General features: G+C 40.0%; 3 protein-coding genes across 31 annotated transcripts in view; all 3 read right to left on the bottom strand.

The window, feature by feature from the left end:
• The window catches only part of SLC9B1 (solute carrier family 9 member B1), a 76452-nt gene extending 30631 nt beyond the window's left edge, over positions 1–45821 (bottom strand). Inside the window, exons 1-5 of one of the 7 annotated variants that reach the window (XM_023637614.2) lie at positions 45358–45813; positions 36799–36882; positions 20184–20273; positions 19514–19583; positions 17732–17870 (exon numbers count right to left, since the gene is read on the bottom strand). In XM_023637614.2, coding sequence (XP_023493382.1) covers positions 17732–17870; positions 19514–19582 — 208 coding nt within the window. In that variant the 5' untranslated portion in view covers position 19583; positions 20184–20273; positions 36799–36882; positions 45358–45813. Of the gene's footprint in view, positions 1–17731; positions 17871–19513; positions 19584–20183; positions 20274–22791; positions 22852–36798; positions 36883–45347 lie in introns of those variants that run through there. The other 6 variants (XM_023637616.2, XM_070263337.1, XM_023637615.2 and 3 more) reach the window with 6 other exon arrangements.
• A 2586-nt stretch (positions 45822–48407) lies between these two features.
• On the bottom strand, positions 48408–108545 carry SLC9B2 (solute carrier family 9 member B2). 20 transcript variants are annotated; one of them, XR_011437477.1, is made up of 14 exons: positions 107534–107670; positions 94967–95106; positions 94114–94294; positions 82176–82346; positions 77186–77328; positions 76206–76333; positions 74341–74516; positions 70757–70863; positions 68323–68472; positions 59514–59622; positions 58811–58934; positions 55789–55925; positions 52660–52883; positions 48408–51682 (listed from the first exon to the last, which is right to left on the bottom strand). XR_011437477.1 is itself a non-coding variant. In XM_070263328.1 (13 exons), exons 2-12 carry the CDS (start codon positions 95054–95056, stop codon positions 52662–52664), a joined length of 1614 nt encoding a protein of 537 aa, XP_070119429.1. In that variant the 5' UTR covers positions 95057–95106; positions 108169–108545; the 3' UTR covers positions 48408–51682; positions 52660–52661. The 20 variants fall into 20 exon arrangements, 14 of the variants coding, with proteins under 14 accessions (XP_070119429.1, XP_070119428.1, XP_070119430.1 ...); XM_070263328.1 differs by lacking the exons at positions 58811–58934; positions 107534–107670 and adding an exon at positions 108169–108545; XM_070263327.1 differs by lacking the exon at positions 58811–58934.
• A 1135-nt stretch (positions 108546–109680) lies between these two features.
• BDH2 (3-hydroxybutyrate dehydrogenase 2) lies at positions 109681–139614 on the bottom strand. 4 transcript variants are annotated; one of them, XM_023637606.2, is made up of 10 exons: positions 138967–139104; positions 136855–136946; positions 135914–135992; positions 134008–134104; positions 131940–132048; positions 125482–125542; positions 117196–117309; positions 113485–113543; positions 112815–112907; positions 109681–110245 (listed from the first exon to the last, which is right to left on the bottom strand). In XM_023637606.2, the coding sequence occupies exons 2-10, from the start codon at positions 136924–136926 to the stop codon at positions 110192–110194; spliced, it is 738 nt and encodes a 245-aa protein (XP_023493374.1). In that variant the 5' UTR covers positions 136927–136946; positions 138967–139104; the 3' UTR covers positions 109681–110191. The 4 variants fall into 4 exon arrangements, with proteins under 4 accessions (XP_023493374.1, XP_070117859.1, XP_001499279.1 ...); XM_070261758.1 differs by lacking the exon at positions 138967–139104 and adding an exon at positions 137573–138308; XM_001499229.5 differs by lacking the exon at positions 138967–139104 and adding an exon at positions 137187–138304.
• Between the last annotated feature and the right edge of the window lie 4565 nt (positions 139615–144179).

The raw sequence follows: 144179 nt of genomic DNA, 5'->3' as shown, positions 1-144179 counted from the left end.
GGAAGGACATCACCAAAGCAAAGACAATCTTATCACTCTAATCACAAACTCACTACACAAGTTGGAAAAAGAGATGAAAACAATAATTTAGGAGGGTAGGAGGAAAGGGACTGAATCAGTCTAGGCTAAGGAAGTAAGAGACCACCAGAAAATGGACCATGTTATACACGAGATTCTGAATACAAACTTCAGGGTAGCCACTAAACTAAAAAACAGAACAGAGACACAAAACATAAATAAGGAAAAATCTAAGAAGCACAGCATAAGAAATTGCAGAAGTCAATGGGTAGGCTAAAACACACAGGATGAGAGACAAAGGAAACACAGGAAAACCGGAAAACAAGCAACAGCATGACAACATTAAGCCCTCATGCATCAATACTCACCCTCAATGTAAATGCATTGAACTCTCCAATAAAAAGACAGAGTGGCAAAATGGATTAAAGAACAAGATCCAACAATTTGTTGCCTCCAGGAAACACACCTCTGTTCCAAGGACAAACACAGGCTCAGAGTGAAGGGGTGGAAGACAATACTCCAAGCTAATAGCAAACCAAAGACAGTGGGTGTCGCAATACTTACATCAGACAAAACAGACTTCAAGATAAGGCAGGTAAAGAGAGACATAGAGGGTCAATATATAATGATCAAAGGGACACTTAATCAAGAAGAAATAATGCTTATAAATATCTATGCACCCAACACAGGAGCACCAAAGTTCATAAAGCAACTATTAACAAACCTAAAAGAAGATATCAAAACTAACACAATAATAGTAGGGGACCTCAACACCCCTCTCACATCAATGGACAGATCATCCAGACAGAAAATCAACAAAGAAACAGTGGAATTAAATGAAAAGCTAAAACAGTTGGACTTAAGAGACACATATAGAACACTCCATCCAGAAACAGCAGAATACACATTCTTCTCAAGTGCACATGGAATATTCTCAAGGATAGACCACATGCTGGGAAACAAGGCAAGCCTCTACAAATTTTAAAAAATTGAAATAATAACAAGCATCTTCTCTGATCATAATGCTATAAAGCTAGAAATTAATTACAAGAAAAAAGTTGAGAAAGGCACAAGTATGTGGAGACTAAACATTGCTACTGAACAAGCAATGGATCATTGAAGAAGTTAAAGAAGAAATCAAAAAATACCTGGAGACAAATGAAAATGATAATATGCCATACCAACTCATATGAGATACAGCAAAAGCTGTATTAAGAGGAAAATTCACCACAATACAGGCACATCTTAACAAACAAGAAAAATCCCAAATAAGCAATCTTAAACTACACCTAACTGAATTAGAGACAGAAGAACAAACAAAGCCCAAAGTCAGCAGAAGGAGAGAAATAATAAAAATCAGAACAGAAATAAATGCTATGGAAACAAAAAAGGCAGTAGAAAGGATCAATGAAACAAAGAGCTGGTTCTTTGAGAAGATAAATAAAATTGACAAACCCCTAGCCAGACTTATAAAGAAAAAAAGAGAGAAAGCTCAAATAAACAAAATCAGAAATAAAGAGGAGAAATAACAACAGACTCTGCAGAAATATGATGGATTATAGGAGAATACTATGAAAAACTATATGCCAGCAAAATGGATAACCTAGAGGAAATGGATAAATTCTTGGACTCCTACAATCTCCCAAAGCTTAGTCAAGAAGAAGCAGACAATTTGAACAGACCAATCACAAGGAAAGAGATCGAAACAGCAATCAAAAGTATCCTAAAGAATAAAGCCCCAGGACCAGATGGCTTTCCTGGGGAATTCTACCAAACTTTCAGAGAGGATTTAATACCTACCTTTTTCAAGCTATTCCAAAAAATTAGGGAGGATGGAACACTTCCTAACACATTCTATGAGGCCAACAGCACACTGATACCAAAGCCTGACAAGGACAGCATGAAAAAGGAGAACTACAGGTCAATATCACTGATGAACATAGATGCAAAAATTCTCAACAAAATTTTGGCAACCCGAATTCAGCAATTCATCCAAAGGATCATACATCATGATCAGGTGGGATTCATACCAGGGACACAGGGATGGTTCAACATCTGCAAATCAATCAATGTGATACACCACATCAACAAACTGAGGAATAAAAACCACATGATTATCTCAATAGATGCAGAGAAAGCATTTGATAAGATCCAACAGTCATTTATGATAAAAACTCTGAACAAAATGGGGATAGAAGGGAACTACCCCAACATAATAAAGGCCATATATGACAAACCCATAGCCAACATCATACTCAATGGGCAAAAACTGAGCATCATCCCCCTGAAAACAGGAAAGAGACAAGGATGCCCTCTATCACCACTCTTATTTAACATAGTACTGGTGGTTTTGGCCAGAACAATTAGGCAAGAAAAAGGAATACAAGGAATCCAAATAGGGAAGGAAGAAGTGAAACTCTTGCTCTTTGCAGATGACATGATCTTACATATAGAAAACCCCAAAGAATCCATTGGAAAACTTTTAGAAGTAATCAACAACTACAGCAAAGTTGCAGGGTATAAAATCAATTTACATAAATCAGTAGCATTTCTATACTCTAATAACGAACTAACATAAAAACAACTTAAGAACACAATACCATTCACAATTGCAACAAAAAGAATAAAATACCTCAGAGTGAATTTAACTAAGGAAGTGAAAGACTTATACAACGAAAATTACAAGGCTTTTCTGAAAGAAATGGATGATGACATAAAGAGATGGAAAGACATTCAATGTACATGGATTGGAAGAATAAACATAGTTAAAATATCCATTCTACCTAAAGCAATCTACAGATTCAATGCCATCCCCATCAGAATCCCAGTGACATTCTTTACAGAAATAGAACAAAGAATCCTAAAGTTCATATGGGGCAACAAAAGACCCTGAATTGCTAAAGCAATCCTGAGAAAAAAGAACACAGCTGGAGGCATCACATTCCCTGACTTCAAAACATATTACAAAGCTACAGTAATCAAAACAGCATGGTACTGGTACAAAAACAGGTGCACAGATCAATGGAACAGAATTGAAAGCCCAGAAATAAAACCACACATCTATGGACAGCTAATATTCGACAAAGGAGCTGAGGGCATACAACGGAGAAAAGAAAGTTTTTTCAACAAATGGTGCTGGGAAAACTAGAAAGCCACATGTAAAAGAATGAAAATTGACCATTCTTTTTCACCATTCACCAAAATAAACTCAAAATGGATTAAAGACCTAAAGGTGCGACCGGAAACCATAAGGCTTCTAGAAGAAAATGTAGGCAGTACACTCTTTGACATCAGTATTAAAAGGATATTTTTGGACACCATGTCTTCTCAGAGAAGGGAAACAATAGAAAGAATAAACAAATGGGACTTCATCAGACTAAAGAGCTTCTTCACGGCAAATGAAAACAGGATTGAAACAAAAGAACAACCTACTAACTGGGAAAAAATATTTGCAAGTCATACATCTGACAACGGCTTAATATATAAAGAACTCACACAACTCAACAACAAAAATTCAAACAACCCAATCAAAAAATGGGCAGGAGACATGAACAGACATTTCTCCAAAGAAGATATACGGATCGCCAATAGGCACATGAAAAGATATTCGTCATCGCTGACCATCAGGGGAATGCAAATCAAAACTACACGAAGATATCACCTTATACCCATTAGAATGACAAAAATAACGAAAACAAATAGTAACAAATGTTGGAGAGGTTGTGGAGAAAAAGGAACCCTCATACACTGCTGGTGGGAATGCAAACTGGTGCAGCCCCTATGGAAAACAGTATGGAGATTCCTCAAAAAATTAAAAATAGAACTACCATACAATCCAGCTATCCCACTACTGGGTATCTATCCAAAGAGCTTGAAGTCAGCAGTTCCAAAAGTCCTATGCACCCAAATGTTCATTGCAGCATTATTTACAATAGCCAAGATGTGGAAGCAACCTAAGTGCCCATCAACAGATGATTGGATAAAGAAGATGTGGTATATATATGCGATGGAATACTACTCAGCCATAAAAAGAACAAAATCATTCCATTTGCAACAACATGGATGGACCTTGAGGGAATTATGTTAAGTGAAATAAGCCAGATAGAGAAGGATGATCTCTGTATGACTCCACTCATATGAGGAATTAAAAAATGTAGACAAAGAGAACAGATTAGTGGCTACCAGGGGAAAGGGGGGGGTGGGCACAAAGGGTGAAGGGGTGCACCTACAACAAGACTGACAGACAATAATGTACAACTGAAATTTCACAAGATTGTAACCTATCATTAACTCAATAAAGAATTAAAAAAATAATTTAAAGTATATGTGAATCCTTTAAAGTGCCAAATGTTTCTCATAATATGTGACATTTTTAAAATGTCATGGCAATATGATGATATTGACTTCATTTTATATTTTAAACAGGTTTTCTATCACGAATAAAAGGATGGCTGGTTGTGATAAGAAGTCGCAAATTTATTGAAGATCACAGTGACAGGGTGCCAAATTTTTTAACACAAGTAGACTAAATCTTTGTATTGAAAAATAATTCAGTTGATATTTGGTATAAATTATTAAAGGGAATAAGGGCTGGAAAAAAAAGTAACCCTGGTCTTTGGGAAAATATAAAGTATCTTAGATTATGTGTAGGAAGTGGGGGTGGACAAGGTGAGTAAGCACAAGGTAGTAGACATCCTGTTTCTGGCAACTGGATGCTAAGGAAAGGCCAATTTACAGGGGAATCCATAGGTTTCTGTAAAGGGTAGATGGTTGCCCTGTAAATTGCCATCTGCAAGTTAAATGGCTACCTTCATTTACTATGAATCACAACTTCTAATGCTTTCTCAGGTTCTTAAAACAGCTTAAGTGCATTCTTAAGCTGCGACCCCTTTTTGGCTGCACAGAACTGTCAAGGGTAAAAGAGGATTTCGACAAACTCAAGCCTAGAGGTTAGAACTAAGATTCTTGTCTCCTCCCCTCTGACTACTGCCACTGCACAAAACTAGAACACTTGAAGGACTGAACTCTTACTAAAAGAATGGACCAGAAAATGTGATTCTATTGACAAAGAGAGAAGACAAGGCAGTTTGTTTGTCTTAGCTGGTCTCTGGGTGGCAATTCACACATAAAATAATTTGTGAATTCATGCATAAAATAAGCCTCAATTGAATTATGGCTAGGGGCTCAGATTTATATGATTTGCATGGTTTGGGAACCCCAAAACCATAAACCTAGCATGAAAAGTGTCATCTCATGGAACTATCTTTAGGATACTTAGCAGATGCTAGTTCAAAATATCCCTAATAGACACTCCTGATGCCCTACTGCATAAAGTCCCAAAGATAAATCTCCACTGAATCTGAACTTAAAATAAAAACTTACAAAATAAGAAGTAATGTTCTGTGAGCAAAAGATGATGGATACAATAAAGAACGAGATTAGATATCCAAAAACCTCAGCTAATAGAACTACTAGATAGCCACTATAAAATATGTATTTTCAAAGAAACTCAAGGCAATTTAAAAGGAATAAAGATATAAGAAAAGAAATACTTCCAAGTATTGTAAAATAATCAAATAGAACATCTAGAAAGAAACTTTAAAAATTACCAAAATTTAAATAATCACTAGAAATCTTAAACAGCAGTCTACATACAGCTAAAGAGAGAAATACGGCACCCTGCTAGATATGAAAAAATTACCTAGAGTATAGGATAAAATGAAAAGTGAGATAGAAAACACGAGATATTTAGATTTTGGAAAAGGTGTGAAATACATCTAATAGTAGTTCCAAAACCAGAATTGAAAGAATGAAAAAAAGATAATTTTTGAGATGATAGCTGGCTTAAAAATTTACAAACTGATTAAAACCATAACTAATTGTGTATTGATTTGGACACAGGAAGCAAAATGAGTTCTCAGCAGGATTAAATAAACATGAATACATACTTAGACACAATGTTGAGAAACTACAGTTATCAAATTGAGAAGTATTTATTCTTGAAAAAAAATGCTAGATGTCTGGTAGGATCAGTGAGAATCTGAAGCCTTCCTGCCTGGGATTGCTACCATTACTCCCCTCCTTCTCTCCATCTCCAGCTCAGTTGGGAAAAACTCTAGATTTATCAGCATGAATCTGAATGTAAAAATCAGCAGCTTTGCTACCAGAGGAGGCTGGGTGGGTTTGATGTGGAGTGGAGGGAGATAACTCATGACTTTGCTGGCTAAAAGTGGTAGACTAGTTTGGGAATGGACAGAGAAAACATAAAGTTTTGCTAGTTTGAGGTTCCTGTCCAAGTTCAGGCAAGTGGCAGATTAACCAAAATTTAACTGGGAGATCTTGGATATAAGAGAGTCATAGAAAGGTTGAGATAAATTCTCCACATATCCATGGCTGATTGGGAAAGTATGCAAATGCAGGGAAGACTCAAGAGAGTATGACAAAAAGTAAAAAATGATAGGAGACTTGAGTTCTAGTAGCAACTTTGAATGCATTCTTCAACCCACTGACAGAATACTTGGCAGAGGGTGGAAACTTTATTGCTTGAACACGATGTCTCCCCCAAATCATTAGGTGACTACTAAGCTATGCAGACAAATGGAAAACTCCTAGGAAGATAGGCTACAAACAAACAAAAACTACTCAGAGACATCAGCTGCTGCAAGCCATGGGGCAGAAAGATTCCACAGTTGAAGTACAAGCAAGTTATAAAAACCTTAAAAAATAAAACTGAATCCAAAGTTGCAATAATGTGTAATTAAAATGTTTAATTTTCATCAAAACTTACTAGATGTGCAAAGAAATAGGATAGTATGACCCATACTCAGGAAGAAAAGCTGTCAATAAACACTGAGTGAATGAGTCCAGACATTAGATTTACAGACAAAGTTTTCAAAACAGCTATCATAAATATGTTCAAGTAATGAAAATATGACAACAATGTACAATTTATTGGAGAATATCACTACGGAGATAAAATTTACTTAAGAATGGAAATCTGGAATTGAAACGTATAGTGATTGAAATGAAAAATTTGCTAGAGATGCTCAAAAGTGAATTTGGGCTTGTGAAATAGAATATCAGCAAACGTGAAACTAGATCAGTAGAGATTAATCAATCTGAAGAACAAAAAGAAAAAAGGAATGAAGAAAAGTGAACAGAGCCTCAGACACCTATGGGATACCATCAAGAGTGCTAACGTACGCATAAGGGGAGTCCCAGGAGGAGAAGAGAGATTGAAGGGGGAGAAAAATATTTGAAAATATAATGTCTGAAAACTTCCCAAATTTAATTAAAAAACATTAATGTACAGATATAAGAAGCTCAACAAATACCAAGTGAGATAAGAATAAAGAGATCCACACCTAGAGACATGATCCTCAAATTGCTGACAACCAAAGACAAAGCGAAAATCTTGGAAGTCCTAATGTACAGGGGAACAATAATATGATTAATAGCAGCATTTTCATTAAAAAAGAAGGCCAGAAGGCAGTGGAGTGACACTTCAAAAGTGCAGAAAAAAAATAACTGTTAATCAAGAATTCCATATCTAGTAAAACTATACTTTAAGATGAAGCTCAAATAAAGATACTCCCAAACGAAAATAGAGAGAATTTATCCTTGCTAAAGAAATACTAAAGAAATTGCTTTAAGATGAAAAGAAATGACACAAGATGGTAATTTGGACCAACAAGAAGGAATAAAGGGCACTGAAAATGGTAAGTAAATCTCTAAGTATAAAAGATTGTGTATATATATATATTCTTATTTTGTCCTTAATTTTTTTAAAAAACATGATTATTAAGAGCAATAAGTATACGAAAATATTGTTGAGTTTATAGCATATAGAGGTATATTGGCTCAAAGTTGCTATATAATACTGGAATTAAGTTAACATTAAATTGAAGTAGATTGTGAAAGTTGAAGACAATTATTATAATCCCCAGAGAAACCACTAAACCTAAGACCTCTAAAATATAGCTAAAAAATCAACAGAGAAATTGAAATAGTGCACTAAAAATATTTGGTTAACACAAAAGAATCAGTAAAGTAAGAATACAAAAACAAGACATGATATGTATAGAAAACAAATAACAAAATGGTAGACATAACTCCAACCACATCAGTAGCTATATTAAATGTGAATTGACTAAAATCAAAAGGCAAAGATTGTCATATTGGATTTAAAAAAAAAGGCAAAATCCAATTATACGGTGTCTCCAAGAAACGGACTTCAAGTGAAACAAACAGGCTAAATGCCAAAGTATGGAAAAGATTTAGCATGCAAACAATAATCATGAGTCAAAGAAGTAAACACAAGGGTAATTTCAACATACCTTAAAGTGAATAAAAATTAAAACACAACATATTAATATTAATGGAATGCAACATATGTAGAGGGAAATGTATAGCTTTAAAAACATATTAGAAAGAATAATCTAAAATTGACAATCAAAACTTCCACCTGAAGAAGTTAGAAAAGGATAAGTAAACCAAACCAAAAGTAAATAGGATATATGAAACAAAAAAGATCAGAGTGGAAAATAATTAAATAGGAAACAGAAAAACATTAGAAAAATCAATGAAATAAATTGATTATTTGAGAAGTCAACAAAATGGATAAATCTTTAGCTAGACTGACCAAGAAAAAAGAGAGAAGATACAAATTACCAAAATCAGGAATTAAAGAGAAAGCATCACTACAGATCCTACAGAAACTAAGGGAATGCCAAGGAAATATTATAAATAACTTCAAGCCAAAAAATTAGAAAACTTACATGAAATAATTTATAGAAAGTACAAATTACCAAAACTAATTCAAGAAGAAAGGAAAAATCCAAATTGACGAATATCAAGTGTTTGCTATTTTAAAAATGAGAGTATATGAAACAAGCTTAGTTACTATGTTCTTGGGTGAGGGAGTGGAGTAAGATGGAATTCAGCTGATTTAAGGTCCAAAGAGTCTCTGATCTGATGATGTCCACCCAAGTTATTTCTGAGGTGATGAAAAATTGGGACCCTAAGGTTACTTATGAAATTACAGCTCAATTCTTGAATGAAGAAATAAAGAGAAGGCATGGTACAGGAATGATCTCCTAGGAGAAGGGTCAGAAAATTTTATCAGTAAAAGGCCAGATAGTAAATATTTTTGACATTGTGAATCATATGGTCTCTGATACAACTCCTCAACTTTGCCATTTTTATGCAATATAACTTTATAAAACAAGTAGGGGACTGGATTTGGTCCATGGGCTGTAGTTTCTCAGATCCCATTCTAACAGCTGAAATAGAAGATTACACCTGGTTATAAGTGAAGAGGAGGCTGTTTCGGGCAGAAAATTACCGTGAGGGCCCTATGAAGATTCCTTGGGTTCCATTCTTCCTAATGTCATTCTTTCAGCAAGGCTATAAAATTTTTCTCTGCCCCATATACTTTTTCTTATAGTTAGTCATATTTCCCGGAATTTTACTAACTAGATATTTATTTGAATAAACAAGAACCTCCTTTAAAATTAATCTATTTGCTATCTTGCCCAATAGCAAGCTGAGAGCAGATAAACCAAATGAATGGAAGTTTTGATTAAGTGAAAAAGATGGGGTGAAGGGAGAGAAGGAAATAAGAACAAAACTAAGCTAGTTCAAGATGGCAGAGAGGGCACACAAGACTTAACCAAAATAAAAGAATAGAAACACAACAAGGTATAAACATATCACCATGAAGAGAATTGGAGGAGAGAGAGAGTGGTTGTCACACAGTTCTGGAAGGTGAAAACAGATAAAGCCAGGTTGAAGGATGGAAATAGGTGGAGAAAGGTGCAGTCTTGAATATGTGAGGTAGCTACAGAAATCCATCTGACAATGGAAAGTGAAAGAATCCCTGGGCTTAGAGATAGTATACAGCTAAAGGCAGGAGTGAGTAAAGGAGCTCACAAGAGGGAAATTAATCAAGGGTTTGTAAATGACACAACACACCAGTCAGCAACTCTGCTCCTCTTTCCATTCCTGTGCTAAAGAGACTGGTAGCATTTATCATACTGTAAATAATTGAGTGGATTATTCAAGGGAGATCTAAAGCTTCAAGAATGATTGTTGCAGTTCCAGAGTGAGAAGATCTCGTCTTGGCATGTGGAAAGCTCACATCTCATAGTCAGCTCCATGTCCATTCATCACAAACCAAAGCCCATCAGTCAATAAAGCTTCGTCCTGTCCTGTTCTAGGCAGAAGACTGTCTCAGAGGAGGGACTCCACAAGAAAACAGTCCTACCTTCAGAACAGCACTGTATATCCATGTAAGCCCTTGAGACTTTCTTCTTAAATTAGACAGCTAAGGATCACCAGCATAAAAAGACAATGAGCAGCATGAAGGTGAAAATTCAAGTAAAACAAACTGAAAACTGACCTCAGAAGAAACAGATAATTCAAGGACAAGAATACAATAAAACAAAATTTTAAAATTACACTCTCAGAGATTTGAGAATATACAAAAAATAAGAATAGAATACCATATGAAAGGAACAATTAGAGAATAAGAAAAATTCTTGGACAAAAAGGAAGTATGATTGCTGAAATGAAAAACTGGAAAAATGAAAGACTGAAAACGAAGTAAAGGGAATCTCCTAGAACAGAGAGGAATATAAAAGTAAGGTGGTGGTAAATATGAGAGAAAACTAATCCAGGATGTCCCATATCTGACTAGAAGACTGAACAAAGAAAAAAAGGGGAGAGGAGAAAACTGTCAAGGAAATAATATGCACATTTCTCAGTGTTCAGATTGAAAGAGTCAATTAAGTGCCCAACACAAAGCATGAAAAGATCTATAACTACACTTATCACTGTGAAATGCTGTAACATAAGGATATAGAGGAGATCCTAAAATCTTCTAGATAGTTTAAAAAAAAGCCATTTCCAAAGGAATCATAAACAGATTTGCAAACTATTTCTTAGTAGCCACTCTAGATACTAGAAGATAATAGATGAACCCTTTCAAAGTTCTAAGAAAAATTATTTCTAATCTAGAATTATATTTCCAACCAATCAGGTGTGAGGGCAGAATAAAAACATTTTCATCTATGTGAGGTCTCTGAAACTTTAACTCTCCTGTATTCTTTTTTAAGGCAGTTACTTGAGCATGTTTGCTAGCAAAGCCAGGAGGAAACCAGGAAAGATGAAGGATTTTTATCTTGGAAACTGACTCCAAACCAGGAGAGCACTGAAAGGAAGCCCTAGAATGACAGTCCTCCACAGACCTGAAAAACAACCACATTAGGTAGAAGCAGGAAGATGGAGGTCTTTGATGAGAGACTCTCTAGGAATAAAGAGAGATTTTTAAAAGTTTATGAACCTATGAAAACAATAAAAAGATGAGTGGTTGCCAGGGGATTCCAGAGGGAGGGGGGGTGAATACGAAGAGCACAGGAGATTTTTAGGGCAGTGAAACTATTCTGTATGATACTGTAGTGGTAGACGCATGTCATTATACATATGTCAAAACCCACAGAATGTATAACACAAAGAGTGAATCCTAATGTAATTTATAGACTTTAATAATAATGTATAATATGGGCTCATCAATGGGTTCAATAATAATGTATACTTTGGGTAACAAATGTACCACACTACTGCAAGATGTTAATAATAGGGGAAATTGTGTGTGGGTGGAGTGGGGTGGGGTGGTGGTGAGGGGTTAAATGGGAACTCTGTACTTCCCACTCAATTTTTCTGTAGACCTAAAAAAACTACTTAAAAAAACAAAGTCTATTAATTTAAAAAGAAAAAAACCCGATGAAACAATATGAAATGTGTGACATATGCATAATTGAAGTTCCAGAAGGAGAGAAGAGAGAGAGTGGGGCAGAATAAACATTTAAAGAGAGAATGACTAAACATTTTCCAAAATTAATGAAAGACAATACACAGATCTAAAAAGCCTAGTGAACCCCAAGCAGGATAAATACAAGGAAGACTATACCTACTTACATTATAATTAAGCTGTAGAAATCAAAAATAAAAGAGAAAACTTCAAATCATCCAGAAAATATAGTCATATTATGTTCAGGGGAACAACAATAAGAATTATGCTGACTTGTCATTAGAAATAAAGGAAGCCAGAAGACAATGAAAGAACATCTTTCAAAAGCTTAAAGGGAAAAAAGCCTGTGAACATGAAGTCTATAGCCAACAAGATACACTTCTTGCTAGCCAAAGATATCCTTCAAAAATAAAGGCTAGAAAGAAGAAAAAATCTGGAGGCATCATACTCCCTGTTTTCAAACTATATTTCAAAGCTATAGTAATCAAAACAGTATGGTGTTGATACAAAAACTGACACACAGATCCATGGAATGGAATAGAGAGCCCCAAAATAAACCCATGTAAATATGATCAATTCATATATGCAAAGGAGCCAAAAATATACAGTGGGAAAAGGACAATCTCTTCAATAAATGGTGTTGGGAAAACTGGACAGCCACATGCAAAAGAATGAAACTGGACCTTTATCTACATTATACATAAAAGTTAACTCAAAATGGATTAAAGACTTGAACATAAGACCTGAAACCACAAAATTTCTAGAAGAAAATATAGGCAGTTAGCTCCTTGACTTTGCTCTTGGTGACCATTTTTTGTATTTGACAGCAAAAGCAAAAGCAACAAAAGCAAAAATAAACAAGTGGGACTGCATCAAACTTCTATTTCTATGAAGAATGTCATTGGGATTGCATTGAATCTGTAGATTGACTTAGGTAGTATGGACATTTTAACTATATTTATCCTTCCAATCCATGTGCATGGAATATTTTTCCATTTCTTTATGTCATCATTGATTTCTTTCAGTAATGTCTTATAGTTTCCATTGTATAGGTCTTTCACTTCCTTGGTTAAATTTATTCCTGGATATTTTATTCTTTTTGTTGTAATTGTAAATGGGATGTATTCTTGAGTTCTCTTTGTTGGCTCATTATTGGAGTATAAAAATGCAACTGATTTTTGTAAATTGACTTTATACCTTGCAACTTTGATGTAGCTTTTGATTATTTGTAATAGTTTTCCAATGGATTCTTTAGGGTTTTATATACATAAACTCATGTCATCTGCAAACAGCAAGAGTTTCACTTCTTCATTGCCTATTTAGATTCCGTTTATTTCTTTTTCTTGCCTAACTGCTCTGGCCAAAACCTCCAGTAATATGTGGAATAAGAGTGGTGAGAGTGGGCACCCTTGTCTTCTTCCTGTTCTCAGAGGGATGGCTTTCAGTTTTTCCCTATTGAGTATGATGTTGGCTGTGGGTTTGTCATATATGGCCTTTATTATGTTGAGACGCTTTCCTTCTATAACCATTTTATTGAGAGCTTTTTTTTTAATCATAAATGGATGTTGGATCTTGTCAAATGCTTTCTCTGCATCTATTGAGTTGATCATGTGATTTTTATTCCTCATTTTGTTAATGTGGTGCATCATACTGATTGAGTTGCAGATGTTGAACCATCCCTGCATCCCTGGAGTAAATCCCACTTGATTGTGGTGTATGATCCTTTTAATGTATTGCTGTATTTGATTTGCCAATGTTTTGTTGAGGATTTTTGCATCTATCCTCATCAGCAAGATTGGCCTGTCATTTTCCTTCTTTGTTTTATCCTTGTCTGGCTTTGGGATCAGGGTGATGTTGACCTCATAGAATGAGTCAGGAAGCATTCTGTCTTCTTCAATTTTTTTGATTAGTTTGAGAAGGAGAGGTATTAAATCTTCTTTGAATGTTTGGTAGAATTCTCCAGAGAAGCCATCTGGTTCTGGACTCCTGTTTTTTGGGAGGTTTTTGATTACTGTTTCAATCTCTTTACATGTGATTGGTCTATTCAGATTCTCTATTTCTTCTTGGTTTAGTTTGGGAGGTTGTATGAGTCTAAGAATTTATGTATTCAGGGGGCCGCTCCCATGGTCAAGTGGTTAACTTCATGCACTCTGCTTTGGTGGCCCAGGGTTTTGCTGATTTTGATCCTGGGTGTGGACATGGCACCGCTTGTCAAGCCATGCTGATGTGGCGTCCCACATGCCACAACTAGAAGGACCCACAGCTAAAATATACAACTATGTACAGGGAGGATTTGGGAAGAAAAAGCAGGAAAAAAAAAAAAAGAAGATTGGCAACAGTTGTTAGCTCAGGTGCCAAGCTTTAAAAAAAAAAAAGAATTTATTTACTCCTTCCAGATTGTCCAATTTGTTGGCATATAGTTTTTCATAGGATTCTCTTATAATCTTTTGCATTTCTGTGGTATCTGTTGTAATTTCTCCTCTTTCATTTCTAATTTTATTGATTTGAGCCTTCTCTCTTTTTTCTTAGTGCATCTGGCTAAGGGTTTGTCAATTTTGTTTATCTTCTGAAAGAACCAGCTCTTACTTTCATTGATCCTTTCTACTGGTTTTTTGGTTTCAATTTCATTTATTTCTGCTCTAATTTTTTAAAATTTCTCTCCTTTTGATGACTTTGGGTTTTGTTGGTTCTTGTTTTTCTAATTCTTTAGGTGTAATTTAAGATTTCTTATTTGAGGTTTTTCTTGTTTGTTAAGGTGAGCCTATATTGCTATGAATTTCCCTCTTAGGACCACTTTTGCTGATCCCATATGAGTTGGTATGTTGTATTTTCATTTTCATTTGTTTCCAGTTATTTTTTGGTTTCTCCTTTAATTTCTTCAGTGACCCACTGGTTGTTCAGTAGCATGTTGTTTAGTCTCCACATATTTGTCACTTTCTCAGCTATTTTATTATAGTTTCTTATAGTTGATTTCTAGTTTCATAGCATCATGGTCAGAAAAGACGCTTAATATGATCTCAATCTTCTTAAATTTATTGAGGCTTGCTTTGTTTTCCAACATGTGTTCTATCCTTGAGAATGTTCCATGCACTTGAGAAGAATGTGTATTCTGCTGTTTTGGGATAGAGTGTTCTCTATATATCTATTAAGTCCATATGGTCTAGTTTTTCATTTAACTCCACTATTTCCTTGGTGATTTTTTGTCTGGATGACTTATCCATTGATGTAAGTGGGGTATTAAGGTCTCATACTATTATTGTATTGTTGTTAATATCTCCTTTTAGGTCTGTTAATAGTTGCTTTATGTACTCTGGTGCTCTTGTGTTGGGTGCAAATATATTTATAAGTGTTATGTATTCTTGTGTCCCTTTTATCATTATATACTGACCCTCTTTGTCTCTCATTGCCTGTTTTATCTTGAAGTCTACTTCGATATAAGTATGGCAACATCTGCTTTCTTTTATTTGCCATTAGCTTGGAGTATCATTTTCCATCCCTTCACTCTGAGCCTGTGTTTGTCTTTAGAGCTGAGATGTGTTTCCTGGAGGCAGCGTATTGCTGGGTCTTGTTTTTTAATCCATCCTGCAACCCTGTGTCTTTTGACTGGAGAATTCAATCCGTTTACATTTAGAGTGATTATTGATATATGAGGGCTTAATGCTGCCACTTTATCACCCATTTTCCAGTTGTTCCATATTTGCCTTGTTTCTCATCCCATGTATTTTGGACTACAAACTCAGTTTGGTAGTTCTATATGATGGTTTTCTCATATTTATCATTTGTGTCTCTGTTCTGATTGCTTGTTTAGTTGTTCCCATGAGGTCTGCTTAAAAAACCTCATAGATGAGATAGTCCATTTTCTGATAGCCTCTTATTTCCTTAGTCTAAGTCAATTCCATCCCTTCCCCCTGCCCCTTCTTAGTTATCATTGTCACAACTTATTCTGTCTTGTGTTCTGAATTTGTGGCTAAAATGATGAGACTATATTTATTTTTTATGTTTTCCTCCCCTTTATCTTTAATGTTATAATTATTTGCTAACCTGTTCTGATAACTGCAATTTTCTGATTTTGTCTGCCTATTAATCTCCTTTCTCAAGGCTTTGTAAATTCTTTCTTTTTTTTTTTTTTCAAGTATGAGGGCCTTCTTGAGTATTTCTTTTTTTGAAGAAGAAGATTGGCTCTGAGCTAACATCTGCCACCAATCCTCCTCTTTTTGCTGAGGAAGCTTGGCCCTGGGCTAACATCTGTGCCCATCTTCCTCTACTTTATATGTAGGATACCAGCCACAGAATGGCTTGATAAGCAGTGTGTAGGTCCATGCCCAGGATCTGAACTGGTGAACCTCAGGCTGCCAAAGTGGAACATGCAAACTTAACCACTATGCCACCGGGCTGGCCCCTTGAGCATTTCTTAAAAGGAAGAAGGGGTCTTGTGGCGATGAACTCCCTTAGCTTTTGTTTATCTGGGAAAGTTTTTTTTGTTTTTGTTTTTGTTTTTTTTAGGACGATTAGCCCTGAGCTAACTACTGCCAATCCTCCTCTTTTTGCTGAGGAAGACTGGCCGTGAACTAATATCCATGTCCATCTTCCTCTACTTTATATGTAGGATGCCTACCACAGCATGGCTTTTGCCAAGTGGTGCCATGTCTGCACCCGGGATCTGAACCGGCGAACCCCAGGCTGCCAAGAAGTGGAACGTGTGAACTTAACCACTGTGTCACCAGGCCAGCCCCTAAGGGTTTCTTCAGCCTGAACATTGGGTGCATGTGTGAAAGAGAGAGGGACAGATTGAAAAAGAGTATAAGAATATATACTCTCAGGAGAGAAACATGGAAGCTCCTTTTCCCGTAAATTTCTCTAAAATTGCAGCATCAAAAGTGAAAGAAAACAAAAGGGGAAATGGGTTATAGATCTAAGTATCTAAGTTTGCATCTTTAATACTGGTGCTATAAACTCCTTAGTTAGTGCCTGAGCAAACTGCAGCCCTCAACCTCAATGGGTAATCTTTGGTGACCAATGCACTTTCCTCTCTTCCACAAGCCCTACTCGTAACAACTGCTCTACAGAAACCGCCATGAAAGAAGGTCATGGGAACGTGCCTGTAAGACCTATATGCAGAAGTTGTATTTACAAAGGGGTCCAATCACAAGGAAGATTGGCAGAGGCTCAAGTTAAGTTCAGATTCAGGGCCTTAAAAATACTGATGTCAATTAAAAAGCAACCTTTACTTACTTTTTATTAATTGAAAAAACAATTAATAAAATTTGCTTTCAAAAGTTTAAAGTTAGCAAGAAGCACATAAGAAAATAAAATTTTAAAACTTCAATTATATATCTTGCATCATATTTTAATCTAATTTTTGTTTTCTATAGGTTCTGCACGTCTGGAGGTCAAAATCTCTCAAGTTTAATCACATAGAATATCTAGAAAAAATCAAGAAAATCTCTTATAAATATTTGGTGACAATGAGATGCTTTCAAATTGTAGTGAGAAAGTAAGTTTTGTACACGTCTTTACAAGGCAGCAGCTATTTTAAAATTTGGGGCCTAATTTTAATAAGAACCTTAATATTGCCAGAAGTATAATGTTCCTTCTAGCTAATTCAAAACTAAATGTCAAAGGTAGATTTTAAATAAAAATCTTTAATCAATGTTGTTTCTAATACCTAAAATTTAACATTTAAAGTCATGAGAACCATTAAAATATAGATACGTTAAGCAATTATTATTACTATTTTCAGCAGATTCAAGGAAATATTTTTTCTTGTCCACATATTGCTTATACTAGAGCTGATCATCTGATCTGGAGTGTATAGATTAAGCAGCATCTTTGCTAGCTTGTGTTTTAATATTTATCAACTATATTTCTCATTGACTCTCCATTTGCATTTCTTATTTCACATACCTTGTGTAATAATTTTATTCGTTGCTCCTCGTGGAGGACAAGAACTCTCCTTCTCCATCTGTGGTTTTGCTCCCTCTATTTCTGGCAAGACAGTGTCCTTAGTTTCTTGACGTTCACTAGCATTACTGTCGTTTGGGATCTGAAGTAAAACAGGAAATCTTCTAAAAAATCTGCTTTCCACACAATTTTATGAATGTACGAAACCACAAAATCTCATAATTAAATTCATGTACTACTCTCACCATGCAGAATTACACACACAAAAGAACATCCCTGCTCGGGATCAGCACGCAGGCACGGACGTCGCAGCAGCGCGCACTTCAGGGCGCCCGCACCAGCCCTCTGCAGACCTGCGGCCCTGCTGTTTTCGTTTGTGATTTATGCACACCAAAGAAGTGAGCCCATAGTGGGGAGAAGAAGTAACAGTCTTCCTCCTCTGTCTAATTCCTGAAGATTACTCAACAAAACGTTTCTGGAATGAAAATACAACTAAACTGGAAAGGAGGTAAAGTATAATTTTACTTGGACTCATTTCATTTGAAAAATTATATAACTGAAAGAAAAATGAGAAAAACAGACCTGTCCTTCAGAAATTAAAAATTCATGCTTCCACTATTACTTACAGATAACATGTTTACATAGTTCATGGGTGTGCCTCAATCTTCCAGGCTTTTAATGGTAGGTAGTGTAGTTATAAAAGTGCTGATTTAGAAAAACAAGACATCTTGAGTTTGTGAGAATATTGTGAGGCTTCTCCCAAGGTCAAAAACAAAATAGAGTTGAGTTAGCCCTGGAAATGACATTTCAAATTTTGGGGGGGGGGGGTGCGTGCGTGCATGTATGGGCACACACACGGGCCCGCACTTCGAGTGTATCGATGATACTTCGAGTGCAGTGGAGAGAGAATATCACATTGTCACAAGACATAGTAACAAAGGCTAGAGAGCATGGACAGATTAAGGAAGGGAAGAGGAAGCATGTAACCACTAGGGAGCACCACAGCTGCTGGCCTAAGCATTATGTAGGTCTTCAACATCAAAGTTCTGTAAACCTGATCATGTCTGGTGGAGTTCTAGTGTAGAGACTTTTTTTTGAAAGTCTGTCACTATACAAAAGGGCCAAGGTAAAGACACAAAGGTGGATTTTGATCAGAGTGGGTGAAAGGTCAGATACAGAAAAGCCATATTATTTTAGAATTTATAATAAATTGACAGACTAGGATGAAGTCTTTATAGATATATAAAATAATTAGAATCAATAGAATTAGAATCAATTTAAATATTTAAAAGGAGTTTTGGGCCCTTAAGAACTATAGAAACCTCTATTTTTAAAAATAAGCAATTTATAATTCTGAGTAATTATTATTTAGTAAAACTAGATCCACAAGAGGTCTAATGAATTATTTGGTATACTTGCAAAAATAAAAATTTGGGTCTCCTCAAATATACAGCACAACATTTTAATTAATTCAGATTTGTCTTTACCTCCTTTAGTCTAAATTACTGAGTTTTTCATGGACATGGCAAGAAATAATAAACCATATTTCCATTATTCCTAAAATCTGCCCTCTGACCTCTAAAACGATCTGTAGTCACCCCTCCCCATCTTTGCATTCCTTTTGCTCATTTCTTAGGATTTTTTTAAAACTAGCTATTTTAAAATGATCACTTCTCATTTTTTAACCAGACATATAAAAGAAACCTAGTAAGTATACTTACAGATAAATTTTAAGATAAGATTGATTTTTATGTTACATATTACAATGCAGTTTTAAGTTTTTACCTGAGGAGTTGTAGATGAATGGATGTTTTTATCCTCCAAATGTTCATTTTTTGATTCTGTGGTGTACATGCTAATATTTAAAAGAAAAATAATTTGAAAGAAAAAACAAAAGTATAAATCCATCTGAAAACAAACATGGTTAAGTGAGATTAATTTTTAATGACTTTTTTAATCATAAAGTTGTATCATAGGTCAGATATCTTTATAGTCAAAACAGCTCCAAATATTCATTTTAAATTAACCAAAGTCATGTGCATAGGTTTTGAAAACTATTAGCACACAGAAATTTAATACTTCTCAATAGTTCATAATGTTGGGCCACATCTTAAAAGCACATATCAGAAAACTCAGTTATTTATTTCATGCACTGAACTTGTATGTTTGAGAGAATTTCCACCACTGATTTACTCTGTCTTTACTCACACTCCTGCACAAGAAACTCCAAGAAAATTTAAAATTAAATACGATCAACTATATCAATACCTACATTTATAAGTTACTGATACATGCTGTCTTTATATGTGGTCCATTTGAAAGGTCTGTAGGCCCAACATTTAAACAAAATAAAATAGCTTTTATTTTGAATAAAATGAACTAGAAAAACAAAAAAGAATGAACTAGAACCACATCAAGAGAAGGGTTAGGTCTGGAAACTTTTATTTTAAAATACCTGTTACTTCTACGTTCTCTGTGAATTTTGCTGCCTTTGAGTGTCAGGAGAGTATCTTTGCCTTAAAAATATCTTTCAATTCTTGAGTTACTGTTGAAGACAGAATTAAAGATTTTAAGTTTTAATTTTTAGGTACTCAACAAAATCAAGTCTCCTAGGGTTACAAGTATCTATACTTTTTTAAAAAGGCAAACAATTTTAATAATGAAAAAGATCATTAACACGGGAGTACCCAGCATGTGCTAAGAGCTTTACACATATTGTCTCACTTTAATGAAGAAAATATTAGTGTGGAAAATCTTATAAGGGATCATAACTGAACTTAGGACATTAAAACAGAAAATAACATTTACTTTAAAAATTTCATGAAAAAAATTAGATCTCTAAGTTCCATTAAAGTAAAATTCCATTTTAGTTAAAGGAAATAGCAAAATTATGACCTTGTAAGAATGCCTGTCATTAACTGTTAGTGCAGGAGCTAAGTGACAGTCAGCTCGGTGAACAAGGAGGGTGGCAGAGCCACCTCAGCAGTGGCAAGTTCTGAAACGATGGGCTGAGAGTTAGTGCCATTAAAAACTGTGAGCTCCTGCACATGGGAGTCATGAGGTCAGGGCTCAAAGCACATCCACTCAGTACTTTTTGAATGCCTACTCTTCTGTGTTCTGAAGTCGCAGCAAAAAATAGGTTCTGCTCACAGAGCTTATATTCTTGTGGGGGGAAAGGGGAAGATAAAAAACAATATTTTCAGATTGTGATTAAGTACTGATGAAAGTAAACAAGATGATGTTACAGTGAGCACGGTGACATCTGAAAGAGGAGAAACTGTGAGATATAAGTAGGCAGATGGACTAGGAGCAGGCAGATATAACACCAAGAATCATATAAGCAGCAACATCAAGGCACCAGGCACCATATTTTAAGATCTGCGACGATGTCATAATTAGAGGACTTGGAATCAAAGCAAGCAGGCCATGCATCAGAGCTCCAAAACCTAGATGGTGAGCAGCTACAGAGAAGCTTGACACTGTGTCAAGCAGTCTTTGTGCATCCGTGCCCATCTTCTTCTGTTTTATGTGGGATGCCTGCCATAATGTGGCTTGATAAGCAGTGTGTAGGTGCACACCCAGGATCTGAACCAGCAAACCCCTGGCCCTTGAAGTGGAGCACACAAACTTAACTGCTACACCACCAGGCTGGCCCCAACTTGCCCATTTTTCTAAACGTATTTGCTATCTTTTTCTTACTGATTTATTGGAGTTCTTTATTTCTGTATTCTAGAAATGGATCTTTTATTGGATATATAAGTAGCCAGTATCATCTCCCACTCTGTGGCTTGTCTTTTCACTCTGATGATGTCTTTGAATGAACAGAAGTTTTTATTTTAATGTAGTCCAGTGTAACCTTTCCTTCCTCTATGGTTAGAGCTTTTATTGTTTTAGAAATCTTTGCCAACCCTGAGATCATAAAGATATTCTATATATTCTTCTAGAAGCATTAGTGTTTTGCCTTTCACATTTAGGTCTATGATCCATTTGGAATTGACTTTTACGTACAGCATGAGGAAGAGATGAAAATTCACTTTTTCCCAGATTGATATCTAATTGACTCAGCACCATTTGTTAAAAAGATCATTCTTTACTCATTGCACTGCAGTGTCACCTTTGTTGTAAATCAAGTGACCACATCTATGTGAATTTATTTTTGGATTCTATTCTGCACAACTGGCCTATTTTTCTGTCCTTACGCCAGTACTACCTTTGTGCTCATATAATAGGTACTGAGATCGGGTGCTGTAAATTCTCCAGTTTCGTTTTTCCTCAGAGTTGGATTGACTCTTTGGCTCTTTGTATTTCTACATAAATTTTAGAATCAAGCTGTCAATTCACCCCCTCACACACACACACACTCTCTCTCTGCTTGAATTTTGACTGAAATTGCACTGACTCTACAATTCAGTGAATCTACTATTGGTGAGAACTGATGTCTTAGCAGTATTGAGTTTTCCAATCCTTAAACATTGTATATCTCTCCATTCATTGAGATATTCTTTGTCTTAAAAATGTTCTGTAATTTTTAGTGTAGAGGACTTGCACATCTTTCATTAGGCTCATTTCTAGGTAGGATTCTTTCTAGGTATTGATGTTTATTTGGATGTTACCAAAATAGTATCATTTAAAAAATTCATTATTTGTTTTTTTCTGGTATACAGAAATATAAGTAATTTTGGTTTATTTTCTTTGTACCCAGGTCTTGATAAATTCACTTTATTTGAAGAATCTATTTTCTATTTCCTATCTTGGCTTTTATTGTCTATTAACTGGCATGGCCAATAATTTTTATTGAAAGCTTGATATTGTGTATAAAAGCTTTGTTACAGAGTCCAGATGATAGCTTCCTCCAGAGAGGACTATGTGGAGTGGAGGGAGGGAGTGCTAATCCCATTAAGCAAACCAGAGACTGAGCTCAGCTGAGACTGCTTCGTAAGACTCAGTTTTGCCTCAGTTTGTGCTGGTTCCTATGGAATAGTTCTCCAGAGATTTTGCCTTAGATGATGTCCCCAATAAATTATGGTAGCCTCACTTGTTTTTCCAGATCAGGGATACCTTACCATTTCCCCTTGGCTCACTCCTATTGTCCATGCTTTCCTGTCATTTCCAAGGTCACACAGCTATAAAAAAAGGAGTAGGGGCCCAAATCAGGCAGACTGGCTCCAGAGCCCACACTTAAAACTAAAGTGCCTACAATATGTCAGACACTGTGCCGGACATAGACCAAAGCTCTCACAGGTTTAGATGCTAAAATTTAGAAAATGGCTATAATAAATTAAATCTATTTTTAAAAAGAGAAAAAAATCTATCAAATATCTATCTCACTTTTTGGCTTTTCTATTTTAGAAAAGGAACTATTAAAGACAAGGGCTTTAGAAGAATAAACATAGTTAAAATGTCCATACTACCCAAAGCAATCTACAGATTCAATGCAGTCCCGACCAGAATGCCAATGGCATTCTTCATGGAAATAGAGCAAAGAATCCTAAAACTTATATGGGGCAACCAAAGACCCTGAATTGCTAAGGCAATCCTGGTAAAAAAGAACAAAGCTGGAGGTATCACAATCCCTGACTTCAAAATGTAGTACAAAGCCATAATGATCAAAATGACATGGTACTGGTACAAAAACAGACACATAGATCAATGGAACAGAACTGAAAGCCCAGAAATAAAACCACACATCTATGGACAGCTAATCTTCGAGAAAAGTGCCAAGGACATACAATGGAGAAAAGATAGTCTCTTTAATAAATGGTGTTGGGAAAACTGGACAGCCACATGCAAAAGAATGAAGGTAGACCATTATGGCACACCATACACAAAAATAAACTCAAAATGGATCAAAGACTTGAAGATAAGTCCTGAAACTATAAAACTCCTGGAAGACACAATAGGTAGTACCCTCTTTGACATCGAACCGAAAAGGATCTTTTTGAATACCGTGTCTTCTCAGACAAGGGAAACAAAAGAAAAAATAAACAAGTGGGAGTTCATCAGACTAAAGAGCTTCTGCAAGGCAAAGGAAACCAGAATCAAAACAAAGAGACAACCCACCAACTGGGAGAAAATATTTGCTAATCATCTATTTGACAAAGGGTTAATTTCCTAATATATAAGGAACTCACACAACTGAACAATAAAAAAACTGGATCAAAAAATGGGCAGAAGATATGAACAGACATTTTCCCAAAGAAGATATACAGATGGCCAGTAAACACATGAAAGGATGTTCAACATCATTAATCATCAGGGAAACGCAAATCAAAACTACACTAAGATACCACCTTATTCCTGTTAAAATGGCTATGATCACTAAGACTAAAAATAACAAATGTTGGAGAGGGTTTGGAGAGAAGGGAACCCTCATACACTGCTGGTGGGAATGCAAACTGGTGCAACCACTATGGAAAACAGTATGGAGATTGCTCAGAAAACTAAAAATAGAACTACCATATGACCCAGCTATCCCATTACTGGGTATCTACCCACACAACTTGAAATCAACGATCCAAAGTAACATATGCACCCCTGTGTTCATTGTAGCACTATTCACAATAGGCAAGACATGGAAGCAACCCAAATGCCCATCGATTGATGACTGGATAAAGAAGACGTGCTATATAGATACAATGGAATACTACTCAGACATAAAAAAAGACAGATTCATCCATTTGCAATAATATGGGTGGACCTGGAGGGAATTATGCTAAGCAAAATAGGCCAGCCTGAGAAAGACAAACACCAGATGATTTCACTCACGTGTGGAATATAAACAAACACGTGGACAAAGAAAACAGTTCAGTGGTTACCAGGGGAAGGGGGTGGAGGATGTACACAGGAGGTGAAGGGGAGCACATATGTGGTGAACAGACAAGAAATAATGTACAACTGAAATCTCACATCGATATAAACTATTATGAACTCAATAAAAAAAAATAAGGGCCTTAGGATAAACTTGAAAATAGAGTATAGGGGCCGGTCCGGTGACACAGCAGTTAAGTTCACATGTTCCGTTTCCTCAGCCCGGGGTTCACCGGTTCGGATCCCGGGTGCAGACATGGCACAGCTTGGCACGTCATGCTATGGGAGGCGTCCCGCATATAAAGTAGAAGAAGATGGGCATGGATGTTAGCTCAGGGCCAGTCTTCCTCAGCAAAAAGAGGAGGATTGGTAGCAGTTAGCTCAGGGCTAATCTTCCTCAAAAAAGAAAAAAAAAGAAAAAAGAAAATAGAGTATAAATAACGAATAAGTCATAGAAGGCAAAAATTAATTAGAAATAGCTCATTTGAAATCATTTACAAAGGTGTTAAGAACTCTGGCTATCATTTCATAGCCTCTTATCCAACCCTTTTTACTGAGCACTCTGGAACTTCTGCTAGACAATTACAAACTCTCAACCTCTTCTCAGGGCATTCTCTCAAATTCTGTGTCCTATCTGAAAGTACTTTTTCCCCCACAGTCCTCTTACATAATAGCTGTTGATTTGCTTAACTCATTCTGACAACTCACTGCTATTTCTAAACACTAGTTTTTAAAATTTTACTTCTTTGAAGCTTGTATAATTTGACAATACCCCCTTCTCCCTCTTCTAGTCACTGTTATTTACTGACCTCATCTTGGTCCCTTTCCATTACTCACCAAAGATATGAGCACCTCACCCCAAAATTTGTAATCTTGTGAGTCTTAACTATACACGGATAATTCATCAACTACCTTGGTTCCTCAGCTCTCTACTTCTCTTCCATAAAGGAAAGGCCATGCTGGATCCTTCCATCTGAAATGTTCTATTATCAATAATCATGACTTGAAGCATCCACCTCTCTGAATACTACCTTAACTTCTTTCAGTTTGCTTGTTCAATTACATTCACTTCATCTCCAATTCTTCTTCAACCTTATCAGGATGTGCAGTGCAATGAGACTTTTAGCCCTTTCTGTTCATCACTTCCTTTTGTATTCAATATCTATGATCCATCATCCCCAAAACAACACCAATATCCCAAACTCCGTTGAAATATGTTTGTTGTTGTTTTGTTGTCACACCTTTCTAGAAAAATCTCAACTCTGCACCAACTCTATTATGCCATTTCACCATTTACTTAACTGAACATCTGGATACTGCTATAGAAAGCTATACTAGAGTAACCTGGAATCACCATAAATTCATAACTAACAGCCTCAAGTGGGCCTTTAAAATGTACCAATCCTAACACACACATTCTCTGTCAACTCACTTTCCCTAGCGACTATGCCAAACCTTTTCTATTCTTCTCAAACCACGGATCTCCCACATATTCCCCATCATTCTCAGTAGATAGCCTTACCTCCAATTTCCATCTACAAACCTATCTTCCTCTCCTTCTCTCTTCTTACTGTAAAGGAAGTGTCCTTCCTCCTATCTAAGGCAATAAGACCACTTGTATTTTGGATTATATTACTTCCTGTATTCTCAAGAATTTCATACGGTAAAGGATCCTTCCCTGCCTGTATCAACTAATCCTCCTCTGCCACGTCCTTTCAACTAGATCCTTCCCAATGACTTTTAACTGAGTTCATCTTAATAAAGCCTCCCAGAAGCCATATCCTCATTTAGCTACTGCCCCATCTGTCCTCTTCCCTTTACCAATAAAGTTTTTGGAGAGCTGCTGATTCTCACCACAGTGTCCTTTTCCCCACGAATCACTCATTCTCAGTGTTCTCCAGTTGAGGTTCTACTCCTTTCACTCCACAAAATAAATCCAGCTAAGGTCACAAATAATCTACAAGTGACCATATGACATGATGGAACATTCTACTTTTGGCTCTTGTTAAATCACTCTCTCATTTCCCCTCTATCTTTCTTCTGATTCCTTCTCTGTCTCCTTTCTAGGCTCATCCTTCTCTGCTCGGCTGCTTCTCTGTCTCCTTTCTAGGCTCATCCTTCTCTGCTCGGCTGCTAAAAGTTGGGGATCCTGAAGGTTCTGTGCCTCAATCCTCTACCAGCTCTCTACCTGAGAGTCCCAATACTCCTCACTGTCTTTAGGATAAAGACAAAAATGTTCAGCATGACTGTCTGAGTTTGACTACTCTACCACAGTACCACAGACTCGGTGGCTTATAAACAACAGAAATTTTTTCCTCACAGTTCTGGAGGGTGGACTTTTGAGGTCAGGGCCCCAGTATGGTTGGGTTCTGGGGAAAGCTCTCTTCCAGATTGCAGACTGCCAACTTCTTGTTGTATCCTCATGTGGCAAAAAGAGAGCCAGAGTGCCCTCTTTTATAAGAGCACTAATCTCTTTATATAGATTCTACCCTCATGACCTAATTACCTCCCAAAGGCCTTACCTCCAAATACCATCAAATTGGGAGTTAAGATGTCAACATATGAAAATGGGGGAGACACAAGCATTCAGTCCCTTGCAATGACCTAAAGAATTCTGCACAATGTAGTCCCTGGCTCCCTCTCTAGGCTAACTTCATACCATTCTTCAACAATTTTTTTTTAATTCCTAGCCATTCTTTCTTTCACTTCCTTGAAATTGCCACGTTCCTTCTGCAGGGCCTTAACACTTGCTTTTCCTCTCTAATTGAAACTCTGTTCACCACCAATCTCCCCCTCATTTGGTCAACCCTTTTCCATCGCTCAGCTCAAGGACCACGTCCTCTGAGAAATATCTATTACATCACCTCTGCCCCCAGGTGAAGTCAGGTCCAGTCTTTATACACTCTTAGGGTACCTTGATCATTTTCTTCAGATCATTTTCTTCAGAACATTGATCTCAGTTTGTAATTATGCCTTTATTAGAGTGATTGATTAATGCATTTGCCTCATTAGGCTGTAGACTCCATAATAGTGTCCTTGAGGAGCTATTTCATTTTTCAATCTCTTTTCACTCTCTTCTTCAGATTCGACAATTTCTATTTATCTATCGTCAAGTTCATGGATTCTTTCCTCATTCATTGCCATTCTGCTTTTGAGTCTATCCAATGAATTTTTTAATTACTGTATTTTTTTAGTTCAAAATTTTTTACTCCCTTCTTTTTTTATACTTAAGTTTAAACACAAAGGCTCTTTTATTCTTACATGAGAAACTACACATTTCAGAGGTTAACATCATTCAAACATAATTTACTCATAAGTAATTTTTGTATAGCTATTATAAAAGCCCTGATAAATAATTCTAAATTTCCCCAGTAAGGATTATGGGGTTTCTTTATGTATATGGCTTGATATATCATCACTCAGAAACCACAAAGAAGAACACATGGAAGTATACAAAGTAGCAGCAGGTTTTAAGGGATAATTAGGATCATGCTGAAATAGAGCTCTGCAATAAATTTCTTATTGCCTGTTTCTTCACCTCTCTGGGAAAGGAACTAGTTATATGAAAATGAAACAAACCAAAAATCTTGAGCTTTATAGAGCTTTTATAGACCCAAACAGATGCGTTTATTTAAGAGATTATTCTTAGCACTTAACCTTATTACTAAGTTTTGGTTTATACAAAATACTCTTCTGAATATCTACAGTGTAGCAGTTATTTCTGAGCATTTACTTATGGAAACTCACTGGGATGACCAAGCATATTTTGCACGCTGTGATTACTGAAAAACATCTTGGCAAAAAAAAAAAAAAAAAGAAAGAAAGAAAAGAAAAAAAGAAAAAGAAATGAGGGCTTTGACATATAGTTGGGAAACACCATAAAGATCCTGGAACTAAAAGTCATAGAATTTACCCAGCTAAGTGTTTAGTCTGTCTTGGCATAACTACAATGAAAATATTCTAATGTTAACCTCAATGAATGATATCCCAAGAATGTGGGAGCTAATGGTAAATGGGGCTGGAAGGCGTTTCCTCACAGGCAGAGACTTTTACCAAACCAGTTACAGAGTGTCAAGGAGTTCTATTTTTCTGGAAACATCAAAACTATCATGATGTGTTGAATTTCAACAGTGATTCTTTTTTTCATGGTAAACATTCTTTTGACTCAAATTTTATAATACTATATCTCCTATGTTCTAATTACAGTTGTTTTAGTAGTTACATGAAATTCATTCAGATTGTTTTCTAATATACTTAACCATTTCCCTGTTGTATAAGTTATTTATAGATTAAAAAAATATTTTATTGTGGTCATAGTGGTTTACAACATTGTCTAATTTCAGGTGTACATTATCATTAATCAGTTTCTATATAGATTGCATCGTTCTCACCAAAAGTAGTGTCATTTTTACCCATCACCATATACATATGCTCCTTCACCCCTTTTGCCCACCCCCCTACCCCCTTCCCCTCTGGTAACCACTAATCTGTTGTCTTTATCCACGTGTTTGTTTATCTTTCACCTATGAGTGAAATCATGCAGTGTTTTTCTTTCTATGTCTGGCTTATTTTGCTTAACATAATACCCTCAAGATCCATCCATGTCGTTGCAAATGGGACAACTTTGTCTTTTTTTGTTACGGCTGAGTAGTATTCCTGTGTGCATATATATATGTGTGTGTGTGTGTGTATATATATACACCACATCTTTATCTATTCATCCATTGATGGGCACTTGGGTTCCTTCCACGTCTTGGCTATTGTGAATAATGCTGCAACGAACATAGGGGTGCATAAATCTCTTTGTTGTTTCAAGTTCTTTGGATAAATACCCAATAGTGGGATAGCTGGATCATATGGTATTTCTATTCTTAATTTTTTGAGAAATCTCCATGCTCTTTTCCATAGTTGCTGTACCAGTTTGCATTCCCACAAGCAGTGTATGAGGGTTCCCTTTTCTCCACATCTGCTCCAACATTTTTTTTTTGTCTTGATAATTATAGCCATTCTGACAGGTGTGAGGTGATATATCTCATTGTAGTTTTGATTTGCATTTCCCTAATAAGTAGTGATGTTGAATATCTTTTCATGTGCTTGTTGGCCATCTGTATATCCTCCTTGCAGAAATGTCTGTTTATATCCTCTGCCCATTTTTTTATTGGATTGTTCATTTTTTTCTTGTTGAGTTGTATGAGTTCTTTAAATATTTTGGAAATTAACCCCTTGTCAGATGTATGATTTCTAAATACTTTCTCCCAGTTGGTGGGTTGTCTTTTTGTTTTGTTCATGGTTTCCTTTGCCTTGAAGAAGGTTTTTAGTCTGATGCAGTCACATTTGTTTATTTTTTCTTTTGTTTCCCATGCCTGAGTAGACACAGTATGCAAAAAGATACTGCTAAGACTGATGTCAAAGAGTATACTGCTTATATTTTCTTCTAGGAGTTTTATGGCTTCAGGTCTTACAGTCAAGCCTTTAATCCATTTGGAGTTGATTTTCTGTATGGTGTAAGGTAATGGTCTACTTTCATTCTTTTGCATGTGGCTGTCCCTTTTTTCCCAACACTATTTATTGAAGATATTTTCCTGTCTCCATTGTATGTTCTTGGCTCCTTTGTTGAAGATTAGCTGTCTGTAGATGTGTGGTTTTATTCCTGGGCTTTCAATTCTATTCCATTGATCTATGTATCTGTTTTTGTGCCAGTACCATGCTGTTTTGATTGCTATAACTTTGTACTATATTTTAAAGTCAGGGATTGTGATAGCTACAGGTTTGTTCTTTCTTCCCAGGATTGCTTTGGCTGTTGGGGGTCTTTTGTTGTTCCATATAAATTTTTGGATTCTTTGTTGTACTTCTGTGAAGAATGTCATTGGGATTCTGGTTAGAATTGCATTGAATCTTGAGATTGCTTTAGGTAATATGGACATTTTAACTATGTTTATTCTTCCAATCCATGAGCATGGAATATCCTACCATTTTTTTATATCATCTTCAAATTCTTTAACAATGTCTTGTAGTTTTAAGTGTCTGGATCTTTCATCTCCTTAATTAAACTTATTCCTACACATTTTATTCTTTTTGATGCAATTGTGAATGGGATGTGTTCTAGAGCTCTTTTTCTGCTACTTCATTATTAGTGTATAGAAATGCAAGTGATTTTTGTAAGTTGATTTTGTACCCTGCAACTTTGCTGTAATTGTTGATTATCTCTAATAGCTTTCTGGTAGATTCCTTAGGTTTTCTATACATAGGATCATGTCATCCATGAACAGCAAGAGTTTCACTTCTTCCTTCCCAATTTGGATACTTGTTATTTCTTTCTCTTGCCTAATTTCTCTGGCCAAAACGTCTAGTACTATGTTGAATAGGAGTGGCAAGAGTGGGCACCTTTGTCTTGTTCCTGTTCTCAGAAGGATGGCTTTCAGTTTTTATCCTTTGACTATGACCTTGGCTGTGGGTGTGTCATAGGTGGCCTGTATTATGTTATTATGTACTTTCCTTCTATACCAATTTTATTGAGAGTTTTTATCATAAATGATGTTGGATCTTGTCACATACTTTCTGTGCATTTATTGAGATGATCACGTGATTTTTATTTCTCATTTTGTTAATGTGGTGCATCACACTGATTGATTTGCAGATGTTGAACCATCCCTGCGTCCCTGGAATAAATCCCACATGATCATTGTGAATGATTCTTTTTAATGTATTGCTGTATTTGGTTTGCCAATATTTTGTTGAGGATTTCTGCATCTATGTTCCTCAGTGATATTTGCCTGTCATTTTCCTTCTGTGTGTTGTCCTTGTCTGGCTTTGGGATCAGGGTGATGTTGGCCTCATAGAATGAGTTAGGAAGCATTCCATCTTCTTCAATTCTTTGGAATAGTTTGAGAAGGATAGGTACTAAATCTTCTCTGAATGTTTGGTAGAATTCTCTAGAGAAGCCATCTGGTCCTGGACTTCTGTTTTTTGGGGGAGGTTTTTGATTATTGTTTCAAACTCTTTCCTTGTGTTTGGTCTATTCAGATTCTCTATTTCTTCTTGATTCAGTTTTGGGATCTTGTTTGAGTCTAACAATTTATCCATTTCTTCCAGATTGTCCAATTTGTTGGCATATAGTTTTTCATAGTATTCTCTTATAATCCTTTGCATTTCTGTGGTATCTGTTATAATTTCTCCTCTTTCGTTTCTAATTTTATTGGTTTTAGCCTTCTCTCTTTTTTTTCTTAGTCTGGCTGAGGGTTTGTCAATTTTGTTTATCTTCTCAAAGAATCAGCTCTTAACTTCATTGATCCTTTATACTGCTTTTTGGTCTCTATTTCATTGATTGCTGCTCTAATTTTTATTATTTCTCTCCTTTTCCTGCCTTTGGGCTTTGTTTTTCTCTTTCTAGTTCTGTTAGGTATAGTTTAAGATTACTTATTTGAGATTTCTCTGATTTGTTGAGTTGAGCTTGTTTTGCTATGAATTTCCCTCTTAGAACTGCTTTCGCCACAACCTATAAGGGTTGGTACAATGTATTTTCTCTTTCATTTGTCTCCAGGTATTTTTTGATTTCTTCATTGATCAAATTGTTGTACAGTAGCATGTTATTTAGTCTCCATGTATTTGTGACTTTCCCAGCTATTTTCTTGTAGTTGATTTCTGGTTTCATAGCATTGTAGCTGGAAAAGATGCTTGATATGATTTCAATCTTCTTAAATTAATTGAGGCTTGCCTTGTTTCCCAATATGTGGTCTATCTTTGAAAATGTTCCATGTGCACTTGAGAAGAATGTGTATTCTGTTTTTGGATGGACTGTTCAATACATTTCTGCCAAGTCCGTCTGGTCTAGTGTTTCACTTAAGTTTACTATTTCTTTGTTGAATTTCTGTCTGGATGATCTATACGTTGATGTAAATTGGGTGTTGAGGTCCCCTACTTTTATTGTGTTGCTGTTAATTTCTCCCTTTAGGTCTGTTAATAGTTGCTTTATATACTTTGGTGCTCCTGTGTTAGATGCATATATATTCATAAGTGTTATGTTCTCTTGGTGGAATGTCCTGTTTATCATTATATACTGCCCCTCTTTCTCTCTCATTGTCTTTTTTATCTTCAAGTCTACTTTGTCTAAGTATGGCAACACCTGCTTTCTTTTGATAGCCATTTGCTTGGAGTATCATCTTCTATCCCTCCACTCTGAGCCTGTGTTTGTCTTTAGAGCTGAGATGTGTTTCCTGGAGGCAGCATATTGTTGAGTCTTGTTCTTTAATCCATCCATCCACTCTGTGTCTTTTGATTGGAGAATTCAATCCATTTACATTTAGAATGATTATTGATATATGAGGGCTTAATATTGCCATTTTATCTCTGTTTTCTGGTTGTTCTATATTTCCCTTGTTTCTCTTCCCTAGTGTTTCTGACTGCCATTTCAGTTTGGTGGTTTTCTGTGATGGTTTTCTTAGTTTTCTCTTTATTTATGATTTGTGTCTCTGCTCTGAGTTTTTGTTTAGTGGTTACCATGAAGTTTGTATAAAAGACCTTGTAGATAAGATAGTCCATTTTCTGATAGCCTCTTATCTCCATTAGCCTAAGTAGGTTCCAACCCGTTCCACTTCCCCTTCTAAGTTATTGTTCTCATAAATTATTCTGTTTTGTGTTGTGGGTTTGTGATTAAAGTGAAGTGTTTATAGTTATTTTTGGTGCTTTCCTTCTATTTATTTCTTATGTTATAATTAAGACTTTGCTAACCTGTTTTGATAGCTGCAATTTTCTGATTTTCTCTATTTATCTCCTTGCTCGAGGCTTTGTAAACCTTTGCCTTTTTGTTTCAGGTATGAGGGCATCCTTGACCATTTCTTGTAAGGGATGTCTAGTGGCAATGAACTCCCTCAGCTTTCATTTACCTGGGAAAGCTTTTATTTCTCCATCATATCTGAAGGATAATTTCACTGGATAGAGTATTCTTGGCTGAAAGTTTTGGTCTTTCAGTATTTTTAATATATCATTCCAATCTCTCTTAGACTGTAAGGCTTCTGCTAATAAATCCACTGAAAACCTGGTGGGGGTTCCTTTGTATGTTATTTTCTTCTCTCTTGCTGCTCTTAATATTTTTTGTCATTGACTTTTGCCAGTTTTACTATTATATGCCTTGGAGAAGGTCGTTTTGCATTGATGTAATTGGGAGTTCTATTGACTTCATATACTCATAAGTCCAGTTCTTTCCCCAGGTTTGGGGAATTCTCAGCTATTATTTCTTTGAACAAGCTTTCTGCTCCTTTCTCCCTCTCTTCTCCCACTGGAATACCTATAATCCTTATGTTGCATTTCCGAATTGAGTTGGATATTTCTCAAAGAGTTTCTTCATTTTTTTAAATCTTAGTTCTCTCTTCTCCTTCACCCAAACCATTTCTATATTTCTGTCCTTTAAATTACTAATTCTTTCCTCCATAATGTCAGATCTGTATTTTAATGTTTGTAGATTGTTTTTTCATCTCATTGAGTTCTTCCTCTCCAGAATTTGTTTGATTTTTTCCTTAGAGTTTCAATCTCTTTGGTGAAGAATTCTTTCTGCTCATTAATTTTATTTCTGAGTTCATTGATCTTTCTGAGTTTTCTTATAACTTGTTGAGCTTCTTTATGACAACTATTTTGAATTCCCTGTCATTTAGATTGTAAATTTCTGTGAGTTCAAGATTGGTTTCTGGAGACTTGTCATTTTCCTTCTGCTCTGGAGTGTTACTGTAGTTCTTCATGGTATTTGATGATGTGATCCTTTGCTGGATTCCACTCGCCACCCCGGGGGGGCAGAAGCTGTGTTTTATAAACCTGCCAAGTCTGCTGGACGTTGTGCCGATAGGATTCTTCTGTGTTTGCCTGCTGGTTGCAGCCACTTAGTGGGTCACACATGCACGTGCAGGCACTGTGGTGTGGAACCACTGCCTGGGCCGGAGTCCAGCTGAGCTGTTGCACTAGGGGGAGGGGAGGAGAAGGGCTCTTTCTTTTACACATGTGGACCCACTCTGCACTCACGGGCGTTTTGCCTGGGCTGCTGTGCTTAGTGGCTGAGCCAAACCACTTGTTGTGGAGCATTCCCAAAGGCTGGGCTGCAACTCTAAAAGCAAGAGTGTTTGCATGCAGGCCTGCCTGCTCCCCCACTCCTCTTACAGTTATGCACTGGCTGCTGTGTGAGGACCCACAACCTAGATCACTGCCACTGGGGAGGGAAAGGGGATCTGCTCACCTCCTTCCACTGCTTCCCAGGGATCCAGTACCCCCATCTACAGATGTATGGCTGTATATATCTCTCAGGGGTCCTCTTGGACTTTATATGGAATCTTCTGTTGGTTAATGAATGTTCGTTGGTTGTAACTTAGAAGGGAGAGACTAAGGGAACATTTCACTCTGCCATGATGCTGACGTCACTCTGACTTGCTTCTTTTTCACTGTTTCTATTTTTCTGTTGTGAATGAGTATCTTCCCACTCATTACAACTATGCCTATCTTTAGCACGTGAAATGTAGTTATAATGGCTGCTTTAACATCTTTGTCTGATAATTCCAACATCTGTGTCACTTTGGCTTGGCATCTGTTGATTTTCTTTCCCCGTAAGACAATAATTTCCTGATTCTTCATATGTCAAGTACTTCTGAGTAATCTTGGACATTTTGTTGTGTAGACTCTGGATCCTATTAAAATCCTCTGAGGAATATTTAAACATTTTTTGTTTGTTTTAGCAGGCAATCAACTTGGTTAGATGCAGACCATAAACTCTCTCTTATTTTCTGTAGGCAATGGTCCTAACCTCAGTTGTTTCAAAAGCCTTTGCTATGTTGCCTTTGGTCTGCCCCATGCATGAGTCACTCAGGGGTTAGTCTGTGACTGGGGCAATGGTTCTTTTCTACATTTACTTCAGTTCGTAAAGCCATTGCTATGCTGATTTTGGCCTGTCTGATGCACGCACAGCTGGAGGTGACCTAAAGATACTTGGTTGGATTCATACATAGAATTAAGGAGCTCCATTCCCTAGCTTTCTCTTGTCTTGAATCCATGCCTCCCCAACCTCTGACACATACTCTATTTCTCAAGGTCATTTTTCCTGCTTTCGCTAATCAGAAAATGAGGTTTTTCTCTGCATTTAGCTGCCCATAATGCCATAAATGTGGCTTCCCTTGGGGAAAAGCTGCTACAGAGAAAAAAAACAACAATAAGGATTCCTCACACTCTCTTTAGACTGTAGGGTCTATTTTCCCAGACCTTCAGGCCATAAAAACAGGTTTTCTATTATAGTTTTGGCCTCCTCTGCTGTCCTTGCACAGTTGCATGACTGGGGTCTGCCTTCAGGTCAAAGATGCAAGAGCAAGAAAAATTCACCCCTGTGGTTTTGACTTTTCTTCACAATCCACCTGCTGCTGTTTACTTTTCAGAGTCTTCAGGTAGTTCCCTTTGCATTTTATCCAGAGTTTTTGGTTGCAAGCAGTGGAAAAGAGGTCATAGTGGGCCTATTCCAACACTGGAAGGCTGTGTGCTCCATGAGAGGAGGGACCATATCTGGTTTTACCCTTTATCTAGATAGTACTTAGCAGATGGTAGGCACTTAATACATATATGTGGAATAAACATTGAGTGAACCGAGAATAAAAAAGTGCCAGATGCTTGAAATGACAACAAAAATAAAAAACACTCTGCATAGTTAACAAGAAAGGCATATTTGGCAGAAGAGTAAGAGATTCTAACACCAAGAATAGGCTTTTCAAATACATCAAGAAAAAGGAAGCAAATTATGGAAAGACTAAGATCTTTAATGATTATGCTGTAAAGACAGATAAGGAATCAACAGGACAACTTAGGAAAAGGTTCTACTCTTATAGAACAAAAACTTAGGAGTGGAAGTTTTGAAGAACTAGGACCCTGGCTAGGGTAGAATTTTGGTACCACTTTAATGGAGGAAGTTGAAGAAGAAAAGCCAGACACTTGAGTGATGTGGGGTCAGAAGCAGGATGGACAGGATATATCGGCCTTAGCTCTCTCCCCATTGCCCCTTTCTCTCTTCTTTAATACTGTGCCTGTCCACTTTCTTCTCTGACCAATTTTTAAAATGCCTATTTCCTTAATATAGTATAAATTTTGTAATTTAAAAGGTAGATAAACTCATGAATTTTACCTGTCTCTTAATAACTGGGTTTTTTTAGGGGTCAATTTTTGATAGAAAAAAATTGATAGAAAAACATCTTATCAATAGCTCTATGCAATTATTTGAGAGAAATTTGATATAAGCAAAAGCCTACCTGTATAACTCAGAAGTAACTGGTAATCCAGATGTCTAAGGGTTCCAGTGACAGTATCCTGTTAGGAGACGTCTCACTATATGTCTAGATAGTTGTCATAATGGAAAGAATGAGGGTTTTGAAATCAGAAATATACTAGTTGCATGATCTCGGGTACATTATCATCCATCATCATCTTTTAGTGGGCACAGTACTACCTATGTTTCTTATTTTGTACTCACAGCTAGAGAAAGCAGAATTAAATTTGAGGACAGCCAACCAAGTGTGAGTTTACTGGATATCATGGCAGTCTACTTGTATGCTAACAAAAAGGAGACTTCAGAGTGATTTATATTCCAGTACCTTACATTTATGATCACCTCAGTTTTTGAATTTTATTTTACGCTATATTTATTTCAATAAGCTTCTTTTTTTTTCTGCTCCCTGCCCCCCAAGTCCCCCAACTATGTAGTTGTATATTTTAGTTGTCGGTCCTTCTAGTTGTGGCATGTGGGATGCCGCCTCAGCGTGGCCTGATGAGCGGTGCCATGTCTGCGCCCAGAATCTGAACTGGCAAAACCCTGGGCCGCCGAAGTGGAGCGCGTGAACTTAACCATTCGGCCACAGGGCCGGCCCCTCAATAAGCTTCTTAAAATCCTTTTTGGAATGAGGTAGAGTATAAATACATACTACATATCGTGTTATTATGGGGGTAAAGTAAGATGATTGTACAGACCATAGCAAAAGCTATGGTCCTCAATTGGTCATTTTTATTAGAAATATGTACTGTTATCATATTGCTAAGTTTTGCTTGTAAAGTAGTGTAAAATTTTGATAGATTTAGAGGTCCTGTTTTCACCTGGTTTTATTAGAAAGGCTCTTTGTACATATTAATAATGGATACTGTGGTATTGTCAAAAGAGTTGGGCAATTAAGCTCTCTGCTTTTAACTTGCTACATAGTATTGATTGAGTTTCTTGCCAGTTCACCTCCTTGTACCTCAGTTTCACAGCTATAAAAAGCGATAGGGAGGGAGGATGGTAGGTGACCTAAGGGCTTTATCAGTTTTAAGTCCATGCTTCTATTCTCTTACAGTAAAGAAACAGGGTAAGAGCATTCCAATATATGCTGTTTGGGAACGTCACATCTTATGTAAACGTCATGTATGTATACATGTATATCACTTAATAAAAACAACTTCTTTCTTTCCCTGGTGTGTTGTACTATATACTGTACTTTGGGCTTATCTTTTTGGAGCAATGTTGTGCAATAGTGACATCTAGTGACTATGCCACATATCATTCAGCAAAAATTTATGGCCAATTTTTAGCTCTCTAAAAGTGGATTCTCTTTGAGGCTTAGCTAAACACTTTAAAATCATTCCTCATCTCTCCCTCCTATAGATTTAAGAAATACCAATTAAATTTGGCAGTAGCACTACTAATTGGATACATAATAACTGAAATTTCCTTCAAAAAATCATAATGCGTACAGCACTAAGTAGAAACCATTCTTGGGGCCAGCCCGGTGGTGCAGTGGTTAAGTGCGCACGTTCTGCTTCGGCGGCCCGGGGTTCACTGGTTCGGATCCCGGGTGTGGACATGGCACCGCTTGACAAGCCGTGCTGTGGTAGGTGTCCCACACATAAAATAGAGGAAGATGGGAATGGATGTTAGCTCAGGGCCAGCCTTCCTCTGCAAAAAGAGGAGGATTAGCAGCAGTTAGCTGAGGGCTAATCTTCCTTGGGAAAAAAAAAAAAAAACTATTCTAAGTGAGACTGCAACTTTTTTACTCCCATTGAGAGTGGTAGAACTGGGTTTGGAGTTCAGGTGTGTTTCAATGTGTAGTTCATGTCCTCAGCCACTATACATCGCTGACACATAATAGTCATTTAACATATATTTATTAAATGAATGTTCGGTAAACACATGCATCAATTCTGTGTTTGTGAGGCTGTATTCCTTTAAAGTCTTTGGAACTGTTGCTGTCTTTCAGACAAGTCTAAGTTTACATCAAAGGTCATCAACTAAAAACAACTACAGTATAAATCTTTTAACAAATGAATTTGAGAGTCATACCCACAAACAGAATATTCTTTATAAAGAGCATTCAAACTAGATCTATTTTTTCTTTTTTAAAATAATGACTAGCTGGCATTATTGTTCAATCAGAAAAATACAACTCTGGGCAAAACTACTATTCCAATTCAAATAGACTTTGCTACTGTTAAAATTCCTATAGTATTTGGTGTTTGTTCTCAATAATCAGATATTATCTTGAATTTTTATTCTTTTCAAGTGCCTAGATCTTGTTTCCACAATAAAATGGCATTCCATGGTTCAGAGTATGCTTTATATTATTCTCTTTCCCTTAGCACCAAACACATTGGTTTTTCTCACCTATAGAACAGTTGCCAACAACTTACCCAGAATCTGTTTTCCACAACATGGCACAAACTATCTTGTCAGCTTTCTCTTGAGTTCTCTGGACCCTACGTTTCAGTCAATTAAACTGTTACGTGTTCTCCCACGCATTATTTGTTTTCTTTTATTTGCTCGGAATACCTTCCCACCGCATCTCTTCTTTGTAAATGATATCTGTCTATCACTTGAGGGTCACTCCAAGGAAAGCTTCCTGCAGGTGTACCACAAAACTGGAAGTCGTCTTCCCCTTTGGAATTCTTACATCATTTTGTCACTTGCTCTATCTTCCTTCTCCCTCTGCTTGTCCCTTCTTGGTCTTCTTTACAGGCTTCTTTTCCTCTATCCATTCCTCAATGCATACTGAAATGTTAGACTTCCTCGGCATTCTGCCCTATGCCCTCTTCTCTTCTTGCTCTCTATACATTTCTTAAGCAATGTATTTCACTCCTGTGGCTCTAATGGTGACCAGTATGCTAATGAGCCTGGCCTAGAGAAGCTCTCTTGAGATTTTTGACTAGCATATTTAACTATTCATTGGATATCTCTACCTGATTGTCTTTACAAGTATCTTAAGCTCAACATATGCACAACTGAATTCAAGACCTTTCCCCACCAAAACTATTCCTTCTTCAGAGAATTTCCTGTCTTAGAGATCGAAGCCACCATCTACCTAGTTGCTCAAACTAGAAACTGAGGAGTCATTCCTTCTATGCACTACCCCTCCTTGCTGACATCCACTGAGTTACTCGATCATGTTAAATCAGGCTCCTAAATATTTAAAAACTTTGTCCATCTCTCTCCATATAAATTGCCATTATTTCAGTCCAGGCCATAAGCACCTTTCCCCCAAAACACCATAAGGGCCTCCAGTCTTGGTCCTCCCCAGTGTAATTTCCACAATCCAGAGTAATCTTCTAAAATGTAGGGCAATTATGGGAACTTCCTGCTTAATATTCATCAATGGCTTCCCATAGAAGAAAAATGTCCAAATTCCTTAAACATAGCTTACAGAGCCCTCTGTAATAAGGGCTAACCTTGTCCCTGCCTATCTCCTCATTCTTCACTTGACATTCTAAACTTCAGGCATATGAAATTTCAGTTCTTCAAACTTGCCATGCATCACATCTCTGAGACTTTACATTCTGTATGCTGCCTTCTAACCCCACACCCCTGCTTTTTGCTCAGCAAACTCTATGTCAGTGTAAGAAGTCCTTCTTGTGGAAGCTCTCTTCACTTTGCATTCTTTTTTTTTTTGGTGAGGAATATTGGCCCTGAGCCAATATCTGTTGCCAATCTTCCTCTTTTTGCTTGAGGAAGATTGCCACTGAGCTAACATCTGTGCCAGTCTTCCTGTATTTTGTATCTGGGATGCTGCCACACCATGGTTTGATGAGCAGTGTATAGGTCCATGCCTGGGATCCGAACTTGTGAACCCCAGGCCACCGAAGGGGAGTGTGCAAACTTAAGCATTATGCCACCTGGCCGGCCCCCAGGATGCATCCTTATCATAGCATCTACCCCTCCTCACAGCATCCACTTTACTACTGTAATTGCTTGTTTAACTATTATCATTCTTTTATTTGACAAATATTCACTGAGAGTCCGCTATGTCACTGGTACTGCATTCTCCTCTGCATATAGAATTTAGTCAGTTCAGGGTATTGTGTAAGCACATACCGTATGTGGGAGACGGTCCAAGAAATGTCTCTTAATGACTTGCATTTCCATCTATTTCCCTACCAGATTAAATTTCATAATCATTTCCGAGTTCTTTGAATTACCTAACACAGTGGATGGTAGATAAATATCTAATCTCATTAACTGTTGGATTTTAAACATATACAAACAATTTTTGCATTGTAAGAGGACTGCACCCAGCCATTACTTTCTACCTAGCAGAGTTTTTCTTTGATATCACTTTGGATATAATGGAGTGTAAACACTTAGGCAAACTTCTGCAGTGAAAAACGTGAGCCTCAGTATCAGAACAGTGTAATAATGCTGCCGCTTACTAGGCGTGTGTCCATGGCCAAGAGCCTTAACCCCTCTGAGCCTCAGTTTCCTCATCTGAAAAAGGTAGTTACAAAGTCAAATGAGATATGAGAAAATAAAAGCATAGCACAAAATGTAAAGGGCTATCCAAATGCCATTATTACGATTGTTATTAGAGTGAACACAGATCAGGTCTCCCTGTCACTGGTCATCCCAGCTCTACAGGCAACGAGATTTCCAAATCTCATCCTTCACCTTCCCTTTATCATTTAAGAGGTAGGCTTCTGTACTTTAATAAACACATAATGATGGAAATGGTTAAAAAAAAAAAAACACCCCACAACACCAGGAAAACCAAGCCAAAAAATTTAACAAGTAAATATTAAAGGGACAAGAGAGACAGAAGCACCAGCCTATGAAGTCTAGAATTTGGATATATGGACCAAAAAAACATCAGGCCACAATTACTTTTTTTTTTAATATTAACTAGAAGGGTAAGTGGCACAAAAGAGTAATGATCTGAATCACTTCTCAGTAAAATGGTAACCCACTGAGCTGCAAAGTCAGGAGATTGGGTTCAAGAACTAGTTTAGCTATGAACCTAACCACTAATCCCCAGGCAGTCTACCCACCCCACACTCTGGTCTTTCAGCTCCTGATCTCCTTGGCTCCTATCATCTTTTTTTCCACCCTATCTCAGCCACACACTCAGAAGGCCACAAATATCAAATGGCCACTCCATCGAGCCCAGCGATGCTACCATGCTCCTATAGTATTACTATATACTGAATGTTTGTGTCTTCTCAAAATCCTTAGGCTGAAATCCTAACCCCCAAAGTGATGGTGTTAGGACGTGGGGCCTTTGGGAGGTGATTATGTGATGAGGGCAGAGCCCTCACAAATGGGATTAAGGCTCTTATTAAAAGAGACCCTGAGAGCTCCCTTGCCCCTTTTGGCCATCCATGGACCAGGAATTGGGCCCTCAGCAGACAGCAAATAGGCTGGCACCTTGATCTTGGACTTCCTAGCCTTTAGAACTGTGAGAAATAAACTTCTGTTGTTTAGGGGCCAGCCCCAGGGTTGAGTGGTTCGGTTCGTGTGCTCCACTTTAGTGGCCTGGGGTTTGCCAGTTTGGATCCGGGGTGTGGACCTATGATCAGGCCGTGCTGTGGCCGCATCCCACATAGAAGAACTAGAATGACTTACGACTAGCATATACAACTATGTCCTGGGGCTGTGGGGAGGAAAAAAGATAAAAGGAGGAAGACTGGCAACAGATGTTAGTTCAGGGCCAATCTTCCTCACCAAAACAGTATACTTAGAGAAAAAAAATTCTTAAATTTCTGTTGTTTTATAAGCCTATGGTATTTTTATAACAGCGTCCCAGACTAAGACAAGTATGATTGCCTTCTGTCCTCCCAATGATTATTTTCTACTTTCCCTTTGCCCCTTAAACTGCCTACCAAACATCCCTACTCTCCTCTTACTGATCATGCTCATAATTCATTGAGAAAAAGTGAATCAATATCAGGCAGAAACTCTCTCACCTTCTAATCACTGAATCTACCCATCCACCTGCATCTCTACTTATACTCATTACCTTTCTTCCTATTACTGTAAATTTTATGTTCATATTTCTAAGCCAATACTTCATACAAGTTCCTTGGATCCTATTCCTTCTTGTTTCCTCAAAGACTTTACTCCTCTAATATACACATTCTCTGTTATACTATAATTTTTCCCCCTCTCTACTGGATCGTTCCCATCAGCCTTTTTATCCCCATCTTTAAGACCCTAATTTGACCCCACATATTCCTCTGTTACCTCCGTTTTTCAACTCTTCATAGTAAAGTATCTTGAGAAGTCTGTGCTATGTCCATTTCTTCACGTCACGTTTCGTCTTCATTGTGCTTGTCAGAGCACATCACCATATGTTGCCAAAATCCAATGGTCAGATCTCTTTATTTACGTGACTCTTGAGCATGTTTCAATACCATTGGCCATGCTTTGTTGTCTTGGCTTTTAAGTCATCATGCTCTTCAGGTTTTCTTCACCAGATACTCCTTCTCCATCTGCTTTGGTTGCTTCTTTTCCTCGGCGTTACCTCTGATCATTGGAATACTCTCTACAAACACACTTTCTCTAGGTAGTTTTTCCTACATGCTGATGACTCTCAACTTTTATCTTTCGTCCCTTACACAGAACTCGACTCCCAAATTACTTTAGATTTCTAATAAGCACATCAAACTTAAGGTGAGCAAAACAAGAATACCACCCCCCCCCCCCCCGACACACACACTTTTTCTTCCCTAGTCTTTTCCATTTGGTAAAGGGCACAACCATCCACTCAAGCTCAAGATGAAAATCAGGAGCTCCCCTTTTTTTCTCACCTCTATATTTAAAACATCACCAAGTCTGTAGGCTCTGCCTCCAAATGTATCTCACAGCCATCTACTTCCTACCGCTTTAGCCCAAGCTACTATCCTACCTTCCTTCCTGGATTACTGCAAGTGTCTTCTGCTACTAATCTGCTCCCCATCCCTATGACCCATTCACCACATGACAGGTGGAACAAACCTTTTCATAATGTAATCAGATTACTCCCTTCTGAAACACTCTGTACTAGTTTCTCATCACACTTTACATACATTCCAAATGTATACCATGGGTAGATTGCCATGGCTGATTCAGGGCACTACCTGATTTCGCCCCTCCCTATCTCTTCATGCTTATCCTGTACCGCTGTCTCTACATTCCAGCTACAGCGGTCTTTATGATGTTCCTTGAAAGAGTCAAGCTCTTTCATACCTTAGGGCTTTTGCAATTGAAGTTCCCTTTACCTGAAATCCTCTGGCCCCAAATATTTCTGTGGCTGGCTTTTTTATATCACTGAGGCCAGCACAAATGTCAGCTCCTCAGAGAGGCCTTCCCTAACCAATCAATCTAAAGTAACCCCTCCCCTAGTCTTTCTCACTTCACACGGTTTTACTTCTTCACTGCACTCACCATTATCAACACTTCCTTGTTCATATATTACCTGTTTATTTTCTATCTTTGTTCACCAGAATTTAAGCTCCATGAGAACAGGAACCTTACCAGTCTTCCTTACCATTGTATTCACAACGCTTGGCAAGGCAGTAGATTCCTTAAAAAGATGTGAGCAAGTCACTCAAGTTCTCTAACTCACATTTGTGGGGCTACTATTGCTAGACTTAGCTCTGGGTTTCGGGATTACAAAGGTGAATAAGGCATGGCTCCTTGAGAATCTTATCCATTTATCTCTTCAACAAATATATACTGAATGCATATTTTACTGTTCCAGGTCCTGTTCAATGTCAGTATGTAGTTCCCTCTTCAGTAAAATGGAGTTTTGTTAACTAACTCTATCTCACAGAGTGTATAAAAAGGATGAGTATGAAAATTATGCACAAAAAGAGGACTGCTATCAAAATGTTACCTTATATATTACTATCCCTGCACCTGCCTCTTTCTTTTTGTCTGGTAATGGGCAGGAGCTTATGGCAAGAGAGAATCAACTGACAGAAACAGCAGTATAAATTCTGGTACTCATAGAAAGTAACAAATATGAATAGCTTTTCATAGGTTTTCATAATGTGCCAAACGACTAAGACGTTTGGCGCATTAGTTTTTTAGATGTGATAGTAATCTGTTAATTTTCTGCATTTGTGTTGCACAAATAACAGTTCTATTTACCTCCCTGCGAAAAACCAGGGAGTAGGGTGTGGCCTCCCTCAGTGCCACCGGGCCAATCGCCCTCTCCATCACTGCGTCTGATCTGTCACAGACTACAGGGCACACTTGGAGGGCGTCAGGGGCCTGGCGTGGGCCTGCAGAGCTCTTGGGCGGCCTCCTAAATGATGCGCCTGACACACGGTGCATGTGCAACAGCTGTCCCATCCTCTAAACGCACTGAGCTACAGCGCGGTCCACTGTGAGAAAGCCAACACCGGGCGCGGGGCAGGGTGAGGGAGCACGGAGGAGCGCTCTCCCTGCATCAGCAGCCAATCCTGGGCCACGTCTCCAGTCACAGGCGCGCGTGAAGGCTCCTGTGCCGGTATTCACTATTTGTACAACAGGCTGCGCTGAATAAAATGGATTGTGCGGTCTGGACTGACAGACCCGCTTTTTTCTTACTTGTGAGTACCTGTAAAACGAGAGAGAGGAGGCAGCGAACAGGAGCAGCGATGCGAGGGACGCGAGGGCGTGAAGGACCGAGTCGGGGGAGAGGAGGGGTCCGCGGCTGTGCCCCGCGTCGGGCGGAGAAGACGGGCGCTCCCTCGAATGGAGGGGGAGCGGCGTTCCCGCGGCCGCCGGAAGGGACCCAGCGCGGGGGACGAGGCGCTGGTGCCCCGGGGCCTGGAAAGGGGCACTGTCGAGAAAAATGGACCCTACCTACAATTCCTTTAGCATCCCCCGCCGCCCCAGGAGCGGCCCTGGCACCCAGCAACCGCCGCGGAGACCGCGCGCCGCTCTGGCAGAAGCCGCCAGGAGCGGACCTCTGCGAGGGTCACGGGGCCAGGCTGAAGGCCGCGGGCGCGGCGGGGGCGGCGGGGCGGGGCGGAGCGGGCGGGCCGGCGGGGCGGGGCCGGGGGCGGGGCCTGAGCGGGCGGGCCGGCCGGCGGGGCAGGGGTCGGGGGTCGGGGGTCGGGGGTCGGGGGCGGGGCCTGAGCGGGTGGGCCGGCCGGCGGGGCAGGGGTCGGGGGTCGGGGGTCGGGGGCGGGGCCTGAGGGTGCAGGCCGGTGGGGGCGGGGCGGGGCTGGGCTGGCGGCGGCGGAGCCTTCCAGTGGCTTGGCGGCCGCCTCGGCCTGCGGAGGCGTGGGTTCCAGGATCACCTGGGACCGCCTGATGTGTTTTCAAGTCTTTTCTGACTATTGACCTACTGGGTTATAGAAGTCCAGGGACAGAGTTGACGTCACAGAGCCCGTTAGCCAAAAAACAGCGCCAGGGGCTGCACGTGCCAGAAGTAATTTATCAAAACTCAGATCGTATTTCCCCTTAAATCAGCTTAAGTATAGTGCAATCGTAAAAGGGCATAGTCTGTGGGGTCATGACCGTCAGGGTTCAAAGTTCAGAGCTGCCACTTTTTAGCTATGGGACCACCGGCAATTACATGATCTCTTTGAGCTTCGGTTTTCTCACTGTAAAGGATGTGGTGGTGAGAATAAATGAATTGATACCTGGCAAGTGTCTGGAATAGGGCTTGGTACAAAGTAAACACAATATCCTGTTATCAGTATAGAACCTTTGGCTTTTCCCCCCTCACGAAATAACCTTCATAGGAAACAAATGAATGCAGAACTGCTCTGGTTGAAGGTGGGCCCAGAAGCCTTGATTTCTCAATCCCAAAGGTTGTCTATAAGGTTCCTCTAATGGAATCTCCAAGCTTCCTAAAATATAGACAAAAACAACTATTATGGGAGAATGTCCAAACTTCTTAGAAGGACAAACTGCCCTTTTGTATCTAATTTTTCTTGTGATAATCCGAACTTTTCCTCCTGCAGACAGTACTCCTTTTTGCCTCTGTGTTTTTTCTAAAGTTTGTCTATCGGCAGTGTTTTTCTCCTTTTCCTATTTATCACTTAAGATCTGATTCAGATTACAACTCTTTCTTGGGTGACAATGAGAAATTCTCTTTTCATTGTAACCCCCTCCCACCTTCAGCATGGTGTAGACATCTCAGCAAAGATGGAAAGTTATTTTTCTCCTTGTTTTAGAAGAGTAGACAAAGTCTTTTGTGCTTATAGGGTTAAACGCTTTGTTCTCATGGTAGGGAAAGGGAAAGCAGGTAGATCCCCAAGGATACTGGGAGGAAGGACCTTTGAGAGAAGTCCGATGACCTCCAGGGCACGGCTCTGTGCCTCAGATGCAGTAGACTGCTGGAGGTGAAGTGCTTCCGGGTCCATCTAAGGAAGTGAAGGGCACATCAACAAATGGCGTTTTGGAATTCTCACCAGGTCAGAGGGCTCAGGCCAGATTTGAGTTAGTCAACTAACACTTGTGATGTTACTTGCTCCCAAAATGGCATGAAGCAATTCCCACCTGCTACGGAGAACTACAGAAATTATTCATATAGAAATACGTTCAGAAATGTTTAAAAAATAATGTCCTTCATTTATTTAAGGACAATGTGATGAACATCTAATAATGGATTAAACAACATCTAAAGAAACATCTGATATTTTTTCTCATAAAAAATTAACAGCAAATTAAAAATAATTAAATTGTTTATATTAGCATCAATGCCATTGAAAGCAAAAAACTTCTGAGGAACAAGGAGAACCTTATTCATGACAGCATTTTTCAATAAATTTAATATGATGAAAATAGTTTTTTTTTTTTAAAGATTGGCACCTGAGCTAACAACTGTTGCCGATCTTTTTTTTTTTTTTCCCCTGCTTTATCTCCCCAAATCCCCCCTGGTACATAGGTGTATATCTTAGTTGCAGGTCCTTCTAGTTGTGGCGTTTGAGACGCCGCCTCAATGTGGCCTGACGAGCAGTGCCATGTCTGCGCCCAGGATCCAAACCAGCGAAACCCTGGGCCACCGCAGCAGAGCACGCAAACTTAACCACTCAGCCATGGGGCCGGCCCCAAAAATAGTTTTTAAAATATCTTCTATATAAATGGTTCTGTACTTCTGAAAGCACTTCAATAAAAATAGAAATTTGGCTAATGATATATTTGGTAGGAATTAAGTGCCAATCTTCTCTTCCAGTCTTACCTCTCACTAATTCTATCAACCTTAAGTGTCAATCATTTACTATATCCTAAGCTTTACTGTTTTTAAACTTTGCTAATATACTGGCCCTCCACCTACTTATTCCTTTCTTCACCTTACTCCCTAATATTAACCCACCAATGCAAACCATAGCCACTCTTGAAGGTCCAATTCAAGTGTCATCTCCTTTAAGAAGTTCCCCTCACTCACACTCTGAATCCTTCCTTTGGATTACAGCTATTTGTACATATTTTATTTTCTTGTAAGGTTCTTGGAGGCAAGTATCATGTCTCATTCATATTTGTATTCCCCACAGGGTCAATCTCCCAACTAGAATACAAGTTCCACCAAACAGAGCCCTTGACTATCATGTTCATCACTGTATTCCCCAGCAACCATAATGCCTGGCACATAGTAGGCATGTTATGAGAATATTTCGAGTGAGTGCATGAATGGATTTTAAAACATAAGCTCCATGAAGGCAGGGATTTGTCTGTTTTATTCATTGCAAAGTGAATATTTGAATATTACCAGGTGAATAAATGATTTTTTTGGAAAGCTTAGCATTCATTATAGACAACAAAAATTCTTCAATCTATATATCTTCACGGAACTCAAATATAAAGTATTTATGTTACCTTTTACCCAACTAATTCAGTGGATGATATATCTTTCTGAAAATAAGACACCTCCCAAAACTGTAAGAGCAAAATTTAAAAGAATCATAAAATGGGTGTTTACATTAAGAGTAGTTTCAGTTTTCTTCTTTGCACTTTTCTGTGTTCTAAATTTTCTGCAATGGAAATATATTATTTTGTAATCAGAAAAAAATAATATTATTTTTAAAGAATGTAATGGATGAGATCATTTGCATATCTATGGCTGAGGAAATTTTGAGGACACTCAAATCTCATCAGGGTTATTTGGAGCTAATACTTAAAGAGCTGAAACTTAGTCTGCTTAAAAAAAAAAAGAGCGTCTCAGAGGGAAGATGGATGACACCAGCCCTAGGAGAAAAGGGCACTGAAACAAGAATTTATTCTGTTTATCTAGCACCATCCTTGGAACTCTGACACCCCTGCTGTGGACTGAATTGTGTCGCAGCAAATTCTAACCTCCAGTGTGATGGTATTTAGAGGTAGGGCCTTTGGGAGGTGACTAGGTTTAGACGAGTCTTGAGGGTGGGGCTCTCATGATGGGATTAGTGCCTTATAAGAAGAGACCAGAGAGCCTGCACACTCTGCCCCAAACCCCTCTATTTCCCCACCATGTGAGGACACAGGGAGAGGAGGCTATCGGCAAGCTAGGAAGAGAGCCCTCATCAGAGCTTAATCGTGCTGGCACCCTCCTGTTGGACTTCAAGTGTCTAGAACTGTGAGAAAGTCAACGTCTGCTGTTTAAGCCCCTCCGTCTATGGTGTTTTGCTGTAGTAGCCCGAGCTGACTGAGACAGATGAAGCAGTCTAAGATCTGAACTCTTAAGTGGCAAGGAGTTTTCTGATACTGGAAGAGGATCTCCTGATTCGGTCAACAAACATTTATTAAATGCCTACTGTGTTCCATGCCCTGTGCAAAGTGCTGAGGATTCAAAGATGACCAAGGCAAGGCTCCCACCCCTAAGGGGCTGATTTAATAGGAGACAAACCTGTAAAAAAAAAAAAAAAACTGAAAAAAGGGTTCTAAGTCCTCTGACAGAAGTGTGTGTAGGGTACATACAGCCTTCTTTCCGGCACCCAGAGGTTAAAGTAACCCTTTCTATCTGTGGTTGGGGTGGAGTAAATTAGCTTGGTGGGAGTCAACACTCTGTATCAAGTTAACTCTGATTTCACCAACCAAGTCAAGAGCTGCGACTTAGGATGTGGTGATGAACCTGAGACTTCACACGGTGAGCCCTGCAGACGCCAGTACTGGACAGAGTCACAGAGATTTAGACAGTGGCCATCCACCGAGGAGAGGGAGGAAAGAGCCTGCTGCCTGCTGTGCAAAATGGAACACGCTATCGGCAGGGGCTTAGTGGGCTCTTCAACTATTTCTTCACACTGAATTTCCATTTCTGATACTTCTTTGGGGACTTGGATATTTATAATAACATTCTCATTTACTTATACTAACTGTACTTTGTATAAGTTAATAAGTGTTCAAAGCCTGGTACTTAAACTACTGGTGAAGGTGGGAACGAGCGCTAACTGCTGCCCCCTTCGGTCTCACGTGCCCTTTGCTGTCCAGGTCCCCATCGTCCCCCACGTCCCAGCCGAGGCCACCCCCTGGATTAGCTGGGGGCTCCTGCTGCGAGCTCCCTAGCACTCCTGTACTTCTTGCCTTACAGCACTTATCACACCATTCTTCAATCTCTTGTTTAATTGTCTCTCTCTTCTATCAGACTGTCAGATCCTTAAGGACACGAACAATATTAGTCTTAATAATGTGCCTGGGTCACCAAAGCCCTTTAGTAAGTATTTGTTGAATGGATCTAGTTTCAGAGTCTGTGAAAGTGGAGGACCAGATGAGCATTTGGTTTATGGTACCACCAAGGGGCACCTAACCAACGAAGTGCAGTTTGAAACATCCGTCTGAACTTCGGCATGAATTAACCCAGTCCAAACTGAGAGCACAAACACTAAGGGAATATATTACCATGGAGTAACCAGTGTCAGGCTGACATAAAAATTAAGCCTGTTAAGGCTTCATATTGTGTTAGCTTAATAAGAATTAAGCTAGTTTTGGACAGGGGTGAAAGTCATGGTGGCAGTGGCTGGAATGGTAGTCTAATGATGAGAGGAGTGGACAGGCTATATGCAGATCAGCTTGGTGGGATCAGAAGATTCTAATTCATTCATTTAATACGTATTTAATATCTCCTTCAAGATTAGCTTCAACTTCAAATTCTAGATTAAAGAGTTTAGATGGGAAGTGATAAGTAATAAACGCTTCAGGTATACAACATGATAAAAGGTGTAAACTGTATTTAAACATGATTATTCTAGCAACTAGGCAGGAGTTGACCTAGACTAAAGAGAAACTTATGGGTGATACACAAAGCCAAGATGGTCTGTTGAATAAGTGGGATAAAATATGACCTATGCAGATAAGCCTTTCTTCTAATATCGTCTCTGTTGTCATGTCACAACGTCTGAAATTCCTGCCACAGAAGTCAGTTTTTTGGTCAAAGGTACTATCTTTAGAAAGCCCTTGTTAACACGCAAGAACATGCTACTAAGTGATGGTAACACCCAATACAATGGTACCTCTGACTCCCAAATCTGATCTTTCCATCTTCATAGGAATGTGAATGTTTATTGACAGACACTTCTCAGCTTCCTCATAGGTGGGTGTGGTTATCACCAATAGAAGGTAAGAGAAGAGATGTGTCTAACTTCCTCACAACTTTCTTAAAAATAAATTGCTTGCCTTGGACTTTCTTTTTTCCTTCTTCCTGAAGGCTAGAAAGGAGACATGGGAGAGATCTACTTCCAACCTGTGTCCTAAGCTAGGGCGTGGCGGAACATCAAGACAGAAGGACACAAATCAGGGCTGGCCTGGTGACACAGCAGTTAAGTTCGCACATTCCACTTTGGCGGCCCCAGGGTTCGCTGGTTCGAATCCTGGGTGCGGACATGGCACCACTTGGCAAACCATGCTGTGGCAGGCATCCCACATATAAAGTAGAGGAAGATGGGCATGGATGTTAGCTCAGGGCCAGCCTTCCTCAGCAAAAAGAGGAGGATTGGCAGCAGATGTTAGCTAATCTTCCTCTGAAAAAAAGAAAAAAAGGACACACATCTCAGTAGACCTCATGAGCAGAGTAACCCTGTCAGCATTGACCAGGCAGCCAGTTTCATGAGAGGGAAATAAATTTCTATTTTCTTTTAAGTACTGTATTTCTTGTTTGTTCATTGTAGCAGCTTAACTTACCCTGATTAATACGATATTCTTGAGAGTGGCATAGATTTGAAAATTGGCTCTCTGTCACCTAGAGAACAGGAAGAGCCTGAAGACGTGGGTCACAAGAAACAACTAAGAAAGGGCTAGACCAGGGCACGTCTTAGCGGGAGGCAAACTCAGAGGGGCCACTGAAGTGGGGGACTCTGTGGAGCCAGCCAGGAAGTAGAATGAGGGCTTTTGTCATCCAAACAGGTGCAAGAGGAAGAGCCAATGAAGATACTTTGTGTACATAAAAATTTTGGTGGGGCCAATCAGTTACAATACTTCACAGAAAGGTAGTAAGAGGGGCAGAAATGGAGAAAAGGCAGATTAACAGGGAAAGCGAGGGGAGAAACTGATGAGAGATTACAATGTATTTAAAAAGAAAAGAGGATCCAAAAACAACTCAAGGCATGAGAGGCTAGGTGGCCACGCATCATAAAACTGTGGCGGCAACAGTAACTCAGAGCGAGCTGTTGGCCAGCAGAACGCCACACCGAACTCGGTCTTTCCCCTGTTAATCTGATATCGTGGTAGTACATTAAAGAGTATTTCTCCCCACACAGATTAAGATAATGATGGAGTGTTTGAAGAAAAAAAGAAGAAGATAGAGAAATCAGGCTAGAAATGTAGAACATTACCACCTACATGGAAAGGGTAATGGCTGAAAATGCTGTTTAAAGAAATAACCACACTTTAAGTTCTGTTACATTTTAAGCTTAAATATTATATATTTCAAAATCTATCTTGATAAAAGCAGCATCTGGTACAGCTTTCTAATCATATATTCAGCATTCTCTCTTTTCACCTCTAAACTTCTTCAGAGGGCTCTCCTCGAACTTCTCCATCATTATTTTGATGTGCAGCTTTCTGGAGAAGCCTGGGGCCCAGCAAACCAATGAGGAGACTTCCAATTGGGGCTGTGATGAGGATGGACAAAAATGCCACTGTCAACACATCCATTCCATAGTCTTCTAATTGTTTCTCTCCATGTGACCTTGCTGTGTCCAAGGCCACGGATCCTATTGCAGCCTGTAAAAGTTTAATGGTAAAGTTGGACACAGGCACATAAGACAGGCACATAGAAAAAAGGTGAATTATTTTATCATTTGCAAAAACAAACTGCTTGTTCTTTTGTTCAACTAAGAAAGTTCTTTCTTTCAAAGTGTACTGCACTTGGTTTTGGTATTCTGAAAATTCTCCTGCCCTGGCATGGGGAAGGGATGGTGATTCATATGTACCTAGTTGCAGAAGGCAGCGTTACAAAAATATCAGGCAAATATATTTCAAAACACAAGGTAAATACAGCCTCATGATATAATTGACTGTAACATGATTCTGTATACTAAATTCCTTATGAGTAAAGAAAGTCACTGGTCATCTCACTCTTTTATCTTCAGGAATCTGGAATTAAAAAAGAACAAGATGAAAAAGTGCAGTGAGCCCTGTGGCTGAGTGGTTAAGTTTGCACATTCCACTTCAGCGGCTGAGAGTTTTGCTGGTTTGGGGGTGGACATGGCACCGCTCATCAGGCCATGCTGAGGCGGCGTCCCACATAGCGCAACCAGAGGCACTCACAACTAGAATATACAACTGTGTACTGAGGGGCTTTGGGGAGAAGAAGAAGAAGAAATAAGATTGGCAGCAGATGTTAGCTCAGATACCAATCTTTTAAAAAAAAGTGTAGTGATACTTACTGGAAGATGGCAAAGTTTTAAGTGAAAAAACATAAGAATATGTATTGCTATAGAGCTAAACTAATTGTTAAACATCAAGAAACTTGAAAGTGGTAGGCACTGTCAAAACTTGAAGGTAATCTTATTAGGTATTTGGTGAACTCTTTGCCTTAGGTCTTGGTGAAATGTTTTGTTTAAAATTTATCTACTGGGAAGTATTATGAAAACTTTCATTTTCTTTTAGAGGCAAAATGCCATATTAGTGCACTTGGGAAAATAATATATTAATCAATCTGGTTATTCCCTTATTCCACAAAACACAACAATGTTGTCCTCTAGGACAATGAATCAGAAGAGAGAATGCTGGTGTGGATGAGACACAATGGCAGAGACTACTAATTGCCCACAAATATCTGAATGCCCCTTTTCCCTTCTAAACTAGAAGTCCTGAGTGTTAGCTGGTCACATTGCTGTCCAAACCAAGACTTTTTTTTTCATCCTTCTTTGCAACTAGATGAAGCTATATATCTAAGTTCTGGCCACTGAGAGGTGAGCAGAAGTGATAAATGCTACTTTTGGATTGTTCCCTGAAGAGAAATGGACACTTGCACATCATTCTTTTTCCCCTTACCCCCGATGAGAAATGGTGAACTGATGGAAGGCACATGCTGAGGACAGTGTCACCCTGCCAGCTCTGGAGTGCCCATGCTGGACTGCTGGTGGGAGAGAAGGAAAAATCTATCTCACTTAGTCCCTGTATGTGAGGGCTCTTTGCTATTTCAGGTTCCTTGTACCATAACTAATTCAACATTTCATGAATTCTTGGCAAGAACTGCACACATTACAATGTATATTTCTCTTTCAGTTCTCCATTGTGTGTGTAATGTTTTTGTGTGTGTATGTTTTGAGGTTTGTAGGTATGCTGAGTTGTGATTTAAAATATATTTCGTACAGCAGGTCATGGACCAAAAAGTTTGAAGAACACTAATATGGAAAAAAACATACAAGAAAGTCTTGTTTCTTAGGCAGTGGCAAAAGAAGAAAAAAGAAAATTCCATACAATACTTGCTTCACAGTACATACATTATTCACCACATCCAAGATAATTTCTCCTTATTATAAATCTGCTTTGATAGCAGGAAAGTGCTGTCTTTCAAATTTTAACCTTTAGAAACAAATCTTTCAAACCAAAGCTACTAGAGTAATTATTTTGATATTTACCTAATAAAGTTACCAGAAGTAGTGTAGAAGCTGGAGACACTGAGGGAGAAACTATTCCACTTATTGTACCATATAAACCTCACAGTATTCTTAGCTATTATGTCCCAGACATCTTTCAAAGTCTGATGAAAAAAAAAAACTTCTCTGGGATAATGCCCAAACCTATAGCCACACCAAATCTGGCATGTAGTTACAGAGTATACGCATCCCTCAAAGCTTCCTAAATTAAAAATATCTGATTTTCATCTCATGAAATAGAAATTTACATATTTAAATAATTGCAAAATAATCAAGGATGGAACAGTTAAATCTTGTTTGCTATAATTAGTCTGAAAATATACAATACAATCAGGGCTATTTGCAACAAATGATAATCTATACAGTTCTAATTTAATTAGCAATTATAGGTATTCTACCAAATCCATGGTCAATAATTTCAAGCACCTGTTAGTGCCTTGTTAGAGTGCACAAATTTTGGGTCATGAGATTGAGACAACTGACAGGAAGTACAGCTAGTTTGAAAAATTTAATATTAACTAATAATCTAGGAAATCAATAAAGCATTTTCTGAGTTGTTTCTCAATAAATGTTTCTCCATTATATATAAAGACTGAGGTCGAGCATAACTGATCATCAATCATATTGACAGTGAAGTATTTCCAAACACTAACATGGGCCATGCTATTTCTGTTTCACTCTCTTCTTAGAAGACATCAAAACGAAAAGGGTTGATAGCTCTCTAGGTGATTCAGAGAGCTCTGACTGATGAAAATTCAAACTCTTCCCTCCCTCTACTACTGCTTTCTAGTAACATAGGGATGTATTGGATTTTCAGTTGTACCCTGGAGATCTAAAGAAATTTAAATGAGCCATCATATTAAAGGAATCAGCATACCAAAACTAAAACTTTTAGAGTAGATTAGTAAAAATTCTTTTCATAAATCAAACTTTAGTTACTTTTGTTCACCAAATTTGGACAAGCCCTCTTATTCAAAATTTTAAGGGATCATATTGAAATAGGAGTTAAGATCCATCATTACCTGGACAGTGGCCTTTGGAAGCCATGCAAATGAAATAAATATCTTTTCCTTTATGTTAAAACCAGCAAAACACACCATCAGAAATGTAGTCAAAATTCGTATCAGTACTGCAATACCCAGGGTGGCAACACAAAGGCCTGTAAGAAATACTCAATTTTTAGACATAACGAAATACTGGGGAAGAAATGGAATCTCCTGATTATTGATTCAAAGTTCTATCAACAGAAATAATCTAAAAACATTAAAAAATTAAAAAGACAAAAATGATTAGGCATAATTTGTCAAAACATCAATATTAAGGATCAATCAGACCATTTGTTTAAAAGAAGGTATTTGCCCTAAATTAAAGCCAGAAATTAACTAAATATATTTGAATTTCCACAAAGGAGATTTGAATGTTATTTATCTTATGCTTTATAGCAAGAACCACACTTTTTCCCATGTGTTTATTTAACAAGAATTTATTAAACTATAACTACGCATAACAGAATTTGGACTAGGTTCTGGTACCCAAACACGCATAACGTACAGACTTTGCCTCCATGAACTCCAGAGTCAGAGGAAGACAGAAACATAAAGAACCAAAAGGTGAGTGCAGTGTAAACATACCGGTAAGAGGGCACAGAAGAGGAAAAACTTAATATTTTCATCAAAGTGGTTGAGAATTCTTTACAGAGGATAAGACCAGAGGTGATATTCAAAATATTTATCAGCAAGTATGGAGGCAATCAGGCAGTCAGAAGAGAGCTGGCTGGGCACTGACCAGTCAGAATAGACACTGGCTTCTACACCTGTTTCAGCATACTGGTGTGCGCACTGACTGCCCATCACCCTGGCTGACGTGTACAGCTACTTCGTTCAGTCCTTCAGAATCCTTTGCTGATAAAGGTAAGTTCATTCTGACTTGCAAAATAAGAGATTGTGACTAGGGCAAGGCAAGCTACCGGACCTGAGAAAGGCAAAGCTAAGGTGAGTACTAGGTAATAGGGTGGTTTTTGAAAAAGTAACATTTGTTGAGTGCTTACTCTGTGCTAGGTTCTGTACTAAGCTTTAAACGCATCACTTTACTTAATCTTTACAACCTGTGGAGTAATTATTCTCACTTTACAGTTGAAAAAAAATGAAGTTCAGAAAGTACAAATAACTTTCTCAAGTTCAAGAGGCTGGTAAAACACCAGACAGACATTGCTTGATGCTCTATTGTGAATCTGCAACACGGTTTCTTTATGAAAAGGTTCTGTGGCTCTTTATTGGAGGGTATTTTTCCCAGCTTGGTAGATTTTCAAAAGTATTTGTTGCCTTAAGTACAAGATACAAAAGGGACGATCCCATTCCCAGGAGGGAGCAGTCTGGGGAGGACGATGAGGAAGCCTTGGACACACTGAGGCTCAAGTTTTGTGGGATTTACAAGTGGTGATGTCCAAGCAGCAACTGGCTATGTTGAATTCGAGATAAAGATTTTGCAATTACACAGTTTATAATCGAAGCCACTGAGTGTAGCTGAGCTCATAGAAATGACACCCAGCGTGAAGTGTAGAAATCTTTTGAAAGAACTTGGAGGAAGAGCAGCACTTAAGCCATATATAGTGTAAAGGAAGACTCAGAGGGCACTGGAAAATGTAAAAATTCAACGTAAAAAGTGTTGTAAAGAGGTCAATAGCGTCCAATGCTGCTGAGAGATCAAGTCAAGTCAAGACTGACACGTATTTCGTGTATCCAGCAATACGACCGTGGTGAGGGCAGGGCTGGTTGTGGAATGGGGCAGAAGCTGGGCTGAAATGTTCTGAGGGAGGGCATGAGAGTTGAAATGGAAAAGGGGGACACAGTTACCTCTTTAGAAAAGTTTGAAAAGAGGAAGAGAGAGAGAGAGTGGTAGGTGAGGGGGGAAGTGAAATGAAGAAGGGATATATATATATATGTATATATATTTATTCAAATTTTGACTGTGGTAAAATACACGTAAAATTTACCATCTTAACAATTTTTAAGTGTACAGTTCAGCAGCATTGTTAAACATTCACATTTTTGTGCAACCAATCTCCAGAACATTTTCATCTTGCAAAACTGAAACTCTACACCCATTAAACAGGAAGTCCCCATTTCCCCGCCTAAACCCTGGCAGCCACCGTTCTCCTTTCTGTCTTTATGAATTTGACTCCTCTGGATGCCTCATAGGAGTGGGATCATGCGGGATTTGTCTTTCTGTAACTGGCTTATTTTACCCAGTGTAATGTCCTCAGGTTCATCTATGTTGTCACATGTGTCAGAATAGAAAGATACTATTTTAAGATAGGAGAGATTAAAATCTGTTTCAATTCTGCAGAAGAGAAAGCTGTGACAAGGATATCTGAAGATGTATCAGAAAAAGGGGAGAATCTATGTGTGAGATCTAGAAGGAGGTGGCAGGGATGGGATCCCTAGTATGGATGGAATAATACTGCGATGCAAGAAAAGAAGGAAATAATGAGTACAGGTCTTTCTTGATTGACGATGGGGCTACATCCTGATAAACCAATCATAAGTTGAAAGTCAACTTTAAGTCAAAATATTGTAAGTCAAAAATACACTCTGGGCTAGCCTGGTGGCATAGTGGTTAAGTTTGCACCTGCTGCTTCAGCAGCCCAGGGTTCCCAGGCTTGGATCCCAGGTGTGGACCTAGCACCGCTGTCAAGTCATGCCGTGGTGGCATCCCACATACAAATTAGAAGAAGAGTGGCACAGATGTTAGCTCAGCGACAATCTTCCTCAAGCAAAAAGAGGAAGATTGGCAACAGATGTTAGCTCAGGGCCAATCTTCCTCACCAAAAAACAAAAGAAGGAAAGAAAGAAAGAAAAGAAAGAAAGAAAGAAAAAGAAGAAAATGCATTTAATACACCTAACCTACCAAATATCATACCTTAGCCTAGCCTACCTTAAATGTACTAGGAACACTTACATTAGCCTACAGTTAGGCAATCATCCAACACAAAGCCTATTTGATAATAAAATGTTGACTATCTTATATAATTTCTTGAATACTTACTGAAACTGAGAAACAGAAAGAGTAGAAGTGTATGGGTCGTTTACCCTCATGATCCTGTGGTGACTAGAGCTGCAGCTCACTGGCGGCTGCCCAGCATCTCGAGAAAGGATCATATGGCATATCGCTAGCCGGGGAAAAGATCAAAATTCAAAATTCGAAGTATGGTTTCTAATGACTGCATATCACTTTCATACCATGGTAAAGTCAAAAAATCCTAAGTCAAACCATTGTCAGTCGGGGACCATCTGTATATGTGTACAAATTAATTTTTGAGTATGGTACTACAAGTCAACAGTTTTAATATGATGGCTTTTGAATGTATGAATGAATAAAAGAATGAATGAACAAACATTTCTATCCCATGGATACATATTATAGAACTGACTAATTATCTTTAAAATTCTGGCCCTTGATCAGGACAAGCCTAGATGAACATTCTTATCGCTGGAAAAAAATTTTAAGGCCTGCATTTTCTTGATAGTAGTTAAGAGTGACACTTTTCTTTACAAGCAACAATATTTAAGGCATAAAATTTACTGTCTTAGATTGACAAACATTCTTTTCTAACCAACTACTTAAAAGATCAGTATTAACTTTTTATATAATTGTGACAATGGGAACCACCAAATATAAACCTACTAAAGATACTACAACTGAATATAAAAAGTTGATTTTAGCAAAAACACTGCTTTGAAATTCTTACCCACAGTTTCTGGTCTGAGAGATGCAATAGATACCTCTGCTCCAATCAGTCCAAAGAGAAGGGGCTGGAAGATATCCCAGGCCACTGCAATAATCTTTTCAACCTCTGCCTAAAAGAAACACACATACACATATAGGGATTTTTATTATGTGAAGTTAGAAGATCTAAGAATTTTACTAATTTGAAATTTGAGTCAATTTGACCTGAGATAGGCTTTATCTCTGTGGCATCTATAAATAAGAAGGTAGCTAGAATACAGCAAAAAAATTGCATAAAGATACTTCTAACAGTTAAGGTATTACATAAGGTGCTTTGGTGTTGGTTTGCAAAAGGATGTTACCTATAAAGAATCTTATCAAGTCATCTCAGGAGGACTTCAACTTCTGAATACATGATGTGTGTGTCCATAACATAATACTTAGTATTACTTTATAGTTAATTTTCATTCAACAATATGATTAAAAGATCTTGTAATATTTATACATATATCTAGAAATGCACCTCATTATTGCTGCATAATAATGTATGATATGGAAGTACCATAGTTTATTCAATCATTTCTTTATTAATAGACCTTTAAGTTGTTTCCAATTTTATTTTATTATAAAAGAATACTGTTTATGATTATCTCAAATCATGCACAAAAATAAAATTCCGGTATAGTGAAGTGCTGTGCCAGTTATTAACTTATTGCCCCTTGGCTCCAAGTCCTCCTTTCAATTGTTGCTCTGCAGAAGATGGAGCCAGGGGCTGGCCCAGTGGCGGAGTAGTTAAGTTCGCGCGCTCTGCTTTGGCGGCCGCGGGTTTCGCCAGTTCGAATCCTGGTTGTGGATATGGCACAGCTCATCAAGCCACGCTGGGGTGGCATCCCGCATGCCACAACTGGAAGGACCCACAACTAAAAACACACAACTATGTACCGGGGGGCTTTGGGAGAAAAAGGAAAAATAAAATAAAAAAAAAAAAGAAGATGGAGCTGGACCCTTTTAAGTCTTTCCCCTTTGCTAGCTGGACCATATTAAATTTTGCCACTAGAGGGCGCCCAAGAGATACTCCAAGAGGAAGGCACGCGGCAGGTTCGCGGCTCCTCCTAACAGGATCCTTCCGCACCGGGTCCTGCAGCCCGGGTGGCTTCTCCAGAGCCAGGCTCCTAGGGTGTAAGGCGGCCAGCAGCACTCAGCGGTCAGCAGCTGCCCCCAGCCTCCTCCTCGGGTGATTTCATAGCCAACTGCCCTGGGCAACATACCACCCCATACACCCTTAGAGGGTGGATTTCCAGCAACTTCTGCAGGCAGGGTACCACGGTGACTTCTCTGCCATCCAGTGAACCAAGGCTCTAACAAGGCTTGGATTCTCAGCCCTGGGTGCCGAAGTAGGTGGGGTGGGGTGGGGAGGTGGAAGGGGATGCTGTATCTCAGCCCTAGGGGTTTATAGCTGCTATTCCTATATTCTTTAGGGGCCTCTTTACATCTTACAAGACAATCCCCAGTATAGTTAATAATAAGCTTTCCCTATTCCAGTTACTATATGGTTTCTCATTCCTTCTAAGACCCTAATTGATATAAGTACTAACTTTATAACACACAATACAAAAACCCTTGGAAAAGATTGACATAATTGACTAGAATAAAACGAAAATATTTTGTGGCAAAAGAAACCATAAAAAAGGATAGGTGACAAATCAGGGGAAAATATCTGTACTATGTGTAACAGAATAAGGAGCAATATCCAATCAATAAGAAAAAGACATAGAACCTAATCGAAAAATGGGCAAGGCATACGCACAAGTAATTTGTACCAGAAGAAACACAAGGGCCAAAAAACATGAGATACTAAAACTCAGTAATCAGAGAAACACAAATTAAAATGATATACCATATATTTTTTTTGGGGGGGAGCCATCATATTGGAAAAAAACACTAAAAAGTTTTAATAATGTCTAGTATTTATAAGATTGTAAGGAAACTCAGCAATTGGTAGGAGAGCAAATTGATAATGCTTTTTTTGTAGGGCAATTTAGCAGTACCCTTAACAGTGTCTAAGAATTTACATTTAACAGATTTTTTCAATCAACTAATAAGAATCTATGTTTTTGAACGACATTTTAACATTTTTTTTACATCTTTTTTTAACATTTTTACACATCTAAGGATCTGTACTTCCATTTACGTACTCAGCAGTTTGACAAAGGAGGATTACATCGTTTCCCTATTTTCTTAATTTTTGTTATTTCTGGTATGTTTATTAAGGTGAAGATTCTATTTCCTCTTAGTTTATAAATGTTTAAAGACACCATATATGAGGGGGTTGGTTGATTTATTTATATAGTTCTATTCCTATATCATTATAAAGTTATGTTTTCACATCGTAAGGAATCAGATCATGACTGAGGTTCAAATTCTGCCACACACCAACTGCAAGCCACTCGCCTCTCAGCACCTAATTTTCCTCATTTGTAAAATGAGAGGTTTACATTAGATAACGTCCAAGATCCTTTATCACTTAATGACAGTGAATCGTCTGCCAAACTAAGGTCCAGTTGCCACCCTTCTACATATCTTTAAATTTTACTTTTTAATTTAGTTTTTAGAGTATATCATAGCTAAAGTTCAGACTTTAGCTGATATCCATAGTTGTAAAGAACAGAAATCAACTCTATTAATTTTAGGTTACTTAGCCTTCTGTTGCCATGACTAATGGCTTAACAGAAGTCCTCGAAAGTATTTCATGTACTGAGAACTCCAATGAAAGCAGAGGCATAATGAGTTTTCTCTATCAAATTGTTTTTATTTCTAAACTTGGACAAAGGCCACAATTTGTTTTGTTTTTTTTTGCTGAGGAAGATTCGCCCTGAGCCAACATCAGTTGCCAGTCTTCCTCTCTTTTGTATGTGAGCTGCTGTCACAGCATGGCCACTGATAGACAAGTGGTGTACATTTGCGCCTGGGAACTGAACCCAGACCACCAAAGCGGAGCATGCTGAACTTAATCACTAGACCACCAGGGCTGGCCCCACGATTTGGTTTTTGATTGTAATACTGTAGACTAATTTAATATCAGACATGGCCCTATATATTGTAAAACTTAAAGATGAGAGAGGAGCCACAATGTACCTTCTTGTGGGTTTTTTTGTAACTTCAAAACTAAAATGAATCTGTTTATAAAGAAAATGGAGGGGCTGGCCCCGTGGTGTAGTAGTTAAGTTTGGCACACTCCACTTTGGTGGCCCAGGTTTGCAGGTTCAGATCCCAGGCGTGGACCTACACCATTCATCAGCCATGCTGTGGTGGTGACCCACATACAAAGTAGAAGAAGACTGGTGCAGATGTTAGCTCAGTGACAATCTTCCCCAAGCAAAAATAAAAAGAAGAAGATTGGCAATGGATATTAGCTCAGGGTGAATCTTCCTCAGGGAAAAAAAAGAAAGAAAAAGGAGTCATCAAATAGGCTAAGTACAAAAGAAGACATGAGTTCAGAGGAATGAAGTCTGTGGTGTCCACTGAAAGTTAAGGCCACTTTACCTATCTGTATGCACCATTAGTAAGAATCTTCCAAAATGGAAATCACTTTCCATTATGGACAAAAAGAGAAAGTTAAGGGAAACAGAAGTTTCATCATGAGTTAAATATCTACTTAAGCTGACACTTCTCTTCTTAGAGAGAAGATTTCAAGATTCAGAAGATTGAAAATATATCAAGAAAAACATCCTGTAGCTGTTAAAGTCATCAGAAGAAGCACTGCATTTGAAAACAGATGAAAAATATAGATGAAAAAGGCCTTAAAAAAGTGAGTGCATTTGAATACAATAATGGCAAGATTATAAGGAAAACCAAGCAGGAAAGTATGAGATAATGTCAGAAAACTACAGGCGCAAACAAAATTTTATAAAATATTGTAGCTTGTCAAAGCATAATTCAACAACAATATAGCTACAGCACTGAGTTTACAAGTGTTTTATTTCCATTTTCCCACAAAATAGCCACAATAATTCTTTAGTGATTATTATTATTTTCTTCAGTGTACAGTTGAGGAAACTGAGTATTAGAGAAGGTAAGTGACTTGCTTGGGATTACACATCTAGACAGTAGAATCTCTGGGACTGGAATCCCAATTTCCATAGATTAAATTTTATGCTCTTTTTATTACATTGTGCTGCTCAGAGATAGTCATAAAAATTATTAGTGTTTTCTGACTAAGCACTTTGCCTTATATAGATTATTTCACTTAATCCTCCACTCTATGAAGTTGTTGCTATTATCATTCCCCACTTGAGAGATATGGAAATCGAAGACTGAGAAGTCAGATACTTTGTACATGGGCATACAGCTACTCAGGTGTAGGACTGAGCTTAACCCAGGAAGTCTGAGTGCTCAGACCCTATGCTACACCATGGAACAAGGAGGAAAAGCAGTCCAAAACCTGGACTCATTGGTTTGGTGCCTCCAGAAGTAGGGACTTGCCTGAGTACTAAATTAGAAAAGATATGGAGAGTGTCTGCCACATAAGTGATTCAATGAAGATTTTTTTACCCTGTCTTTAGGAAATCATTTTCATATACTCAAACAGTGTGTTTTCATCCTGGCTCTGCCACTTATTAGCTTGGTGACCTTAGGCACTCTATCTACTATCTCTAGGCCTTGGTATCCTCATTTGTAAAATGGGTCTCATATCTACCTCTCAAGGTTATTGCAAAGAATAAATGAGATAACATAGGTAAGATTTCACTAGGAAAGAAATCTTTAAGAAAAAATAAACTGAGGAAAGGTCATAATAAGAGATTGATAGATCGGACCACATGAAACTATAAGATATTTGTGTGTTAAAAATGAACAATAAAAAAAGGTACCAAGGGCTAATATCATATATATAATCAGTACATTCAACTTTAGGAGATAATGGACAAAAAACCTATCAAAGAAAAAGAAAAAATACAAATAGCTAAATATATGAAAAAGCATTCAATTTTATTGTTAAGCAAGGAGGCATAAAACAAAAAAAGATACCACTTTTGACTATCAGTAAGGATAAAAATTAAAAACAATAATATTCTAAGGCAGTGTTTCACAAAGTGTGGTCCCCAGGGAAGCAGCATCAGCATCACCTGGTAACTGATCAGAAGTGCACATTCTCAGGCCCCACCGTAGTCTAACTAAATCAGAAATTCGGGAGTGGGGTCCACAAGTCCAATTTAACAAGACTTCCAGGTGGTGCTAAAGTTGGATAAACATTATTCTAAGCTGATGACGATGTAATGAGATAGGTACCTCACATATTACTGGTGGAAAAGTAAATGGATACAACTCTAGAAAGCAACCAGTTTGGTAATACGTGTCAAAAACCTAAAAATGTTCATGTTATTTGACCCCAAAAATTTAGCATTAAGAATCTGCCCTAAGGAAACGATATTGGATTTCAGCATAATTTAAAATAGCAGAGACTGGTTTTAAAAAGCTTATGGTGCATCCACGTGTGTGTGTGTGTGTGTGTGTAAAGAGACATACATAGGAGATTAACCAGAGGTAAATATGAAAAAAAAAGCTGTCAGTTCTCTCTCTGGGTTTTGGGATTACATTGATCTTCTATGTAATCAGCCAGGCTGCTGGCAATTCAGGCAAAGTTATGGCAAATGCAGAAAAACAGATGATTTGTTTGGTTTATAACGGTCTTTTCTACATGACTCACATCCTAGTTTTCTGAAGAATCGTGTAACCGGAACTGGCCGGGCCCCCTCCCTTGTCTTCTGCGCAAGTGGCTCACGTCCACTTGCGGTGGGCACCCGTCTTCCCCTCGACGTCTGTTGCTAAAACTACTCTTTCATGTTCTATTCCAAATGATATGGTTCCTTTTCACTGTTTATTTTTTTATCCTATCATTTATTAATTTACAAACAATCTTAAATTGCAAAGTTTAGAAGTATAATGTTTTTAATACACTTGCTATATGTTATTCGAATAGATGTCAAAACATAAAAACGTGCCCTGCACAATGATGGTATATTCTGGTCACTTTGGAGTCGATAAACCTGAGGTTAAATCCCAGTGCCACTTTCTAATTTTGTGACCTTGGACATGTTATTTAAGTCCTTCTGACTTACAGTCTCTATAAAATGTAAATGGTAATATTTTTTCAAAGGTTTTTTTGATGAGAATAAATGAGAATATCCCCTCAGTGGCTAGCACAGGGCCATACGGAGTGGCAATAAAAATTGATTAATTCTCTTCCCTCTTTTCACCCATGACAGTATAATATAATGAGTTGGTTGTAATTTTTGAAGACTTTTAAACAAGTGACAACAGAAAGCATTTACCTATAAAATTCAATTTGAAGAAACTTACTACAAGCATATTTGAGAATTTTCCTGTTGAATAAATGAAAGGAAATAAACCAAAATAGTTTACAGAGCTGTTGGCTTTAGGTGGAGAAATTACAAATCATTTTTTTCTTTCCTTTTATCTGACTTTTAAAAAATTTTTCAAAGTTCTACAATAAGCATATACCGCTTTCATACTCAGAAATCAAATAAACTTTATTCTAAACAATAGTCTCTTTGGTAATTTATTTTTTTAAATGCTAAAAAAGGTTACCAATAAAAAGTGAAGGGACAGTTTGTAAAATGCTAATGTCAGGCAAGCTCCCAGATGCTCGACAAGGGTCACAGTGCACACACAGTGGCATGCCTTCACGGAGTGAAGACTGCGAGCTCTGTCCCGGACAAGGGGGCCAGAGTGCTCCGAGAGCAGTGCGCAGCCCAGGCAGGATGGAAGGCACTCAGCAGTGAGTGCTCAGCGAGGAGCCAGGGAGCTGAGATCAGACCCGAGACTGAAAGCAATGTGTGATCACCTGCCTCGGCCTGCAAGGAAAGTGAAGCCACGGAAAAGCAAATTTTGACAAGAGCAAATGTTTACAAGAGATGAGGGATGATAAGAGGACCCAATTTATACTGGGAAGTTTATGTTTTAGCTTTCCTCTTGTCAGATGTTAAGTTACTTGAAATCACAAAGGAGAATTTAATAATACGGGTGCTGCTAAGGAAAAAAAAGTAGACCTGAAATAAGCCTTACAGCCAAGCCTCCCCAGGAGGACGCAGCAGCCCTGGGCCCATGCAGTGCCTGCAGCAGGGCTCTGCAGAGCCTTGCTCCTTGCCTGCAAAGCCCAATCCACTGCGGCCTGCTTTCCTGGGGCCTCAGTCCCTTATCTACACAAGGCTCCAGGCAGCCCCACCAATCCACCCTCCTCTACAGCAAAGGGATGCCCAGCTGCACATGTCCTGCCTCCCGAGTGAAAGCCTCCAACGGAGTGCCATGTGCCCACAGTGAAGCCCTGCCTCTACAGACCTCTGCAGAGACCGCTCACCTGCAGGGCACTGCACACCCAACCTCAGGACTGATAATCAACATATATTTTTCATGTAGTATTATTTTAAGCTGAATTATTTTGAACAGTTGTCTTCGGTTTTCCCAAATGATATATGTGTATTTAGTTTAGGTCACCTACATCTAATTTCTTCATGAAGCAGAATAGTATATGATCCTCTCAAGTTCAAATCCATAAAAATGTATCTTGAAATTAAATAAATGGCAACCAGCTAATTTCCATAATACACATAAAGGAAATGAATAATTTTAATGATCTTGAAAGTCAGTAAGAAAAACAGACAATCATAAAAAATGGGCACAGGCTTTTGAATAAACTGGCTAGTAAATATATGACAAGATGATTAGCTCCACTTGTAAAGAAATACAAATCAGATCAATAATGAGAAACATTTTTCACCTGTCAGATTAGCAAAATATCTAAAGATTGAAAGTACACAGATCAGAAAAACAGATCCTTTCACAAACTGTTGGTGGGAATATAAATTGGTACTGCTGTTTAAGAGGGCAACTCGAGGGGCTGGCTGCGTGGCTGAGTGGTTAAGTTCATGCACTCTGCTTTGGCGGCCTGGGTTCACCAGTTTGGATCCTGGGCACAGACCTACTACACACCGCTTGTCAGGCCATGTTGTGGCAGCGTCCCACATAGAAGAACTAGAATGACCTACAACTAGGATATATAACTATGTACTGGGGCTTTGGGGAGGAAAAAAAGAGGAAGATTGGCAATAGCTGTTAGCTCAGGGCCAATCTTCCTCACCAAAAAATTTTTAAAAAGCATATGTTAAAAAAAGGGCAAATTGATACTATCAAAAGTATCAATGTGCATACTCTTTCATAGAGAAATCCTATTTCTAGAAATTAATCCTATAGATACACTCAAAGATATGCTATATTTTGTTGATTTTAAGAAACACACTTTTTCATTTCTGAAATTAGGAAGTGATGTCATAGTTTAATTGGCAGCATTCTTTTTCTCTCTTGGTGGCATGTAAAATAATGGTGCTTCTTAGACTTGATAGTGTCTTAGAGTTTAGGAAATATGGTATATGCAAGGATATTTTATTGATGCACTTTTTGTCTTGGCAGAAAACTAGAAACAATTTAAATGTCTGTTAAATTAAATTTAGGCAGGAAACTGGTTAAATAAAGTACAGTACAGCTATACAATGCAATACTCTGCAACCCTTACAAAGAATAAGGGAGGCATCATGGAAATATGACCATGATACATTTTAAGTAAAAACATCAAGTTATAGATTGGTATGTAACAGGAAAAAAGGAAGTGTATGTGTGCATTTGGGCATACATTTGTATATGTACAGAAAATAGCTCTTATGATTAATTTTATTAACTTGATATTATGAAAGTATCTGGAAAAAAACTAATCTAATCAGAAAGTAGTCATGAGAAGAAGAACTTAAAATGAAATTCACCTTTTCACTGCTCCATCCCATGCCTGCAAGGAAAGCCATGAGCAACGTACACAGTCCTCCTGACCCAGGGAAACCAAGATACACACTGCTGAACACCGACAGCACAGACAGCCCCAAAACAAGGCACGCCCGCTTCCATACAAGTTTGTCCTTGAGGAGAAAAAACGTGGATTAGCTCAATTATTTCATAGAACTGATTTTTAATTATTGATTTTTCCATATTCAGGACTTAGTAGAAAATAAAAATGTCTGTATCTGTGCACATAAATGTATGACATAACATTTACTTTCTTTTCCTTAACAAAAGTAGAGTTAGCATGTGTACAAACGCAGCTTCCCCGTTCAGGAACCTCAGTGAGCCTCCTCTGAAGTCATTGACGCAGAAGTCCGCAGGGCTGAACGGAGCAGCAGAAAAGAGTGTGTGGGCTTTGGAAGTGGACAAATTAGGGTTAAAATGCAAGCTCTTTCCCACCATTGGCTATGCAGTGGCCATATTACTTAGCCTCTCCAAGCTTTGTTTCCTCCTCCTTGAAAGCAGTTACATCATGGGGTTTTTGTGAAGCTTAAAGATATGATATCTCTATTATTTTTAGGTTCTCTATTTACTCTTTAAAGATTTTATTTTTTCCTTTTTCTCCCCAAAGCCCCCCGGTACATAGTTGTGTATTCTTCGTTGTGGGTTCTTCTAGTTGTGGCATGTGGGACGCTGCCTCAGCGTGGTCTGATGAGCAGTGCCATGTCCGCGCCCAGGATTCGAACTAACGAAACACTGGGCTGCGGGAACTTAACCACTCGGCCATGGGGCCAGCCCCTCTATTTACTCTTTAACGTGATGCTCTCCAGTTCTTCTTTCTAAATCTTTGAATACCAAGAAACTCTACGTGGCTGTAGACTGAGAGGAGTCTGTGGTGTTGATTTTTAAAGTCTAAGCAATGTGTACCTCTCCTTCGTTACTCGTCCCTGTTTGGCCTTTAAACTTCTTGACTGCTTTAGAAGGCAGCAGGCCCTTAGAAGGGTTCGACTGGAAGCGCACAGGCCCTGGCAGTGGATGAACTGAGTTCATTCCCAGCTCTACGGCGTTCTAGCTACGTGACCGTGTTTAAGTCACCTCTGCCTGAGCTCAGCAGTGAAATGGTCATATTAAAGGTATTCTCTTCATGGGTTATTGTGTGGATTGACTAGATCAGCGCTTCCCAACAGAACGATCAGTGATGCTGGAAATTTCTATGTCTGTACTGTCTCTGGAAATGTCCTGTGTCTGCTGGAGCCGCATGTAGACAGTCGCTGCCCTGATGAGCACAGCGGGACTTTACTCAACTCACCTGTCATTTTATACACAGTAAGCAACAAAATGTAAGCCATCATTTTTCTTTGTACTTTGTTGCATAATTAGAAAATCCTTGAATTTTCTTTTATGCATTCATAAAATCTTTTACAGACTATTTTACTTGGAGTTTTTTTGCAGCACAATAAAAATTCAAATCAACATATATTCTAATAATGCAAATATTAATTTTCTTAATTAAACTTTTACTTCAGTTAAGATTTGAATTCCATTCAAAATACTCTGAAATCTCAAAATAATGCCAATTCTTTTAGAAAAGAAAAGATTTTTATGTGTTTATCTATCAGAAGAGACTAAAGAGGGTAAAGGAAAACAAACAAGCCTTTGTTTCTCATTAAGAATCACAATGTACAGTAAAGAACTTCAATCTGCTCGGTGAGAAAGAGACTATATTTTAATGAAATGTTAAGGTCTATCTATTTGATAGTATTAGAATCTAAGGTATTTTGACACTAAAACCGTGGGCCCAAAGAACCGTTTGATATCTTGATTTAGTTAAGTATTATGAATAATAATAAAAATAAAAAATAAATTAATTAAAAAAATAAGACTTGCGGGGCTGGCTGGGTGGTGCAGTGGTTAAGCTCGCACGTTCCACTTCGGCAGCCCATGGTTGGCCAGTTCGGATCCCAGGTGCAACCTATGCACTGCTTGTCCAGCCATGCTGTGGCAGGCGTCCCACATATAAAGTAGAGGAAGATGGGTACGGATGTTAGCTCAGGGCCAGTCTTCCTCAGCAAAAAGAGGAGGATTGGCAGCAGATGTTAGCTCAGGGCTAATCTTTCCTCAAAAAAATGAAAATAAAAATAAGACTTGCATATCCTATTAGTTTGGAATTCATGTTATTTTACAGTGCAAGCTGAAGTGTACAGAATATAAATAGGAGAAGAAAATCCCAGGACTGCATTAACATCTTCAAGGTTTAGCTGTCTTCCTAAGCCTCACAGACAGCACTGACAGAGCAGCAAGCAGTTTTAAAATGGGGGTCATTTGCTAAATCATGTCCTTCACATGGCTCTGAGGGAGTGTTCCAGAATGTTTTCCCGTGACATTTTAGAGCACGACTTTCCCACAGATGGTTTCCTTTACCTGGTCGCTGCTTGGGAAGTACTGAATAAAAAATCCAAGAAGAGCCCCAGCTGCCACACCAATTACTACCTCCAAAATGCCTCTGAGGACATTAAAAACCGTGGAACCTTAAACACACATAAAAAAAATCTTCAGTCAGAACTCTAAATCCATAAATACAAAGACTTTACTTCAATCATCACACAAAGCATCTGCTTACACAGAAGGAAAAGTTTACAGATATTTCCTGCTCTCCACAGTCTTAAATATATGTGACTTAAAATGTCTAATAAAATGGGCCTATCTTATAAGAAAGGTATGCATTATTAGAGATAAACTTCAAAATAGGCGTAAACTATGATTTGTGCACTTTTTTGTACATTTACTTCAAAAAACTTTACCTAAAGGGCCTAAGAAAATATGAAAGATAAATTTCATGATTCAGAGCTAATTGGTATGATATGCATAGGCTGGGTGAGTAGACTGATCTAGTTTTCAAACAGCCATTTAATAGCCTGATTTTTTTGTGTGTGAGGAAGGTTGGCCCTGACCTAACATCCGTTGCCAATCTTCCTCTTTTTGCTTGAGGAAGATTGTCGCCGAGCTAACATCTGTGCCAGTCTTCCTCTATTTTATGTGGGACACCGCCACAGCATGGCTTGAAGAGCAGCGCTAGGTCCGTGCCTGGGATCTGAACCCGCGAATCCTGGGCCACTGAGGCAGAGCACACGAACTTAAACCATTACCCCACAGGGCTGGCCCTACGAGCCTGATTTTAAAATAACAAATGTACACTGATTTTAGTAGGTTTGATATGTATAGAATACAGGAACTTAATTTGAGAATTAAAATCAAGAATCTTTTCTTACTATGATGAGTGTAAAGGACTCATTCCTTCTTGAATGTTTATTCTAAAAGCAAACTGAAAACAAATTATTTTTGAAATTGCTCTTAGAAGAATCTTTATTTCTTACTCAGCTTCTTTGAAATAATAGAGAGGTAAGTAGAACCAATATTTTCCCCCATATCATACAGAACTTAGGAAACGTTAATTAAAAAAACTTTGTGAACACATTGTGCAGAAAATTATATTAAAGTTGCTCAAAGGGGCCGGCCCAGTGGTGCAATGGTTAAGTTCACACATTCCGCTTTGGCGGCCAGGGTTTGGCAGTTTGGATCCCGGGTGCAGACATGGCACCACTTGGCAAGCCATGCTGTGGTAGGCGTCCCACATATAAAGTAGAGGAAGATGGGCAAGGATGTTAGCTCAGGGCCAGCCTTCCTCAGCAAAAAAGGGGATTGGCAGCAGATGTTAGCTCAGGGCTAATCTTCCTTAAAAAAACAAAAAAAGTTGTTCAACACATAAAGCCCTTCTTCACACACTATTCTAAGAAAAAATGTACTAACTAGTTATTGTGGGTTTTTGTTATTGTGGTTTAGAGTACACAATATGTCACCCCAAATATGCCACTGGGGCATAAGGATTATTCTGAGTTGAAGGCAATTGAGAAGAAGCAGATATAAGAAAAGCTCTCTGCCCTCTCACTATTTGCCCAAAAGCAGGACATAAATTCATAAAGGTGTCCCCTCTCCTTTTTACCAGGAAGGACAGAAGTTAATCACTGAGACAACTTGGGACACTTATGGGCCCTTATCAGCCCCAAGACAGCACCAGAGGAATTCACATCACAAACTTTGCTAAAACAAGCCCTTATCTACCGTTAGGTCCCCATATGTTTCTTTTCCCACAATTTGCTGCCTCTAGAAGCTCAAAGCTCCTTTATCTTGTGCTTCTCCACATAATTATTGTTCTTTGCTAAAATCCTGAACAAGCCCAAATTCTGACCGCTCCTTTGACTTACTCATCTTTGAGGTCTTGTGTAAGCACAATGCACACGTTAATAAACTGTTTTTCTCTTGTTAGTCTGTCTCTTGTCAGTCTGATTACAGGGCCCCAGTCAACGAACCTAATGTGGGAAACGGTTTTTCCTCCCCTACAGTTTCAATTATCTCTTGTATTTAAAAAAATGATTACCTCTGTAGTAGTTTTATTTAGCTAGGACAGCTCTCTATTAGGTAATAGTGTGACTGTCAAAAACATTTATCTGTGATAATAGTATACGTCGCAAGATATTACAGTAAATAATTTACTATAAATGTGTAGAAAGTAACTAACCACTTTCAGTCGCCCGTATAGTAAGATTGTTTAAAAGAAAAAAAGACTTCTTGGGCCCCACCTCTGAAAATTCTGATGCAGTAAGTCTGGCCGGGCCTGGGATCCACATTTTAAAGAGGCTCCAGGTAGCTCCTATCCAGATGGTCTAAGGACTGCATTTAGTAGGGCAGGGCAGAGGGTACAGAGTATTGTCAAGTAGGAAGGTTCTTCAGGCTAGCCCCACCCCCACCCCCACCCCTCAGATTATGAAAACCCCAGCAGCCGCTCCCCACGGCCCTCCCTACCCTGCTCCTGTGTGATTTTAACGCAAACTCTGTTGCTCTAAAGCTGTGGTTTCCATTCCCAAAGATTATGATTTAAGTGGCCTAAGGTAGGGCCCACATATGAGTATTTTTAAAAAGTTCCCAGGTAATTATAGTGTGCAGCTGAGGCTGAGAACTATTGTTTTAAAGGTGTATACCAGGAAGCAGGGAGAATGTATGATTGGACAGGTACAGTAGAGTTAAAATAGAGATAAGGGTGTAGATTCGACCTAATTGGTAATAGAGAATCCTCACTGGTGCTTGAACAAGAAAGTAAGACTATAAAAACAATGCTTTGAGAAGATTAATTCACCAGTGATACACGGTGGGGACTAGATGTAAGGCAACTTCAGGGTGTGGGAAGAGGTGAAGTACTAGGTAATTGGCATACGTCAACTATAGTCATAAAATGGGAGGATAACCATGGGGCAGAGAGACTGAGAACACAAGACTTTCGAAGGTGTGTTCCCACTAAATAATCTGAAGCTAAACTTAGCCCACAATTACATTTTGTCAATAATATGAAATTGCAAATCTTATCTTCCAGTCTTGAAAACAGATTAAAAAGTGAACTTAAATGTGTGCTGTCCCAAAGGATAATAAAGGTGTTGAATAACAGTAGGGAAAAAATGCCTTTAGTTCCTGTTTTATTACTACTTAAAACAAAATATGTCTGTATCAGACAGTTATTAAGTATTAATAAGATACACATTAAAATAATTATTTCCCCTAAAATGTTAAAGACGAGAGAACAGAAACTGTCCCTCCCACTTGGACTACTTTGTCCTTTGTGCTCACTGAAACACCTGCTCACCCTCCGTGCGCAGTCTCGGAGGCTGACCCTCCCGGGTGGCTGCATGCAGAAGCTGTTCTCCTTCTTTCGACTTTGCTCTTTTGAAGCCCCCTCACGCACCTACCACAGTACTTGAGCATTTTCTATTTAGAGGGTGAAGGCAGTAAAGACAAGAAGCCACTGGTTCCTCCTAAGGTATAGCACTCACTCTTGGAGTTGCTTTTTCTATTTTAATTTGCCTTAATCAATTATCAAGGAAATATGCCACACTCACAACATCATATCTATGTCGCTAGAGCATAAGAGAACAGCACACATGAACTGATCAGTTTACCTGTGGAAAAGGCCATGCCCAAGCACGTGTTGAAGCCAGTGATGGCCAGAATGTCATCAAAGCTGCCAGCAGCCATGAGTAAGGTCGGGACACCTTTTTCAACACCATAGCCCCCTTCCTGCAAAAGGAGCATTGAAGGCACCACCACAGCTGGAGACACAGCACCTAAGACAAAACTAAGCAGGCAGCACTTTAAATATTTATGATAGCATCTTATTCATTATTACTATTATTAGTGAAATTATAATAACCTCCACTCTTTCAGAGGTTACACTTTAGACAATTACAGTCTTTCAAAGGCAGTGAAGTCCCAAACAGAAACACACGCACACCTACAAGTTCTACAGAACACTTCTTCTGAGTGTGGCCATGGACAACTTGCGTTGGGACTACGCAGCCTGTCTGAAATCTGTATTTACGGCTGGTCTGGAAGACCTAATGGGGTGAGGCCCCAGGAATCTGCCTTCTATCTAAACAAAACATCCACGGCATGAGGTTTGAAAAACACGGCCACGGACTTTTTGGATTGGAATCCAGTGATGCGAGGCCTTCTATCAGGACCTGGCATATAAAAATCAGACAACAGATTAGAAGAGGAAGGCCATAGTGACAGTAACAGTGACATTGATAACGGCAGCAGTAGGATAGCAGCAAGCATTTATGAAGCTCACTATGTACCTAACACCATTTTAAGCACTTCACATATATTAACTAATTTAATCCTCACAACCACCCTATGAGGTAGCTACAATCATTATCTTTGTTTTGCAAATGAGGAAATGGAGGCACAAAGAGATTAGGTAATTTGCCGAAGATCACATACTGGAAAGTCAGAGCCGAGATTTGAATCTAGGCAGTATAGCTCGAGAGTCTTAACCGTGAGAAGTAAGTAGTTCTTACTTCTTGCCTACTTATCAGCACCAAATTATTATTATTTTTTTTAAAGATTGGCACCTGTGCTAACATCTGTTGCCAATCTTTTCTTTTTTCTCCCCAAAGCCCCCCAGTACATAGTTGTAGATTGTAGTTGTAAGTGCCTCAGGCTGTGCTATATGGGACGCCAATGCCACCTCAACATGAGCCGTGGGGCTGGCCCCAACACCAAATTCTTACCAAGTACTTTCATATTTATTTACTTCTTATGGCTCTTAAATCTTAGAAGTAGGAACCGGGGGCTGTCCCAGTGGCACAGTGGTTGACTTCATGTGCTCTGCTTCGGCGGCCCAGAGTTTGCTGGTTCAGATCCTGGTGTGGACCTATATACTGCTCATCAAGCCATGCTGTGGTGGCATCCCACATAGAAGAACTAGAAGGATTTACAACTAGGATATACAACTATATCCTGGGCCTTTGGGGAGAAAAAAAAAGAAAAGAGGAAGCTTGGGAACAGATGTTAGCTCAGGGCCAATCTTCCTCACCAAAAAAGAAGAAGAAGAAGAAGAAGAAAGAACTAACAGCAGGAGGAAAATACAGCAGAACAGATAATCATAAGAGCCTGGTGAAAGGAGGAGGAGGCCTGTGCTAGGTGTGGATCACTGTTGAGCATTCGTTATCCTTTGTATGGACTTTGAGGAGAGATCTGGCATCTCTCACTGGCATGGAATCAGGCGTAGTAAAAGTCTATTACTTCCTCAATAGTTTAAATTATTATAAAACTGTCAAAGTTAGCACCTACAAAGACATACACTATATTTTGAAGTTATAATGTTTATATGCTGGTATATTAATAGTCATAATATTATGCTGGAATATCTGTATTGTATTTTCTGATATCCTTAAGAAAATATTATGCATTCACTTGTATAGCGTCAGAGAAAGTCCTAAATGTCCGTGTGTATTTTCATACGACAAAGAAAAATCATTACCCCAGTATAAATCCCCATTGCCACGGCAAACCCATTAGGAAGTGGGCAAGAAGAGCAGATGAGCATGCCTCCACAAGACAGGGACCCATGGCTAATCTTACACAGACACCCTTCAGCTTCCTCAGGGCCTGAAATATAAAAATAGACATACGAAATAACCCTCTAAAGACACACAGAGAGAATGACATTAAATGCTTTTTCTTCAGTGTTCAGACTGTCTGGATCATCCATCATGAATTTTCCAGGTAATGAGTTTTATTTAACAAACATTTCAGTGTTCTAAGTGTTTTAGAGTTGGCTTATTAGTCCTCATAGCAACCTATGACACAGGGGATAATATTATCATCATTGTTTAGATTTTCTCATCCAAAAAGGCACAAGTTAAAGCTGTTCTCCAAGATCATGAAATTAGTGAGTGGTGGAGCTTGGTTTGAGCTCGGCCAGGCTGCTTTCAGAGTCTGTGCTCATAACCTCCACACTAGCTGATCTAACCGTCTCGGTGTTGGCCATATGTATAATTTGTGGCCCCAAAATGAACCTGATGTCCTCAAGAACATTCATTCCTGCTTTCAAAAGCAAACACGAAAAAAGCACACTTTGAGACTCATTCTGTATGCTAGGCAGTTTTCTGAGCCAGCATAGTTAGCCCTAAACACTCGTATAGGGCTGTCCACACCAAAAATATGATGTCTTCTCTCTCACAACCCTTATTTATAACTACGGCCTGTATCTCTGTCAGAGAAAAGGGGAGCCTTTATTCTTGGTGCTGTCCCTAGATAGACAGTAACTCCACCTTTCTCCAAGAGAGAGTATGGGAACATCTTTTGGGGACAGTCCTGTATGAAATAAATTTCATTCTGTCGTTCTGAATGCTGTGCAAAGTGTCCACATCCATTTCCTAAAGCTCAGTCATTCTAAATACTTGCAATATTGGAAGAACAAAATTCCAAGTCAATAATTAGAAATTTATACTTCAATACCTGTGGATCAAGCCCAAGGCCAGCACGAACCAATATGACAGACAGTGCTATGCTTCTCAAAGCGGAAGACCACTTGTGCTTGATCTGTACATTATCATTGACGACAGGGATATTTCTGATGAGAAACCCAGCAAGCAGCATGCCTGGGATGGAGAAATCAAACAAATCTTTAGTTTTCAAATACAGAAAATATTTTCAGTACTTTAGATGTAGAAGAGACTATCCCAGGATTATAATCCCAGGAACCACTTCTTTTATGCTTAGTCCTTAGATGAAATTATGTCAAACTTTTAATGAAAAAAAAAATTACAGGAGCTAAGAAAAGGCTTTAATATGCAGATAAAAATGAAAGATTAGAATAATTAATAATTCATTAATAATTGAACCTGAAAGGGAGAAACAGGATGTAGTATTTGGGTAGAAAGTATGATCAAATTCTGAATATAAAATGTTTTAATACAAGGCCCAATTCAGTCATCTCTTTGTATGCAAACAGCAGAAAGATTCTAAAATTATTTACCATGTCAGATTACTTGAAATATCAATACCTATATGGGCTCTATTTTACCTATTTTCAAACCAGATAATTTAATAAAAAACATATAACCTGCTTTGCAAAGGCTTAGAAGTGAGTTATCATGAAATAGACATTGTTCTGTCATGTCAGCTGGTGACTCTTCTTTCATTCAGCCATTCAACATTTATCAAATGCCTTCGGTACTTTCGACACTATAGTAGGTATTAGAGATATTGCAATGAACAAAGGCTCAGTACTATCCCTCAACAAGCTTTCAGTCTATGGGGGCAACCTCAATTTTATGGAAGCATGAGGAGGCCTTATACAAGCTGAGACAAGGAAGGGTGAGTCAGCAGGGGCCAAAGAAGGGGAAGGGGAATGAAGAAGGGGCTGGAGAAGTTGAGAAGTTTCCGGGAGAAATAACAGTTTCTTCCAAGGTATGAAGAGAAAGTGTGACACATTCTGGGAACTGCAAGTAGTTGAGTGTGCCTGAGGAAGCTGGGTAGTTTGTGAGAGAATCCTGCCCTCCCTGATACCACATGCCCAGATAGGGGAAGGATTTCTCCTCAGAGACTGCAAGCCGTCCACACTCCGTTCTTCTCTAGCAGGACTCTTTTCTTACCACATCCTTATATGGACCACACTTCAAAGGACTAAATAAATTTACTAACTTTGGGTTGTTTTATATGTAAGCTATGAGAATAGAGATGAATTACAAGTATAGCTTTTTGTGACTTGTTCCAGACACCATTAGGCAAGGAAGCATCTCTTCCAGGCATTTCTCATTGCTGCCATTTAATCTAGAAGAAGTTATGAATTCTGCAGTCATGATCTTTCTAGAATTTTTGAAAGTAAGAACCAGCCTACAATAGCTGTTTTTAAAAGAATAATAATATATTTGCTCATGATAAAATTAAACCATGACAGACAATGTAAAGTGACCAGTACATGTCCTACCCCAAGTGCAACTTTCCAGCTTCATTCCCCAAAGGTTTCCACTGTCCAGAGTTTTCTGTGCCCTTCCAGAAAGTTTCTCTACCTATTAAAGCATGCTTCTCTGTGTGTGTGTACGTGTGCTCTTTTGCACTGGACACAAATGAGAGCACGTTTAAATACCATTGTATAATCTGTTTCTTTTCCACTTAACAATATATCGTGGACATATTCCCAATGATGCACATATATATTTGCCTTGTTTTTTTTTAATAGTTGGAATAGTTTCTCGTTGTGTGGAAGTACCATAATTTTTGGACTAAGTAAGGGACTTGAAGGAACTTTCCAGATTTTTCATTACAAACAGTGCTGAAATGAGCACAGTATTTATTAACTGCATGCCAGACCCTTACTCTACCCTGGTAATGCAGAGGCGAGCTACACCAACATGGTCCTTGTCCACATAGAGCTTACATATTTGTAGGTTTGTGCAAGTATATCCATAGGATAATTCTTAGCAGTGGAAATGTTAGGCTCCAGGGTACAGTGTATATCATTTTTATAGATATTAATGAATTACCAGCCAAAAATGCTGCACTAACCTTACATTTCATTAATTTGTCAACAGTTCTTTACTGAAACTTAAAATGTGAATCTAAACCAGCCCTAAATTGATTATAGCATATAACTACCTGAAATCAAAAGGAATAATAGTCTAATAAGAACTCACAAATATGTAGGAGTTTCTTTTGGAGTTTTGGAGGGGATGAAGGAGCATTTTTCATTTCTGAGATGAATGTACAAACAATTTCCCTGAGACAGTTCTGTTTGCCGATGGCCTCGGTTGATGTGGCCACCTGACTGTGATTAGGAAGGCGCCCCCTCTGGCCTCTGAGCCCCTGGGGGGGCCTTTCCCTTGGGTGTGGAGAAAAGAATACCTTCTTTGATAAGGAGTATTCTTCTTTCCTCCTTAATTTCTATTACGGAAATTTTTTAAAACATGCAAAAATTATCAATACATGGCCAATCTTATTTCATCTACTCTCAAGTTATTTTGAAGCAAATCATTATTGAAAAAAATTTCCAGCAACCCAGACCATCAGCAAAGGAAACAGTGTCCTAGGAAAGTTGTTTTCACATTCATTTTTGGAATAAAAAATGCTCCTTCATCCTCCATCTCTGGCAATTATTTCAATGAATTTTTAAAAATATGGAATAGGCAATCATCACACATGTCTGTCTTAACAAGTCTTCTTTATGGATTCAGATAATGTTTCAGTTTTAGATACTGGCCCTAATACGCTAAGAGCCAGTAAACTTCTGTCACAAGCGTACCACTATAGAAAGGGATGGTAAGATACATTACGTACGTGACTTTTAAGAATGATTTCAGTGACCTCAGGAGATTTCATGTAATCACAAAGCCCAAGGATTTATCATTTTGCAACATGTGTATTTTGCTTGTTGCAATAACAGGCATGGAGTGGAAAAGAGAAGGATGAGGTGTAAAGGGCATTTTCATGGCGTCTAGAACAGTAGTCCTCAACTTAGGTTGCATATTAGAATCACTGGGGAGCTTTTAAAAATTCTGATACCCAGGGCTACTCCATTCAATTAGTTCAGAATCTCTGGGGTGGGTCCCAGGCATCAGCTTTTTAAAAAATTTCCCAGATGATTCCTACGTGCAGCCAGGTTTGAAAACTTATGATTTTTCTGTGGAAAGTGTGGTCTTTGAGCTTATTAGAAAGGCAGAATCTCAGGCCTCACCCCAGACCTACTGAATTAGAGTCTGCATTTTAACAAGATCCAAGGTCATTCTCTGGATAATAAAGTGTGAGAAGCTCTGACTTTGATGCAGGGGTTAGTAAACATTTTCTGTAAAGGGCCATACAAGAAACACTGCAGGCTTTGTGGGCCACATGGTGTCTGTTATAAGCTCTCAGCCCTGCCATTGTAGTATAAAAGCAGCCACAGACAATATGTAAATGAATGAGCAGGAGTGTGTTCCAATAAGATCTTATTTACAAGAAGAGATGGTTTGCCAACCCTTTATCATAGCACACAGGCATATTTAGAAACAGCCCCCCTTTTGTTTTTGGTGAGGAAGATTTGCCCTGAGCTAACATCTGTGCCAAGCTTCCCCTATTTTGTATGTGGGACGCCACCACAGCATAGCTGACAAGGGTGTAGTCCACAGCCAAGACCGGAACCCACGAACCTGGGCCACCGAAGCAGAGTGCACCGAACTCAACCACTACACCACCGGGCTGGCCTAGAAACAACCCATTGTCATAATAATTCAATTAAAAACTTTAACAAAAAGCACCCATGATAAACAATATGAATTAAGTGAAATAACTTGAATTTTACCTAAATTGAAAAATATATTGGGAAACAGTGTAGAGTAAGATGTAAATAATTCTACTTCTTTTTACATTTAGTTTCAATTGCTCACCACAAATTCACAGGAAAATAATTTTGGTCTATGTTAACCAATCCTGAGGTCCTCACTAATAGAAAAAAATTTTTACTTAGGAAATGTGTGTGTGTGGGGGGGGGTCTGGTCCTGTGGCTGAGTGGTTAAGTTCATGCACTCTGCTTTGGCAGCCCAGGGTCTCACTGGTTCGCATCCTGTGCACTGACCTAGCACCGCTCATCAGGCCATGCTGAGGTGGCGTCCCACATAGAGGAACTGGAAGAACCGACAACTGGAATATACAACTATGTACTGGGGGGCCTTGAGGAGAAGAAGAAATGAAAAAAAAAAGAAGATTGGCAACAGATGTTAGCTGAGGGCCAATCTTTTAAAATAAAAAAAAGGAGATGTGTGCAAATATGCATGTGTAAAAGGTACATGGTTTTTAAATAAAACTTAATGATTTATAAATCTGTGAGAAATGGACACAAAATGTCTTTTGTGGTATACTGAAAGTAGTACACTGAAATTTTGTAATATGGAATTTTTAAAAGAAACATTAAAGATATAATACCTAGTTTTAAGACTAATTTTTACGTGTCATATCTGCACAGTTCTCATGGCCTCTGGAAGAATAGTTTTGTAATACATGTTGGAACTTCACTCATTTGTCAATGATGTGAGTGACTGACAACATATTAAGCCCTGGTCTGCAGCATTTGCTGATTTCTGTATTACAGATACTTCTACCAGGGCTGATGTTAACCTACCAACCTGACATCATTGAACGTGGAGCTGGGAACAGATGGGCAGTGACACACGGTGATATAGTATTTCCATAATCTCAAGAGGAGAGATAAGAGGAAAATGTAGTAAAATAATTAAGAAGTGATTGGTTTTGAGTATTGCTCTTGTGTTTAATGCAAGTTATTTAATTGTAAGTATATATAATTTAATTTTCAAATTGCTGTTTACCAACTGGCTCATAAAACTCATCACAATTTAACAATCAGCTTTAAGGGCCAGCACAGCAAATACAGAAATAGTTTATTCCTTTATTTCCCAAACTACTATTTTAAAAATATGATTTACTCTGAAGGACACAGGAAGTGTTTGGTACTTACCAAGAAGAGGAGGCAGTGGAGGCAACGTAGGTAACTTAATGAGCCCCAAAAGTTTCCCTCCAAAGATGGCACAATAGAACAGGATTATAATTCCAAATAGGTTTCCTCCAGGAAGACATTCACTGCCAGTAATTGACCACACTACAGCCCACAGAAGAACAAGGATGGTAACTGAAATAAACCAGGAAAACTTCTATCAATAAGTTGTCATATGTCGGTTTTGATATAATCTAAAAGTTTTTAAAAATAAATACTGAATACACATACAAATATTTATAACCATGTGTAAGTTTTGAAGAACACCAGTGATATGAACAACTGGGTAATTACCAACCATCTGAAGAAATAGGATATTACCAGTGCCTTGAAGGCAGCTCTGTGTTCCTCTTAATCCCATCCCCCATCGCCTTCCACACTGCTACAACTAATACCTTGAACTTTTTTTCTTTTTACTATTCCCTTATTATTCTTTTTAATTTTACTATAAATATATCAGTAGTTAATAAAAAGAGAAACAATCACTATCTTTAACCTCTTCACAGGAGCATGAGAATACTTGAACAACCACACTCCCCTATTTTAGCTCTGCCTTGAATTAAACATTATCATTGTTTCTCTTCTATGTTGACGTTTGTTTAGAATTACTCAGATACTTACCTTTTTGGGGGGGCCATCATTCATTGTGGCACCTCAAACCTTTCCTCTGGGACAATCATCTGGTTGCCTGAAGTATTTGCTTTAGTAGAGGCATTTCTGTTAGAATGCAAAATATGTTTCCCTGTTTCAAAAACCTTGTGTTCTACAAAATCAGACACTGAAAACAAAAAGACTTATGGGAAAAACAGAGTTGGAGCAGACGACCCAAAACTCAAAACTTGTGACCAAAGCACTAAAAAACAGTAACAATTCTAATACAGTATCAGCACAGTTAAATCTCTACTGACATCCGCATCTAAAGTCAGTCTCTTCTTTGCAGACTTAAACCCTGGAACCACACTTCCTTTTCCCCGAGATGTAGAATCTTGAGGGCATTTGCTTTAAATAGAGAGCAGCTCCATCAAAATCTTATGCAGATTGTAGCTTATTCATCAAACAAAGGTTTGTTTGTTTTTAACTGAGGGAAAAGTGTTGGCAGCTTCTTCACCTGTACTGCCAGCTTCTTCACCCACGTGTGGTTTCATTAGATAGCTTAACCTTGTGGGAAGTTTAAAAAGTCTTTGAAGCCCCTAAACCAGCTGCCCAAAAAGAAGGCACTTTCACAGAGATTTCAGCTTTTTAAAAGGTCCTCAAGTTGATAAGGCTTTATCTTTAATTGTAAGAAAACATCTATCTGATTTTTGTTTGTTTTCAATTCACTTTGTATTCACTTGCTATTGCTTGATGATGAAAAATACTAAGATGCCAGGAAAAATTATGTACAAAAATGCAAATTCCATCTGGCACTCACACAATACCCTATTTACCATCGCATAAGAGCTAATTTATGGTACAGAAACTCTCTGTAGCAAAGCATGTTATGTTTCTCATAAGGCTCTGTTGGTAGTAAATTCTTAGTTTTGTCTGAAATTATCTTCATTTTCATTCTTAAGACAGAGTTTTTCTGCATATACAATTCTAGGTTGAGAGTTACTTTCTCTCAGGTCCTTGAAAATATTACTCTTTGGCTTTCTGGCTTTCATTGCTGCTTTTACTTCTAATTTCTGCTTTTTTAGGGAATTCTTTTTCTTTGGCCGTTTTTAAGATCTTTTCCTTTTCTTTGGTTTTCTGCAATTTCAGTTTGATGTATTTAGGTATGACTTCCTTTCGGTTTGCTTGGGATTTAAGTTTTTCACTAATTCTGGAAAATTCTCAGTCTTCATTTCTTCAAATATTTCCTCTTCACCATTCTCTATTCTCTTTTTCTGGAACTAGGATTAGACAGTCATACTCTTCTCCATGTTGCTAGCCCTCATTTTCACATTTTCCATCTTTGTGTCAACTGCATTCTAGATAATCTCTTCAGATCTCTTACTAGTTCACCAATTCTCTTTTCACTTAACCCACTGCTTCATCTATCCACTGAGTTTTAAATTTCAATTACTGTACTATATCTTTCATTTCTAGAAATTCGACTTGGTCATTAGCAAAATGTTTGTTTATTTTTTAAAAATAGTTCCTTGTTTTGTACTTATATTTGCTATCTCCTCTTTAATTTCTTTACAGATACCAAAAATATTTTCTGTTCTATTTTCTGATAATGCAAATTTTTGAAATCTCTGTTTCCTTGTGCATGTTGTGATCTTTTAAAATTTGTTGTGACAGTGACCTCTTCCTTGAAACTTTACCTTTGGGGATTGTTGGAGCCTTAGGTTGAATGTGCGTTTTCCTGGATAGGATCTGCATTTGCTTCTACCATGTGCTTAGAAGCTTCCAATCTGGGATCACTTTTAGATCTATTTTCAGCTCGTGTTTTTTATGTGAATTTGGAGCACAGATCAGCAGGGAGTTACACATTTTTAGTGGGACGCTCCTCTCCCCCAGCCAGCACCATAGTTGAGATAGATGTGGGTGCAGGCCCCATCTGCAGCTGCCACGCTGGGCTCCAGCTTTGTGTGGGTGAGGGAGGACGAGTGCTCCTGAGACTTCTGCCCACCTGGACCAGCTCCAGCACGGCCCCCTATGCTCTCAGGGCCTCAGAATGACTCTCAAGCTCACAGGTGTTTTGCAGAAGCCTCCAGGGTGAAGGCCAGCTTGAGTACATATTTATCTCCTCTGCTCAGTTTGGTTTTGGTGTCCGATGACTTCCTGTTTTCTTCACAGAAAAAAGGTACATTTAAAAAGACTTAAAATACTGTTTTCATCTTGGCATAAGTGAGAGAATTGTTCACTGAATCTTGTCTACCATACTGCTAGAGACTGAATCTAATGCCCCAGTTTTTACATCCTCACAGAATTGTTCCTGATTTTCTAGGCTTATGATGATGTTACAATGAAATAAATAACTTAAGGCCTTCAGTATTTTCCAGTTGGCTATAGGGGCTGAAATTTCTATACAGTATTGAAGGTACAATGAGAAAGTAGGAATTACCAGCTACTAAATTTTACTGTATCACAGCATGAACCCGATTTTATACTAAATTCAGCAAGGTACTTTTCTACTTCAAGACCACTTTTAAAAAAAATCTCTAATTTTCCTTTCCTCTCCCATACTCAAAATTCAGTTCTAAATACACAGTAAATATATGTGTATAAGGTTTCTCTAAATCATCTTTAATTTAGTTAATAATTTACTTCTCATTTATGATTTTGGAAAATCATTTTTTCACATGTAAGATTGACTTCTTAAGACAAATACTTATGTATTCCGAATGGGCACAGGAAGGAATATAGGAAAAAGCCCTCTTGTGAGCCTCAGGAACAGAAGCACAGAAAACAAGAGAAGAGGTGCTCATACACGTGAGTCCACTTCTCAGGCAGCTGATGGACAACGATTATAGAACTCAAAACAGTGAGTCTCCAGACCACATCGTTCATTTACACCTTTCCTATGTCAATCTGTATCAGTTTTCCTGTAAATGTTTTAACTAGAATTTGAAGGGTAAAAGTTTAAAAACTTTTTAAATATAAATATAAATTATAAATAATAATTTGAAGGGTAAAAGTTTAAAAAAGTAATAAAAAGGACAGAAAAGGTATTAAATTATCTGTTGCCTTATCAACTAGTGTACATTTTGGATCCTGGTTTTCTCCATGTGTTTTAAATAAAGTTTGAGATTTTTTTCTCATGCTAGTTTAGAAAATTAACTAATTTCAGTAAAAACATATCCAGAGTCTAAAGTATAACATACCATTGTTCCAGTTGAGAATGGTAAAATGTCTTTCATTTTCATTTCGTGAGCTTCAGAGCTCACGAATGAATTACAACCATAAAGAAGTGAGTCTGATTTTTGAGTAAACATAACATCGAGAGCAAATGAGTTATATTCTTCAACATACTTACTTTGGGAGGCCATATATCTACTTCAATGACACTGTCATTCCTCAACACAGTTTTCTAAATTGTCTTTAAAGTTGCCTTTAAAGCACTTTTCAAATCCCTTCTCCTTTTTCATACTATACTACACATCCTCCACTATACACAATACACACACACGCGTACATACACACAGGTACATTCACACACTTCTTTTTTGAACAAAAAACAGCATTACTGAATCTGAACATCCATTTATTAATCAAAGTGATATCAGCTTAATGTTTGGCTGCCTCAAAAAACCAAATCCATTCCTAAAAGACAAATATACCCCAACTCTAACAATATCCAAAATTGTGCTGAGATAAATTCTCAAGGAAAAATCTTCCAAATATTTTGTTTTTTTAAAATTGAGATTCATAATAGTTTGTATCATTGTGAAATTTCAGTTGTACATTATTTCTTGTCTGTCACCACATAAGTGCTCCCCTTCATCTCGTGCCCACCCTCCAGCCCCCTTCCCCTGGTAACCACTGAACTATTTTCTTTGTCCGTGTGTTTGTTTATGTTCTGCATATAAGTGAAATCATATGGTGTTTGTCTTTCTTAGTCTGGCTTATTTCGCTTAGCAAATAATACCCTGCAGGTCCATCCATGTTGTTGCAAATGGGAAGATTTTGTCTTTTTTATAGCTTAGTAGTATTCCATTGTATATATGTACCACATCTTCTTTATCCAGTCATTGGTCGATGGGCACTTGGATTGTTTCCATGTTTGGCTATTGTGCATAGCGCTGCAATGAACACAGGGGTGCATATGTTACTTTGGATTGTTGATTTCAAGTTGTTTGGGTAGATACCCAGTAGTGGCATAGCTGGGTCACATGGTAGTTCTATTTTTAGTTTTTTGAGGAATCTCCATACTGTCTTGCATAGTGGCTGCACCAGTTTGCATTCCCGCCAGCAGTGGATGAGGGTTCCCTTTTCTCTACATCCTGTCCAACATTTGTTGTTTCTGGTCTTGGCAATTACAGCCATTCTGACTGGTGTAAGGAGATATCTCATTGTAGTTTTGATTTGTATTTCCCTAACAATTAGTGATGTTGAGCATCTTTTCACGTGCCTGTTGGTCATCTGTATATCTACCTTTGAAAATGTCTGTTCATATCCTCTGCCCACTTTTTGATCGGGTTGTTTGTTTTTTTTTGTTGAGGTGTGTGAGTTCTTTATGTACTTTGGATATCAACCCCTTGTTTGATAAATGATTTGCAAATATTTTCTCCTAGTTGGTGGGTTGTCTTTTCATTTTGTTGATGGTTTCCTTTGCTTTGTAGAAGCTTTTTAGTCTGATGTAGTCCCATTTGTTACCTTTTTCTTTTGTTCCCCTTACCCGAGTAGACACGGTATTCAAAAAGATGTGGCTAAGACCAAAGTCAAAGAGTGTACTGCCTGTTTTTTCTTGTAGGGGTTTTATGGTTTCAGTTCTTACATTCAAATCTTTAATCCATTTGGAGTTAATTTTTGTGTGTGGTGAAAGATAATGGTCTACTTTCATTCTCTTGCATGTAGCTGTCCAGTTTTCCCAACACCATTTATTGAAGAGACTTTCCTTTCTCCATTCTTTGCTCCTTTGTCAAAGATTAACTGTCCATAGATGTGTGGTTTTATTTCTGGGCTTTCAATTTTGATCCATTGATCTGTTTGTTTTGGTGCCACTACCATGCTGTTTTGATTACTGTAGCTTTGTAGTATGTTTTAAAGTCAGGGTTGTGATACCTCCAGCTTTGTTCTTTTTTCTCAGGATTGCTTTGGCTATTTGGGGTCTTTTGTTGTTTCATATAAATTTTTGAATTCTTTGTTCTATTTTTGTGAAGAATGTCATTGGGATTCTGATTGGGATTGCACTGAATCTGTAGATTGCTTTAGGTAGTATGGACATTTTGACTATGTTTCTTCTTCCAACCCATGTGCATGGAATATCTTTCCATTTCTTTACATCTTCCTCAATTTCTTTCAGTAATGACTTATAGTTTTCAGTGTACACATCTTTCACCTACTTGGTTAAGTTTATTTCTAGGTATTTTATTCTTTTTCTTGCAACTGTAAATGGGATTGTATTCTTGATTTCTTTTCCTGCTAGTTCATTGTTAGCGTATAGGAATGCAACTGATTTTTTAAAATTGATTTTGTACCCTGCAACTTTGCTGTAGTTGTTGATTATTTCTAGGAGTTTTCTGGTGGATTCTTTAGGGTTTTCTATATATAGAATCACATCATCTACAAATAGTGAAAGTTTCACTTCTTCCTTTCCAATTTGGATTCCTTTTCTTTTTATTGCCTAACTGCTCTGGCCAAAACCTCCAGTAATATGTGGAATAAGAGTGGTGAGAGTGGGCACCATTGTCTCGTTCCTGTTCTCAGAGGAATGTCTTTCAGTTTTTCCCCATTGAGTATGATGTTGGCTGTGGGTTTGTCATATATGGCCTTTATTATGTTGAGGTACTTTCCTTTAATACCCATTTTATTGAGAGTTTTTATCATAAATGGATGTTGGCTCTTGTGAAATGCTTTCTCTGCATCTATTGAGATGATCATGTGATTTTTATTCCTCATTTTGTTAATGTGGTGTATCACACTGATTGATTCATGGATGTTGAAGCATCCCTGCGTCCCTGGAATGAATCCCACTTGATCATGGTGTATGATTCTTTTAATGTATTGTTGTATTCAGTTTGCCAATATTTTGTTGAGGATTTTTGCATCTAAGTTCATCAGTGATATTGGCATGTAGTTTTCCTTCTTCGTGTTGTCTTTGTCTGGTTTTGGTATCAGGGTAATGTTGGCCTCACAGAATGTGTTAGGAAATGTTCCCTCTTCTTCAATTTTTCAGAATAGTTTGAGGAGAATAGGTACTAAATCTTCTTTGAATGTTTGGTACAATTCTCCAGAGAAGCCATCTGGTCTTGGACTTTTGTTTTTTGGGAAGTTTATGATTACTCTTTCAAGCTCTGTACTTGTGATTGGTCTGTTCAGATTCTGTTTCTTATTGATTCAGTTTTGGGAGGTTATATGAGTATAGGAATCCATCCATTTCTTCTAGGTTATCAAATTTGTGGGCATACAGTTTTTCACAATAGTCTCTTATAATCCTTTGTATTTCTGCCGTATCTGTTGTAATTTCTCTTTCATTTCTAATTTTATTTATTTGAGCCTTCTCTCTTTTTTTCTTGTTGAGTCTGGCTAAGGTTCTGTCAATTTTGTTTATCTGCTCAAAGAACCAGCTGTTAGATTCATCAATCCTTTTTACTGCTTTTTTAGTCTATATTTCATTTATTTCTGCTTTGATGTTTATTATTTCCCTCCTTCTGCTGACTTTGGGCTTTGTCTGTTCTTCTTTTTCTAGCTCTGTTAGCTGTATGTTAAGATTACTTATTTGAGATTTTTCTTGTTTGTTGAAGTGGGCCTGTGTTGCTATGAATTTCCCTCTCATGACTGCTTTTGCTGCATCCCATAAGAATTGGTATGTTGTATTTTCATTTTCATTTGTCTCCAGTTATTTTTTAATTTCCTCTTTGATTTCTTCAATGATCCAATGGTTGTTCAATAGCATGTCCACATATTTCCGACTTTCCCAGTTTTGTTCTTGTGGTTGATTTCTAGCTTCCTAGCATTGTGGTCAGAAAAGATGGTTGGGATGATTTCAATCTTCTTGAATTTATTGAGGCTGGCCTTGTTATCCAACATATGGTCTATCTTTGAGAATGTTCCATGGGCACTTGAGAAGAACGTATATTCCGCTGTTTTTGGATGGAATGCTCTATATATGTCCATTAACTCCATCTGGTCAAGTGTTTCATTTAAATCTGCAATTTCCTTGTTGAATTTTTGTCTGGATGATCTGTCCCTTGAAGTAAGTGTGGTGCTGCGGTCCCCTACTGTGATTGTGTTGCTGTTAATTTCTCCCTGTAGGTCTGTTAATAATCGCTTTATGTACTTTGGTGACCCTGTGCTAGGTGCATATATATTAATAAGTGTTATGTCCTCTCAATGGAATTTCCCTTTTATCGTTAAATACTGCCCCTCCTTGTCTCTCATTGTCTTTTTTAACTTGAAGTCTGCTTTGTCTGATAAAAAGTATGGCAACCCCTGCTTTCTTTTGTTGGCCATTAGCTTGAAGTATTGTCTTCCATCCCTTCACTCGAAGCCTATGTTTGTCTTTGTAGCTGAGGTGCGTTTCCTGGAGGCAGCATATTGTTGGGTCTTGTTTTTTAATCCATCCAGCTACTCTATGTCTTTTGATTGGAGAGTTCAGTCTATTTACATTTAGAGAGATTATTGTTATATGAGGGCTTAATGCTCCCATTTTATCTCGTTTTCTAGTTGTTCTATGTTTCCACTGTTTCTCTTTCTTTGCATTTCTGACTGCCATTTCATTTTGTTGGTTTTCCAAGAGGGATTTCTCAGTTCTCTCTCTTTGTGAATTGTGGTTTTGCTCTGAATTTTTTGTTTAGTGGTTACCGTGAGGATTGTATGAAAGATATTGGAGATGAGACAGTCCATTTTCTCATAGCCTCTTATCGCCATTAACCTAAGCAAGTTCCTTCCATTTCCTCTCCCCTTCTGGGTAACTGCTGTTACACAATGTTGTTTTTAATTTCCTGAGTTTGTGGCTAAGTTGAAGTGTTTATCATTGCTTCTGACGCTTTCTTTCCCTTTCTCTTTTAAGTTGTAATTGAGTCTTTACCTTCCTATTGTGGTAGAGAGCTGCAGGTTTCTGATCATGTCTATTTATCTTCTTGCTCAGAGCTTTGTTGACCTTCGCCTTTTTGTTGCCAGTGTGAGGGCATCTTTAATTATTTCTTGTAGGGGAGGTCTGGTGGCAGTGAACTCCCTCAGCTTTTGTTTATCCGGGAAAGCTTTCATTTCTCTATCGTATCTGAGGGAAAGTTTTGCTGGATAAGAGTATTCTTGGCTGAAAGTTTTTGTCTTTCAGTATTTTGAATATATTATTCCATTCTCTCCTAGCCTGTGAGGTTTCTGCTGAGAAATCTGCTGAAAGCCTGACAGGGCTTCCTCTGTAGTTTATCTTCTTGTACCTTGCTGCTCCTAATATTCTTTGTTTATCCCAAACTTTTGCCATTTTTACTATTATATGCCTTGGAGAGGGTCTTTTCACATTGATAAAGTTGCACATACGATTAACTTCGTTTATCTGTAAATCTGAAACCATCCCCATGTTTGGGAAGTTCTCAGCAATTATTTCTTTGAATAAGCTCTCTGCTTCTTTCTCCCTCCCTTCTCCCTCTGGGATACCTATAATCCTTATGTTGCTTTTCCTAATTGAGTCAGATATTTCTTGAAGAATTCCTTCATTTTGAAAAAATCTTAGTTCTGTCTCCTCCTCCACCTGTAGAATTTTTACATTTTTATCCTCAAGAAGACTAATTCTTTCCTCCATAAGATCAATTCTATTTCTTAATGATTCTAGATTATTATTTATTTGTGTTTTTCATATCCAGAATTTCTGCTTGATTTTTTTTATAGTTTTAATCTCTTTGGTGAAGAGATCCATTTTATTGCTGGGCTCCTTGAACTGTCTTTCTGTGTTTTCTTGTAAATCGTTGAGTTTCCTTATGATGGCTATTTTGAATTCTCGGTCATTTAGCTTGTATATTTCTGTATCTTCCGTGTTGGTTTCTGGAGAATTGTCATTTTCCTCCTGGTCTGAATTGTTGCTGCAGTTTCTCATGGTGTTTGATGAACTAATCTTTTGTTGTGGCATTTGTGGTATTCTTAGGATGCAGATTCCCCCTGTTACCGCTACGGGGGAGCAGGAGTAGTGTTTCTGGCCGTACCCCATCTGCTGGAAGCTGTGGGGGTATTATGGGTGCTTGCCCCAGCCTGGGATTCATTCAGGCACTTGTGTGGACTGTCCTTGTCAGGTGGGGCTTCCTCACTAGGCTAGGGCCACTCTTTGGTGCCTCAGGGACACTCTGAGCTCCCCCTCCCCACTGGAAAGTGATCACTAGTGGGCTCAAAGCTACCTCACCTATTCCCACAGCTGCCTGGGACATGTTCCCTCTTTGGGAGCACTGCTGCACTGTGAGCACTCATGTGTGCCTGGAAGTGTTTGTCCCAGCACAAAAATCTGGTGAGGTCCCTTACAATCCACAGTCCGTGGTGCCACTGAGCTTGGTGGGCAGGGCTTCCAGGCAGAGACCTGAGCTATGGCTGCTCCTTGACAGCCCTGGGGCATGGTGGGCTCCCCCTCCCCACCAGGAAAGTAAGCGCATGTGGGTTCAAAGCTGCCACACCTATTCCCACAGTTGCCTGGACTGGTTACCTCTTTGGGAGCACAGCTGCACTGTGAGCATTCATGCACACCTGCGAAGTATTTGCCCCAGCTTGGAAATCTGCTGAGGTCCCTGTTTATGATCTGCAGTCTGTGGGGCTGCTGAGCTTGGTGGGCAGGGCTTCCCTGCTGGGACCTGGGCTGTGGCTGCTCCTTTACCACACCGGGGTGTGGTGGGCTCCCTCTCACCACTGGGAGATCAACCACGAGTGCAGGCTAAGGGTTACCGCTGCCTCCTCTTATGGTTGCCCTGCTGCGTGTTTCCACTTTCCAGGTGCTTGCACCAGGTTGGAGTGTTCGTGTTGCATGCACAGGGTCAGCGGGGGAGAACAGGGTGTGCTCACCTGTCTCCATCACTTCCTGGGGGGCCAGTCCACCCACCCTCAGATTTATAGCTGCATGTGTCTCTCAGGCATCCTATTGTGCTGTGTGGGTTTCCTCTGTTGGTCAGTAAGTGTCCATTTAGTTATAACTCAAAAGGCAGAGAGAGGAAGGGACTAGCTCACTCAGCCATATTGCTGACGTCACTCCTCCCAAATGTTTTAAGTAATAGCAGCTCTATGGGAATAAATTGAATTGCAAACGAGGATTCTTCCTTATAAAATGATGTGACATTTGGAAGTGTAGCTGTGTTGGCTTAAACCTTAGTTGCATTACTTAACAGTAATAACCAACATTTATGTAATGCTTTTCTGTTTACAACTGATTTCTCAATCACTTTTCTCATTGGAGGTCTAACATAATCCTGTGAGATTACTCTGACGCAGAAAAGGAAAAGGTCCTTGATCTCTGCTCTTTTCCTCTTTCTGACAGCTGGAATGGTGGTGACCACAGTGCTCTTGGAAGCCCTCCATGTTGAAGATGGTGGAGCTTTTCAGCCTGGGCCCCTAGTGACTGTGTGGAGTAAAGACACATACCATTGTGAATTGTTCACCCAGTAATTTTTTTTTTCTTTTAAGAAGGGAAGCCCACCCGTTTCTACTCTCCCCTTTTTTTTTTTTAAGATTTTATTTTTCCTTTTTCTCCCCAAAGCCTCCTGGTACATAGCTGTGTATTTTTAGTTGTAGGTCCTTCTAATTGTGGCATGTTGGATGCCGCTCAGTGTGGCTTGATGAGTGGTACCATGTCTGCACCCAGGATCTGAACTGGCGAAACCCTGGGCCACCGAAGTGGGGCTTGCCAACTTAATCTCTCGGCCATGGGGCCGACCCCTCTTTTTTTTTTAAATATGGTTTTAAGGTATCCTTTTTTTGGTGAGAAAGATTGGCCCTGAGCTACCATCTGTTGCCAATCTTCCTCTTTTTTCTTGTTTTTTTCCTCCTCAAAGCCCCAGTATGTAGTTGTATATCCTAGTTGAAGATCTTTCTAGTTCTGCTATGTGGGACGCTGCCTCAGCATGGCTGGATGAGGGGTGCTATGTCTGCACCCACGATCCGAATGGTGAAACCCTGGGCTGCTGAAAGGGAGCATGTGAACTTAACCAGTACACCACCTGGCTGACCCCACCTAGTAGTTTTTATGTGTGAGAAAAATAAACTTCTTTTTGTTCTTTAAACCATATTATTTGAAATCTTTCATTATATGACAACTTCATCTTTTACCATCTTTCTGAATTCACCCGTACCATTTACATACCATTTGTTATCACTCTATCCAGTAAACCACGTGGAGGGCAAGCAAATGTTTGTCTCAGTCTTTGCAAATGAGTTGATTCAGTTGGTGTTTCCTGCAGCCTTTTTTCACTGCTACTCAATAGGTTACTTCCTTCTGTTGGTTCATTTCCCTCTGTACCTTTGAGGTTCATAACTGTCTCCTCCTGTGTTTAAAGCAATTAAAAAAATACTTAAAACTGTATATTTGCTGTCCATTTTTATAGTCACTGAGCCACCACATCACGAATAAAATTTCCATTTTTAGAATTAAGGGTAACAGTTCATAGGGGAAATATACAGCTTCATTTCTAGCTAATCAGCTACTGCTTGGAACAAGAACTCTCTTAGGGGTGTTTACCACTGAGTCACTATTGTAGCATTATAAATGCCTGAGTCACATACAATGTCATTACATTTGCAATACTGTTTAAAAATTAGCCTATTTAAGATATGATTCAAAGCAATAGTTGGTAAATATATCAAAGTGGTTCAGAAAAAAAAATAACTATCTGTGATGAAAAACAATTCACATTCATTCATCTACTTGAATTTAAGCAATAAAAACAGAGAGGGAAGAAACCAGAAGCATTCTAGGGTTTAGGCTGCGAACACAAAGCATTTCACAGGCTCTCTATTTCTGCAGTTTTATGTAGGGCTAGCTGCTAAAATGACTGGGAAAATTGGTAGTCACACCTACTGTACAAGCTTGGGGATTAAGAATGGGAGAATTGTTAACTGAGTGACAGAGAATGAAGAGGACACATTGCTATCATAGATTTGGAAGTCCCTTCCTTAAGGAAATGGTTGAGATGGTCTACTCTTGATCACAGATTTACCTGGGTTTCTTGATCCGTAGAGGCTATGTTATTCATCTCTGTGGATGGTGCCAAATCTTCATGTTCAATTGTCTTATCTTCATTCTCCATGATTGATAATTAAGAGTAAGATGATAGAGGGAAAAGGAACAAGATCTGTTCTGAAGGAGAAACAGTATAGATATAGAATAGCAATTTGGGATTTAAATGAATGAATCAGACAGCAATTTGAGCCATTTAAAGGAATGAATTGTACTTATTTTTCCCCTTAGAACTCTGAATGGCTAAGATATTTTAAATTATTCTTAACTTTCAATTGCTAATCTTTTCTTTGATTACAATATATTATCCTATTGCTTATCTACCTTTTTATCTCTCTTAAAAAAGCCCTTGTTGACCATCATATGTTCATGATTTCTCTCCCATCCTGTTTTTTGAGTTATACTTTACACATTCCAGGCAATATTACTGTTAAATTGTCCTCTGTAATGGGCCAACTTGATGAAGCAGGAAAGCTCCAGGTAATTTTCCAATGTTGATAGAGGAAATGAGTCACCAAAGAGAAATCTATGGACTCCATCATTTTCAGAGAAACCAGAGTCACTAATTCCTGCCCGGCTCTTATTTCTGAATTAAAGTAAAAAAATACAACATTGATTGAGTAGCCACAATGTCTCAGACACTATAAGTGCTATGGTAGTCTCCTGCTGGTTATTATGGGTAACTCAAAGATTGCCAAAACACATTCTTTGTTTTCCATAGGCTTATGGTATGCCAGGAAATATAAACTTATACCAAGTAACTAAAAACTTGTAGGGCAGACCTACAAGGTTGGCTTCATAAACACCCACTTCAAGCTTTTCTCCCCTGGCTGCCCAGGCTATAGAGGCTGAAAAGCCACATAATCCAATTCTTAGCCATGTTTGCAGCTAGAGGTAGCCATGTGTCCCAGCTCTAAGTAACGAGACATAAGTGGGAGTCCCTGGGAAGGGCTTTCATTCCCAAATAATAAGGGAAGGACTTTTGAGAATCATACTGTTTACTTTTCACCTCTAACATTTCCCTTTCTCCTTCCTTGGATGTAGATACACTACCTGGGGGACAGCAGCCCTCTTTCCACCAAGAGAATAAAAAGCCTTATACCAAGGAGAGTACAGAAGTGGAGTGGCTTCCCTGATGACATCCTTGAGTTGCTGCATCAGTCTTGGGCTGCCAAGCTTTGAGGTAATGGTTTAAACCACTATTAGTCAAGTTTTCTTTTTACCAGTAACCAAAGTTATTCCTAATGCAACATGTATGATGAATATTATAGTAGAGGTACAAACTACAAACCTAGGTAGGACCAAAGGAAAAATTATATAAGAGAAGGGAAAATCTAATTCAACACATATTTAAGTGCCTAATATGTGCCAGGCACTATGCTAGGCCATAAAGACAAAGATTAATTAGACAGGACTCCTGCCTCAAGGAAGCATTTTCTGTTTAACAAAGTGCCAAGATGTTTGAATTTAAAATTTCAAAGAAAATTATATCCTTTCCACCACGACCACCATCACCACCACCATTTTTCTTCCTTACAAAACAGAGTGTTAGCCAGAAAGGCATCTCAAAGAACCTTCAGCTTGATTTTTATTATGTATAATAAACATATGTATACATGATGACATATTATATATATGTACATATAATTTTTTGAATTAAAAAACTTACTCCAAAATTTAGACTCATAATGAGAAAGAACAGCATTTTGACAGGAAAACGTTGGGCTCAGAAAACCCTTGTCTTAAAGGCATAGAGGCATGAAAGCCAGTGGGGTGTGAGGGAAACTTTGCTGCTCCCACTTTGCATGTAGTAGGAGGCTGAGAGTAATGGGGGAGGAGGCTAGAGATTTGGAATATCATGTCCAAAACCATGCGGCTTGGCCTTTACCCTCTGTAGAGAATGACCCTTAATCTCAGAGTAAGTGACGAGGTCTGCTGGCTCTGGAGTTGGACAAACCTGGGTCTGAAGTTCAGCTCTATCGTATACCAAATCGCTTAGCCTCTTTCTAACTAATTCCTTATCTACAAAATGGAGACAAGAGTAGTTCCAACCACGCACACGAAAAGCATCCAACAGTGTTGGTTATAAGCCACTCATATTCCTTCTCTCTAATTATCATAAATCTCTAAGAATCCTTCTGCTTTTCCTATTAACCTTGAAGAATTTATTACTTAAGCCCATTGATTTTCTTTGACCATATTTTTTACTTCTTTCTGTCAAGGCCAGCTTCTTGATTAGGTGGATGTTAACACTCACCACTGTCATTTCTTCACCTTTCTCTTTAGTAGAATTACATAGAAACTCTTGGGCAGCGCCACTAGAACCACCTCCATCAAATTCTCAAAATCAGCCAATTATGCTACTTACGAAGAGTATTTTTAAACAGCCAACAAGTACAACTGATTACTTCTAGTAGAGATAAACTATTGACTAAAATGAAGCCTTTGAGAATTTATTTTATTAATGTTATTCTGGTCCTTTTTAACATAAATGATCAAAACTTGGTGTGTTGCACAGTATATGATATCTGTGGAAATACATAGTTTTGTGTTTCAAAAAAATTTCCCTATTCTCCCCTAAACTCCACCATGAATGCTAAACTACTTATCTGCAATCAGAGCAGTATTACAAAGAGGAAAGGTAAAATAAACTGCCAGTCTTTTAGTAAGTCCAGTAAAGCAACTTACAGCTGCTCAGCTTTGTTTATTCTCTGCTGTTTTCATTTCCAAAAGAACACGTAAGCTATCTATCTCACTTCAGAAACCCACTTAAATTTAGAAAAATCACAAAAATGTAACTTTTACTTAAAGCAACCGTGTTCATGGCATTTACTGTTCATAGTCATTGGATCTTAAAATTACAATAGTATATCACCTGTTAAGAAAGCAGTTTTGGCAAAGAAATCAGAAAATATGCAGAAATGACTTTTTTTTAAAGACTGGCACCTGAGCTACCAACTGTTGCCAATCTTTTTTTTTTTTTTTTCGCTTTTTAACTCCCCAGATTCCCCCGAGTACACAGTTGTATATTTTAGTTGTGGGTCCTTCTAGTTGCAGCATGTGGGACGCTGCCTCAGCATGGCCTGATGAGCGGTGCCATGTCTGTACCCAGGATCTGAACCAGCGAAACCCTGGGCCGCCGAAGCAGAGCTCACAGACTTAACCACTCGGCCACAGGGCTGGCCCCCAGAAATGACTTCTGAAGGGCCAAAAGAAATGTGATGAAATCCATTAAAAAGTAGAAAGTTTATACCCCTTACTCAGAGAGAGGCTCTCCAGTCCTCATTCAGAGCCGATTAACTCTTATTTTGAAAACAACTCTAATGACTTTGCTCATCTGGTTTCCAAACCCTCAGAAGATAAGATGTTATAAATTAAAACAAATGTATGAAGAGATTGTAAAGAAGCAAACTGACAACAGCACGAATGACAGCTGACAGTGAGAGAGATGGAAAAGAGCAATCTAGGTGTACAAAACGTGGGGATAAATCTCTTTTCCACAGGAGTATTTACAGTTTTGTCCTGCCAAGTGTCTCTTCCCCTCCTTTTTTGGCAACAGCACACTAATTTTCTCTTGTGGAATCCACAGCTCCCCTAGTCTCCATCCATGGTTCATGTGAGGCTCACATCATCCTCACCTCCCCAACCCCCTACTGCACCAATGTTCCAGAGAGGGGGACAGGCCTAGACAATGAGGAGCTCCTTCCCTGGTCACACTGACTGTTCTAGGCATGAGCAAGTGACTCATACCTGGCTAATGAGAGTCAGCTTTATGGTGTTTCCTGGAATCACTGGGAAAGAGCTTGCTTTCTTTTAGAGTTGCTAAGCCCAGACTTGCTGTTGACAATCTTTGTGACATACAAGAAAAGCCTTCCAAAGAATGATCATAGAGCAAAGCAGATTCTGAATATGCAAAGAGAGAGAGAGAGAGCTCCAGATTAATACTCATATTGTTGGTACACCTAGAAGCAGCTCCTTTCAGTTAGATGAGCCAATTAATTCCTTACCAGTTCGAGCTGGCTTCCTGTCACTTGCCACCAAATGCATCCTTCATAAGAACCTTCATACCTGAACTGCCCTGAAAGATCCCCAGTATAATAAGAGATGTTTAGAAAGGTGATTCTACATCTCCAAGAAAAAGAAAAGAAAAGAAAAGAAAATGATGTGGGGATATTTTCTGTTATTAAAGGCATTAAAATATATAATACAATTTAGAGATTTTCTTTAAAGAGAATGTTAAAATAAGCAAAAATCTGGTATTCAATAAAATAGGTGTCAGTTATCCAAAAAATAAATTTAAGTGAAATGCTCTTTTTTTAAACAATGTTGGTTAAATAAAATACTCTAGTTAATGGACCTTAATTATTTTTTCATTGTGTTCACGGAAGACTTTTGAAGTCCTCAGTCCCAGGAAGGTTTAAGAGAGCTGTTAAGCATCTGAGATGCTGAGTATCTGGGATGGAAAAATGAAAAAGTGGGGAAATTCAGAGAAACTAGGTGGTTTCCAAGAAATTAAGAATCACAGGGTAATGGTATAAAAAAAGTTGGAAAGGTCTTTAGAAACATCCTAGTCTAATCTCTTTAACATTCAAATGAGAAAACTACTGCCTAGAGAAGCTAAGTAACTTTTTCAACTAATAGCCAATGTCAGCCAAGCCTCACAGTAAAACCGTGTAAAAACTTGTGAAATGAGTTGGTTCTTTAATCTGTATCATTGACTTCATGCATCTCTACCAAATCACTACATTATATTTTTACATTTTTGCTATAATATTTTATTTAAAATCCCACTCATATATACCCATAGTTAATTCTAAATTTGAAAACACATTCCACGAGAAGTTTGAAAACATCTTCTACAAGCAAATATAAATATTTTTATTTTCTACCTTGTATTATGTTCAGCTTTACTCTTTCCCATTGTTAGAAATGTTAATAGAGTTTATTATGAATAAAAAATTGTACTAACCTAAATGGTTGTACAACATTGGTGACAAAATGAATGGAACGAGAACTTTTGTCCTATTCTCATGACAAATATTATTTACATATTCTCAATTAATAGTTAACTGGCTGACACCTTGCCACTTAACCATGTCTTAAGATTCTAAGAATTAAGGAGGTTTTCTTTTAAAAAAATCCAGTTAAGCTGAGATGCTTTGAGAGATTTTTGTTTATCAGAAAATTACACTGAGAACTCGGAAGATATTTTAGATACAAGTGCCTATACACAGAAACAAGTTTTTTTCTGCTTCTCCATCAAGATAGTGCCTTATTCAGACTGATATCACCACCTGTACACTATATTAGGAAAAAAAACTTATCCTGCGTCAAATGGTGAAATTTTATAGATTTCATAAATTCAGTAAATAACATGAATTTAATCAAATTCTGTGACTCAAATACAGATTTCAATAGAAGAAGGAGGTTTGACCTGAGCCCAGGGACGTGGCTGCTAAGACCATCTGCCTGTCCACTTGCATGTAGGTCAGTAGGTCAGGTGTCACCTGCATACGCACGCCAACGGCTGCTGACTTTCTAGCATTCTTAGTATACAGAATTTCCTACAGGACTGACCCAAACACTTAGAAACAATCTTGGCTCAATTTGAGCTTTGCTTTCCAGTATTATGGATATATGCCACCAAAATCATAGAGCTGTGGACCTGAACAGTTTCCTTAGTCTTTCCTCCAAACCTGAGAGAAAACTGCACATCAAGAAGATGAGCAGTTCTGTATATGTGTATGGATGTAAATAGAGAAAAAAGGTCTGTTAATAGTAGTTGCCTTTGGGGTGGAAAATGGAATTGAAGAGGTTGAAATTTCATTTTCATTCTCTATATTTCTGTACTGTTAGGATTTTTACAAGAAGACTTTCTTACGCAATTTAAAATACATTGAAAAAATTTATGCAATTCTTAAAGCTTTAGAGAAAAGGAATACAGCTTTCCTTGGTAACACTATTTTTCAGAGATAGAATCTCGTCATTTGACTTTAGGTAACTTAATCCCACCCGCTACAATTTAAGGTCATTTTTGTTTTTGTGGTTAAGAAAATGGAGAACTGCCTAGAATCTTCTACAGCAGTTTTCAAATATTTCTTAAGCCAAAAATCTTTCACCAAATGAAACCTTTTCCTGAAACCCAACAAATGGGACAGAGAAAAGGTGGAGCTGCAGGAGCCTATCACTTGCCCTGCTCCTTCTGGCAAGTGAAGCACAATTAAAACCCTTTTGTAAACACGCTTTCACATAGAGGAGATGTTTGTTAAATCAGCCTTCTCTTTTTCAGGTTATCTTATTAATCTAAATGTTTAAAGGTGCTTTCTGCGGGCTGGCCTGGTGGCACAGTGGTTAAGTTCACACGTTCCACTTCGGTGGCCTAAAGTTCCCCAGTTCGGATCCCAGGTGCGGACCGACATGCCACTTGTCAAGCCATGCTGTGGCAGGCGTCCCACATATAAAGTAGAGGAAGATGGGCATGGATGTTAGCTCAGGGCCAGCCTTCCTCAGCAAAAAGAGGAGGACTGGAGGCAGATGTTAGCTCAGGGCTGATCTTCCTTAAAAAAAAAAAAAGTGCTTTCAGTAATATTTCAGAGGAAATAAAAGAACTATGATTTGCAAATGTCCAAAGGCTTATTGCTATCGACTGAATTACTGCTAAAAGATCATTACATGGATAAAGGCTGATTATTCCTGTTGTTTGTTGTCCGTGATATGGACTGTCCAACATTTACTGGGATGTTCTTATTGAGAATTTACATATATTGCTGGAGTACTATATGTGCTGTATTCATACATTTGAAGGAGCATCTCCAGGACTGTTCATGAAGCCTTCTATAATGATTACAATGATAAACATCACCTACCTTCGGGGTTTATCCATTCACGTGTTGAAAGGGGGGGTTCTCAGTCTCACGCAGTACTTCTATATAGAACATACAGAAACCTTCCAGTTCCTGGGTCCTGCTAACCAACTCTGATCTAAGGCTCATTTTCCAAAAGGAGCACTGCCCAGCCGTGACGAATTCAGATCAAGTGAAGAGTAGGGCTTAAACCCTGAAACGACTGAGAATGTTTCCCTGAACAAGAACGACCTCATCTGAAAGTGTTAGCGTGCCAACCACATGGGACCAAGTTATCAGAGAAAAACAACTGCTCTGCTGTTTGGTTAATTGATACAGACACGTAAAGTAAAACACTGTATAATGAGATATGAATGAAAGGAAATTATCCCTAGGTAAGAAAGGACCCAGTACTTGCTTTTCTCCTTTGTAATCTCTCTCCTCACCTAGGGCAAAAGCATTTAATTGAAAGTTTAAAATATTATTTCTAGGCCTACTACAATCAGAATCTCCAGAGACTGAACCCCCCAAGTGTGGCAGACAGGACTTACTAACTACCTAAAACCACTGCTCAGGCATGCCGGTGGGGCCCTCCTCCACCCCAAGGGGTAAATCACGACTGGGCTAAATCAATCTCTCTAACACCATTCCTCTCTGCCAGCTGGTGGTTCAGAGCTGAGCGTAATTCACTCTTTCCAATGAAGTTTGTGAGCAAGGCTATTGGAGGCCACTGGGTAAGACTCCTAATAAAAAGACAGGGAAGCAAGAGAACCCTCTCCTCTTTGTGCCTTTAAATTGTGTGTGTGTGTGTGTGTGTGTGTGTGTGTGTGGAAATGGAGCTGTGGAGGGGCACTATGTTTCTTGGAACTCTAGCAGCCATCATTCACCCATGAAGAAAAAGGCAAGATTGGCTCATAGAAAGTGACCTAGAGCCTGATATCACTGGGGACCGAACAAACCCTGGATGCGCTTACCTTCAGACATCTTGTTGTATGGGAAAAATTAAACCTGTATTTTTGAAAGTAATTTTGGCCAAATATCCTGTTACTTGCAGCCAAAAGCACCCTAACCAATCCAACAGGTGATTCTGACGCAGAGCCAGCTCTGAGAAGTTCTGATGAGGAGCAGTGATGAGGGACCTTTGGCTCACACGTATCTATCTCCCTAGCTTCTTGACATGGTGCAAAATCTTCAGAGGACAAACAACCAGAACACTGCCTTTGTATTGATATATCTCAACAAATAAACCGAAAATAACAATTTTAGTAGCTAAAGACCAATACCAAGGTTTTTAGGACCACCCTTTTAGTCAATAGAGATTATATACATTGTAAAGTTGTATATTTTCCCTCCCCATCCCTGAAGTTCATTTGTAATATTTGAATTTGAATCGAATTAAAAAAAATTGGGCTTATAAACATGTGATTGTTTTCTAAATTTCTACCCATGAAACAAACAAAACAGTAACACAACACCACTACCATCCCTGCCTGCACTTCCTTTTTGCTCTCTCTACTTGGTAAAATTCTATCAGTCATTCAACATTTAACTTACAAGTCACCTTCTCAATTAGTATTTCCTAACTCCACATAGACTAGCTCTGTCCCTCTTTCTTCTCTCTGAGGACTCACTCACTTATTTGACAAACATCTATTAAGCTCTTGCTATGTTCTAGTCCTTGTGCTGGGGATTCAAAAGTAAAAAGTCTGACACAGTTCCTCTACTCAGAGGTTAAAACCTAATCAGAGAATGACAGATCATTCCTTAAGCAACCATAATAGAATGTAGTAAGTTTCAATTTGGGGCACATAAGACAGCAACCCCATCACTTCAAAATCAGTGACGTTCATCAGACTTTCACTGGATAAGATACCAAGATGACTGAGATGCAGTCTCTATTCTTTAAGGGAGGGACAGAGACTGATATGTGTTCATCAAACCAGTTTCCCCTGCTGCCTGCGCACACAGGTATTTGACATTTCCTAGCCTCTCTTGCAAGTCAGTGTGGCATGTTACTGAGCTCTGGCCACAGGACGTGGGCATGAACAATGTCTGCTACTTCTACTCTTCACTTGTAAGAAACCTCTCATGCAGTCTTCCACATACCCTCTCTTTTCCTGTCCATTGCCTGGAAACTAAGGACTCGACGGTCTTAGGGGATGGCACAGCCATAATATAAAAAGAGTGTGGGTTCCTGAATCACTGAGTAGAAGGCCACTAGCTGAACACCTGATTGAACTTTCCATGAGGGAGAAATAAGCTGCCTCTGTGTTGTTACTGAGATTTGAGTTTATCTGTTATAGCAGCTAGTGTTACCTCAAGGTAATTTAATTGTGATGTGAGAAGTACAGTCACATAGTTAAACGGAGAAAGGAGGTATTGCCTACTTGGCTGGGGTCAAGCCTTGAAAGAGGACCCACTCTTGTGAAGAAAATAAAGACCAGTACAGGCAGAGAAACCACAGGATTAAAGGATGAGAGGTGAAAGAGAATGTGTCTGTAGGGAACTCTGTGTATATCTGCATCAACTACACCATAAACGGCAAGATGCGGAGTGGTTAGAGGACAATGGGATTAATCCTTACTGTAAATCCTTGTGTCACTGCCTCCTAGTTGGGCCATTTGGGGCAAGTTACTTAACCAGTACAGATAAGTTTCTTCATCAGTAAAATGGTGAAAATGCCTATGTCACAGAAAATCTTAAAAAAGTACTAAGTACATCATGCAGTCCCAAAATAGTCCCCTCAAAGCTTTCTCCTCCTTTTATAGGATTTTCCCTGAGAAGAAAGCATACATGTGCTGAAGGGACACTGGCAAATTCAAACCTTTCAGTCCCTCATGTAAACCACAGAAAAATAAAGGAATGGATTTCGAAAAAGGCAAAGAGCTTTTATGATATCAACAAGATATCTTTAATAACTTGATAAAGCTGTTAAAAACTCTTTAGAACTTATCATAATTGTGCTTTCTTTAACATGCAGGATACACGACTCTAAAAACACTGAGAACACCACCGCCTCACACAAGTGCATATACAGGCAGCTCCATTCCCCACATACTGTGTTCCTAGGCTTTGTGTGCAAAAGATGTAAATCCTTTCCCCTAGAGGAAACATCTGTTCTATCACTGGGGTCTGTGACCAGCCTATCAATTATCAATAGGACCAGGAAACAGTTGGGCATGAACCAGATACTCAACAATTTCTTGTTACAGAATACATTCTGTAAATGTTTTAAATGAAGAAAGGGTTTACATTATATTTGTACAGCAAGAGATGTCAGAGATAATCTAGTCTATGCATAACAAACTCAAATACCTTCAGGGATAAACTCAGTGTGGGGTCTGCAGCACCTGGTGAGGGCACAGCCCAGCTGAAGGCATCAGATCACTGCAGGCCCCTGGGCCTCATCTCATGTCTTCACTTCCCATCAAAAGAAACTGAAGAGATTAGGTTTAGATGACTCTTGGAGGCTACAGAGCAAACATATTAATGAGTCAGCGCAGAAAATAGAAACCACTCCAGGCATTTTAAGCAGAAAGAGATTCTACAGGGAATTGAGTGAACTGTTGAAAGGGCTAGGGAGCAGGGTCTAGGCTGGGCCTCCAGGAAGGACTTCCAGAACATTAGTAACTGAACCACTGGGGAATGTACTATTTTTGCCTCAATCAGGAGACCCCACAGGGACTACAGAGTTCAAGAACAACACTGTAGCTGAGACCCAGAGAGGCTGGGATCTGGAAGCTGCCTGGACAGAGAACACAGAAGATGTTTCCCACCTCCCTCAACCACCTCCGGACAGCCAGAGAGCTGGTGCTTCAACACGACAACGCTGACCTGGCTGTCCCTGCTGCTGTAAGGCCCTCCCAACACCCACAGTTCTGGAGACTGGACACTCGCATCTCCTGCACCGTCCTTGTCAACAGAAATTCGCCAAAAATAGCAGGGAGATGCCTCTGCCTCATCCCTGCCTTCGAAATCTCAGGCAAGTCATCTACTTGCCAGACGCTAATTTTACATCCAGAACTCTACCTGCGAGGGAGTCTAGGAAATACTTTAGCTTTCCAGTTTCGCCTGTACAAAGAGGCATACAAGAAGCAAGCAGGAATGGATGTGAGGGCCAAACTTCCACATCCAGGATAGCAACTTTTGGTGTAGGCCCCAGGGCTCAGACCTACATCACCGACCTTTTCCCACTTATTCTACAATGCCTTCTAGGGAAATCCTAAAAAAAGAAAAAAATTAAAAAATAAAAATACAGGCAAAATATGCTGGAAAATATATTATGCGATTCAGTCACTTTGCTCACATCATTAGCATACCATGAATCCACTACCTAATTTTTTGTTAGGTATATTCTGATCCATTGGATTTTGAGTTACTGAATGGCAGAAACTTTATTTAATTCATATTTGTATCTCCTGTCCCCATGCCTGCGTTGCCCAGAGAAGACACACGGGTACTTGCTGAATTGAAACGTTACATTCTTGACTTAGAGAGAAACAGTAAACCAGAATTTCACGAGAGTACTTTGTAGCAGCAATAACTTCAGGCGGAGGCCCCATTAGAGAGATGGAGTGGGGTTGAAAAGGGCTTTTAGTCTTTCAGTGGAAACAGAGGTTGACTTGTCTCAGTAGGGTACCTGCCTCTCTCTATCCACTCATGTTATCCATTTCTTGACCGGAGGCTAAAGGAAATGTGGCTTCCTGCTGTTAATCTTCTAGGGCAACAAGTACACCAGCTTCTAGGGTGAGATAACAGGCTGATGCCTGGGAAGTACAGTCGCTTGACATGTTGATAGTTCTGAGAAATGCGTTCTCGGGCAATTTTGTTGTGCAAGCATCAGAGTGTACTGAAGCGGAACAAAATGTGTGACCCCAAAATGTGTTCTTTCAACATGAACATTATTTTAGGATTATTTGTAAGAAAAAAAAGACTCAGAGGTTTTTCTTGTTACCTTCGCTTTAAGCGCCTAAAAGTGATACAAAAACCTGTCTCAGGAAGCGAGCTATGTCACCTTGGTGTGACAAGACCGAGGCAGTAGAGCGGGAGGAGCCTAGAAAAGCCTGTTTGCTGGGCTCCCCTCTGTCTTCTGTTTCTGCGTGGCCAAACACTTGTTTACCAAATGTTTGCTCCTTTTCTCCTACCTGTGAACTGCCTTCCTACCCTCTGAAGCCCCTGGCTCTCCCCACCCCCAACATCTTTTGTCTTCAGCCGAGGATGGCATTTAAGGCGAGGGCCTCGGCCATTTTGGCAAGTTACTTGTTTTCTTGGGTTTCTCCCGTGTACACACGCTATTAGGCTTTCCTTCTCCCGTTAGAGTCTCTCGTGGCGATCTGATCATAGAGCGGCCAGAAGAGCCGGAAGGCAGAGGAGCATCTCTCCGCGCCCCGCAGCGCGCGCGCAGCCCCGGCGGCAGAGCCCGCACCGCCGGCTGCAGGGCCGCTGACGCCCCCGCGGGAGGCCCGGGCAGCGCGGCCGCCCCCAACTCGACAGTGGTGCCGGCTCCAGCGGCGGCGTCTGGGCGCAGCGGCACCTCGGCCCACAGGAGCCACACCCTCCGGTTGTTTTAAGAACTAAAATAAACGAGTGAAACCCACGGCAGCAACAACTAACAAGTGAGCGCGCACACAGCCACGCACCCCAGGGCCGCGCCCGCCTCCGCGCCCCCGGCCCGCAAGCCCTGAAGCCCCGCCGGTTCCGCTTACCCTGGCGTCTCGGGGGCCCAGCTCGCGGCCCGCGGGGGGCCCGGCTGCGCCGCGGCTCAGGGACGGGCGGGCCCGCGGGGGGCGCCGGCTGCGCCGCGGCTCAGGGACGGCTGGGCGGGCGCCCGCACGCATCGCCCCAGGCGGCGCCCCGCCCTCTCGGCGCGGGAGACCCGGGCGGGCCCGCGGCCTCCACGGGTCCGGGGCTCGGCGGCGCGGCGCTGGCGGCCTTAGGCGCTGTGTCGGCGGGGAGCCGGCGGGAAGGGTCGGGCGAGGCCGCGCGGGGAGGGCGGACCGGCAGCCCGCGGCGGGGAGCCCGGTTCCCGGGCCGGGCCGGGCGGCCGGGACGTCGCGTGCTCCGGGCGCACCGCGGCGCGTCTTCTCCGAGGCGCCGCGAGAACAGGACCCTTCCAGCGAGCGGCGTGGCGGGCGGCTCGTCCCCTCGGCCGCGTGTTGGCTCGAGCCTCCCGCTGGCCCGCGTGGATGCTGCGGTGCCGGCGGCAGCCCGCGTCCCTCCCCTCCCCTCCCTTCCGCTTCGGGTCTGCCTTCCCTGATCGACCCCGCCACCCGAGTGTGAGCCTGGGCGCGCGCCCCTTCCGGGGCATTTCCACGTCCTTCAGAAATAAAGAATTTCTTACCTGTTTTTTACTCCTTTAAGCAACTGCCAGTTTTAATCACCGCTGTTCAGGCGAGACAGACAGTGTCCAGGACCGTCCCCAGCAGACGGGAGCCGCTCCTCCTCGTCTCTCAGGTGCTCCTTTGTGGACAGGATGGAGGAACCCAAGTCCCGTCCCATGACCTGGCTCAGGCCGTCTACAATGGTTATTTTCCTACACTGACTCTTCCTCCCTAAAGCTTGAAAGGCTTCTGGTGACATCCAGCTTCCTCTTACCACAGGAGTGAAATGTAGTTTTCCTTTTCTTTCAGTCATATGCTCCTCATTGATCCATCAACCTGATTAATTAACCTTACTTTAGAGAACATGAACTTTTGGGCTCCAGTTTACTTTGCTTTTATTGTTGACACTGTTTTATAGTTTACAGTTAGCTCTGAGAGAACTGACCCTGAGGGTCATGTGTTAATGTTAGAATCCACTGCGATTATTATAACAAAATGTTATCCTTTCATTGTCCATTAAAAATTTCCTTGTTAATATTAATTAACATTCTAAGAGAAAAGACTGCTCATTTATTATCTATATGTGCATCATACCATTTGGTCTTTTGAGGTAGCTACAAATAAAAAACAAACACAAAACGCTAAAACTAAAAGAACAAGAAAAAACTTCTTCCTAGTACTCTATCATACATGAATTTACTTGAACTTTTTCTTGAAACTTTTATTTTCTTTAGTTTTGTTTCCTGTTATATGATTCATTTATATTTATTTATCCAGAGACTATTTCTAAGTTTTATATCCTCCTGTCTGTTATCCTCGAATTTGGTGAAGAAATCTATACTTAATCTAAAAAATATCCCTCAAACTGATGATAATGCTGATGCAGATCAAGGCTGCCCACTGGAGAGAAGCCCAAGGCGTCCTGGCCTACATACCGATCTACATCATCCTCCGGGAAGCACAGGACATCCTGACCTCATTGATCTGATTCTTACCCAAAGTTCTAGGACCACCCAATAACCAGACGCCACCTGCAAAGACACCATTTTAACATTTTTTTCATGATCTTTCCTTTGTCTTGTAAAGAAATAACTCACATACCTATGCCTTATAAATTTAGCCCTACCCTCAACCCATTGCAGCTCTTCACCGCCCCTGGGTCCTGTCCCCACGCTGCAGCTCTTCCTGCCCCTGGGTCCTGTCCCCATGCTGCAGCTCTTCACCGCCCCTGGGTCCTGTCCCCATGCTGCAGCTCTTACCGCCCCTGGGTCCTGTCCCCATTGCAGCTCTTCACCACCCCTGGTTCCTGTCCCCATGCTACTCCATGCTATTCTCTTAATAAAAGAGCACTACTGCCAGACCTCAAGAGTCCAAGAAATCTTTCTTTTGACTCCTCGGCTCGCCAAGCCTGCATCACTGCGTTAGTTAACTATTATGTTTCTTAGGCTCATGTCAAATGTCATTGTTTATTTTAACAAAGATCTTTTAGTTAGACTAAGAAAATAGTACTTAATCACAAGTGATAACATCCATTAAGTATAAACACCTGATGATTATTTTTATTTTATATAACAGACCAACATATAGTTCTGAATAGTCTATAGTTCTTTTAACATAAGTTAGTGAAGCCAAACTCCTTCCTACCTTTGCTGTTCATTTATAACGGTGTAAAAATTTTAAATTAGTATCCACATACAGACCAATGCAGACCTGAACAAAAACATCTGAATATTGGGAAATAGAAATGAATACACTTTTCTTTTAAAAAACTTACTTTTTTCCTTCATATTTTAATTTTAAATGCTTACAAATTGAGGCTTATTTTAAAAACTATTCTTTTGCAGTGATGTTATTAAGCTACAATGATTTCAAAAGAAATTAATATATTTAAAGAATCAAATTCTTGTGAACAATGACATCCTTAAAAAGGGCTTGTTTTCATTAATATTCCATTAATAGGAAAGAGATGATGAGTGAGTTTTCTTCATAGCCGGGTTTACAGTGTACAGGAAGGGCCTGCCTTCCCAGCAAGGAGATCCTGAATCACAAGCTCCAGCCTCCATCAATGATGACAGGATTACCTGTGACGTAGGCAGACTGTAGTGATAAACACAAGGAGACCCAACAATTAGCCAGGTTTAACACAGGTTGTGTTTCTTCAATTTTTGTATGGCTGAGATAACTAAACAATTTACTCTCCTGGTAACAGGAAACTTCACTTAACAGAATTTAGGAAAATTAGAATTAAGTTTCGGGTGATTTAAAACTTCTGAGTGTTCTTGTGATCCAGAGCTAAGTGGCCTCTAGCTGGTGTTTGAGCATGTATCACATTCTACGCAGGGGCTATTAGGTATTTGGTCTCAGAATCAGAAAATTAAGCAGTTTGGTGATATATACCCATTCTCCAAATTAGGATAAAGTCTAGGCTAAAATAGTACACTTTAATTTTGAGACTCAGAACTATTCTAAACTAGCTGAGTTTTATGCCACTAATAAACTTTTGAACATAATCAAGTGTGTCAGTCATAAAGTGGTGGTGTCAATTTACAAATAGAATTGTTTTAAAAGATGGTGTATATTTAGTTGGTCAACATACACAGGTAATTCCATGAGCTGGAGCATGCTAAATGTGTTTTTAACATTTATGTGAATACTAATAATTATCTATTGAACTACAAAAAAATATTCTATACTAACTTCAGACATCTAAATCTGTGTAAAACTAAAGGAGTTAAAAATATTACTGTTTCTTTCCCACAGAATTTTTCATTTTCTAAAGAATTCAAGGTGAAGTGATCCTTGTGGTAGAGGTTTAACAGTCTTTTAACTTAAACATGGATAATAAAGACTCAAATTTGTGTTCTTAGTTTTAAACTCATCTAAAGCCTGAGACAATGGAAGAGGCAAGAAGGAAAGACATCATAATAGAAGAACAGAAATTTTTTTTTTTTTAGGAAGAGTAGCCCTATGCTAAGATCTACTGCCAATCGTCCTCTTTTTTTTTTTTTTTTTTTTGCTGAGGAAGACTGGCCCTGAGCTAACATCCATGCCCATCTTCTTCTACTTTATATGTGGGATGCCTGCCATAGCATGGCTTGACAAGTGGTGCATAGGTCCACACCTGGGATCCAAACCAGTGAACCCCTAGCCGCCAAAGTGCAGACTGCAAACTTAACTGCTGCACCACCAGGCTGGCCCCAAGTTCAATATATGAAAACGGATCATATAAAGCAGATAAATCAGTTTACCAAGAAACAACCCCAATTCCCTCAAGTTTTTTTAAAAAGGCAAGTTCTCTGTTTTATATATGGACTCCTCTGGTCTCCTCTAAAAGGCCAATGGTCCTTTTGTTGCACATTTCAAGCCAGAACATTTCTAAATATTTGGTAACTTAAGTTCTGGCTAAACAAGGACAATTTAGCTTATCAGCAGTACCTCAAAATCAAGTGAGCTCTTCTGAAGATATAGATTCAGAGAAATCACAAAAGCCAATGTATGCTCCATTAATCAAATGCCTAGCAATTTCCCCAGCTATTAACAGCTGTTGTAATAGTTCTGACAAGTAGTAACTGCTCTGTCACTAAAACATTTCAACCCTTCTATCTGCCACATTCATCAACCACCTCATGTGCACCAAATCACTGTAAAGAGGAGCTAAGTGGCCAGTGACACACCTCTCTCCTGCCTGCTCCCTTTGCCTTCTTTCTGCTCACACGTTAGTTTCCAGGGCATGTAACATTTGAAGACATAACATAGGGGGATATTCTTGTGCTCTATTCCTTATAAATGTAGTTTCTGCCTTCACAGTTGTAAGCCATTTAAAAATATACAATAGCCATTAAGGAAGAAACTGGGGGGCTGGCCCGGTGGCGCAGTGGTTAAGTTCGCACATTCCGCTTCTCGGCGGCCCGGGATTCGCCGGTTTGAATCCTGGGTGTGGACATGGTACCGCTTGGCATGCCATGCTGTGGCAGGTGTCCCACGTATATAAAGTAGAGGAAGATGGGCACGGATGTTAGCTCAGGGCAAGGCTTCCTCAGCAAAAAAGAAAAGGACTGGCAGTAGTTAGCTCAGGGCTAATCTTCCTCAAAAAAAAAAAAAAAAAAGGAAGAAACTGGTTACTAAATAGATGCAAAGTGGAAAGAGACAGAATTAGGAATTTCCATATATGATGACAAACAGTAAAAATTCATAGGAAAAGAGTCAGTGGGATTCTTCTAAATAAGTTTCCAGTAAAACTAAGAACACCAGATGCCAATTCTGTGTCTCCCGGACACAATTATATCTGGTTAACTCTCTCCCCATTTCACCTGAAGCTCTCATGATTTTGGAGGTTCGTTTGATTTACACTTAGTCAAGGCTTCCCCAACTGTAATTTTTGAAAGTAACTGTTTCTCATAAAATTGAGCGATTTAATTTTTTTCCATCCTCCCTTTTATTTGCTACAAGATTTGGTGACATATAAACTTGAATGAGGAAGAGTTAGTGGCTCAGATCAAAGTGGTCTTTCTTTGAGCAAATTAAATCAGAACTTATCCCTACCTCGTAAATGCAGCAACTTAACGATCATATGCTGTAACTCTGTAAAATGACATTACTTGATGAGCAAAAATAGCGGGCCAATGTGATTGAGAATAATGACCTCCCTGGGAAGAACAGCGCTTACTTCATCAGAAGCCAGGTACACGCAGAGCAGGGCTATTTCTTCTGCGGTTGCAAATCTTCCCGTCCTCTGTCTCTTCAGGAAGTCGCTCCGTGCCTGTGACCAGACACCACACCAGACATCAGTGGTGTGAGCTAAAGTATGAACTCACTGGCAGCTCCTTCAGGAGGCAAAGCAAGAGAGATCTACAGAGGCCACTGGCCTGCTGCCTCGATTATTCACGCATGATACATGAGAGTATCATTAATATTATTAACTGTGGGCCACGCAGGACTATGGTGACTCCTACGCTGCTCAAACTATTTGTGTTATACTAAAACCTACAGACACTGTGACAGATCAGGAAGTTAATCTTAAAGTAGAGGGTTTTTAAATTTTTCTGAAAATGTGGTGAAATATACATAATATAAAATTTATCATCTTAACCCTTTTTAAGTGTACAGTTCAGTAGCATGAAGTGCATTCACACTGTTGCACAACCAATCTCCAGAAGTCTCTTCATCTTGCAAAGCTGAAACTCTATGCCTACTAAACACTAACTCCCCAGGCCCCTCCCCCAGGCCCAGCTACTACCCTTCTACTTTCTGTCTCTATGCATTTGTCTACTCTGCGTAAGGAAGAGGGCATTTTTTTTAACTAAAAGATTTAAACACATTTAAAATAGGAGACATACCTCTTCAGGGTTTGGTCTGGCTTGTATTCTTTCTTGCAGAGATGGGGTATCAACGGTTCCTAAATCAAAGGGTGACATTCAGCTTGGTTACTTACTTAGACTGAAAAAGAAATTGGCAACTCAACTTTAAACTTCCTTTCCGTAGGATACAGGTACCAGAGAAATCCTGTCCATAACTTGGAACAGCAATTTCACCTCTTCTGCCTGCCCTTTTATTTCATAGGCTTATAACTTCTTTAACAGCATTTCCATGATTTTTAAAAGCACAGACTACAATTCACTATGACACTAGGCAGGGACTCTGAGTGAAACACCAGCATTTTAGTCGCATTACACTGACATGATACTTTATGGACTGTATGCAGTTTTACAGGTATTATCTCAGTAATCCTCACAACAACCCTGAGGGCTAGGTAATATCACACAATTCTTTACCAGTACAAGGACCCACATTGTCTCAATGATCTCAAAACCATTCTTTGCTGTCACGTTCACTCTGAATCCTCAGGGACAGCTCCATGCTTGTCACAGTCCTTGGTTCTAAATTTTCCTCATTATCTTGCCAGTTTTCATTGGCTTCAAATTCCTATTTTAACATTGTTTCATGTTTTTCTTTGAAAAATATAATTTACAATATTTTACTTAAAAAAAGAAAAATAAGAATGACACTAAAATTTTTAAAACCCCACTTAGTTCACCTTCCTACAGAGCAAGTTCCCCAGACTTTTTTTGTTAACGTATGTAACCTGTAAATTCTCAAGAAGCCTCTTTCTGACTGACAGTACTCCAGGAGGCCACACGGTCTTCCTATGGTCACGGAAAATGATCTGCAGTCATCCTTCAGGTCCATCTTTAGAGCGGGCTCCTCACAGCACTGCAGATTTGAGGTCTGCTCAGAAATAATTCCTTAATTTTATGACCATTTGCCATTTCTCTGGAGAGGCTGGGAAGCTTCAAAATTTGCACTTTCTGACACTTTCTGTCTAAGAACCCTTTCTTTAGCTTCTTTCTCCTCTCACATTTTACTCGGAGGGGCGGCACTCTCCCCACTCTGGGAGGAAATTGCCTTCGCTACATCGCCTGGTTCATTAGAAACATTTTATACCTTCCATGTCACTGCAGCCAATAGTGCTGATAAAATTTCTGAAACCACATAACAAAGACCCCCTTGTATCCAGTTTCAGACAACATTTTTTTTTTTTTTTTAAAGATTTTATTTTTTTCCTTTTTCTCCCCAAAGCCCCCCGGTACATAGTTGTATATTCTTCGTTGTGGGTCCTTCTAGTTGTGGCATGTGGGACGCTGCCTCAGCGTGGTTTGATGAGCAGTGCCATGTCCGCGCCCAGGATTCGAACCAACGAAACACTGGGCCGCCTGCAGCGGAGCTCGTGAACTTAACCAGTCGGCCACGGGGCCAGCCCCTAAGACAACGTTTTGCTTACTTCTCTCATCAACAGCCTCCTTAAAGTCCAAAATTTCACCAGCAGTGTGCTCAAGATGCCTTGAGCTTCTCTAACACTCTCCTCAAAATCCTTACAGCTTCTACAGCTTCCTCCCACTGAGGAAAATGAGCGTCACATCTTACATGTGGCCAGTATGAATGGCCATTAAATGAGAGCTGTGGATCAAGCCTATGCCTTCTGCTTCATTCCACTGTCACCTGACTCTACTGTGTCCATGGCACAGGCTGACACACCATGCTACTGTCTACCCAAGTCGTGCTGACCAGCTGTGACTCTACAGCCATCAGCACCATCCCACACACACTCATTCCCCATCATGTTTCCTTCTGGGACTGGCTCAGTGAGTCACAGCTAGTTCCTTGTCCCAGAGAATTTGATAACATATTTTCCAATCTTCTGAAAAGGCTAGCTGCTAAAACAATCACATTTTCCAAATCATTTTGCCATTTATTCCACCGGGTAAATGGTACCAAGAAGAGCTAGGCTCAGGTATCACCAGTTTGTATGTTAAAACCAAGTGAAACTGTCTCTTCTGTATCCTCCTGTTTCTTAGTGTTACCGATGTTTACCTTTTTAGTCCAGGAAAAATTATACACAACACCTCCATAAGGGGAATGCTGTAGCTTGAAAGTGACAAGAAATTTTCACATATTGAGGTATATGGGGTAGCTATTTTGGTTTAAAACTGATTTGGCTTGAACTAAAGACACCTGACTTATAGCCTATCAAACATCTGCCTTAACCATTAAAGAGGGCATTATGCATTATCTCAAAGTAAAAGAAGGCACTCTTTGAAGATAAGGATGCACACTTCCCCTCCTGTGCCCACCAGTATCAGAACTCTTTACAGATAAGTTCCCCTTCCTGACATCAGGGTCATGTTGACCTGCTTGCTAATTTGCAACTGAGTATCTCTCTGAAACTTTGATGAATATGTATCCTGGGTGTGTTTTATGGATGTTCTGTGTTCTAAAAAGGTATAAAACTGTACTGAAAACCATGCCTCTCTGGAACGCTTTCTTCCTTTGTAGAGACTGCCTGATTCAAGTAAAACGCACCTTATCTTTCTTATCTATAAAATGGTTATTGGTTATTTTGTGTCAACAAAAGGTATATAGTCGTTTTCCCTCTTTAATAAATCAGTGGTTTTCAACCTGAGGGGAGATCAGGCTGGATTACATCAGAATCTCCTGTGGGGCTGTCCAGCCTATTCCCCGTCAACTCCCCCCCAGATCCTAGCATACCCTCCAGGTCGTGAAAGGTCCCACAGGGAACTGCAATGCTTCCCCTCCTCAATCCCCACACCAGCTGTGAACTACTGAGAAAAACCTGGATCCTGGATGTTCATTTCATTTCTTTCCAGAGAGGAAGTTAGTAATTCTTCTTAGGTACCCTATATTCATTTTGGTCAGTGGAACCAGGTGAAAGGGCATATCTAATTAATAAACACACCTACAGATATTAAGAAAATGAGAAGTCATTCCTAAGAAATAGGTTATTGAATGCTTTAGTTTGGACATATTGAATGTCCTTGCTACTAATAAGTTCTGCTTTTCTCCTTTCTTTTATGAGAGGTCAGCACATTTGGGTGAAGAGCCAAACAGTAAATATTCTTGGTGTTAAGAACCATTTGTTTTCAACTCTGCTGTTGTAGGATGAAAGCAGCCATTGCCAATACAAGAAGCAAACTGGGTGTGGATGTGTTCCAATAAAACTATATTTACAAAATAGGCGGTGGGCTGGATTTGGCCTGCAGGCCATAGTTTGCTGACTCACTTTGTATAGCATCAAGGAAGGTATTAATCCCTCCTTTTTATCCCTGGGCCAACCCAGGTGATTTCCACGGCAGAGCCCCTGTGTTCTGGGAGGCTCCTCTTACTTTCTTCCACTGTCCTGTGAGCATGGGCTACTTTTCATCTTCCCCCCAACACAGTCATCCCTGGTCTGCTTCCAAAACAGTAAGCCCTGGTGACTCATGTCTCTTAACCCAGTGGTTTAGAATTGCCGCCACGTGCATGAGCAGCATGTAAACTGTTTGCCTCAGTGGCTTATTCCTGATGACTTAGGATCTCTCTCCCAACTGACTGTTAGACTGTTACCTTAACAGGATGGGACTCTTTCCCTTTTGAACTTGTCCCAATGACAGGACACAGTAACAGGTGGTAAACAAGCTTATGGAGATCTCTCTCACAGTGGCAACTGGGATGTCACAAAGGACAATTTCATAGCCCTGTGGAGCCTAACTCACCTGGACACACACAGTTGCACCTGATCCCCTGCTGGATGAAGTCTGCTGCCACGGACTTTGTGAGGCCAATCACGGCCGCCTTGGTTGTGCTGTAGACACATCTGTTCACAACTCCTGAGGATGAAGAGAAGGTTCGACAAGTGAAGGAATGAAAAACACAGTCTCCTCTAGAAAGGGAACACAAATTAGTGTCCCCAGTAACCAGTGTCATGCTTCCTCTCACCCCACTGTTTTTAAAAAATTGATATCAGGTTTTCTCCCTTAATAGGGTGAGTTTCTGAATTTAGGAAAATAGTATCATTATCGGCATGACTCAACTGAGACTCAGGTGTTGAGATGCTGCACTTAAATGACAAGTGGTTTTAGTTTTTCATCATCAGCTGGGAGAAACCTTAGGCAGATTCCAAAAGAAAATTAGGAGTGACATCGGCATCATGGTGGAGTGAGCTGTTCCCTTTGTCTCTCCCTCTTCAAACTACAACTAAATGGTCATTCATTGATCAGCAGAAGATACCCACACAGCACCTCAGGATGCCTGAGAGACCTGCGCAGCTATACATTCGAAGGGGGATGGACTACCACTGGAGAGGTGGTGGAGATAGATGAGTACTCTTCTGGTCCCCCAGCAGACCTGTACACGCATGCAGCTGCTCTCCCAGCTGGAGGCCCATAGTACTGCTGCAGCCCCAAGGGTGGGAGCGTGCCTCGGTGTGACCACAGGAACAGGTGATGGCAGCCCTGAGCCCCCGCACGATCGCTTTCTCATCTGGTGGGAGAGCCCAGAGCCACTGCAGTCCCAGGGAATGGCTAGGCTCAGACCCAGTGGGGAGGCCCTGCCCACAAAGCACTAATGGCTGGTGTGACCTAGGAGCAGATGGCAGTGGAGCTGTGCACCCAGGCAAACAAATTCCCAGCTGCCTTGAATGCCCATAGTACCACTGTGGCCCCAAGGGGCGGAGTGCAACTCAGTGGGACTGTGGGAGCAGGCAGCAGCCCTGAGCTCCTGCATAATCGCTTTCTTGTCTGGTGGGAGAGCCCACAGGGCCTCTGCAGTCCCAACAAGTGGCCCAGGCTTGGACAAGCAGGGCTGACAGGGATCACGGTGGGCTCAGATTACACAGGTGCTGCCCCCTCTCCAGTGGTGGCAGGTGGAATGTATGACCAGATACTATCAGTATGCAAATGCACAAATCCACCCCATTGAATGGTATGAAGTATATTAATACTCCTGACCAGAAGGAAAAAGACAAATACTCAGAAAGCAATCCTGAAGGCACAGAAGTCTACAATCTAAATGACAGAGAATTCAAAATGGCCATCATAAAAAACTCAATAAGTTATGAGAACTCAGAAAGACCGTTCAATGAAATCAGGAACAAAATTAATGAACGGAGAGAATTCTTCACAAAAGAGATTGAAACTATAAAGAAAAAACGATCAGAAATGTTGGAGATGAAAACACAATAAATGAGATAAAGAAAAATTTGGAGACCTTGAATGACAGAGCTGATATTACGGAGGATAAAATTAGCAATTTAGTGAACAGAAATACAGGTATTCCAGAGGGAGAAGAGAAGGAGAATGGAGCACAAAACTTGTTCAAAGAAATAATAGCTGAAAACTTCCCAACCCTGGGGAAAGAGCTGGAATTAGAAGTAAAAGAAGCTAAGAGAACTCCTAATTGCATCAATGTAAAAAGACTTTCTCCAAGGCATGGATTAGTAAAACTGGCAAAACTTAATGGCACGGAAAAAATACTAAGGACAGTAAAGCAGAAGAAAATCACCTACAAAGGAAACCCCACCAGGCTTTAATTGGATTTCTCAGCAGAAACCTTACAGGCTAGGAGACACTGGAATGATATATTAAAAATTCTGAAAGACAAAAACTCTAAGCCAAGAATACTCTATCCAGCAAACATATCCTTCAGATATCATGGAGAAATAAAATCTTTCCCAGATAAACAAAAGCTCAGGGAGTTCATTGCCACAAGGCCCCCTACAAGATTTGATCAAGAAGGCCTTCATACCTGAAAAGAAGAAGAAAGGGTTTACACAGCCTTTAGCAAGGAGATAAACAGGCAGACAAAATCAGAAAACTGCAACTCTTTATCAGAACAGATTAGCATAACATTAAAGATGAAGGGAAGGAAAATATCAAGAATAAATATAGTCTCATCATTTTAACCACAAACCCACAACACAAAATGGAACAAGTTGTGACAACAATAATGCAGAAGGCGAAGGGGAAAGGGATGGAAACTGCTTAGTCAAAAGAGATAAGAGTCTATCAGAAATGGACTATCTCATCTATGAGATCTTGTACACAAAGTGCAGGTTAACCACTAAAAAAATCACAACTGAGACACAAATGATAAATAAGGAGAAAACTGAGAAAACCATCATAGAGAGCCACCAAACTGAATCATCAGTCTGAAATACACGGGATAAGAAAAAGGGAAATACAGAACAACTGGAAAACAAGTGATAAAATGGCAGCATTAAGCCCTCATATATCAGTAATCACTCTAAATGCAAATGGATTAAATTCCCCAATCAAAAGACATAGAATAGCTGGATGAATTAGAAAATAAGACCCAACAATATGCTGCCTCCAGGAAACACATCTCAGTTCTAAAGACAAACAAGCTTAGAGTAAAAGGATGGAAGACAATACTCCAAACCAATGGCAAACAAAAGAAAGCAGGTGTTGCCATATTTACAGCAGAGAAAGTAGACTTCAAGATAAAAAAGACAATGAGATGGGGCCAGCCTGGTGATGTAGTGGTTAAGTTCACATGCTCTGATTTGGAGGCCTAGGGTTCATGGGTTCAGATCTTGGGCGTGGACCTACACATTGCCCATCAAGCCATGATGTGGTGGCATCCCATATACAAAAGAGGAAGACTGGCATGGACATTAGCTCAGGGCCAATCTTCCTCACCCAAAAAAAAAAAAAAAAAGGCAATGGGAGACAAAGAAGGGCAGTATATAACAACAAAAGGGACACTCCACCAAAAGGATTTAACACATATGTGTACGTAAGCCAGGAGCACCAAAGTACATAAAGCACCTATTAATTGACCTAAAAGGAGACATTAACAACAACACAGTAATAGCAGGTGATGTTAACACCCCACTTTCATCAATGGATAGACCATCCAGAGAGAAGCTCAACAAGGAAATAGTGGAACTAAATGAATTACAGACCAGACAGACTTAATAGATATATATAGAACACTCCACCCAAAAGCCAGCAGAATACACATTCTTCTCAGGTGCACATGGAACATTCTCAAAGAAGGACCACATGTTGGGAAATAAGGCAAGCCTCAATAAATTTAAGAAGATCGAAATCATATCAAGCATCTTTTCCAACCATAATACTATAAAACTAGAAATCAACTACAAGAAAAAAGCTGGGAAAGAGATAAACATGCAGAGACTAAACAACAACCTACTGAGCAACCAATGGATCATTGAAGAAATTAAAGGAGAAATCAAAAAACAACTGGAGACAAATAAAAATGAAAATACACGATACCAACTCACATGGAATGCAGCAAAAGTGGTCCTGAGAGGGAAATTCATGGCAATATAGGCCCACCTTAACCAATAAGAAAAATCTCAAATAAGCAATCAAATTACGCCTAACAGAATTAGAAAAAGAAGGAGGGAAATAATAAAAATTAGAGCAGAAATAAATGAATTGAAACCAAAAAAACAGTAGACAGCATCAATGAAACTAAGACCTAGTTCTTTGAGAAGATAAACAAAATTGACAAACCCTTGGCCAGACTCACTAATTTAAAAAAAAGAGAGAAGGCTCAAATAAAATTAGAAGTGAAAGAGGAGAAATTACAATGGATACCACAGAAATACAAAGAATTATAAGAGAATACTATGAAAAACCATATGCCAACAAATTGGACAATCTGGAAGAAATGGATAAATTCTTAGACTCATACAACCTCCCAAACTGAACCAAGAAGAAACAGAGAATCTGAATATACCAATCACAAGTAAAGAGATTGAAACAGTAATCAAAAGTCTTCCAAAAAATAAAAGTCCAGGACCAGATGGCTTCTCTGGAGAATTCTACCAAACACTCAAAGAAGATTTAATACCTATCCTTCTCAAACTATTCCAAAAAATTGAAGATGATGAAATACTTCCTAACACATTTTATGAGGCCAATATCACCCTGATCCCAAAGCCAGACAAAGACAACACAAAGAAGGAAAATTACAGGCCAATATTGCTGATGAACATAGACGAAGAATCCTCAACAAAACATTGGTAAACCAAATACAGCATCACATTAAAAGGATAATACAACATGATCAAGTGGGATTTATTCCAGGGATGCAGGGATGGTTCAACACCTGCAAATCAATCAATATGATACACATTAACAAAATGAGGAATAAAAACCACATGATCATCTCAAGAGATGCAGAGAAAGCATTTAACTAGAGCCAACATCCATTTATGATAAAAACTCTCAATAAAATGGGTAGTGAAGGAAAGTACCTCAACATAATAAAGGCCATATATGACAAACCCACAGCCAACATCATACTCAATGGGGAAAAACTGAAAGACATTCCTCTGAGAACAGGAACGAGACAATGGTGCCCACTCTCACCACTCTTATTCCACGTAGTCCTGGAGGTTTTGGCCAGAGCAATTAGGCAAGAGAAAGAAAGAAAAGGAATCCAAATTGGCAAGGAAGAAGTCAAACTCTTGCTGTTTTCAGATGATATGATTTTATATATATAAAACCCTAAAGAATCCATAGGAAAACTATTAGAAACAAGCAACAACTACAGCAAAGTTGCAGGGTACAAAGTCAGCTTACAAAAGTCAGTTGCATTTCTATACTCTAATAACAAACTAACAGAAAGAGAACTTAAGAATACAATCCCATATACAATCCCAACAAAAAGAATAAAATATCTAGGAATAAATTTAACCAAGGAGGTGAAAGACTTACACAATGAAAACTTTAAGACGTTAAATGAAAGAAATTGATGATGACATAAAGAAATGGAAAGATATTCCAGGCTCATGGACTGGAAGAATAAACATAGTTAAAACTTGCATACTACCTAAAGCAACCTACAGATTCAATGCAATCCCAATCAGAATCCCAATGATGTGGAAATAGAACAAAGAATCCTAAAATTTACATGGGGCAACAAAAGGCCCCGAATAGCCAAAACAATCTTGAGAAAAAAGAATGAAGCTGGACACATCACAATCCCTGACTTCAAAATATACTACAAAGCTGTAGTAATCAAAACAACATGGTACTGGTACAAGAACAGGCACACAGATCAATGGAACAGCACTGAAAGCCCAGAAATAAACCCACACATCTACGGACAGTTAATCTTCGACAAAGGAGCCAAGAACATACAATGGAGAAGGGAAAGTCTCTTCAATAAATGGTGCTGGGAAAACTGGACAGAAATATGCAAAAGAATGAAGTTAGACCATTATCTTTTGCCACACACAAAAATTAACTCAAAACAGATTAAAGACTTGAAGCTAAGATGTGAAACCATAAAACTCCCAGAAGAAAATATAAGCAGTACACTCTTGGATATCAGTCTTAGCAGTATCTTTTCGAATACCATTTTTACTTGGACAAGGGAAACAAAAGAAAAAAATAAACAAATGGGCCTTCATCAGACTAAGGAGCTTCTGCAAGGCAAAGGAAACCAGGAACAAAACAAAAAGACAACCCACCAACTGAGAGAAAATATTTGCAAATCATAAATCCAACAAGGTGTTAATTTCCAAAATAGACAAAGAACTCATACATCTCAACAACAAACAAGCTGATCCCAAAATGGGCAGAGGACACGAACAGACATTTTTCCAAAGAAGATATATAGATGGCCAACAGGCACATGAAAAGATGTTCAACATCACTAATTATTAGGGAAATGCAAATCAAAAATACAATGAGATATCACCTTTTACCTGTTAAAATGGCTATAATTACCAAGAGAAAAACTAAAAAATGTTGCAGAGGATGTGGAGAAAAGGGAAGCTTCATCCACTGCTGGTGGGAATGCAAACTGGTGTAGCCACTATGGAAAACAGTATGGAGATTCCTCAAAAAGTTAAAAACAGAAATAACCATACCACCCACCTATTCCACTACTGAGTATTTATCCAAAGATCATGAAAACATGAATGTGTAAAGATATATGCACCCCTATGTTCACTGCAGCATTATTCACAACAGCCAAGATGTGGAAGCAACCCAAGAGTCCACCGACTGATGAATGGATAAAGATGTGGTATATATACAATGGAATACTACTCAGCCATAAAAAAGACAAAATTGTCCCATTCACCACAACATGGATGGACCTGGAGGGTAATATGCTAAGCAAAATAGGCCAGATAGAGAAAGACAAACACCATATGATTTCACTCATATGTGGAAGAAAAACTAACACATGGACAAAGAAAACAGTTTAGTGGTTACCAGGGGGAAGGGGGTTAGGGTGTGGGCACAAGGGGTGAAGAGGCACCATTTATAAGGTGCACAGAGTTCATTGACCTCACCACCTTCCAAGGATACTGGGCCTGGTCCCTACACAAAGGAATGTGTCTGGGCTCAGGGCCAAAGATGGCCACTTTGGCCCTGACTCTAAGGCACAAGTTACAAAGAATGAGTCCTGTGTCATGTTCCTTGTCTGGGCTGGCCACCCTGACGGGCACCTGACAGGACTTTAGAAACATCCTATCCATGGGAACGAAAAAGATAGAAGCACCCCATCTGTGGGAACAAGAAGAAATAACTCAAAATATCCAAATGTCTAAAACCCTGAGTCAGAACCCAGAGAAACCTTAGGGTAAAAGGGAGTCACAGGCATAGAACAATTGGGAGTCTCACTGAGGAAAGGACACCTTGCCTCAGACCCGGACAATCGGCACTCCCACCTGCCGTACAAACTATTGGGACTTCCCCAGCTGATTGTGGTGTGGATGTTGTAAGTACCGATTTGTTGTTCTCCCTTATGCCCACTCCTTGTTCTGTTTCCCTTTATCCAAAACCTTTGATTGCTGAAACAACCAAATAGCCTTGGCGGTGCCTGTCATTCCTTGCCCTTTGCGGCTGCGGGCAACATATGGTGACTGAAAAATAATAATGCACAACTGAAACTTCACAGTGTTATAAACTATTATGACCTCAATAAAATAAAAAAGATAAAAAAAGAAAACTGGCGCAGCGGTTAAGTTTGCACGTTCTGCTTTGGCAGCCTGGGGTTCGCCGGTTTGGATCCCGGGTGCGGACACAGCACCGCTTATCAAGCCATGCTGTGGCAGGTGTCCCACATATAAAGTAGAGGAAGATGGACATGGATGTTAGCTCAGGGCCAGCTTTCCTTAGCAAAAAGAGGAGGATTGGCGGCAGATGTTAGCTGAGGGCTAATCTTCCTCAAAAAAAAAAAAAAAGAAAGAAAAGAAAAGAAAATTAGGGTAAAGCAAAGCAAAACAAAAGACCAAGAAGCTTAGGCATTTCTTTGCATTTCTCTCTCATGCAGGCTTAATGTGTGTATCCTCGCAAAGAGAAGGAATGTTCTCTCAGCAGTAGCTATTTCTTTTTTTGTTTTTTTTTTGTAACAGAGCTTTGTATGAAGTGCTGTGACAATACGGGAAGTAACTCTGCCTGTGGGCTTGGGGGGGTGCTTCACAAAGACAGTTGATCTGGGCCCTAAACGAGAAGTCAAGTTGAAGGGCCAGGATTGCAGTGCAAGATGGAGATAAGGGCACAGTCTGGCACACATGGATTTTCAAGTTTAAAATGAAATAGCTGGGGCCAGCCTGGTGGCTCAGTGGTTAAGTGCGCGTGTTCCGCTTCAGTGGAACTATCACATTGTGGAAGACGTGTGTTTGCCTGAGCCTCTCCCCACTCCCCGTTTTGGACTGTGAACTCTCTGGGGGCAGGGGCACACAGTAGGTGTTCAATACATTTTTGATTAATCAAATGAATAAATGTTTCCTTCTCCCACTTTGATCTCCACTTCCATATCCATTAGAAGAACTAAACGGGAGAGCACAAAAAACAAACTTTCATTTAATGTCACTGGGTCACATGTAAGGTGAAAGGACTGGTAGACAAGGAACTTAATACTAATTTTAAAAGAGCAGTTTTGAAGTTATGGGTAAGTTTTATCATATCTGCTATGCTTGTTTCCAAAACCCTTAGCTTGTGAAGATTATGAGTATGTTCATCACAACCCCCAGAGGAAAACAGACTTACCTTTGATGCTGGAAGCCACAGAGGACATGTTGATAATATTGCCAGATTTGTGAGCAAGCATCTGCCAAAATAAAACAAATAATAAAAAAAAAAAAAATGCCACTCTGCAGGCTAAAAATACTACCTCTTTAAAAGATCTGCATTTACTCTGGGTTTGCAGAACCATCTTATTAGCTGTTAACATGAAGTACTATTAAGCAGTCTTAACAACCTCCTCATCACTGCTGGGAACTGATGGCAGAGTACACTCTCACTGGCAAGAACATCTCCCAGGGGGACTACCACCTTCCCTGTCACAAGAGTATCAGCAAGACCGAGGATGAACTCTAAGCCAGTGCAAATGAATGTTCATATTTACTGTGTTCCTGATGTTAGAAAACTCTTACTCCAGTGAACACATTATTTGATGAATACCTACAGTGGCTGGGTATTGTGTAGGTCCAGGAGATTCAAAGATAAGTGACACAGTCCCTGCCTATGGAGAGCTGCCAGTCTGACTGGGTGGCTGACATAATCAGCATCCAGAGACAGCATGGGCCTTCACAGAGAACAGGTGGTGGGTGGTAGGAAGGGACCAATCCACTGTTGGACACTCAGAGGAGGGCTCCTGAGGAGGAAATATGTGGGTCGATTTTTGAAAACTAGAGTATTAGTGTAACCGTGGGCCCTCCAGGACCAGTTCAACTGACCCCGTCTTACCAACAGAGTAATAAGAGTGGGTTTTCAGGAACTGAGAGTCCCCCCTTGTCCAGTTCAGGCCAGGTAAGACCACCATTCCATCAAGTGGGCCTGCGCAAATGCCTGTTAAGTAATCTTTTTGACATCAAAGGGCTGAAAACTCCACCCTCAGATCATGCCAACATCACCATTCTGTGAATATGCGTCCTATGAAGAGCCATGGAGCTGACTGCACTTGCACAGATCATCACTCACCTCATTTCTCACCTCCAAGTATCCGTCTCCACCCTTCAGACCACCCTGCCCTTCATCCCATAAATTTTGCCCCAAGTCCTCGATCAGGGAGACAGATCTGAGAGAATACGCCTCCTGTCTCTTTGCAGATCAAGCTAGCAATAAAGCTTTTTTCTTTCCCCAAATCTGATGCTGTAATTAATTGTTTTTTTTCTACGTGCATTGGGTAGGAGAACCCCATTTTTGTGGAGTAACAGTCAGAAAAACAAAAGAGAAGCGTGTTTTAAGGAATGAGAACCATAGGTATAAAGGTTCTATTATGGAACTGGGGGGAAGGGATGGGTCTGGCTGGAAGGCAGGCCCTGGGAGGAAAGAGGCCTTAGAGGCCAACAGGGACTAAATTTATGAATTTGGGATTTTCCCTGAAGATAAGGAAGGCCTTAGTGCAGAGGAGGAGCGGTATGTCTAGATCTGGGGATTACAGGTTCCTCTGGCAGCCTATGCTGGAGACGACTGGAAGCTGCAGTAGTGGTTCAGGAAAGGAGTGGTAAAAGCGGACACAGCAGGCAGAGCTCAGTCCATGGCCACATGCACTGACGGCAGCCTCCTGTCAAGGGCAGTGTTTCCTAGAAATACGTCCTGCAGGATTTCCCCACTCAATTGTGAACTTTGAGAGAGGAGGGTCTGGGGCTGTGTTGTCCTCCTAGACAAGGGGGACAGTAGGCGGTCAATACGTTTTGATGAATTAAGATCACCTGAGGTGCTAGTTTAAAATGCAGATTACTGGGCCCTGCCCCAGACCTAAACAAATATATAATGAAACAGGCTGCTATGACTTAAAAAATGTTTTGTTTTCAATGAACTTACACTTTATTAATTATAACATATACGTATGTTTTCAAGATAATATTATGTACATGCAAGGGCATGGGGACTCATAAACGTTTTGGAGGAAGAAGCAAGAGGTTGAGAGAATGGGCCCAAAGGGCACTAACGTTTCATGGAAGTCAGAGGCTGGGAGGATGGCTATAGAGAACAAGGGGAGATGGTGGCCACGAGAGAGTGGGGAAGAGTTCAAATAACTGCCGGGAGGAAAAGGGAGAATATCAACTAGAGAACAGAGGAAGGAAAACCAGGATATACTCTATCAAGAAAATCAAGTGAAGTTTCTAAAAGAGCAGTGTAAAGGGTCTAGAGAAAAAAGTCACTTCCGTTGGGGTGAGTTTCTCCAGTAGCTTTCAGACAGAGGCAGGAATGGAGACAGTGAATGATCGAATGGATCAGGGATGAGGCTGCCAAGATTATACATCTCTTCATGGTCATCTTCTTACTTTCTGTTTTGATACTTAGCTACCAATCATACTAAAAGCAGAGAGTCTGAAACCAGCCTACGGCATGGTGCTGGAGACAGCGAAGGACACCGGGAGAGGCTGAGGTGACCCACGAAGTCAAGGAAGATCGAGGGGAGAATATACTTAACTCAACTTGTGTGTCTATAAAATAAAGAGAATCACAATGAAATGGGGTCCTCATAAAAAACACTAGGAAAATTAGTAGAGTAGAATGGTGTTGAAAACTAAGCCTTAAAATTATTCTTTCTTATCCATTTTAGCAAATAACCCATTTTAATTTATTGTTCCAGTTTTATTGAAATACAATTGACATACATAATCCATTTTTAATACATATAGCCCAACTTAATATATAAAAATGGGCTATTAAGTGAGTTCAGTCTCCAATCTTCTGAAATGCAATAATCTCTCAGGCAAACTAGAATTTCGCGCCTAGAGATGCTACTGCTGCCCCAACACTGGTACCATCCATTCAGCTGGGCCTGTCTGCTGATTCTCCAGCCCAAAGTCCTTGCCTCCCTCCATGCTGCCTTCCTACCCCCAGCTCAGAACCTGCTGTCCCGTGTGATGCTCCCTCTGCCTGCCAAGCAGCAGCCCTCTGTGGCCCATAAAGTGGAGTGTCTGTGATGTGGATTAAGGCTGCCCCAGCTAGAGAAGCCCAAGGTGACCTGGCCTACATGCCAAACTATATGACCCAGTGGACTTTTTTTATGGTATGAATTAGGACTGCCCCAGGGAGAGAAGCCCGGGGCATCCTCACCTGCATGCCGATCTATATGGCCAGATTCGTATCTAAAGTTATATGACCGCACAATAACCAGACCCCATCTGCACTGAAATCATTTAATGACTTTTTACATCATCTTTTCTTTTTTTCCAGTAAAAATAAGTCACGTACCCATGCCTTATAAAATTAGCCCTAACCCTCAACTCAGGGCAGCAGCAGGAGCTCTGACTGCCCCTGGGTCCTGTCCCCACGCACCAGCTCTGCCTGCCCATGGGTCCTGTCCCCATGCCAGCGGGGGCAGCAGCAGGAGCTCTGACTGCCTGTGGGTCTTGTCCCCACACACCAGCTCTGCCTGCCCATGGGACCTGTCCCCATGCCAGCGGGGGCAGCAGCAGGAGCTCTGACTGCCCGTGGGTCCTGTCCCCACGCACCAGCTCTGCCTGCCCATGGGTCCTGTCCCCACGCACCAGCTCTGCCTGCCCATGGGTCCTGTCCCCACGCACCAGCTCTGCCTGCCCATGGGTCCTGTCCCCATGCCAGCGGGGGCAGCAGCAGCGGCTCTGCCTGCCCATGGGTCCTGTCCCCATGCTATTCCACACTATTCTCTAAATAAAAGAGCACTACTGCCAGATCTTGAGAGTCTAAGAAATCTTTCTTTTGACTCCTCGGCTCACCGACCCCGCATCATCTGTACATAGTAAGGCCACATAGGACTGATCTTCCAGAAGCTCAGGCAGGGATACAAAGGTCTCTACAGATCTCCTCTAGCTGTATCTAGTCAGTCCCACTCTGACTCAGCTCTTTTGTCCCCATCAACCAGAACTCAGCTCCTAAACTTGGCAGACCTTGGCTCCTTGGGTCTTCAGTGATTCCATGCCTGACCCCAACCTGGACTGATATCCTAGATTCACTTACTCATTCAACCAACGTTTGCTAAGCACTTCTGTGTGCTAGGGACTCTTCTACAATACAGCAAAGGAGGAAAAAACCCCAAACATCCAAGCCCTCCCCAGATCCTTGCCGTAATGGATCTTCTTTTCTAGTGGACCTTGGATTCTGCACTGACCTCTTAGAGAATCTTCAATTTGTCCTCTGCCTTTTGACCGATCTTTCAGTCTTGGAATCTCTATCCATGAACAGAAATTTCCTACAAGTGTTCCTATATTTTGACCACCTGACCTTGCAGATCTGCTTGGACTCCAAATCCTGGCTTCCTCTGGAAAGTTCTAACTGGGTATATGTGTGTCATGGTTAACGAACACAAGAGGATCCTAGACAATTACTGCTGGAAGGGATTGTGTAATCTATCACCCTCATTTTAAACAGAAGAAACATGGGGCTGGCCCTGCGGTTGAGTGGTTAAGTTTGCGCACTCCGCTTCGGTGGCCCAGGCTTTTGCTGGTTTGAATCCTGGGTGTGGACATGGCACTGCTCATCAAGTCACGGTGAGGTGGCATCCCACATGCCACAACTAAAAGGACCCACAACTAAAAGTACACAACTATGTACCGGGGGGCTTTGAGGAGAAAAAGTAAAAATAAAATCTTAGAAAAAAAAAAAAGTAAATAAATAAATAGAAGAAACAGATGCTGAGAGAGCCTAAGTACCATCTCCTAGGGCACCTGGTGAATTAAGGGCAGAGCTCAGGCTGTGCCGAAGGTTTTTTGACACCAGAGTCTGACCTTGGGGTCAGGTTGGTTAGGGTCACCTTAACAAGTGGCACTGACTCCTTTTGATTCCCCATCCCACTGGTTAATATTTTGGGGGATTTTTTTCTTTTCTTTTTTTTACAAACGAGTGTCATTGTTTCATATGGATTATTGTTAAGGTGCTTTAAATCACAGGCAAACTCACTAATTTGCAAGTTATTGTTCGATATTTTAAAAGTTAACACTTACAAGTGTAAATTTCAGCTCCACTGTGCCTCACACCTACGTTCCTCACTGATACTCCTGAAGCACTGCAGACACGAACAAGCTCATTTTACAAATGAGTCTCACACGTCTCATCAGCTGTGACGGACGCTCTCCCCTTTTACCACAGCCTCTGCTTCTCCCCAAATCCTGTGTTAAGGACCAGCCTTCAAAAAATGCATCCAAGTTCCAAATAACAGATTTTCATCACCTCCAAATAGGTAAAAAAGGCAATTTATATTTTTAAAAAATTTGCTAGTTCAACAATCTGTGGGCCCACCCAAAGATCCCTTCTAGGCACTAAACAAATAGATTAAAAACAAATTCCTTCGTTACTAAGTCAATTTCTCTAACTTTCCTTTTAGCATTCATCTGTATCCTTCTTGACATTAGGTTGAATGTTCAGAGCAAAGTATCAGTCCTGCTGCGTCATTAAAAAGCTCTTCTCCTGCCCCGCACAGGGCAGCATTCAGTACTCCAGTCATCTCATCCAGCAGGGATGGATGGAAAGAATGGCTCTTCTGCATTTCACTAGGATTTAATTTACAACCTTGAACTGAGCTGGTTCTGTACTCAGTCAACCCCTCCATTGTCTGAGCCCGTGCTGTCTGCTACTGCTGGCTTACAAGCTCATTTGAAGCCAACATTTTTCATATTTACACCTGTCTCCCCTAGAGCACCTGGTGTGGTGCTTTCTATCAAAAGGTACTTAAAGCTTATTTGTATAACAAAATGAAAAACATTGATGAGCTGTGTGAAGGCTGGAGAATTCAAGGGTGGCAGACTCAGGAGGAATACTCTCTCTTCAGCACATGCTGTCTCTCACCTCTCTGGAACTTCAGTGGCTCAGCTAAAGACAGGAGAGTAAGGAGGGTACTCAAGGTACAGAAAAGCAGTGGGGTACATCCATCCTGAGAGCGTGTGCCTAGTCTTGGCTCTAACCACTTGCTAGTTATATGATTTGGGCAAGTTACTTAACCTCCTAGTTTCTTTCTCTGTACAGTGAATGGGACAAAGTAGTACCTACCTCATCGGATTGTTCTGGTCCCACAGGCCTCCTGCTGTCCCTCTCCCTGGAAGCTTCTCCCCAAACACCTGAATGGTTAGCTCCGTTGCTTCATTCGGCCTCTATGAAAATCTCACCTTATCAGTGAGGCCTCTGGGACCTCTCTAATAACTGAGCTTTTTTTCTCTTCATAGTACTTCTAACTACCTCACATGTTATATGTTTATTTGATTACATATTATCCTGTCTCACCTCTCCAAAATGGAAGCTCCCTTACAGAAGGGACTTTGTTTAGTTCTCTGATTTGTCTTCTGCACCTAGAATGGAGCCTGGCATGTAGAAAGTGCTTAATAAATATTCTTTGACTGGATGAACTGGAAGGTTAGACGAATTAATTTATACTAAATGCCTTGGTATTTACGTTCACTACATGTTAGTCATTACGTTAACTACCATTACTCTTCAGCACATGTGAGGATTCTTTCTGGATGCCCAGGATGGAGACCTGGAGACTAACGTGGTGGTCATCCTGGTGGTGGTCACCTTACTTTAGGAAGAAAGGCCTTGATCATCAGGTACATGCTGCGGACGTTAAGATTCATTGAGAAGTCCCAGTCTTTCTCCTCACAGTCCAGGATGGTTCCATGATGAACAAAACTGGAAGAGTAATTAAACAATGGGGAAAAATTATCATTAAAAACGATTTCTATTCCACTTCCTTTTCATTTTTATTTTCATTTATTGACTTAGACCATTGTCCCTTCCCTAACCAAGACTTTTAACAATTCAAACATAGTATCACTTGGTACATTAGGTAAGTAAGTGTCTCAACAACTTAAGGTAAAAAATTCGTTATTTGAAAACAAGATCCTTCTTTTAAAAGAAGGCGGCAAGAGTCTGGAGCCCCCAAACATAAGAAGCTCTATACCAAATGCACAGGAAATATCAACGCCATTACAAACAACTGAGGACACTTGCCCCAGTGGACTCTGATTTCAAGAGCAGCAGTGCCCTCAGGTGGCAAGAACTTACCATTCTCAAGGGAAATCAAAGTTGCAGGGAAAACAAGTATCTCACCATCTCAGGGCAGCAAAGTAATATCGCTACTGTACAGTTCTGACATACTGAGTAAACAAAGCAGAACAAAAGAAAACCCTCAAAATAGCCTTTGCTATTTTCCAAGTCACATTTCCTCAAGGAAGCTTTATAACAATGGGGTCCTAATTGATTTCACTGTCCCCTGGACCAAAATTATGTAATTACTTATAAAATATTGTCAGTTGTGATTCCCATGTACCACTGTACTTCCAGTTCAATCGAATGACAGCAAAAACCACATGCTATATTTCTATATCCCTTACTTTGCTGAAAATTTAATAGATGCTCAAAAAATAATTTTGCTAGTTGATTTTTTCATGGTTCTGAATATATTCTTCTATGAAAGATGAGATTATTTATAAAATAGATAATCATAAATTGTTGCTTTAATTTCCATACATTGTAACACATGATAAACTATGAATAGACAGACTTTTTTCATACTGAAACATGATTAGGAAGAATCATAAAAATACATAAGGCGGCTCTAGGATTTTTCTATCAATGCCACAGTATAAACGTTAACACCACACAAGAAAAGTGGAACATCAGACTCTATCTACTTAGTCCTGCGTAAGCCTCAACTGTCCTCATCTCTACTGTCATGCCTGAGAAGGGAGAGTGAGCACAAGCACTAGCTGCTCCACATGGGGCTGCTCCAGCTCCAGTCTCTCATCCTTCAAGCATGGTTCAGCAAGTTTGGTACTACTCTATTAAGTTCAATTAAGCCATTTTCTTTTTTTTTTTTTTTTAAAGATTTTATTTTTTCCTTTTTCTCCCCAAAGCCCCCCGGTACATAGTTGTGTATTCTTCGTTGTGGGTTCCTCTAGTTGTGGCATGTGGGACGCTGCCTCAGCGTGGTCTGACGAGCAGTGCCATGTCCGCGCCCAGGATTCGAACCGACGAAACACTGGGCCGCCTGCAGCAGAGCTCGCGAACTTAACCACTCGGCCACGGGGCCAGCCCTAATTAAGCCATTTTCTTTGTGCTGTATATAAAGCAACAGAGTGAAACTTCTTTTGATGGGATTAATTGTCCTAATAAGAAATGCTGCGCTTGGGAGGTAGAAAGAACTTGCCAGAATGTTGTGCCAACAAATGGGGAACATTCGCATTTCAATAAACTGAGTACTCAGTTTTTGGTAGATATACTTTGCCTTAAAGACACTCCTGGAAAACAGATTTTAATTTTATTTTATAAGTCTCAGTGGAACATCAGTGACAAGTCCACTGGTGTGAGCCTGTCCCCAGCCTTAGGTAGATCAACAGCGTTGGATTGGTAGCAGTTGTCTTGAGTATCCTTAAGTGCCTTTAGGTCCCAAGCACATGTCAACTTCTATGGCTGTTTTACTTGCTGAATCTTACTTGTAACAAAAATTCTGTCCAAAATCCAGCTTTATTTCCTAAGGAATATATTAGGGTTCACAAAGAATAATTTGGCCATATTATCAAATTTCTTTTAATAAAAGACATAGAAAACTTTCTGTAAGGAGAATGAAATTAAAAAGTTATGAATTACCCAGCAACATTAAAGAGAATGTCAACTCTCTCAATTTCATTGGCAAACTCATCAATTTGTTTTTTTTTTGTGACATCCAGGACTCGAGTCTGAATACCTGAAACATAAAACAAGGGAAACTATTTACTTATACCCATAAAAAATGTTTAGTCTTGTAGATGTAGCTGCTTTGAAGTACAAAGATTACAGTATCTGTCCATTTTGCCTTCATAGGATTGTTGACCATTGGTAGGGTCTTAAGAATCTTAAGAATCTCATTAATAAAAATCTTAAAATCCTCCCCATCCTGAACTCCCAATAACACACCTCTCTCTCCCTCCCTTTCTCTTCACTCTCTAAATTGAATACTAAAGGCCTTTTCTGAGAAAAGACTTTACAGTGAAGTATGAATGATTTATATTAGATGCTTCTCAGTGAGCCAGCAGTAATAACAGAGCGCAGGCTTGCTGTGGCTCACTCTTTCCCCAGAGGTGAGTCACTGCCCCAGGAACACTGAATCCTATCTGAGTGAGGGGTGGGGAAGGGCAGGGCAGTGAGACAGGAGACTGTTTCCATTTGTGCACTTTACCTTCATGTCAATTCCATTATTTATTGGAAACGACTTTGTCAGTCAAGGGTATAATCACTTATTTCTGCACTAAATTGCAAGGAGAAGAAATGAGGGGCCAGGAGAAGGGATGAAACACTTGAAAGCTAGACATGAGAGATCCAGCATTGGATCTCAGAGACACACTGTAATAGTTACTAAAAAACCCCAAACATTCTCTAATAAAAGAAAGTCACTATTTTAATGTTTTTAAAAAAATATGGTTTATTTTATTATTCTTTTATAGATATAGAAAGAAAAGATTATAAACATAGAAAAGGAGAGAAAGGGGAGAAAGTTTCGGGAAGACTTTCTTCCCTTAGTACTTTTTCAATACTTTTTCAGTACAACAGCGTTTTTCTGACTTGGAGTTAAAATTCCCTATTATTAAAATTAAATAATTTCCCAATAATAAATAAACAATCCAATAATTAAAATAGCATAGTCTAATTCCGTTCATGAATTCAATGTGCTAATTTGCATTTGATTATATAACCTGTTCTATTTTGCTGGAAGAATTAACTTTCAAATGAGCTGTCTGTTCTGATTTCTTTCAGAGGAACTCTAGTTGAAGTCCTTTGATGCTGGAGTTGAGTTCAGTGTGGTGCAGTAAGGGGTGATACACAGCGAAATAATCTGCATAATCTCTTAGGGTTTCTGATCATATGTGACTTTAGGGCTGAGCTGTCTCCAATATGGTAGCCACCAGGCACATGTGGCTACTAAGCACTTGAAATGCAGCTAGTCAGAACTGAAATGCGCTGTAAGTGTACAACACACGTGAATTTAAAAGATTTAGTATGAAAAAAGAATGTAAAATATTCCATAAATTTTTTTTATATTGAGTATGTTAAAATGGTATTTTAGATATATTTAGTTAAATAAAATACATTACTAAAATTAATTTTCATCTGTTTCTTTTTACTTTTTAAATGTAGCCACAGGAAATTTACATCACACACGTGGTTCACATCATTTTCCTACTGGACAGCACTGTGCCGAGTAGGGCACAGAAGTGAAAGTTGTCATTAAAAGTTAATGCAACAACTGTTAAATTTCACATACAATTTTGTAATTAGGTACTGAATCCTTCAACATGCTGGATAAAAAAAATTTTAAGTATACAACTTTTATATATTTAAGTATACAGATTTTTGTCTGTAGGTTCACAGAATATAGATTTGATATCAAAGAATCAGGCTCTAAGAAGAAGGCCGGTGGAGCTGACCAGCTAAGTAATTTTCTTTCAGCAGACGAGTACTGTTTTTTATAATACCTTATGGACTCTGAATCCCAAGTTCAAGCTGCTGAGTTGCTTACCCGGGTACTTTTCCAGTTCTTGAAGTTTGGACTCATTGATATCTGTGGCTATGACTTTGGCACCTTCTCTTGCAAAAGCCTGCAAGACAACACACAAATGAATCCTTTGTTTACTTGGTTAAGCTGCTCTCATGAATAGAAAATCCTTTAGCCTTTTCTCCCTTTATCTTATTTTCATTGTTTTCCTTATACATGGGTGGAATTTCAAACTATCTAGTCTCACTTAGCCCTTCCCATTGTTATTTTTATCATTAATTAGTACAACATGACATACATTGTGCTTGTCATCTGACTTTGTCCCTTTTAGTAACATCAAATACAATAGTGTTTTTAAAAAACTAGGATTCTGTTATTAACACCTCTCAAAATACTACTATTCTGTAATTTGACAGCCTTTATTCCATTTCTGAGCAGGTGACTAAACCCCAAATAATGAGAAAAATGGGTTATTTCAACACTTTTCCTCCTAAGAGTATACTAGTGTTTTCACAAATATCAAACTAATCCTACCGTTACAGTTAAGCTGCATTATTAGCTCAAGTGAGGACTATAATGTGCAAGAAGCTGCTATAAATTACAAGGTAAAGGTAACCTGATAGTCTTAGAACTCTGGAGTCCTACGTCTGAACTGACGTGATTTCAGAGGGCTATGTACTCCTTTAGGCCCCCTGTAGCAAATTTATTACAGTGCAGAGAAACTGAGGCAAAGAAATACGTTCTCAGCGTCAAAAGTTATGAGACGTCACATAATAAATATGTGAGGTAAGCCTTGCTTCATCTGCCTGGGATCAAGAGTAGCAACTTTTATTTTTGTAACTTAAGACAACAGAAGCACAAAAGCCAATAAAAAAAAGAAGTAGAGCAGAATTAAACAGCCATGGAATCTGTCCATGTGATTCAACCCCTCCAAAGGTAGGAAGCAAACAGAGATAGTAACTTACTATGGCAGTGGCCCGGCCGATCCCCTGAGCAGCAGCTGTCAGGACGATGACCTTCCCATCAAGTCGACCCATAACGGAACCTGCGGTTTAATCTACAGACACGTGTATTTAATGGCATGCACTGTAGACATGGTCCTATGCAGTAACATCTAGAATGAATGGTTCAATGTACTCCTTTAAGAACCTGAAGATGGCACCCCAGCACAAATATTCCCACCATGAGAATTCTCCAAGAGCACCCACTCTAGATACCTAGCTTTGTACATCAAAACCATTTGGCACAGCCCACTCAACTGATACTCAGTAAGAGACAGACATTGGACTTGACCCACCTTTCGGTTTTTTGAGAACCCAATGCTGATCCAGAAGGGGTGGAGTCCTCCCCTCCCCACCCCACCAACATCCTCCCCGCTGTGCCCGCACGCACTGCTATGCCACTGGGCATGTCCTTCCTGCTTTCTGTCCTGTAAACTTCCGTTGGGTTTGCACCATCAATCATTTCTAGTTTGTTTATTTATATTCTTATTTTTGCAGGAGAAGATTCGCCCTAAGCTAACATTGAACCAGGAGGCTGAAGTGGAGTGCACCAAACTTTAACCACTAAGCCATCAGGGCTGGCTCTCATCTGTGGTTTTTCCTTGTCCCTTGGAAAGATTTCACCATCAGCCTCAGAAAGTCACTGAACAAAAGAACCGGAAAATCAAATCATGTCCAATACCCCCATTTTACAGATGAGGAAACTGATGTGGCCTGGTCCAGGTCACAGAGACAGACGAAACGCAGGCCTCCCCATAACGCTGCCGATCCTCTTCTCAAGCTTAAGCCGGCGGGAGTTAACGCTTTAACAGCCACAGTCAGTCACTTCTGACAGGCAGGACTGAGACACTGTGACCGGGGGAAAGGTGGCGTGCATCAGGTCTGACCAGTGCCGACTGCAGGGCGCGCGGAACGGCTAGTGCTGAGGTCGGGGTGGCGAGGAGTCAAACGATGATCAAATGAGGTGGTCTTCAAGGAGCCAGGCTCTCTCCCCCATCCCGCTGTTCTCAACGTGTGCCTCTGACCTCGCGCCAAGTCACAACATGGCTGCTATGTCCCAAGGCACCATATCCGCATCCGCGCCAAAAAACACCAAGGGAAGGAGCAAAAGCCAAAGGTCTTTCTACCCAAGAAGGAAGGCCTGCTCAGAACCCCGGCCCACGTTTCACCCGCCAGCCCTAGCAGCCGCGGGGGCCGGCGTGTGGGGGCGCCGTCTTCCCCCCTTAGGATGGGAAAGGCAGGGAAGCGAGCTGGGCGGGCGTTGAGCGAATGCACTCAAGGAGCACGCGCGCACACACCGCGCCCGAGAAGGCGCAGGCGGCTTCTCCGGCCTGGGCCCCGAAGCCCTTTCCTCCCGAGCCCCACTCCGTCCTCCTCAGCCACGCGCGGCTCCGCCCGGCGGGGGCGCTCACGCGGGCAGGCGTCAGGCAAGCGGGGGCGAGAGGGCCGGGGGCGGGGGGGGGGGGGGGGGCGTCAGGCAGGCGGGGGCGGGCGCACCCGGGGGGGCGGGGGCGGGGGCGTCAGGCAGGCGGGGGCGGGCGCACCAGGGGGGGCGGGGCGGGGGCGTCAGGCGGGCGGGGGAGGGGACGGGCGTCAGGCGGGCGGGGGCGGGCGCGCGGGGGGGTGTGGGGGGGTCGTCAGGCAGGCGGGGGCGGGCGCGCCGGGGGAGGCGGGGCGCCGGGCGAAGGCCCGAGGTGCGGCCCGGTCTCGCGCGCTCCTTCCCGCGTCCCAGCCGGCGTCGCACCCGGGCCTCCCACCAGCCGGCCCAGCGGGCCTCCTGTCGCCCGGACGCCTGCCGTCCAGCCCTCGGCCGCCCGGGGCCCGCGGCGTCCACGCGCGGACAGGAGGCGGGCGTTCCAGGGGGTGCCCCGCCGTCCCCGCCCCTGCCCGGGCGCTCGCTCCCTCTGCTCCCAGCGCTGCCCCGAGCGGCCGGCGCCCGACTCCGGGACCAGCTCGCCGCTGCCCGAGGCGCTCCGACCGCGGCCGCCCTCGCCAGCCACCAAGAAGCCCAGCCACTCTGAGGCAACGAAATTTTCACTGGTTTTCCCCCTTCTTACACGAGAGGTTCATACTCACTTTAAACTTGGGGAGAGTTGAGATATTTGCAATATGTACTTTAGGAATGAGAGACTCCAGGAACCTTTACCCACCCCCAGTCCTGAGCGTGCGGATCAAACGCTGTAACTTGAGCCCGTGCGCCCCGCGGCTCTGGGCGCCGGGCTCCGGGAGGCCTCCCCGCCTTTCTGGGCCCGGAGTTTGGAGCCGAAGGTTTACTGTTAGGTCAACTGCACTGCCACGCTAAAACAGAGCTTTTGGGAAAATGAGTTGCAAACATGGCCTGAAATGGTAAAATCCAATATGAAAAGCAAACGTGATGGCTTTCTTACTGTAAACACTGGAATCAAAGTGTTAATTTTTCGTTATCAGAGACAGAGCATTTTCGGGAATTCTGTCTTCATGAGCCCGGAAGAAAAATGTTCACTTAAAACACTGAAAAATCCTCTCTTCTTTGGTTATTTTGAAAAACTGAAGATACCAGAGTTCCAAATGCACCCTAATCCTGATCTAACTGCTAAGATTTCCTGAAATAAGTAACGTGCAAAGCAACACATAAAAATTAAACATCTCCTTTTCCCAGTCCATTTAAAGTTTCATTGAAAAAATACCAGGAAATCTTACTTTAGAGTAGCAGCAGGTGGATGGCGTCCTCCAGGTCACTGCGCGAGCGGCAACGAAGACCTTCGTGCAGACAAGTCAGGGCTTAATGATGAATGCTGGGATGTGTAGTTCAGGTTTCTTCCGAGTTTGCTGGTTCTGTTTCCTTGAGTTTTTAAGGATTCGCACATTGCTATACTCAATGTGTGTACGTGCTGCCGTCTAGTGGAGCTCAGGTCGAACTGCTAACTCCGAGTAAACGGTGAAAAGCGGAAAAAGTCCCCGCAGCATGCTCAGGACTGGAAACCACTCCCTTGGCTTTGACCCCTCTCAGTCCCTGTCGTTTGTGTCTACTACGTGCTGTTCTGCGGTGTTCAAGATGGAATGAGGCAGAAGTCGCATGTGGAAGACGGCAGAGCCGCGAAACAGAAGGAGCCCAGGTCACTGAAGATACTAGAGCCTTCTCTCCTGGCCCTTGACATGATTGCTGAGAGGGCAGCACACGTTCTCTCGCGTTGAAGGTATGGTTGTGGTTCTCTTGTGACGCGCCGTCTCTTCTAACACTAATACACGCTTAGCGGCGGAATGCAGGCGTCCTGACTGCGCTCGCGGTGGCGTCAGGGAGCAGGTTGAGCCTCAGTGGGAGTGTGGAGGCTTCAAGGAAAGAACATGCTGGGTAAGAGCAAAAAGCCAAGTCTGGCTGAAGAGAACAGAGACACAAGAAGGAAAGGAAAGGACTGGGTCACGTGAGCCCTCTACACTAGGCTTCGTAACTCCAACTTTCTCAGGCAGGTAACTGAGCAGAGTGAGTGTGCAGGTGGTTTGTGCATGTGCTGTTTAAGTGGGTTCACTCAGCACCCACCCAACTCACTTTCCCCTGCCTCCTACACTGTAAGGGTGATAAATAAATGACAAGCAGTAGGCTATATTGGAGGATATGAGGAAGCCATTTGGTTTGAAACTAATTTGACCTGGCCTTGTTTTTCCAGAAAGGTCTGTTGAGCGTGCATTGTACATCTGCTTTAAACGCTTACAATGTCCCAAAGATAAGAACAATGCCCTTAAAGATAAGGAGGTAGCTTCCCCCTACATCGGCATTTCCTTTAATATGCATCTCTCCCTAAACTAAGGATTAATTATGGACCTCCTGTGCTCACCGTGTGACTACCCACCTTGTGACCACTGACCTACTGACCTCTGACCTGCTGGGCCAGCAAAGCATCTCGCGATAATTGTAAAAGGGATATTCCTGCCATATATGATGGATGCTCTTTGTTCCAAGACTGTGTATAACCACTCGGTACACCCCACTTCTTTGGTGCCCTTCCTTCCTTGAGGGAGGAAGGCCCCAGGCTAGTCCTCAGACCTGACTCATAATAAATTCACCCCAATTTTGATTTGTAGATTGATGTGGATTATTTGTGTCAAGGGGCTGAAAACAAAACTCTCAAATTGCCAGCTTCCTTTGCTGCTAGGGTTGGCCAATGAAATGTGGGCTGGAGTTTCTGAGGAGGCCTTTCTTCTTGGATAGAAAGGCCTTTGGCTTTTGCTCCTTCCTTTTTTTTGGGGGGGGGGGGCGGTCCTGGAACGTGGATATGATGCCTTGGGACCTAGCAGCCATTTTGTGACTTGGTCTGAGGTCAGAGGCACACACTAAGGACAATAGAGAAGAAAAGGAACCTAGTTCCTTGAAGACAGGCTTAAGACAAAATCCCTAAAGTAACTCCTCTGGACTTCTTATGTGAGAAAAATAAACTTTAGTCACTTTTCAGGTTTTTCGTTCTTGGAGTTAAGTGTATCCGTAACAGTCACAGTGGTTAAGAACAGACTGTGGAGTCAGAAAGATGCAGGTAAGTCCCACATCTTTCCCTCACCAGCTAAGTGAGTAAGTTACCCAGCTGACCAAACCTGTTTCACATCTGTAAAATGAAGGTAGGCATAGCACCTACCTCAGGGATGTTGTGAGGAGGAAGGACTTGGCATGTACAATATTTGTTACATTTGTACTTAAAAATGTGAATGATTATTAGAAATTCAATTATAATGGATGGTAAAAATTACCCTTAAAGATTTTTTAAAACCCTGCCCTAGTTTCTGCTTGTGTTCACATAAGGTCTTTGGTAAAACTGTCTCTCATTGCCCCACTGTAGCTTCTAACACTGGGTCTAATGACTGTAATCACACGCAGCTGTGCTCCTTGTGTTCCTAACAACATCTTTCCTTTCTTTTTTTTTATGCTTTTTTTTTGGTGAGGAAGACTGGCCCTGAGTTAACATGTTACCAATCTTCCTCTTTTTTTTTTTTTCTCCCCAAAGCTCCAGTACATAGGTGTATATCCTAGTTGTAGGTCATTCTAGCTCTTCTATGTGAGACACTGCTACAGCATGGCTTGATGAGCGGTGCTAGGTCCACGCTCAGGATCTGAACCAGTGAACCCCACGCCACCAAAGCAGAACATGCGAACTTAACCACTTGGCCATGGGGCCAGCGCCAATACCTTTCCTTTGACTTTTGAGGATTTTGGAATAGACTTTTTATGAATATGAGAGTTCCCTAATCAAGGCCAACTCAGGTACCTCTTTCTCGAGGCAGCTGTCTTCAGCCTCCCTTTATTCACAGATCTTCAACAATTATGCTTACTCTACGACCGCCTAAGTCACATGGTATTGCAGATATTTGCTTACCCCTCTGTATAGTCAGTGGACTAAATTTGTTTAAGGTTAGGGACCATATCTTTTTCACCCTTACATTGTGATCAGCTCATATTAAAAGTATGAGTTATTTGTTTTCCAGCTACAACATGAGTCCCACAAAGGCAGTGCCTTTCGGTGCCTAGACCAGTGATCAGCACACAGTAGAAGGTAGTTAAATATTTGAGTATGAATGGCAGGCTCTCAATAAGTTTCCTGAACATGATTCTGCTAGGCTCTCAAGAAAATGTTTCCTATGAACAATACTGTATTTTGTCTTCTCTGGTCCTGACTTGACTTTTCAGATTTTAGTGTTGTCTGACCATCTTATTGCTTTTTAACATTCTTGCAAGTTTCCATTGCTAACTTGCATCATTGTTCCTTCACAATCTTTCATCATGACACTGAAACTCAGGTCATAAGAGTTAAGCAACATTCTGAGGGAGACATCAGCAAGATGGAGGAATACAAAGTCCCAGCTCTTTTTCCCTGACAGAGACACTGTCTTAACAGCAATACATGGACCAAAGTATCTTTGTGAGAACTTCAGAAGCCAGGTAAGAAGTTGCAGTCCCCTGGGTAAGGGCAAAGCTAACAACTTCCACCCTGAAACTAGGCAGAAGAGCCCTTTCATTTTCCCTGCGACCACCTCTCCCCCAAGCCAGCACAGCTCACCCCTGCTTACAGCTCCTCCATCGTGAGGAGCAGGGGAAAGAAAAGAGAGGAAAATTCATTCACAGTTCCGTCTTTTTGGAGAGCTGCCTGAAGGACTGGTTTCTGCCTCACTTGACCCGAACTGCTGATGGAACTGGCATGGTCTGGCACCAGACAGAGCCTAGCGTGGCTCAGCACCATCAGGAGTAGGTGCCCAACTCGAAGCTTCATCCTCGGGAGGGAGGGAGGGAGGAGAGTAGAGCGTGTGTCTTATGTGCCAGCGTCTTGGAGGGCTGCCATTGGGACTGGTTTCTATCTCGCCTGATTTGGGGTGCTGATGGGAGCTGACGTAATTTGGATGCCTGGGGGCCAATGAGAACAAAGGAGAGTGGGGTGGCTTCCTGCTGCAGCACCAAAGAAGCTGCAGTACTACAGACAGATATTAGAGGGAGCAAGAGATTATGAGCTCCTGAAAAAGAAACTGGCAAACCTCTCTAATTGGCAAATCACACACACAAGCCTAGAGAGTCACATCTGCCCAAAAGCTTTCAGAGGGCCCACAATCTGTAACTGGGCTGACTGATGAAGGTCTGCCCCTGTATGAAGCAGCCCACAAAGACTGGAAGAGGTGGCTATTTTTCAAATGCATAAAAGTCAGCAAAAAAATCAAAAGGCACACAAAGAAACAGAGAAACACGATGCAATCAAAGAAACAAACTAAATCTCCAGAAACCAACTCCAAAGAAATGGTGACCTATGGACAAATACCTGACAAACACTTGAAAATAATAGTTTTAAGGAAGCTCAATGATCTACAAGAGAACACCAATAGACAGCTAAATGAAATCAGGAAAATGATGCACAAACAAAATGAGAATATTAAAGAGATGGAAACTATAAAAAAAGGACCAAACAGAAATTCTGGAGCTGAAGAATACAAATAACTAAAATGAAAAATTCACAGAGGGGTTCAATAGCAGACTTGATCAAGCAGAAGAATCAATAAGTTGAAACCAGGTCATATGAAATTACTCAGTTAGAGAAGAAAAAAGAAAAAAGAATAAAGAAAAGTGAAGAGAGCCTAAGGTACTTATGGGACATCAGCAAGTGGACCAATATATGCATCATGGAACTTCCAGAAGGAAAGAGAAAGGGACAAAAGATTTATTTGAGGAAATAATGGCCAAAAACTTCCCAAATCTGAGGAATGAAAGATATCCAAATTCAAGAGTTAAGCAACATTCTACTAGACTGGATATCTGAAGACTGATCTTTATATATATATATATA

Source organism: Equus caballus, chromosome 3, assembly GCF_041296265.1.
Source record: "Equus caballus isolate H_3958 breed thoroughbred chromosome 3, TB-T2T, whole genome shotgun sequence".
Taxonomy (NCBI): domain Eukaryota; kingdom Metazoa; phylum Chordata; class Mammalia; order Perissodactyla; family Equidae; genus Equus; species Equus caballus.
This window is presented reverse-complemented; position numbering and strand designations above follow the sequence as displayed.

Excerpts from the sequence above, each read along its gene's own strand:
- SLC9B2 (XM_070263328.1), bottom strand. The coding sequence starts at position 95,056 with ATGGAGAATGAAGATAAGACAATTGAACATGAAGATTTGGCACCATCC. Across the intron at positions 82,347-94,113 it reads GGATAGAGTGATAACAAATG|TTACCATCCTTGTTCTTCTG; the intron begins GTATGTAAATGG and ends GGTTTATTTCAG. Across the intron at positions 74,517-76,205 it reads CAATGGGGATTTATACTGGG|TTTTGTCTTAGGTGCTGTGT; the intron begins GTAATGATTTTT and ends CTGCCTGCTTAG.
- BDH2 (NM_001433488.1), bottom strand. The coding sequence starts at position 136,926 with ATGGGTCGACTTGATGGGAAGGTCATCGTCCTGACAGCTGCTGCTCAG. Across the intron at positions 117,310-125,481 it reads TGTGGCTTCCAGCATCAAAG|GAGTTGTGAACAGATGTGTC; the intron begins GTAAGTCTGTTT and ends CTTCATCCTCAG. Across the intron at positions 113,544-117,195 it reads GTGCAACTGTGTGTGTCCAG|GAACCGTTGATACCCCATCT; the intron begins GTGAGTTAGGCT and ends CCTTTGATTTAG.